Raw genomic sequence first — 143,347 nt, forward strand, 5'->3', positions numbered from 1 at the left:
GGAGGGGGTCCAGGGGGCGGGGATGAGGGAGAGGATGACCGCAGGGCTCAGCCGCCGAGTTGTGCGCGGCGGGGGCGAAGGGCGGGGGCTCCCTTCCAGCCTCCGGGGTCTGGGGACTCAGGGATGTAAGGCGAGAGCAGGGGGGTGTGTGACAATTCAGCAGAGGTCGGGACGTACCACGGAGCCCAGTGGCGAGGGGGGGGGCAGAGGACGTGGTCACCGAGGGGAGCCCCCGCCCCCCTTCGCAAAGGCCTACAACTGAGGCTGCAGGGAGAGCCGGAACTAGGCTCGCGGGAGAGGGAAGCGGCGCGTTAAATCCGCCCCCTTCCCGCACCCCACTTCCGAGGGGGTGGGCGATAGAGGAGAGGTTGGAGCCGCGGTGAGGGGGCCCCTCCCTTGCACCTCCCCCCACCGGACTTGGTCGCGCCCGAAGTGTAACACTTTCTCTTTGTCGGAGGAGCTCAACGGTTTCCTGTAGCTCGTGCTGAAGCTCCCGTTGCGGAGGCGCCGGTGGCAGCCCTGGCGGAGGCAGGAGCGATGGCAGCGACCGATATAGCTCGCCAGGCGGTGAGTGCGGGGCGTGGGTGCCAGCGCCGGGGCCGGGGGCCTCGGAAGGGCCGAGGGGACCTGGCCGCCGCCACCTCCACCGCGAGGAGGGCAGTGGGCAGCGTCCAGGAGCCAAGGCGCGGGGTCAGCGACTCAGTCCCCTAGCCTCCCGTCCCCCAGAACCGTGGTGGCTGGCGTGCGGGTGGGGGGCCTGGTCCGGGTTGCGGGCCAGCGACTGAACTTGCATTGCCCAAGAGCTGCAGTCGGCGCCGCCGCCTCCCTGGCTGCAGCTGCGGCCCCGCCGCTGGGGCGTTGCCGAATGAATGGCCGCACTGGCCGCCAAGCCCTCCGGGTCCCGGCACGCTGGCCTCGCTCCCTCCGGCTGCCGGGCCGCGCCCCTGCGCCCCGCAGCCCGCCGGGACCCGGGCCTCCTCAGCCAGAGGGGCTCGGGGCTGGGGTGAGCCTGGGGCAGGAGGCGGCGAGTGGTGAGGGGGGCGGGGAGGTGACTGGCTGGGGTAGGGTTTCTCCATATGCATTACATATGTGACTGCGTCTGTGTGTGTATCACTGTGTGCGTATGAGTGCACGCGCGCGCGCTCCTGCCTCCCCGGGCGGGCGGCGGTGCCCGGCTTGTCTGTGACCCTAGATGAGTCCGCCAGTTTCTTGGAGTGTGCTCGCCTCTCTGGTGCTTGTCCCTGTGTCCGGACGCTTCTCTCGCCGTCTGCTTGTGCTGTGTGCCTCTGGGTCCCATTTGTGCGTTTTGTGGGGTGCAGTCCGCTGGCCTGTAGGTGGTTGGCTGCGTACTTTGGCGTGTTTCTGAGCACCTGACCAGGGTTTTGCGGGCCTCTGGGCAGGGGGATCTGTCTCCGGTGCGTGTTCAGTGTAACTGGCTTGTGTGCCAAAACCTGTGGAGCTGGCTTCTTGTTATGGGGACTGAGGAAAATCAGTGCGACGCTTGCAAAAGCGGTGCCCTCTCTCTCTTTTTGTTGGCAGCCGACTCTGGAAAAAAAAAATCTTCATTTAACGAACTGAAGTTTTCCAGACTGGGATGTGCAGAGAAATTATACTGAAGTGACCCGGGGCTCCATGTTTGTTTTTTTAGACCAGAAGTTTCGTTGCCAAGGGAGGGGATGATTCCATTTGAGGGAACAACCTAGCCTTTCTATTCATCCATGGGTATCTGGGATTTTAAGAAGCCCACAATTACCAGCACCCTGAGGTGAGGAAGGAGAGTGAAGTAGAGGAAGGTCAGATCCCATGACACTACACACACACACACACACACACACACACACCCACACACACACACACACACACCCTAAACCCCATGCAATGCAATTTCAGTGCAAAAAATATACATAGCCTCTAGGTATTTGGTGTAATTGAAACTGATTTGTTTTCAAAATCTGAATCCAGAGTCTGATAGCATTCCCTCTCCAGGAAATGGATACATTTATTCCATCCTCTTGTTCTTGTTTGGAAGGGCAAGGTGATTTCTTTGGAACCTCCCCCACCCCCCTGAAAGACCCCAGCATGGAGCTCCTTATGCAGTCATGATATGGAAGGACCAGCAGAAGATGGGAGGCAGTGCTCTGTGATAATGGAATTTGAGAGAATTCTCTTCTCCCCAAGATTGGCACTGTAATATGTATTGCTTTAGTGTTTTGAGGGTTCCCAGAGTACCTTTCTGCTCCTCCATTATCTGCATTTTAGAGATGGCATGCCTTAAGTAGAGGACTTAGTCTCCTGGATTACACTTGCTCCATCCTTAGTGACCAAGAAGGACACTAGTGATTTTTCTTGTCAGCTAATTAATTTGCATCGACCTGCCCATACTCTCTCACCAGTCCCCCTAACCTGAATTAAGATTGCAGGGCCGATGTAGCAAAGGGGAACATTCCAGAAGGTTGTGTTTCACCTCCGGCAACCCAGAGATCCCCTTTGTTCTGCAAATGGAGGTGGGGGCGATTTAGGGCCACTTGGTTTGCTTTGGTTGTTTCCAGTTTGCTCTGGCGGGCCTTGCCCTACTGTATGATGAAGAACATAATTGTATGCCAGATTCTGAAGCTGAAAGAGCAGCCCGAGCACTTGAGACCTTGTTATGGTGATAAATGGGTTTCTGGGAAAACTGACGTCACTCTCCATGCCCCCCTCCCCCAGCCAGTGAAGCCCTTGTTTATGTGTCATTTGTCTCTCTGCCTGCCTTTGTGTCTGCAAGAAGTTGTAATTCACCGGGGGAAGATGGAATTAACTCAGGAGGCCTTTGGACGTCTGGCTGCTGATTGTTTCTTCCTGGGAACGAGTATCCAGGATTTGGGAAAAGAAGACTGGAGACTAAACCTAAGTGTGCCTGGCTTAGGAGTTCTTTTTAATGAGCTCTGAGACATGGTGCCCTGCAAATAGTGCTCTGGTGTGTGTGTGAGGGATGGGCTGTCCTTTCCAGAGTCAGTTGAGGGTCACTGGCTTGTAAGGTAACATTATTAGTGACAAAAACAGACCTTAGAGTTGCTGGATAGGATCCTTATTTGGGCATGCATGCAACTTGGAAGTTCAGCTTTTGTGTACATAATACAATCCCATCCCATCTGAATGAACACCACAAAGATTCTGTAGGACAAAACTGTTTCTTCATCATGTCCACAAGTGTTTATTTGATTAACTGCTAAGTGTCCAGCACTACGGCTGGCTCCGGTCAACTATACCAGAAAAAAGTAGTAGACACAGTTCTTGGCTTTTACGCTTATTGCAGTCTAGTTGGAGAGGCAAATTGTGGACACGGTGAAATAATTAGAGAACTATAGAAGATTCTTGGGATGTTTCCATCCCCAACCCCTGCCTGTGAGGTGGCTTGGGCTGCTGTTAATATATACTCTGAGAGGTTCCATGACTTGTCCAAGGTAACTTGGCAAGGCACGGTGCAGCCAGGTAATGGTCTTTCTCCCTAAAGAAAGAGCTTGCAGGGCCTAACGCTGCCCTAGCTGTGCTGGTCCTGGGGCAACTGTCCCGGGGCAGCTATCCCAAGGCAACCGCCTATAGGTGGCTGCACTCTGGTCTTGCTATCAAATGACACTTAACCTTGATTCCCATTGAAGTGCCCTGCCTCAGCCATCTCCCCACCTCGCACTAAAAGTCATATGGTGCCCCAAGCAGGGAGAGGAAAACCCCAATATCCACACATACCTCTACTGTGAATACAGCACTGAAGAAAATTTGCATGGCCCCAAATATTAAAAATTCTTGAATCTAGGTCGTGGGTATATGAATGATCATTGTACTATTTTCCAACTTTTCTGTGTGTTTGAGACTTTTCAAAATTAAAAGTTGGAGGGAAATTACAATGTCCGCCCTCCTCCCCACAAATGCACATGGCCCCTGCCCTCAGGGAGTTTACAGTCTAGTAGTGGAGGCAGACACAAATAATTATAATTATCTTTGTGATGTGCTGCAGAGGAGTGCTACTGCCCGCTAGGATAATTCATTACAAGGGGACCTGATCCAGCAGTGGACAGGGGCGGTGGGTGACAGGAAAGGCTTGCTGAGGGTTTTAACTAGGAAAAGGGTAGGTGTGAAGATGGGTGAGATCTCACTTCTGCTCCCAGGCTGGGTACATTTCATTTGTTAATTCACACACTTTTATTTTCATTCATTCCTTCAACATGTGTTTATTGGGCACCGACTCTGCCAGGTGCTGGGGATATAGTGGTGGCCACGGCACACACGACAGCCCTCTCAGAGCTTCCCCGTGAGAGGCCGGTATAAGCCCCATTTCCTCTTCATATCCTAAAACCTGGAAATGTGAGTGTTCGCGGCATTCTTATTACAAAACTGCATTACAGCCGAGCGATTTGTCTGTATAGTATAATGAGATTTTGATCTGCAGTCATGTGCACAGCATTTACTTTGTAGAGTCTCTGCTGTAAATTTTCTATTAATTGCTGGCTTTGTTACCTAGTATGGCCCCTCCCTTTTTGTGCTGTAAGGGAGCGAACCCGTTGCATTAGCCTTAGCAAAACTAATTAGAAAGATAAGTCCCCTGGATAAAGGTATTCCAGAACTAAATAGGACTGATTTCTGGACTTGCATGGGTTTCTGGATTATCAGAGCCTTGGTTTTATATTATCCTGCGCAATTGAGGAGCGCTTTCAGTTGCATTTATGTTAAAACCACATTCCAGAAAGAAAGAGACAGAGAAAAGAAAAGAAAGAAAAAGAATACCGTAGATAAGTGTAACATGTCTCTTTCAACGATCTCAAAACGCTTCCATCTGTATGATTTCATTTTCCCCAGCAGCTTCCTGGATGAGTATTACTGTTCTTTTCATTTTATGGGTTCAGGAAGACCAAATGACTTAGTCCGAAGTGTTACTGCTGGTCAGTGGATGAAGCAATGAAACACCTTCCAGATGACACAGATTCGTTGTTTTTTTTTTTCAGATTCGTTTTTATATTAAAAAAACTCTGGCCTTTTCATCATGTTTCCAAGAAATAAAAATCCTGCCATGTCCCCTCTTCCCCCTCTTTTCACTGCGACCCCCCCACCCCCACCTCAGTATACTCATGGAGGTTGAGAAGAGTATACTTGGGTGCTTTGAAGACTCTGATGTTAAAAAAGATTCTCAGCTTAAACCCCAGATAGCACAGTCATGGCTATGTGGGCTTTCTTCCTTCCTTCCTCCCCTCCCTCCCTTCCCCTCCCTCCCCTCCCTCCCTCCCTTCCTTCCCCTTCCTTCCCTCCCCTCCCTCCCTCCCTTCCTTGCCCTCCCTTCCCTCCCCTCCCTCCTCCTCCCTCCCTTCCTTCCTTTCCTTCCTTCCTTCCTTCCTTCCTTCCCCTCCTCTCCCTCTCCTCCCCTCCCTCCCTCCCTCCCTTCCTTTCCTTCCTTCCTTCCTTCCTTCCTTCCTTCGTCCCTCCCCTCCTCTCCCTCTCCTCCCCTCCCCTCCCTCCCTCCCTCCCTTCCTTTCTTCCTTCCTTTCTTTCTTTCTTTCCCATACTTTAAATAAAAATCTTGGAGCCACCAGCCACGTAATGATGGATTATTTTAAGTAACAACTGGAGGAGGCGCGCAGAATAAATTTGAAACACAGACCCTTCCTCCTCGGTGTGGCAGGAGGAGGCTTCTGCTGCCTGCACAGGGGAAGGACCACATGCTCGGGAGGGGGAGATAACGTTCCCGCTTCTGCAGTGTCTTCTCATTAGAGGCAGCCATCTGCTGAATTATGCAGCACGCTCTCCGCTGGCCCTGCAATGGGGTCATCCCTTCCACTCACTTAAAGGTGACTGGGCGAAAGATTCACGGGCCTTCTTGGGGACAGGACCCAGGGCTCAGGTTTCTCCTGCCAGGGCCCTCTCCGGAGCAGAGCTCTGCGCTTTCACGGCCCTGATGAGGTGTGAGGTCGTGTTCAGTTTCCTTTCGCAGCAGAGGCCCCCAGCTCTGAGCACTGGCGCTGAGGCAGGAACTGGGTTTTTTCAGATCCCCTTTAAATGAGACCAGATGGAGGCAGAGGCAAATTCAGGCTCCCCAGAGGACAGCTGGGCGTTCATCCAGAGGCCTGTGAGTAAACCTTTTTTTTTTTTCTCTTTTTAACAGATTGGAGATAACAATGACCAGAACACCTAGGAAACTCTAAATGGCCTGATTTGAAGGGAATCTGTCAGGCCTTTGTGGGAAAGTTGACCCACCCTGGGCAAGGGTCACCCCTGGCTGAGGTGGAGCTATTTCACCTAGAATCTGGCTGGCTGGGTTCGGTAGCCCTGGGGCTCTTGAGCAGAGGCCAGGCTGAGGCTCAGGCTTGAGTCGGCAGTGAAGGAAATAGGAGCTAGAGGTGGAAGAGAAGATGCAGAAGAGGGGCACCAGCGTCTCCTGGCCTCCACCGCCTCAGTTGCCTTGTGTGGGCCAGAGGCGCCTTGGTGAGCCCACGGGCTTCTGGGTCATTTTCCATGACCCTTCTCCTCCCGACTGGCATCAGCCACAAGCCCAATGTCCCAGAATTCTAGCAGCAGAAAGAAATCTATGCGCCACTTGAGTCAGCTTTTCCATTTGAGAGCGGCGGTCTGCTTGACAGGGCCCTGGGTCCCAGCACCACTCTCTGCCACTAAATCACTCTGTGACTCGGGACAAGTCACTTCCTGCCTCTGAGTCTCTGTTTCCCTTTTTGTCAAATGCGCGGGTTGGATTAGGTGATCCGTAAGGGTGTTTCCAGCTCTGACATGGTACACTTCTTGTGTTTCCTCCAGCCTGATTTCTTTTAGGTCCTTGCCTGCTTCTGCTTCTGCTTCCAAACGAGGTGGCGGAATTTAACTCCACCCCTTCCCTGCTTTGACTCCTTGAGCTGGGTGGGGAGACGGCTGTAGAGAAAGCAAGTCTGTGCTTTTAGCTCAGCAGGGTCTCTGGAACTGGAATAGAAACAAACAACCCTTCGCATATTGTCTGTCCGGCCGTGTAGGTGTATATAGCTATTGACTTCCTATAAAGGTACGTGACAGCTGAATTTTTGTCTGTTGAATCCCCTTTTACATGCACTAGGAGAGCTGGCTATCTAATAGAATCCTGCTGTGAATCCTATAGAATGAAAAGCCACTCTGGAATTGATCCGGTGTATTAAAATCCAGAGTTCCATCTATTGGATTTGCCAAAACTGGGCCTTCTCCCTGTATGGTGAGGATGGTTTCCTTTGTGCTTCGTCAGGATCCCCTAAGCTGCTCCCCCACTGAAAGGTACTGGGGCCCCTAAGGGGTGCTGCTAGCTTTGGCAGGTTTTATTTCTCCTCCGAAAGGCCCCCAGATTTCTCTCTCCCAGTTCAGGGCATCGCTACTACTGTCAGTTTCCTCTCAGCTCAGCTTAATTGGAGCCAGGGAAATCGTGACGTTTGATGTGTTAGGCATACTGGAGTTGTTTTAACCTCTGGGAACTTAGCAGTGCTCTTGTGGTTCTTATGGCTGATAATATGGGATAATAAGTGGCATTCACTCCCTTGGTAACACCGGAGGTAACAGATAGGGCTATCATCCACCTGATTGTTTCAGCAAGACTTTTTGCTGCATGTTTCAGGGTATGTGATTTGACTTTGACTTCTGGTTCACATGAATCTTTATAAGAATAAGGCATACTGTATAATAATGTTATATTGCATATAAATATGTTATAATAAGAAGAATAAGGTTTTATTGTGTTATTGGGAAAATAAATGTTTTATATACAATAAAACTGCCAGAAAGCTGAATACTTCACCAAATTTTCTGGTTATCTGTACATAAAGCAACTTTTTGGCTGTAACTAAAGATTTTGCTAAAATATCTGAGGCCACTTTCCTGCCTAGGAAAGTATCATCATAGAGTCTTAAAAAAATAATATTTTAATTCTGATTATAAAAGTAAAATATGGGGCTTCCCTGGTGGCGCAGTGGTTGAGAGTCCGCCTGCCGATGCAGGGGACACGGGTTCGTGCCCCGGTCCGGGAAGATCCCACATGCCGTGGAGCGGCTGGGCCCGTGAGCCATGGCCGGCCGCTAAGCCTGCGCGTCCGGAGCCTGTGCTCCGCAATGGGAGAGGCCACAATAGTGAGAGGCCCGCGTACCACCAAAAAAAAAAAAAAAAAAAGGTAAAATATGCCTACTGTAGAAAATTTGGAACAGAAAAGCAACAGCTCCTACAGCCCCTCCAAGCCAAAAGCAACCATTCTCACCATTTTGGTATATATTCTTCCAAGTTTTTAAAAATGCATGCATACTTTTTTTCCTCATGATTGGGATGATCTTGTATACACAGTTTTTTATCTAACAGTATTTGGTGATCATTTTCCTATGCCATTAAATATTCTTAGAATATGTTTTTATCAGCTGTTTAATATTCCATCATGCATCATTGAACTATTCATTGAGTTTGAGCGTCCTGAAGATTTGCAGGGTCTCTCAGAGATTGATAGTCAGAGCTGGGGAGGGAGATAGAGGAAGGGAAGGTGTGAGAGATCGGGCCCACCAGTAAGTGACACATGGGGCTGCCGGAGATAATCCTATTTCAGTGTTTCTGTCCTTTCCTAGCATCTTTGTGCCAAGGCCAGAGGAGAAAGTTAAGGACAAGCCCGGTCTTTGGCCATGAGTTCCAAACTTTTTGTTTTGATCTTGTCCTTCAGAATGACAGCTACTAACTTGGCCACCCCGGTTTTAAACGGAGGCCAGAAATTCTCCGTCGACACAGATGCGCCCTCGGTTTCCGGAGGCTTCCTACATGGCTTGCGTCCTGTGCCACAAAGGTTGGAAGGGGGGAGGGGGGCAGGGATTGCCCACTTGGGTGCTTATGGGACCCTTTATTTTCAGAATCACAGCAAGGGGAAAACGATGCACAGCTGGAACTGCCCTCACTCGTACTTCATAACACGAACCTCCGACTATTCAATTAAAACGCGCAATCGGTGTGTCCTCGTGGGAGGAGGCGGAAGAGAAAGCGTTGTTTCTGCCTGTGATATGAAATGTGGTATATAACGTATTTCAAGACCGCAGGTGACTGCAGATGAGGAGAAAACAGGAAACGTAATTGGGGAGGGGAGTGGGGCCTCTCCCAGTTCTCAGGAGCACGCTTTCATTTTTGCCTGCCTTTTAGTTCCTCTCAGACGCTGCAGCCTAATTACCCCTGCTGCAAAGCTGAACCAGAACTCGCTTTTCGTGTATTAAAAATGGTTTTTAAATTACACAGGTAATGTGTGAATACATTCATGCTGTAAAAGAATCAAACAATGCAGAAGCACACTGACTACCCCCCGAGGAAGCCCCTAGTTCCAGTCCCCTCCCCTGAGGTACCCTGAGTTCTAGGTGTGGTGGGTGCCTTTTTAGTCCCCTTTCTCTCACATACATTTAAGTGCAAATACACGCAGAGGTTTTTTTTGCATATATGGCCTCATACTGTGCTTATTGTTCTGCAGTTTCTTTTTTTCTATATTATAATATGTCTTGGAGATATTCCGATCAGTACTGCATTCTTTTTTTAAATTATTAGACCTACTGCATTCTTTTTTTAAATTATTATTGGAGTATAGTTGATTTATAATGTTGCGTTAGATTCAGGTGTACAGCGAATGAATCAGTTATACATACACTTACATCCACTCTCTTTTAGATTCTTTTCCTATATAGGCCATTACAGAGTATTGAGTAGAGTTCCCTGTGCTATACAGCAGGGCTTTATTAGTTAACTATTTTATATATAGTAGTGTGTATATGTCTATCCCAGTCTCCCAATATATCCCTCCCCGCCCTTACCCCCTGGTAACCATTAGTTTGTTTTCTACCTCTGTGACTCTGTTTCTAGATCTACTGCATTCTTCTTAATGGCTGAGGAATATTCCAGAATATGCACGTACCATAATTTAGTTAACTGGTTTTTCTGTCACAACATATGAAACACCCGAACGAACTTTTTGGCCAACCTAATATTTTTTCCCATTGTCGGACATTTAGGTTTTTTTTTCTAGGTTTTCAGTATTATAAATAATTCTGTAATGAGTTTCCTTGTACTGTACGTGGACCTTTGTACAGGCATGTGAGTCTCTGTAGAGCAGATCCCGAGGGGAGGTTGCAGGTCACGGGAGGTGGGCCATTTAACATTTTGGTGGCTGTGACCTTTCTAGCCTCTCAGTTCAAAGCGTCAAACGTGGCACCACCTGCTACTCAAGATAATAACTTAAGGTTTTAGTGTCAGACGTCCTGGGCCAAGTTGCCAGTTCCATCTCCTTTTGTGCACTTTGTAATCCAGGGAACATTCAATTGACTGCAATCAAAGCAGTCAGGACCTCAATTAATCAGGCCACGTTAAGGAGAAAGAGGAAAGAGATAAGCTATCGGAGGTTTAGAGAGGGAAGAGGGAAGAAATTTCCAGGGGCTGTCCAGGGGTCAGTGTCCATTTAGCCCAGTGTCCTGTCGTTTTCACCATTACGTATTTACCTCTGAACAATGAGGACTGATGTTCATAACGGTGACCTTGACATCTTCTAAGATTCATCAAAGCAGAAGTGAATGGTGCTCGCTAGGCAGGATTTCCTAAAGCAGGAACTGCATATACAAATTCATTTTCGAAGCTTTCTCAACTACAAGGATTGAGACATACAGTTTGCTGCTTAAATCTTGATTAGCAAGAAAGACGCATTACCCAGATTCCATGTTCCCTAGTCCCCAAACCTTCCAGTTAACTTAGGTGTATTGGACACCGGGTAAAAAGATACAGAAGAAAAAAGGATTCTAAAAGTTACCAGTGGACTTTACCAAATCCAGACCAATGGTCGTTTCTCTGTAATTCTTCCTGACTTCAATCTTGGCCTCTGGTGATAGAAAACTATTGGGTCATCTCTTACTTTTCTGATCATCCCCCCACCCCTTGGAAGAATTCTCTTCATCTTCCCATTCCTTACTTGTGGGCATTGCTTATATTCAGTCCTTAATTCTTTTCTCCCTGTACTGTCTCTTGAAGAACACATCCAGTTTCATACCTCTCACTGCTAAATTTATATCTCAGTCCTGAATTCTCCCTGAGCCTACAATCCCATATTGCTAAGTACTTAGTGGGTAGATGTGTCACCATAAAATCAAAACTATCTTGTTTTCTTTAGTATAGAAAATGCTTTTACAAATCCAGAAGAGAAAGACAAGCACCCATTTTAAGAAAATGGACAAAGACGTGAATAGTTAACTCGCATATACATAGACACAACACACATATGTAGTTGAACAATAAAAAAAGTTCACTCTCACCAATAAAATGCAAATGAAATTACATGATGCCATTTTGCAGTGATTCAATTCACAATGGTTAAAAAGCCTCAAACTCAGTGCTGGTCTAAGTATGTGTAAACAGACACTCTCGCATACTGGCGTTAGAAATAGACATTTGTAATATTCTCTGTTGAACGATTTCTCGGTGTGTACCAAAGTCTTTCCAATGTGTGTGGCCTTGCACCCAGCAGGCTTTAATTCTAGGAATTTAGCTTAAGGAAATAATCAGAGACTATGCAAACCTGTAAGAACAAGAATTATTACTTATAATGTTGAAAACTTGGAAACACGCTAAATGTCTAGTAGTGGAAGACATTTCACTGGTTGAGAAAATGTGGTAAATTCCCACAATGGAATTCTATGTGGCCAAAAAAGTAATGTTTTAGAAGTATACTTAATTACTCAAGAGAACATCCATACTATATTAAGTGTCCGGTTATTAAGCCAGGTGATGAAAAGGAATATACAGGATTATCCCTATTTTGTAAACAAAAAAAAAAAAAAAGAAAAAAAGTATTATATATAGACTGTAGGGAAATACATGTAAATACTAATAGTGACTGTCTCTGGAGAGTGATATTATGGGTGATTTTTATTTTCTTCTTTATAATTTTCCATATGTTTTAAAATTTCTACAGCGGACATGGATTACTCTTATAAAAAACCTGATAAGTGTAATTTTAAAATAATGGCTATTTAAAACTAGAATCTTCGACTTTTCCGCTAATGCACCCTCTCCTGGCTTCCCTCTTTCTGCCCTTGGTGCCATCGATCCAAGCTCCCAGGCGCAGGACCTTGCAGCCTTACAGCTTTGATTGCTCCCGCACTCTCTGCCCAGTCATTCACCGAGTCTCATCCTTTCTTTAGGACGGCTCTCAAATTTGTTCCTCCCTCCTGAGTCCCAAGTCAGATCAGTTCACTTCAAGCAGCATTTATCGTCACAGTGCCTGGCTGTCACTCTGCCAGTTCAGCGTTATTGGAGTCCTCTCCTAATATGTCTTCCTGCCCCTTCTCCAGCTCTCCTCCCATCCATCAAGCGCCCTGCAGCTGGAATGATCTTTTGAAAAGACTACTTGTGTCATGGCCCTTCCTGCTCAAAACACTCAAAATGCCCCTTTTAAACCCCATTGCCTAGGGAATAAAGGCCATACTCTTCTTCTGCTATTTAGGGCTCTCACAGCACTGTGCTAGGTGGGAGATAACTGTGGGCACGTGGGAGGTGCTTGGGTGAGACTTGACAATGAAATAAATCTTTAAGAATAAGATGTGGAGTTCTCCCCGCTGCCCTTCACTGTCTTCAGTTTGAAAATTCCCTTTCCTCATCTTTTGGCACTTGGACCAGACGCCCTGGAGCACTTGAAGTTTCATGGTGCTGAATTTGGACACAGGAAGAGGCAGCCGGGGGTGATGATATATGGCTCAGGAAACCTCAACTCTGAGTCCCTCCCAATTTCCGATGCCTGCTGAGTAGGAGACTCCATCGAGAAAGCATATTGGCTCTTAGGTTTCTGTCTCCCCTACAGTCTTGAGGACCAAGAATGAACAGTGGGAAACTTACATCTTTTTTTTAAAAAAAATAATTAGTTAATTAATTTTTGGCTGTGTTGGGTCTTTGTTGCTGCGCGCGGGCTTTCTCTAGTTGCGGTGAGCGGGGGCTACTCTTCCTTGCGGTGTGCGGGCTTCTCATTGCGGTGGCTTCTCGTTGCGGAGCATGGGCTCTAGGTGCGCGGGCTTCAGTAGTTGTGGCATGCAGGCTCAATAGTTGTGGCTCGCAGGCTCTAGAGTGCAGGCTCAGTAGTTGTGGCACACGGGCTTAGCTGCTCCGTGGCATGTGGGATCTTCCCAGACCAGGGATCGAACCCGTGTCCCCTGCATTGGCAGGCGGATTCTTAACCACTGCGCCACCAGGGAAGCCCCTTACATCTTTTTTTGATTGCTTTGATAAAAAGATGGCGAAAAGGGTGAGGGAAAGCAAAAGGGGGTGAATGTAGCCCTGAGTGATGCAGGCCACTCATAAAACCCAGCTGTCTTCAGGTACCCCTCTGGGGCCCAGAATATACCACCCAGGACTGAATGATGGCATATGGTTGTCTGTTGAGACTACTCCACTGGAGGGTGTGGGGTGAGATATGTGAGGGTAGCAGTCTTGCCAGATGGCAGTCACGGGCATGAGGGATCTTTAGTTGTGGCATGTGTGTGGGATCTAGTTCCCTGACAAGGGATCAAACCTGGGCCCCCTGCATTGGGAGCGAGGAGTCTTACCCACTGGACCACCAGGGAAGTCCCAAGAAGAGAAATTGCTTTTTGAAGTCCCTTTGTCGTATTTACTGAACACTTATACATATTCCAGGCATTGTACTAAGCTCGTTACATGTGTTGGCATATTTGAGTCTCCCAATCATCTGTAAGGTAATATTATGTCATTTGACAGATGTGAAAGGAAACTGAGTCTCTGTGAGGAGAATTAACCCAAGGCTGGGAACCTTCTCATCCCCTGACCTCCCCCCCCGCCCTCCCACCCCTTACAAGCCGCCTCTGTAGTTTGCTGTGTCTGGAACTATGTGACGTTCATTATGGAGCCTCAAGGATGACTGTACCCAAGAATCCATGATTTCTAAGCGAATGGGTCATTTTGCTTTGGATCAGGGACTAGCTAAGGGGAGATGGGCCCCAGTGGGTGTTAATTCCTAGCACAGAGAGCATTTGGATGGGGAAGTGAGACCCAGGTTGCTTTTAAGCACATTTTCATTTTCTCCCCTCCCTCCCCTTCCAAATTAGGGTGAAGGTTGCCGAACTGTCCCCCTGGCTGGACATGTGGGGTTTGACAGCTTGCCCGACCAGCTGGTGAATCAGTCAGTCAGCCAGGGCTTCTGCTTCAACATCCTGTGCGTGGGTGAGTATTTCCATAGCAGGAAATTCTATTACAGAATATGGATCCTTAATGGCTGGGTGTGGCTCTGCAGGTCATTAGGTTCAATAGTGTGTCATTCTGATCTATTTGCAGGAATTTTTCTGCCCCTCTTCTTCTTTTGTCCCTCTGCTTGTTTTGGTGAGCAGCTGGCTGTAGTTACATTTTTCCCTGCCCAGACCAGAATGCGGGACCATACCTTGGGGGGAGCTGAGCTGCGTGACACCCAGTGGAAATTCTGTAAGGGAGCTGGCTGGCTCAGCTACTCTTATCAGGTTTGTTCTGACTGCAGAAAATAGGAGCCAGGGCAGAATTGGGAGGGAGGTAATGGCTGTGGAAAGATGCCTGCTTACCAGCTGTGGGCAGTGGGTTGGGTCTGTCTGTTTCCTCTGCAGCCCTGCTGTGCTTGGTACAGTTTGAGCTCTGTGCAGGCACCACACAGCTGTGTGCCAAGTTCTTTTTATTCCCTTTAAGTGTATCTGTGCCTGGACCTTTAGTCTCAAGTGTGGGAACCATGTCTTAGTCACCTCTACTGTGCTAATTACAGCACAAAGAGAGTTCAATAATGTATGTGAAATGAACGCATGAATTATCCCCGCAGGAACCACTCACTACATTTCTCAAACACTTTCCCATGTTAACAGTTTGGGTCCTTACTAGGACTCTGGGAAGTGAACAGACTTCATATCCTCATGGAACAGACGGAGACCAAGAAACTCGGGCGGGGGTATAAGGGACTTAGCTGAGGCAACACAGAATAAGTGGCAGAGCCATGACAGGGACCCAGGTCTGCCTGACCTTTTGTCCCTCCCACTGCTTTGGTAACCGCTGCCAGAGACATCTCTTGAGAACGCAGAGGCACTTTGGAAACTGTCAAGCACTAGTCAAGCAAGTCTCAGGAACAGCGGTTCCTTGACATTCTTTGAGAATCTCTCCTTAGACCTTAAATAATCCCAAATTTGCAAACACGATCACAGTGTAAAATTTTCACTATACAGTGCAGTAAGGCGTACCTGCATATTTCTAGTGACATACCTCCAAACCTTAATGATTCTATAAATACCATAATAATGGCAGTTTTCATGCCCGGTCGGAACACTCAAAACACTTTTGCTAATTGCCTTTTCCTGTTTTTGTACAGAGCATACGGGGAATTCATTCATACTGAGGGTGTGAACCACTACTGAATTGGATATTCTACTCTCTAATGTAGTCTAAAGTTCTGTTTTGTAACTAAGGCCATTCATTTTCTTGGACTCTGTTTTTTCTTCTCCCTCCCTGGCACTCCTCAGATCATTTTCTGTCGGAGAATTAGCTACACACTCGAGGACAAGTAGAGAAAACAAAGCCACTTCTAAGTATGGTTGACAGGCAGTCAGCTAGGCTCACTCACTAGTGAAATGACTCACTCTCACGCACCAGCTTTGGAACCTATGAGATGAAAATATGTGCTTCACGGATTTACATATCGTGGGCCTGAGAGTCCAGATCTAGGCTGTTAATTCTTCAGATGCCAAAAGTCTACCCATGGTTACGATGAGGTGCTATTAGGAGAGGGATACAAAATAAACAGCAGTCATGGTGATCGACATCAAGATCAAATACCATCACGTCCAGTATTAGCACTGCCAGATCTCTCCCATCTTTGGCTGATGGCCAACTTATTTCACATAACATTTGATTACTGAAAAACTTCCACACAAACATATTGGAGTCCCTTGGCATTCCTCCCAGAGCTCCGGGTGACCTGCATTGAAGCTGAGGGGATGAGAAGTGAAGTGACAGGCCCACCCCCATCAGCCTCTCAAACCAAGTGCAATTGGGTGGGCTAGTAAAGCTTTAGGAGGGAGGCCGCATAGGTCAGGATGGCTCTCTGAGGGCGGCAGCGTAGGGTAGTTGGACATGTGGTCCACAGGCTCCCCTAGGGCCCGGAGGAAGAGGCAGCCAAGCTCAAGGCAAAGTGAGTGGGAGAAATATTTCTTTATTTCTTTATTATTTATTTTTATTTTTGGCTGCGTTGAGTCTCCGTTGCTGCGCGCGGACTTTCTCTAGTTGCCGCGAGTGGGAGCTACTCTTCATCGCGGTGTGCAGGCTTCTCGTTGCGGTGGCGTCTCTTGTTGTGGAGCACGGGCTCTAGGCGTGCAGGCTTCAGTAGTTGCGGCTCGCAGGCTCAGTAGCTGTGGCTCGCAGGCTCAGTAGCTGTGGCGCACGGGCTTAGTTGCTCTGCGGCATGTGGGATCTTCCCGGACCAGGGGTGGAACCCGTGTCCCCTGCATTGGCAGGCGGATTCTTAACCACCGCACCACCAGGGAAGTCCCAAGTGGGAGAAATAGTAAACCCCTACCCACCCAGGCATCGTACATATGCAGCTGCTTCACTGTGCACCTGCGGGCATGGAGTCGCTCAACTGCCCAGGACAGACCCTCCAAGAGGGGAAGGGTAGAAAGGAGACCCTCACACCCAAGGAGTCACCTCCTCTTTCTCTCTCTACTTATGAAGTTTCAGGAAACGGCTGCTCTAATAGCTCCCCTCTTAGCCGTGCAGGTGCACTCCTTGGATGCACCCGCCCAGGCTGGTTAACTGCACTCCCCATCCCTGATCCAGAAAAGCCTGCAACTCATGCATCCCCTGCTCTGGCTGGGCTCAGAAGCCTGTCATTGCTCTGAACCCACAATTTGGGCCAAAGTCACAGGTGGCTTACGGTGGCTCTAAGGCTGCAATCTCAGCCCAGCCGTGGGACTGGGTAGCGTCACCGACGTGGCGAAGGATCCATAGCTTGGCTGCTGAAGGTGGTCGTTTCTCTCGCAGGACCTTCAGCGACCATACTTTCATGCCTACTGCCTGTGCATAACCGTCAGCTTTACTCCCTTAATGACGATTATAAAGCGGTTCTGTTTGGGCATAGAATATGTTTCCCCAAAGGATTTTCTTTTCTTTTCCGATAGGGCATTTTAAGTGTAAAATTATGGTAACACTGGCTTTGGTTATTAACAGAGATCTAGAATATTTTTATCACCGTATTGTTTATTGTGGTGCATAAGTGCGCATGTGCATGCTGGCATGGAGAGGGAGAATTTTTATGAATCAAGAGCGTAATTTATACATAAGGGCACTGATGATGACACCTACGATCATTATTTTTAGAGGGCCAGGCACATGGGTGTGAGCACATTATGGCTCCTCTCCAACAGACGCTATGGTTGACAGTAATTACCGAGCGGGCTGAGGTCCCCCTCCTGTTCTAAACAGTCTACTAGCCCACTCCCAGTCTACTAGCTTAGCTTTGGAAATCACTCGGATCCCAGGATTCTAGATATAGCACAGGAGGCGTTGGAGGAACGACTAGAGTCAGCAGTGCAAACGTTCTGCTGGGAAAGAGCCCCAAAGAGACTCAGCCCTCGGAACGTGCCAGCAACAGAGAATGCCTGACGAGCGCGAAGGGTCATAAGGCTAATATTTACTTTGAAACTGCTCAGGATTCCAGGCTCAACTAGGCTCTGTTGAACTTGGAAAAACAAAACATACAAGAGAAGCAGGATTGAGGCTCAGTGCAGGAGGAGGGGAAGGGCAGCTAGCATTCTCTCAGGGTTAGGGAGCGATGGTTTCTTCTCTCCATCTCTGGGAGAGGCAGCCGTCCACCTGTCTGAGACAGGCTGCCAGCGGTGGTGTGCTGGTCAGCGTCAAACCACCCACTCTCAGGAGAAAAGTTGCTGTGGTTTGTAGCATTTACCAATTTTTGTGCTGTCATTATTCCCACCATAGCTGGTTTTAAGCTGCCAACATGACATCACTGCACATGGGCTTGGGAAGAACTGCAGGAAGCCGGGCGAGCCGGCTCCAGCACACCCCTGTTTGCTAGGTCTCTGCAAGATCAGGAAGAAGTAGAGGGCAAGGTCACAGAGCCAGGCAGGACCTCGTCCCCATCCATAGGCTCCCTTGGCCAACAGGAGTTCCTGGAGAGTTCCCTTTTGGACACCTTCCGGTTGAACTCAGAGACGTTTCTCTTGGTTTATTCCAACATTCGGAGCCGGAAGAGACTAGCTCCTGATCATTGCTGTATCCCCGGCTCCTAAACCTGTGCCTGGCTCCTATTAAAGGTTCTAAATATTTGTCGAATGACTGAATGAAACAACAAATCACACCTATGGGACACACTAGAACATGCATGGGCTCCAGTGTCAGACTGCCTGCGGTCAAATGCTGGCATTGCCACATACTACTTTTGTGACCCTGGGCCAGTTTCTTCCTCCACATTTTATAGATGAGGAACGTGACGTGCAGAGAGACTGAAGAGCAGGGGCACATTCACACAGCTAGGAAGTGGCTCGGTTAATCCACCTGTAAATTAAGGACAAATAGTAGTATTATCTAATACACAGTCTTACTTTAGGGAATAAATAAGGGAATATATGTAAGGCATTTACAGTGGTGCCCACGTAGTAAGTGCTCCAGGAGCAATAGCTGTTACTATTACTACTCAAACCTGCTCATTTTATGGAAAAAGAGACTGGAGTCCAGAGAAGGGGAAGGGCTAGGCTTAGGTCAACCTGCCTGGGACTCTGCATTTCATCACTTGCAAGGACTTAATTGCACAAGGTACCAGAGGATGCAAATGTTAACAGCAGATGAGGAAAAGGGCTTAAGCTTTTCTTTGTCACAGTGGTTTTGAACTCCCGGTAGAGAGGTCAACATCAGACTAGCCCAGGGAGTATAGCTTGAAAAAGCAGATTTCATATTGCATGTTTTAAATTGAATTCTTTTTTAAAAAGCTGGTGTTTCCGGGATCCTATCTACATTAAGTCAAGTGAGAGGAAATCCTCTGGGCTGGTGGAGATGACTTAAAAAGGGTTAAGAAACCCCGCTGTACACTCTGAGGAGGGAGGAGGAGAGAGAAATTGACCCCTCGGGACTGTTCAGGTTTCCTGCTGGAATCTAATTGCCAAGTCCCTACCTTCCTGCAGGGGTGTGGAATCTGCTGACCTGATCTGAGTTGAGCCGAGAGTGGCTCCCCTCCCCTGCTCAGTACCGGGCCCAGGACAACATCCCAGGCTCAGGCTGGGTCTGTGGCAGCCATCCAGAGAGAGAGAACTCCCACCCCTCCCCGCCCCCAGGCTCCACATTGATGGAAAACTGGAACGGGACAAGCACACTTGATTTTCTGCCCTCTTCTCATGCTGCATTTATCACAATTCCCTAGACACCCGCCGGGTCTTTTCTTCCAGACACTCATCATTGAGCATCTAATTTCCACAGCCCTTTTGCACTGGCAGGCGTCCGGGTGGTCATTTTCTCCGTTGCCCTGCCCTGCCCGGCCCACCCGGCCTGCCTTTCTACAGCTGCGCAAACAGGGCGGGCCCTTGCCTCTGTGGTACTGCTCCTGAGGCCTCTGTGTGAGCCTCTTGCTAGGCGCTCCGGGGAGTACCAGAAGTTGCCCATCCCCTGCTCTCTGGGAAGTCTTAGGATCAGGGAGTCAGGGAGCCAGCTCTGGGTGCTGGGGAGTCAGGGCCCGCCACGATCTAGGAGCTGCGGGGCGTTCAGCAAAGAGCTCACAGAACGGGAGAGAGGGTCTGAAAGTGGGGATGTACATGGACACTGTATTAGGCACGGACAAAGACCGGCGAAAATGTAGCTTAAGCTTCAACGCCCAGAGGGAAGGCGAGTTAGGGAGAGGCAGCCACCCTGTGTTCCCGTTTCAGAGGTGCCGGCCCCTTTCCAGTGGAGCGGCACCCGCACCTTGGGCGGGGAGGGGGGCGATTTCTTCCGTTGCTTAGCCAAGTCTGCCACTTCCCATGGCAGCCAAGTCTGCCACTTCCCACCTCACCAAGTTTTTCTGGGGACCCAAATACTTCCTGTCCCTTTAGGGAGGGAGAAAAGGGCCTCTTCTGGGAGAGTCTTTGCTGCTAGTAGGTATAACAGACCCTGGCTGGAAGCAGGATCTGTGTGAGGAACCATTTCCCTGCATCCTGGCAATCAACCACATTAGTCAGACCTGGCTATGAAATCGGGCTGGGGAGCCGGGTAGCCAGGCTGAGTTGAATGTTCTCCTTGTTTTCTCTCTCTCTCACACTGATCCCTCCACATACAGAAAGCTCTCAGCATAGACACATATTTTTAAAAGCACCTCCTGCATTCATAGCTCATTATTCCGGATAAAAGAGGTTTGCAAGATGCAAAGCTAGACACACCCAGAGGTGGGAGGGGAGATGGACCATTTACGGTTATGGGTTGTGCAGCTCGAACCCTAGCCCTGGACTGCCCTGCAGATATGTGCTGTCGGTCACAAGAGGGGACCTTCCAGGCCAGGATTGGCCCAGGGCAAACCCACTCCCCCCATTCCCAACTGGGAAGGTGTGTCAATTCCCACATCTCAAGGGTTGTGAGCAGGGAAAGGGAGAAGAGGGGTGATGATAGCGCAACAGCAGGGTAGCCCGGGTCTTCAAAGCGCAGCCCTTGGTTCCTGGCAGTGACTTGACATCCTTTGCGTCTCTCAGGAATAACCTCCACAAACCTTCACCAGTCCCCGCAGCCCTTCCCCGACTCGTTGCCCTGGTGCGAAAGCCAGTGGTTTTGAAATTCCAGCGGTTTAATTTATTAGTATCCAGCAGCCTGTTAGTTAAACAAACAACTGACTGGCTTGTTTGAAATTTAAAGGGAAGAATAACTTGTGGCCTGCTAAATTCCCTCTCCATTAGCTAAAAATGGTCTCCCCACTGGGATGCGTCTGCGGGTGCTGTCTGGGCCTGGCTGGGAGAGGTGGGGACTGAGAGGAGAGGATACTTATTTGATGAGGGACTGCTGTCCCTTTCTTGTAAACTTGAAAATAGCCCTTAAATTTTTATTATGAAAGCTATACACGTTCCTTGTAGAAAACTTGGAAAATAGAGAAAAGCATAAAGAAAGAAGTGAAAAGCGCACATAACCCCACCACCCAGACATGACCGTTGGTAAGAGTACATTGTACGCCCTTCCAGTGTTTTTCTAGGCGTAACTCTACCTCGCCATCACTGCCTTTAACACCGTTTCTTTTTCTGACTATAAAAACAATGCATACTCAATTTTCAAATAACACAAAAATATGAAGACTAAAAGAAAAATGACCCCAGTTCCACTGTCCTGAGATGACTGCTGCTGATATGTTGGTGCCGTTCCTTATACTCTTTTCCACTTAACTGAGATCAAATAGTCCATGTAGTTCTACGTGCTCCTCACTTAGTGTCTTACCGTGTACATTTTCCCATGTCAGTGAATATGCATCCAAAACATGTGTAATGGCTGCGTGGTCATTTGGTGAATGCATCATAATTCATTCTTTTGTTTTTCAGGAGAGACAGGTTTGGGCAAGTCCACCCTCATGGACACCCTGTTCAACACCAAGTTCGAGGGGGAGCCAGCCACCCACACACAGCCGGGTGTCCAGCTCCAGTCCAATACATATGACCTTCAAGAAAGCAACGTGGGGCTAAAGCTCACAATTGTTAGCACAGTGGGCTTCGGGGACCAGATCAACAAGGAGGACAGGTAAGGGAGGCGGTGGGGTGGGGAGGCTACTGGGAGGCCACGGGGAGGAGCTCACCACTGGGGTCCCGCTGGACCTCTCAGATGACGCAGGCAGGCAGCAGAGAGCTCCCTAGCGCCGCCTCCGCCCAGGGTCCCCGTCTATTTCAGTGTTCTACTCCACACGCTTTGCCAAAAGCAGGCTGTTTTTCTATTCCATTCGACAGACATTTATTGAGCCAGGTACTGCCGTCCTCCAACAGTCTAAAAAGGAATGACCTTGTCTCTGCCCTTGAGGCAAAGACTCACGGGAAACCTGGTCTTAAACAAACAAGTTCCTTTGAGTGTGACCTGCTCTGTAAAGGACAGGGTACACAGAGGTAAAGGACAAGCTACAATGAGAACATGAAGGAGAGAACAGTCAGCTCCATGCAGGGAGGTCAGGGAGGCCTGCACAGAGGAGGTGCCCCTGAGCTGGCCTTTGAAGGGTGAACGATTTTGCTGGACAGACAAGGGAAGGTTGGGAACCCCATCCCGGGCAGGGACAGCTGCTTGTACAGAGGCAGAGGGATGTGGAAGACTGTGGCATGTTCTAGGGGACTGAGCTTGCTCTGTTTGGCTAGACCAGGGGTAGAGTTACTGTGAAGCTAGTGAAGCTTGTTTCAGGGCCCTCAGTTGCTCACGCACCTCCAAAGCCCTGGAACTAATTTCTATTCATTGTGTTGTTTGATCTTTCTTGGAGGGCCCTTCAAATCGTGTAAACCTAGGGCCCCGCAATGCCTGCTGTGCCCCTGGGCCGGTGCTTGGCGTGAGCTGGGGGAAAAGTGAGGGGAGATGAGCCTGAAGAGGTAAGCAGCGACCAGATCATGGAGGGGTTTGTAGAATGTGTGGATAAGGAGCCACTGAAAAGCTTTATGAAGTAGAACGATGTAGTCGAATTGGCCTTTGAAGAGGGGGCTTTGGGATAGTATGGGATGGGCTGGAGAGCAGGAAGACCAATTAGGAGACTGTTGGACCAATTTGATCGAGGCCAGCGATGACACAGGTGCTGAGACAGGGAAGAGGAGACAGATTTGATAACTACTGAGTAGGTAGACTCAACAGGACTTGGGGGTTGGGAGGGCAAAAGAAGAACCTAGAATGAGGCTTGGATTTCTGGCTTTGGAGGGTGGACAGATGGTTGGCAGCATTCAGTAAGAGTTGCCATAAGAACCAGGTTTAAGAAGAATCAGCTCTGTTTAGGAAGTGTTGAGTTTGAGCTGCCTGCGGACCATAGAGGATAGGCAGCTGAATATGCAGGGTTAGAGGTCAGGAGAGGGTCTGCGCTGTAAACAGACTTGGGTTATCAAGGTATAGGTGATATGTTCCAGCCACAGACACACGTAAGATCATCCAAGGATTGGAGCCGAGTGAGATGAACGCTGGGCTAAAGATAAAAACCTGAGGATGTTAAGTCAGCAGATGGAGGAAAAGACATCCTGGAAAGAGACCGAGCTGGAATAAGCAGAGAGGTAGGAGGAGAGACTGTGGGTGGTTGAGAATGGTGTGCCAGTGAGGGCTGGAGTGAGGCTCAGATGAGGACGAGATGAGGGCTGGGTTGAGGGAGGGGGAGGGCGTCAGGCACCGTCTGCATTTAACTAAAAGTCACATGGTTATCACAGGTGCTCTTCACAGAAAAAGTCATTCATCATTTTGAGCAGTGCTCATCCTTTGAGGATTCCCTTGCTTCTCAGATGAACTGTATCCCCAATTCTTCTATTTCTCCCTTAAAATAACAACAGCCATACTCATTTCCTTATAATGAGTAAATATATTTAGCTCCTTAATAATTGAACTGAATTCTGTTTTCCATTTGAAATTCTAGACAAAGGACACCTCTGCTTTGTATAGGCCTGCTTATTGTGCTAATCTTGTTTGGTGGAGAATAAATTAAACCCTGGGGAAAGGGGATATTTGGGTCACAATATGAGTGATTAATCTCAGCTGCAGATGGCTCAGCATCTCGTCCATTAAATTTTTCACAGTTCTCAGTAACATATAGTCGACATATCTAACATTGGAAAACGCCTGCATAATGATGGTTCGGGAGGGCCAAACTGATAGAGCCCCTTAGAGGCTAATCTACTTCTCTTGCCCCTTAGAGGCTAACCTACTTCTCTTATATTTTTAATATCCTTACTGTTTTTCCCGATTATAAATGTGATACGTGCTTATATCAAATAATACAAACTCGCATAAGTAAAAATGAGAAGCCTCCGGGAAATGGACTGGGGAACAGAAGTGGAGTAAGCTCCAGGGATTTGTAATAAAAAGCTGTGTTTTCTCCATTCTGACAGGGCCATGAGGACATAGATAGGTCAGTGCAGCTGCACTGAAAGAGAGCATCAGAAGGCCCTGCTTTACCCAGGGTGCAGGGGCAAACTGAGAAGAGCAGTGACGAAGGCCATATCGTGAAGGGCACCATTTGAAAGCTGCTGAAGCAAAAGGAACTCAAGAGGGAGACAGAGGACAGGCTGGAAAGGGGTGTGCTTAGGAACTCAGGCTTTGGTCTCAGACAGACCTGGGTTCAAATCCCATCCTGCTGCTTATTAGCTCAGGGATCTTGGACAAGCGTTTTGTGCTGGTCTCGGCCTATCCATAACCAGTGTTGCGGCTGGACCGGCCCTTGTGGTTCTTATTATGATTGCAAGACGCCCTCAGTAATAACCGTCAGGAAACTTGGAGGGGAAAAAAGGGTTTATTACTCACAGGTTCTGGAAAGGACAAGGCACACCCGGGGCTACACAGCGAGGTCGAGGGTAGAGAAAGAGAGAGAGAGAGCACCTGGGCTTGGGGTTCTGCTTTCATAGGGATCGAGGGTAGGCGGCCTGTGGTTTTGCGGGCTTACTCTTTATTGGTGAATGTAAAACATAAGAGCGGGAATTTAACACGTGGGGAGAGAAAAAAACAAGTGGCCTAAATGGTCAGTTATAGAAATCCACCAATATCTTTAAAACAAGGACGCCTGGGCTGGGGGGGGTGGACGGGGCTGGTTCCTTATCTTTCTGTGGCTGGCAGTGTGTTTATTCGTGATAGCTGTCCTTGAAGTAGGTGCCTTTTTGAAGTGGATGCCTCCGAAATCAAAGCTTAAATCAGACACTTGGGTTACAAAAATGCAAGTTACAACTGTCAGGGCTTACACTACAACTAGGCACTTAAATTCTTTATGCCTCAGTTTCCTGTGAAGTGGGGATGGTGATAATACTGATATCTACCCAGAGGGTCATGGGTGAGGCATACTCCACGTGTATGGCATAGGAAACGCTTAAACAGTGCCTGGCACGGGGTAACTAACGAATAGAAGATACTGTTATGATCGTGACTTTTATTGGTAGAAGAATCAAGGGAGAGTTGTATTATGTAGCATATGTGAGGGAATGATAAATAGTGTCCGGAGAGATAAAAACTGAAAAATATCCATTGGGTTTGGCAACATGAAGGTCATTAATACACTTAGGAATAATAATTCCAGGGAAATCGTGGGTAGAAACTAGATTGCCATGAGTGAATGGGAGGTAAGGAAGTAAAGGCATCAGAATAGCAAAAGGAGGGACTTCCCTGGTGGCACAGTGGTTAAGAATCCACCTGCCAGTGTGGGGGACAGGGATTCGAGCTCTGGTCCGGGAAGATACCGCATGGCATGGAGCAACTAAGCCTGTGTGCCACAACTACTGGGCCTGCGCTCTAGAGCCGGAGAGCCACAACTACTGAGCCCTCGTGCCACAACGATTGAAGCCTGTGCACCTAGAGCCCGTGCTCCACAACAAGAGAAGCCACCACGATAAGAAGCCCGTGCACCACAACGAATAGTAGCCCCCGCTCGCCACAACTGGAGAAAGCCTGTGCACAGCAACGAAGACCCAATGCGGCCAAAAATAAATAAATAAATTTATTTATTTATTAAAAAAAAAGAATAGCAAACGGAACAGTTGAACAGAAAAATGAGTCCAAGATCAAATTCATGTTTCTATGGGCATTTAGCATTTGTAAGTTAGCAAGGAAAGAATGGACTATTCAAGAAAATGTGGGCTTCCCTGGTGGCGCAGTGGTTGAGAGTCTGCCTTCCGATGCAGGGGTCACGGGTTCGTGCCCCGGTCCCGGAAGATCCCACATGCGGCGGAGCGGCTGTGCCCGTGAGCCATGGCCGCTGAGCCTGCGCGTCCGGAGCCTGTGCTCCGCAACGGGAGAGGCTACAACAGTGAGATGCCCGCGTAACACAAACAAAACAAAACAAAACAAAAAGAAAATGTGCTGGGAAAATAGGCCATCCGTTAGGAAAACATAAGATGAGACCATCCCACACAAACACCATTCACAAAAATAGATTCCAGTTGGATTAAAAACAACTTCTAAAAATATGAGGAAAAAATATAAGAGAATATTTTTATAACTTTGGGGGTAGAGAAGGCTTTTTTTAAAACATCTTTATTGGAGTGTAATTGCTTTACAATGGTGTGTTAGTTTCTGCTTTATAACCAAGTGAATCAGTTATACATATACATATGTTCCCATATTTCTTCCCTCTTGCATCTCCCTCCCTCTCACCCTCCCTATCCCACCTCTCTAGGTGGTCACAAAGCACCAAGCTGATCTCCCTGTGCTATGCGGCTGCTTCCCACTAGCTAGCTATTGTTTTTTTGTTTGTTTGTTTGTTTTGCTGTACACGGGCCTCTCACTGTTGTGGCCTCTCACACTGTGCTCCGGGCGCACAGGCTCAGCGGCCATGGCTCACGAGCCTAGCCACTCCGTGGCATGTGGGATCTTCCCGGACCTGGGCACGAACCCATGTCCCCTGCATTGGCGGGCGGACTCTCAACCACTGCGCCACCAGGGAAGCCCACTAGCTATCTATTTTACGTTTGGTAGTGTATATATGTCCATGCCACTCTCTCACTTTGTCACAGCTTACCCTTCCCTCTCCCCCTATCCTCAAGTCCATTCTCTAGTAGGTCTGTGTCTTTATTCCCATCTTGCCCCTAGGTTCTTCATGACCTTCTTTCTTTTCTTAGATTCCATATATACGTGTTAGCATACAGTATTTGTTTTTCTCTTTCTGACTTACTTCACTCTGTATGACAGACTCTAGGTCCATCCACCTCACTACAAATAACTCAATTTCGTTTCTTTTTATGGCTGAGTAATATTCCATTGAATATATGTGCCACATCTTTTTTTTTTAACATATTTATTGGGGTATAATTGCTTTACAATGGTGTGTTAGTTTCTGCTTTATAACAAAGTGAATCAGTTATACATATGTTCCCATATCTCTTCCCTCTTGCATCTCCCTCCCTCCCACCCTCCCTATTCCACACCTCCACGCGGTCACAAAGCACTGAGCTGATCTCCCTGTGCTATGCGGCTGCTTCCCACTAGCTATCTACCTTACGTTTGGTAGTGTATATATGTCCATGCCTCTCTCTCGCCCTGTCACAGCTCACCCTTCCCCCTCCCCATATCCTCAAGTCCGTTCTCTAGTAGGTCTATGTCTTTATGCCTGTCTTACCCCTAGGTTCTTCATGACATTTGTTTTTTTTCTTAAATTCCATATATATGTGTTAGCATATGGTATTTGTCTTTCTCTTTCTGACTTACTTCACTCTGTATGACAGACTCTAGGTCTATCTACCTCATTACAAATAGCTGAATTTCGTTTCTTTTTATGGCTGAGTAATATTCCATTGTATATATGTGCCACATCTTCTTTATCCATTCATCTGTTGATGGACACTTAGGTTGCTTCCATGTCCTAGCTATTGTAAATAGAGCTGCAGTGAACATTTTGATACATGACTCTTTTTGAATTATGATTTTCTCAGGGTATATGCCCAGGAGTGGGATTGCTGGGTCATATGGTAGTTCTATTTGTAGTTTTTTAAGGAACCTCCATACTGTTCTCCATAGTGGCTGTATCAATTTACATTCCCACCAACAGTGCAAGAGGGTTCCCTTTTCTCCACACCCTCTCCAGCATTTATTGTTTGTAGATTTCTTGATGATGGCCATTCCGACTGGTGTGAGATGATACCTCACTGTAATTTTGATTTGCATTCCTCTAATGATTAGTGATGTTGAGCATTCTTTCATGTGTTTGTTGGCAATCTGTATATCTTCTTTGGAGGAATGTCTATTTAGGTCTTCTGCCCATTTTTGGATTGGGTTGTTTGTGTTTTTGATATTGAGCTGCATGAGCTGCTTGTAAATTTTGGAGATTAATCCTTTGACAGTTGCTTCATTTGCAAATATTTTCTCCCATTCTGAGGGTTGTCTTTTCGTCTTGTTTATGGTTTCCTTTGCTGTGCAAAAGCTTTTAAGTTTCATTAGGTCCCATTTGTTTATTTTTGTTTTTATTTCCATTTCTCTAGGAGGTGGGTCAAAAAGGATCTTGCTGTGATTTATGTCATAGAGTGTTCTGCCTATGTTTTCCTCTAAGAGTTTGATAGTGTCTGGCCTTACATTTAGGTCTTTAATCCATTTTGAGTTTATTTTTATGTATGGTGTTAGGGAGTGTTCTCATTTCCTACTTTTACATGTAGCTGTCCAGTTTTCCCAGCACCACTTATTGAAGAGGCTGTCTTTTCTCCACTGTATATTCTTGCCTCCTTTATCAAAGATAAGGTGACGGTATGTGCGTGGGTTTATCTCTGGGATTTCTATCCTGTTCCATTGATCTATCTTTCTGTTTTTGTGCCAGTACCATACTTTCTTGATTACTGTAGCTTTGTAGTATAGTCTGACGTCAGGGAGCTTGATTTCTCCAGCTCCGTTTTTCTTTCTCAAGATTGCTTTGGCTATTCGGGGTCTTTTGCATTTCCATACAAATTGTGAAATTTTTTGTTCTAGTTCTGTGAAAAATGCCAGTGGTAGTTAGATAGGGATTGCATTGAATCTGTAGATTGCTTTGGGTAGTAGAGTCATTCTCGCAGTGTTGATTCTTCCAATCCAAGAACATGGTATATCTCTCCATCTATTAGTGTCATCTTCAATTTCTTTCATCAGTGTCTTATAATTTTCTGTATACAAGTCTTTTGTCTCCTTAGGTAGGTTTTTTTTTTTCCTTAGGTAAGTTTATTCCTAGATATTTTATTCTTTTTGTTGCAATGGTAAATGGGAGTGTTTTCTTAATTTCACTTTCAGATTTTTCATCATTAGTGTATAGGAATGCTAGAGATTTCTGTGCATTAATTCTGTATCCTGCTACTTTACCAAATTCATTGATTAGCTCTAGTAGTTTTCTGGTAGCATCTTTAAGATTCTCTATGTATAGTATCACATCATCTGCAAACAGTGACAGCTTTACTTCTTCTTTTCCGATTTGGATTCCTTTTATTTCTTTTTCTTCTCTGATTGCTGTAAACCTTCCAAAACTGTGTTGAATAATAGTGGTGAGAGTGAGCAACCTTGTCTTGTTCCTGATCTTAGTGGAAATGGTTTCAGTTTTTCACCATTGAGGATGATGTTGGCTGTGGGTTTTTCATATATGGCCTTTATTATAATGAGGAACGTTCCCGCTATACTACTTTCTGCAGGGTTTTTATCATAAATGGGTGTTGAATTTTGTCAAAACTTTCTCTGTATCTATTGAGATGATCATATGGTTTTTCTCCTTCAGTTAATATGGTGTATCACATTGATTGATTTGCGTATGTTGAAGAATCCTTGCATTCCTGGGATAAACCCCACTTGATCATGGTGTATGATCCTTTTAATGTGCTGTTGGACTCTGTTTGCTAGTATTTTGTTGAGGATTTTTGCATCTATGTTCATCAGTGATATTGGCCTGTAGTTTTCTTTCTTTGTGACATCTTTGTCTGGTTTTTGTATCAGGGTGATGGTGGCCTCATAGAATGAGTTTGGGAGTGTTCCTCCCTCTGCTATATTTTGGAAAAATTTGAGAAGGATAGGTGTTAGCTCTTCTGTAAATGTTTGATAGAATTTGCCTGTGAAGCCATCTGGTCCTGGACTTCTGCTTGTTGGAAGATTTTTTTTTATTATTTATTTTTGGCTGCGTTGGGTCTTCATTGCTGCACACGGGCTTTCTCTAGTTGTGGTGAGCGGGGACTACTCTTTGTTGTGGTGTGTGGGGGCTACTCTTCGTTGCAGTACGTGGACCTCAGTAGTTGTGGCTCGCAGGCTCTAAAGCGCAGGCTCAGTAGTTGTGGCACACGGGCTTAGTTGCTCGGCGGCACATGGGATCTTCCCAGACCAGGGCTCGAACCTGTGTCCCCTGCATTGGCAGGCAAATTCTTAACCACTGTGCCACCAGGGAAGTCCTGTTGGAAGATTTTTAATCACCGTTTCAATTTCAGTGCTTGTGATTGGTCTGTTCATATTTTCTATTTCTGCCTGATTCAGTCTCAGAAGGTTGTGCATTTCTAAGAATTTGTCCATTTCCTCCAGGTTGTCCATTTTATTGGCATAGAGTTGCTTGTAGTAATCTCTCATGATCTTTTGTATTTCTGCAGTGTCAGTTGTTACTTCTCCTTTTTCATTTCTAATTCTATTGATTTGAGTCTTCTCCCTTTTTTTCTTGATGAGTCTGGCTAATGGTTTATCAATTTTTTAAATCTTCTCAAAGAACCAGAATTTAGTGTTATTGATCTTTGCTTTCATTTCTTTTTGATTTATTTCTGTTCTGATTTTTATGATTTCCTTCCTTCTGCTAACTTTGGGGTTATTTTGTTCTTCTTTCTCTAATTGCTTTAGGTGTAAGGTTAGGTGTTTATTTGAGATGTTACTTGTTTCTTAAGGTAGGATTGTATTGCTATAAACTTCCCTCTTAGAACTGCTTTTGCTCCAACACATAGGTTTTGGGCCGTCGTGTTTTCATTGTCATTTGTTTCTAGGTATTTTTTGATTTCCTCTTTGATTTCTTCAGTGATCTCTTGGTTATTAAGTAGTGTATTGTTTAGCCTCCATGTGTTTGTATTTTTTACAGATATTTTCCTGTAACTGATATCTAGTCTTATAGCATTGTGGTTGTAAAAGATACTTGATATGATTTCAATCTTCTTAAATATACCAAGGCTTGATTTGTGACCCAGGATATGATCTATCCTGGAGAATGTTCCATGAGCACTTGAGAAGAATGTGTATTCTGTTCTTTTTGGATGGAATATCCTGTAAATATCAATAAAGTCCATCTTGTTTAATGTATCATTTAAAGCTTGTGTTTCCTTATTTATTTTCATTTTGGATGATCTGTCAACTGGTGAAAGTGGGGTGTTAACGTCCCCTACTATGATTGTGTTACTGTCGATTTCCCCTTTTATGGCTGTTAGCCTTTGCCTTATGTATTGAGGTGCTCCTATGTTTGGTGCATAGATATTTACAATTGTTATATCTTCTTCTTGGATCGATCCCTTGATCATTATGTAGTATCCTTCTTTGTCTCCTGTAATAGTCTTTATTTTAAAGTCTATTTTGTCTGATATGAGAATTGCTACTCCAGGTTTCTTTTGATTTCCGTTTGCATGGAATATCTTTTTTCCATCCCCTCACTTTCAGTCTGTATGTGTCCTAGGTCTGAAGTGGGTCTCTTGTAGACATCATATATGTGGGTCTTGTTTTTGTACCCATTCAGCCTGTCTGTGTCTTTTGGTTGGAGCATTTAATCCATTTACATTTAAGGTAATTATCAATATGTATGTTCCTATTACCATTTTCTTAATTGTTTTGGGTTCGTTATTGTAGGTCTTTTCCTTCTCTTGTGTTTCGTGCCTAGAGAAGTTCCTTTAGCATTTGTTGTAAAGCTGGTTTGGTGGTGCTGAATTCTCTTCCCTTTTTCTTGTCTGTAAAGGTTTTAATTTCTCCATCAAATCTGAATGAGATCCTTGCTGGGTAGAGTAATCTTGGTTGCAGGTTTTTCTCCTTCATCACTTTAAATATGTCCTGCCACTCCCTTCTGGCTTGCAGAGTTTCTGCTGAAAGATCAGCTGTTAACCTTATGGGGATTCCCTTGTGTGTTATTTTTCCTTTGCTGCTTTCAGTAATTTTTCTTTTTCTTTAATTTTTTATAGTTTGATTAATATGTGTCTTGGTGTGTTTCTCCTTGGATTTATCCTGTATGGGACCCTCTGTGCTTCCTGGACTTGGTTAACTATTTCCTTTCCCATATTTGGGATGTTTTCAAGTATAATCTCTTCAAATATTTTCTCAGTCCCTTTCTTTTTCTCTTCTTCTTCTGGGACCCCTATAATTCAAATGTTGGTGAGTTTAGTGTTGTCCCAGAGGTCCCTGAGACTGTCCTCAGTTCTTTTCATTCTTTTTTCTTTATTCTGCTCTGCAGTAGTTATTTCCACTATTTTATCTTCCAGGTCACTTATCCGTTCTTCTGCCTTAGTTATTCTGCTATTGATCCCTTAGAGAAGGCTTTTCTAATCATGACACAAGATCCAAAAGTCATAGAAGACTGACAGATTTAAATTTGTTAAAATTAAAAACAAAACAGAAACAAAAACCTTTTTCTTGTGGGTGAAAAGTGTCGCCTGCTTTTTCAGTAAACAAAGGATATTGAGGCCATCAAGCCAGCAGCCACTGAGGCCACCTGCAACAGTGCACCCTGCGGGGACTCAGAATGGATGGAGAAAAGCAGGATACTGGCCCTAGATAGTTAAGATGCCTGTCAAAGGCATGATTTCAGTGAGCCCAGCCAGACTCTTGTCTCTTCCCATACATAGAAAAGTGCTACATTCATTAACGTGAGATGTCTGGTTTTCTTTAATTAACAGTAATCTTTTGATGTTCTGACTACCTGGTTTTTGTTGCAAAAACCCCTGTATATCCTGGCTCCTCCTTTACCTCTTTGGAGCAGTCCCTCAGAACTCTCTGAGAAGCTGTCTTCTGGGCTTAAGGCCTCAGTTTTGTCCACCAAATAAAACATAATTCTCTACTTTTAGGTTGTGCATTTTTTCAGTCAATAGTCTATTGAAACATACTATAAACAAAAGTAAAAACAAACTACAGATGGGGAGAAAATATTTGCAACCTGTATAGCAAAGGATTTTTCTAAAATGTAAAAAGAGCTTCTACAATTCAATGAGAAATAAACAAGTAATTGACAGAAGGGGAAATGTAAATGGCCCATCAACATATGAAATGATTGTCATTCAACTTCATCAGTGAGTAGGGAAATGCAAAATGAAACAATGAAGTATTTTTTTCATCTATCAGATTTGCAAAAATAAAACATAAAAATATAATATCCATTAATACCAGGTAATTTTATTCATGTTGCTGGGAGTATAAATTGACACAGATTTTGTAAAGGTCAAATTTGATGGTATCTGTTAAAATTTTAAATGTGAATATCTTATGATCCAGCAGGTCCACCTTTAGGAATATAGCCTAGAGAAACAACTGTACATGTTCATAAAAAGCATAGAAAAACGATGTTCACTGCAGCATTGGTTATGGAACGAAAAAAAATTTTTAAACAGTCTAGATTTCCACCAATAGGGCAACTAAATGATCTATAGTACAACCATACCATGGAACCGTATTTGGCAGTGTAAAAGAATGAGTTAGGTCTATATATACTTACATAAACATGTTGTTAAGTGAAAAAAAGAAGTTGAAGAATGATACACAGATCATGACGCCATTTGTATAAATCTGCCCCTTCCCAGTAAAACAAACATTTCTCTCTCTGTTTATAGAAGCAGAGAAAAAAGTCTGCAAGAATAATCAACAAACTAAAAATGGTAACTACTATTAGTAGTTACCTCTGAGGAGGGTAGATTAAGTACATGTATTCTTTGCATAATTAAAAATAAATTTTGGGGACTTCCCTGGTGGCGCAATGGTTAAGAATCTGCCTGCCAATGTAAGGGACACGGGTTCGAGCCCTGGTCTGGGAAGATCACATATGCCGTGGAGCGACTAAGCCCGTGTGCCACAGCTACTAAGCCTGCGCTCTAGAGCCCACATGCCACAACTACTGAAGTCCGCGTGCCTAGAGCCTGTGCTCCGCAACAAGAGAAGCCACCACAATGAGGAGCCCGCTCACCGCAACGAAGAGTAGACCCTGCTCGCTGCAACTAGAGAAAGCCTGTGTGCGGCAATGAAGACCCAATGCAGACCCAATTAATTAATTTAAAAACTAAAAAGAGTTGAAAAAATTTAAAAAGAAGCAGATAAAGTGGATATACATTGCTCCTTTAAAAAGCTTTTCTGAGCTGGGAAAAAGATAAAGCAGTGTATGGAGGGAAGCAAGAAGGTCACAGGTGAGTTTTATGAGGATGAGAGAGATGACAAGGGCTTGAACAGGAGAGAAGCTTCCAGGATGGAGAGGAGGGGGCAGATGTGAGAGATAGAAAATAGTAACCAATTGATGCGGGAGATCTAGTTCAGTTTATAAAATACTAAATGCCTACTGTGTGCCAGGTACAGTGTGAGGTGCCAGGGCTACTGAGAAATAAGACACAGTCTCTAGTTAAGGAGCTTGTAGTTGAGTAGAGGGGGCAAATATGTATACAAACTCTACATAATGTGGTAAGTACAGTAACAGAGGTATGTGGAGGGGGCCTGTGAGCACAGGAAGAGCAGCAGTCAAGCCTGGTGGCGGGAGTATAGGGTGCAGGTTGCTGAAAGGGGAGAGGAGGTGATCAGGAATGACTGGGCTAAGTCTTGAAATCTTGCAGGATGAGTACAAGCTAGTGAACTGGCTTAGAGTGGGTATTCAGTACACATTTGTTGAATGAATGAATGATATATACATTGATGGGAAAAAGAAAATAAACACCTCTAACTTTTCATCATTTAAAACCCAAAGTATCCAACCCACAGACATAGAAAACAAACTTATGGTTACCAAAGGGGGAAGCGGGGGAGGGCTAAATTAGGAGGTTGGGATTAACAGATACACACTACTATAGACAAAATAAACAACAAGGACCTACTGTATAGCACAGGGAACTATGTTCAATATCTTGTAATAACCTATTATGGAAAAGAATCTGAAAAAGAAGATATACAGTATAACTGAATCACTTTGCTGTACACCTGAAATTAACACAACATTGTAGATCAACTATACTTCAAACAACAACAACAAAAAAAACCCCAAAGTATCCATTGAAGGTTTCAACTAGGATGCTGGTGAGGGTGGAAAACAGTCTACAGTGCGTTGAGGAATGAACGAGAAGTAAAAATAAATAAATGAGTAGATTATTCTTTCATCTACTCCATCCATGCATTAAATATTTATTGGGCACAGGGCAGTAGTTGGGGAGAAATGTGTGGTTGAGGAGGACTGGGCTGTGGAAAGATCTTTCTTTTTGGTCGTTGTTGTTGTTGTTGTTGTTTTGCGGTACGCGGGCCTCTCACTGTTGTGGCCTCTCCCGTTGCGGAGCACAGGCTCCAGACACGCAGGCTCAGCGACCATGGCTCACAGGCCCAGCCACTCCGCGGCATGTGGGATCTTCCCGGACCGGGGCACGAACCCGTGTCCCCTGCATCGGCAGGCGGACTCTCAACCACTGTGCCACCAGGGAAGCCCAGATCTTTTTTTTTTTTTTTGAGATGAGGGGAGACTTAAGCCTGTTTATAGGTTGCGGGGAGGGAGTAGTCAGTAGTAGGTGAGGAGCTGATAGATGAAGCCAGGTTCTCAAAGAGCCTGAAAGAAATAAGATCAAGTACACAAGGGATGGTGGACCTTGAACAGGATGAGGGACCCTTCATCCTCAGAGACCAGAGGGGAACAGGGAAGGGGAGGGAGTGAGGTGGGTTGGGGCAGTGTGAGCCTGGTGACCTTGATTTTGTTGATAAAGTAGAAGATAATACCCTCTTGTGAGAGGGAAGGGGTCGTGAATAAGTTCTGAAGCTTGAGGAAAGTGTTGAAAGTTTGGCATGGTCAATGAAAGCAGTAGGAATGGAGCCAATCAAGGCCGGGCAAAAGGATTGTCGTGCTGTTTTAAAGGCCTATAATGAGGTTGGAGGCCAGGAATTTGGGTACCAAGACCCAAAGGTTTTTGTTTGTTTGTTTGTTTAATTATTTATTTATTTATTTATTTTGGCAGCGTTGGGTTTCAGTTGTGGCATGCACGTGGGATCTAGTTCCCTGACCAGGGATCGAACCCGGGCCCCCTGCATTGGGAGCGCAGAGCCTTACCCACTGGACCACCGGGGAAGTCCCCAGGGCCCAAAGTTTTGTGATTGCTTCGAGTCAACTTCAGCAGCAGTGGTGTAGGAGCAGAAAGCAGATCCTGAAATTTATTCCGCCCAGCAGGTTTGCTAGGCAGGGAGGGTAGAAAGCAGGGGTGTGGTGGGAGATGAGTTGATAAAAGAGCGTTTTGGACAATCAGTTATGGGGGTCAGCCTGGGCCGAGAAGGAGATGAGGCCAGGAGGGGGTTGGTATCCTGTGAGATAACGGAGAGGTCAAGGTACCAGAGGATTCTATGAGGTGAAAGATCAGGTTTAGGCAGACTGAAAGCATAGGAGAGCTGGGAAGTTGTGCAGTGGTGGTCAGATAGTGGGGCGTTAGAAGCTGTCTTGGGTGAAGCTGGCCTGGCAAATGCTTTGATGTGTAGGTGGCTGAAGTAGAGGGAGCTGGAGGTTGGTGAAGTTGAGGCAATCAAGGAATAAAGAGGCTGAAGGTTGATGGCCTGTCCTCAAGCACATTGCAGTCACCAGAACAGGGAGAAGGACGGGGTCAGGCACCACCAGAAGAGGATGGAACAGGCCTCAAAACGGAGACAGTTTTTTACACTGAGGTAGAGGAGTAACGCCCTAGAAGTGGCGCTGAGGGGCTACCTGAATGCCCACACACTGAGCCCAATGTACACAGGTTGTGGGAGAATAAGAAGCCTACACAGGGGGCTTCCCTGGTGGCGCAGTGGTTAAGAATCCGCCTGCCAATGCAAGGGATACGGGTTCGATCCCTGGTCCGGGAAGGTCCCACATGCTGCGGAGCAACTAAGCCCGTGCACCACAACTACTGAGCCTGTGCTCTAGAGCCCGTGAGCCACAACTACTGAGCCTGCACGCCACAACTACTGAAGCCCGCGCGCCTAGACCCCGTGCTCCACAACAAGAGAAACCACTGCAATGAGAAGCCCGCGCACTGCAGCGAAGAGTAGCCCCCGTTCGCCACAACTAGAGAAAGCCCGCACGCAGCAACGAAGACCCAGCACAGCCAAAAAAAAAGAAGCCTGCATAGGAGGGGGCTGCCAGGCAATGGGGTCCTCAGGGTTGCGGGATCCTCAGGGTTGCAGGGTCCTCAGGGGAGAATTGGGTTACCAGTAGTGTGAAGAGGTAAGGCAAGTTCTGTGAAGAGAAAGATGATATAGGCCAGCACTTCTCAAACTTTAAAGTTGCATACAAGCCACTGAGGCTCTTACTAAGATGTAGATTCTGATCCTGTAGGTCTGGGTTGGGGACTGGAGAGTCTTGATTTCTAACAAGCTTTCAGGTGACCACAGTGCTGCCTATTCAGGGACCACACTCTGAGTGGCAAAGAGGTAGGCAGTTTTGTTTACCATGGTTCAGGGGTTTCAGAGCGCACAGTGGACACATTTTTGAGGGGTGATGAGTCCATGAGGAGAGAGTGGAATAGCAGTGAGCATAGAGGGAAGAGGTGGCTGGAAGGGTGGAGTAGATTAGGTGGTGTCACTCTGGGCACTGTTCCGGTAGACCTGACCTTATGGTATCTTGGCTTTGATGGCTGAGATGGTGCTGTTCAAGTATAATGTCTGTGACCAGGCCTTCTGGGTTTCTAGCAGGGGAGCTTCTGACAGCTGCGTTTGCACTGAGGACTGGCACGTGGGAGAAGGAGACTGGGATGACTTCCGGGTGTCTAGGAAGCAGATAGGAGACAGTGATAACTGAGGCCATGGGAGTGACCAGGACCACGCAGGGCTAACGGGCATGTGATGTGTAGAATGACAACAAAAGATGGTCCAGGGGCTTCCCTGGTGGCGCAGTGGTTGGGAGTCCGCCTGCCGATGCAGGGGACGCGCGCGGGTTTGTGCCCCGGTCCGGGAAGATCCCACATGCGGCGGAGCGGCTGGGCCCATGAGCCATGGCCGCCGAGCCTGCGCATCCGGAGCCTGTGCTCCGCAATGGGAGAGGCCACAACAGTGAGAGGCCCGCGTACCGCAAAAAAGAAAAAAAAAATGAAGTAAAAAAGTTATGTAATGGAGGGAAAAAATGTAGCAGTGCCATAATTAGATCACTCAAGTAAGCCTGTCACCTGAAAATTAATTGGATAAACCTAAGGGATGTATCCCCCCGCCCCCACTCCTGATTCTTCAGGAACCTTCTAAGGATCTCTGCAACCAACAGATTCTTTGATGCTCTTACCCTTCAGAACAATTGTTTGACTCATGGGGTCAAAGGAAAAAGAAAGGACTATATTTTTAGATTTTTCTCTGAGGCTCCAGAGGTACCCAGCATCTGGCGCTCTCTGTATGTAGCTCTCAGAATCTAGAATTCTGTGATTCTTTTTAAAAAAGCTCTTTTGCCTTCTCTACTAGGGGGATCTTTCAAAAAGGCTCACGGTGGGAGCTGCTGCTCCTCCTTCAATCGTGTTCCCTTCCCACAGTGGTCTCTGCAGACTCCCTGTCCCGGGCCGGATGCTAAACCTCTTCCAGCCTGAAGGGAGAAGCCCTGGAGGGAGGGGCAGCTGACAGACAGGGAGATGAGAACAGAGGCAGGGCGGAGGCTAAGATGACCTAGCTAGAGCAGGAAGAGGCTGCAGGGGTGGCAGGAATGGCCTGGGAGAGAACAGAGAAGCTTCCCAGGACAGATAGGAGACTCCCAGCAAGACTTGGAGCCACACGGGAGCGCCGTGCCTGGAGACTCAGTGAGCTGGGGGGTGGGGCGTGTGGAGTGTGTGTGTGTGTGTGTGTGTGTGTGTGTGTGTGTGCGCGCGCGCACGCGCGCACATGTGTTAAGGTTGTGCAGGTGGGACTATCTTTACCAAATTTTGTCCGAATACGTAGATTTTAAAGTCATGACCTTAGAGGAAATGAGAACTGGAAAAATATCTGGACCTTAGGGGAGCCAAGTGGGGAGCGCCTCGAACCCAGGAAGATTGAGCAGAACCCACTGTGTTCTGGAAGATTCCCTAGCAATGGGTCAAGGAGAGGTCCTGACCACCACTGGGTACCAGCTTGAGTATTAGGCACTGCGGGGGAGACGCAGGAAGTGGAGACATGAGCCCAGCCTGGTGTGCAGTCAGCCCATCCACAGATACTGCCAGTGGGCTCCACACTGCATCGGCGCCCCATGGGGGCAGAGGAGGGCCCTTCACTGTCCCTGCCCTTCACAAGGACACAGTCTATTTGAGGGAACACTAATCCTTGTGAAGCAACAGTAAGCGATCCAATAGCATAATTCTTTTTCACACTCCTGGGTCACAGAAGGGATTTCTGGCATAACTGGGGAATTGTGGAGGAGATGGGCATTCATCCGAGCCCTGAGGCCTGGGAGGGCAGGATTGGGATGAGAAGAGAGAAATGCGTATTCTAGAGAGAAAGCACGCTGACGGGCATATGGTTGGCTCACGTGGGGACCAAAGAGGTGGCCAGTCTGACGGAGTTGGAGGCCCCACTGAGAGGAGATGGAGAAATCCAGCTGGGTGGGGAGAGTCGGATTACCAAGGACATTTGCAACTTCTAAAAGAGTTTCGAAGCCTATCAAAATGCAGGTTTTTGAAGTGGTCTGGCCATTCCCCTACTCTCTCCTTTAGCTACAGGCCCATTGTGGAATTCATCGACGCCCAATTTGAGGCCTACCTGCAGGAGGAGCTGAAGATTCGCAGGTTACTGCACAACTACCATGATTCCCGCATCCACGCCTGCTTGTACTTCATTGCCCCCACGGGTCATTCCTTGAAGTCTCTGGACCTAGTGACGATGAAGAAGCTGGACAGTAAGGTACCGAGGCCTGGGAGGCAGGGACCAGGGCAGGCGGGAGGCAGGGCAAGCTGGGCTCCCTCCTGCTGGTCTCTTGTGCAATGCAGATGCCAGAGCTCAGGAGAGGTTTTGTGGCATCTTCATCCTTCCCTTCATTCCCTGTCCCTCCATAAAGATGGTGTTGATTGACCCAGCACCTGAGTTGTATGCTTTGCGATGTTTTCCCAGCACTGGGCATGAGTCTCCCCTGAGCTGTCTTTCTGCCCTGATCCCTCTTGGGAATAAAGGTGGATGCAAGCAAGACGGCTGTCTGGGTCTAGGGCCTTAGGCTTTGGCGATGCAAAGGTGTTTTTCCTTTGTCCTGATGTTAACTGACCTTTACTCGAATCAAACGTGCAAACTTGACTTCAAAAGTTACTATTCTTATTATCAATAATAATTTTATCATAGCAGCTAACATTTTTTAAACCCTTATTATATGTCACCACTGTAAAAGTACCTCATGGAGTATCTCATTGAATCCTCACAACAACTCGGTAAGGCAAACACTATCATTACCTCCCATTTTATAGAAGAGAAAACTGAGGCTCTAAGAGGTTAAGTGACATGCCCATTGTCATATAGCCAGCTCCTGGCAGAGCCTAGATTTGAACTCAGATCTGTGGCACCAGGTTATATTGCCTCCATACCCAAGGAAGATGGCTGTGGGAATCAGGCACATCCTGCTTTAAGATAAACTGAAAAATGCAAGTCCCACATCCGATATAAATTAGACAGTGATTCTTCACGTTAAAGAATTATTGGCTGTGCAGAAGAGTCGACCACAGGATTCTTTTTTTTTCTTTTTTCTTTTTTTTTTTGCGGTACGTGGGCCTCTCACTGTTGTGGCCTCTCCCGTTGCGGAGCACAGGCTCCGGATGCGTAGGCTCAGCGGCCATGGCTCACGGGCCCAGCCGCTCCGCGGCATGTGGGATCTTCCCGGACCGGGGCACGAACCCGTGTCCCCTGCATCGGCAGGCAGACTCTCAACCACTGTGCCACCAGGGAAGCCTGACCACAGGATTCTTTAAAAAGCCTAATTACTAGTACGTTTCCTCCCCTAACATTTCATATGTGTCTGGCACTGTGATGAGTACTTTATAGGCATTGTTTTTATTTCCTCCTTCCAATAATCCAGTGTGGTGGGTACTATTATTATCTCCATTTTACACAGGAGGAAACTGAGGCACAGTCAAGTAGCTTGCTCCAGGTCAGACAACTTGTAATGGGTCTGGGATTCAGACCGAGCTCTCTCTGACTCCAGGGAATTTATTTTACAAAAAAAAATCTACTTTATATGCAGTTGTTTAGTAGCACATTCACTATAAAAACGGAGTTTCAGCTAGCATCGAAATAGGAGCAGTTTTTCGTTTTTCACAGCAGTGAGTTCACTGCCCACGAGTAACGGGCCGCTTGGGAAGTGTCGCCACATCCTGCATGTCTTGAAGAGGGTAGCAGAGTGATGCGGCTGGCGGCCTGGCGGAAGAGCTGAGTTAGGTAGGCCTGTGTTTACAACGTGCCAGTGGGGGACGTGGCGAAAAGTGTTGCCACCTTGCCAAGGGCTTCGGTCCCCACGCCCCAAGGCTTTAAGGGAGGTACCTCCAAGGTGCAGTCTTTCTTTGACCAGCACCTGAAGCTGCAGTGTCAGCCTTGAGAGGCGCTCCTGAGGCAAAGAGCAAAGGAGGTGGGATTTGTCTTAAGTCTAGAGCTCTTTTCAGGGCCCAAGTACCATCCATGCCAGCCCATTGGAGTCTGCTGGCAGGACCAACTGTGCTTTCTGTGTGAACTTGAGCTTAGCTGTGCTGTGTCTCACTCAGGCATGTAGGTTTCTTTACCCTCCAGCAGTAAAAGCCTTGTCACTTCTTGGAGGTATTTCAAGGATTGAGGTTCAGGTGGATTGAACTTTGGGTAGCATTAGTCCTTTCTCCTGCTGTCCAAAATTGGGCATTTGTACCTACTTTCTTTTTTTTTTTTTTGCGGTACGCGGGCCCCTCACTGCCGTGGCCTCTCCCGTTGCGGAGCACAGGCTCCAGACGCGCAGGCTCAGCGGCCACGGCTCACGGGCCCAGCCGCTCCGCGGCATGCGGGATCCTCCCGGACCGGGGCACGAACCCGCGTCCCCTGCATCGGCAGGCGGACTCCCAACCACTGCGCCACCAGGGAAGCCCTGTACCTGCTTTCTTTATGCAGAAATTAATCATGAGACTCTGGCAGTATAACTCTTTTTGGCTAAGTCTCAGATCAAATTGGTAACACAGGGTCATCATCACGTAAGTGGGTAGGTTCATCAGTGTTTGCTGCCAGAAAGAGGGCCAGGTGTGCATCTTCACAGAGCCCTGCCCTTCTTCCCTTCGCATGTGGTTCCTTTCATACTGGCTGGGGCTAGCCTGCGCCGATGGGCTGGGACAATTTACTGTTAGCAAGGAGTTGCCACCTCTCCCCTTGTCCACTGTCGATTCCCAACTCTCATCTTTGTGCTTCAAATCACCCAAGCAGTTCCCTTGATATTAAGATATCACATAGCTCATCAGTTTGGATCTGAGCTGGCAGGTTAAGACTGTGGACTTAGGAATAAGGCTAAACTTGGATGTGGATCCCAGTTCTGTTACTTACCTGCTCTGTGGCCTTGGACAAGCTCCTTAGCCTCTCTGTGCCTCAGTTTCTCATTGTGGTACTAATACCTCCTGGGAGGGTTTTTTGTCAGGGTTAATTGTGTTAATTCTTTTTTTTTTTTTTTTTTTTTTTTATTTTTTTTATTTTTTTTATTTTTTTATTATTTTTTTTTATTTTTTTATTTTATTTTTTTTTTTTTTATAATTGTGTTAATTCTTGTAAAGCACTTAGTTCAGTGCCCAGCAAACAGTAAGCACTCATTGTCGTATATTATATTGCTGTCTGGCCGTGGAGGTGGCCAGTCCTGGACTACTGTGTTGAGCTGCTCCCTCTGGTAGCTGGTAGAAGTCCTAGGTCGTGCCGCTATCAGCTGCAGATTACCAACAATGACGCCGCTTTGCTCCTCCCTTCTCTAGGTAAACGTCATCCCCATCATTGCCAAATCAGATGCCATTTCTAAGAGCGAGCTAACAAAGTTCAAAATCAAAATCACCAGCGAGCTTGTCAGCAATGGAGTCCAGATCTACCAGTTTCCTACAGACGATGAGGCGGTGGCAGAGATCAACGGAACCATGAACGTGAGTGGGAGTACAGGGCTTCAACTTTCTGGCCATTTGCTCTTTATTATTATTTTACCAAATAGCAGTCAGACGTCACCATCCATCTTAGTGTAGTCAACTTTCATTATCCGAGTCTCAGGGATTCAGACTTCTCCTTCCACCCTCCTCTCTGATGCCACACTGGTCTAGGCCAGGCAGCCCCCATGGGACTGCCGGCAAGGCAAACGGTCCTTGTCTCTGACCAATTGATGCGGCGAAAGAAGGCAAGGCTGAAAAAGCTGGCTGGCTTTGGAGACCCGAGGCTAATCTGTACTCAGATAATCAAGCCCTTTGCCCCTGGGACATGTAGCCTCCAATTTTTCTGGTGACTAGAGAAATGTTATTTTTAAATTTCAGGGTTACGCTCTGCTTTATGAAGTGTGAATGAATTGAAGAAAAAAACCACAACCAACCGCTTGCCATCTTTCCTCTCACTCCCGCATTCCCCCTTCTTTACAATGTGTCGACGCTGTTGCCGCGAAATCGTCAATGTTGTGATTTCAAGGAGACAGATAATAGCTTGCAGAAGGCCTCTGCTTTGGGAACAGATTTCTTTTTCTCTGTTGAGAGGCATCAGTTTTTCCTAATGACATAATGCCTGGGTATAGCCAAACTCAGGAATGCCTTGTAATAAAAGCCATTTTTAGAAAACTTTCCTGCTGCCGCCACCCCCGAAGTTATCATTAGAGCGTCAGCTGCCACCTCCTATGAATCGGCCAACAAATTAGCATAGCGGGGCAGCAAGTCACTGTCTCGCCTGACTTCCTGCCCATCAATACACCCGAGATATGTCTGTGATGAGAGGTCCCTCATCATCTTTGACAGAAATCTGGCCCAAGGGTAGAGCTGTGTGGATTGTGGGAGGTGGAGTTGTAGCCTCTTTGACCCGTCATGAGCATTAAAAAAAAAAGTGTTTATCCTCTCCAGCAGTCAGGGCGTTTTGATGGAAACTAGCTTCTGTCATGATGAGAAAACCTGAAAGGGTGCCTAGTCTGCAAGAAAATTGGAGCCTAGAGAGAAGCGTCATCAGGCACTGATGTCTGGAAGCGCCTAGTCACCTCAGAACAGCAGGCCCCATAGATACCTTCTGAACGTGGATTCCATAAGTCACTAGGCAGCTTTCAGGCTTGTGGCTTGCTTTGCTAAGGACAGATAGGGGCGAAGAGTCCTCAGCAATCTCAGGGCATCACACAAAATGACCTCTGGCTGCATTGTGGGTCGGGAGTGGCAATCCCGTTGGGCTCTGCTCTCGACTTAGCTCTGGGCCCTTGCTTGGAGCTCGGGCAGCCTTGGCCTCAAGGTCAGAAACTTCCCGTGCTACGAAGCAGCAGTCCTCAACCATGCTGTTTTGGCTGTGAAGGGGTTCTGGGTCCTTTCTTACATTAGTCCAGTGTTTCACTTTGAAAAACTAAATTTGAGTGGGTTCCGGGTTAGCCCTATAACAGCATCACTCAGCACTCATCCCCTTGCGTTCCCCCAGGCTTTTTTGAGTGGGAAAGACGGGTGGCTCACAGCTAGCGTGCCTGAACTGGGCATGTGCACGGGAGGGGGCGTGCATGTGAACGCTGTGTGTTACATGTGTCGTGATGGGGGAAGGGTGGGGAGTTGCTGCTATAAAATATATACACAGGTTTGCTGAGCCTGCCTGCCACTGGAGCAACTGTGTCAAACTGGGTCTTCGGACAAGCCGTGCATATGAAGCTGCATCATCAGAGAGCCGGGCTTGGCTGGTAGGAGGAATGGGTGCTGGCCTTTCAATTCTGAATTTGACTCTAGCCTCACAGCCTCGGCCACCCCAGCCAATTGTCATGGGAACTGGATTGGAAGAAGGGAAGAAGCCTCTTGCCCAAGTGCAGAAGAGCCCCCAGTCATCCTGCAGCTCCCCACTAGGGACTTTCATGGCAGGAAATGAGAGTCGTGAGGTCTAGCCTTCCCCTGGGCTTCTGGGTGGCTCTGAAAACCCTTATTTCAGCTTGAGGGGCAAGAGAAGGGAGGGAAAGGTCTTGTTGCGTGCTCCTTTCCACCTATGCTCTGAGAGCTCTCAAGGTTGTAGATTTTAATGCTTAAAATTGCTGTGTGGTTCAGATTGAATGTTGTTCTTTGAATGCTTCAAATCATGGCCAGGGACCAGGGACTAGGCCCAGTTACTCGACTCGGCTCAGTCAGTTGGCTGCCTATGAGGTCTTGGGTTTGGCCCCCGCAAAGGCATTTGGGCCCAGTGAGAGCGCATGGGTGACCGGGAGGGTCACAGGGAGACCCATAGGCACAAGCCTGTCTCCTCCTGAGGCAGCAGTGCCATTTCCATTGTTGGCACATACTTTTGTGGGCATCACCACCAAGGGTTGACTTGAGAGAATCAGACAATTCTCGGTCACTGGTAGGAGCCTAGAATGGAGGCCAGCATAACCGGCAGAACGACTGGGAAATACTGTCCGCCTGGGAGGAAACCACACCCATTCGGGATATTACCAGATGAGGGATAAACGGTGGTCCTGACACTCTATTTCACGAGGCTTAGGGGGATGGTCATCTAACCTCCCTAGCAGAATGGGTGTCGTGGAACCAGAATACAATAATCATGCCAGTTGGATCATCAAACACTTTAAAATGTACCGAGAGGAATTTAAGGTACATATGAGGCTGCAAGGGTAGTGAGTCTGGGAACAGACTCCCGGGAGGAGGCTGAGACTGGGGCATCCGAGGTCTCTTGGGCGAGAGAGGGTAACACGGAGTCCCCTTAGGAACTTGTCCAGGTTTCAGCAGCTGCGCCGTCTTGCATCTCCCCTCTCCTCCCTGGGCCCACACATACAGAGTGTCAGCCCTGGAGGTGGGGTTGGTTGGAGGGTTTACCTTTTCCCTGCTCTGCTCGACTCTATTCTGGTTTTCAGAGCCATCAGTGTCTCAAGAGCAGCATGGTTAAAGCTGAGCTGACTTCCAGCCCTGGGTGGTTGGGAGAGGCTGGCGGCTACAGCGCGGTGTCCTCACTGCTCCCTGGGAAGATCTGGGCACGGGGCTTAGGGACCTGGGCAACTCGGTTAACTTTTCTCTGCACCAGTTTTCCAAATCACGAATGGGGTTTATACTAACCGCCCTGTAAGCCTGTTGTAGAATCGAATGAAATCTGCCTGGGAGCACTTGGAAATGATATCCTTGCATGTACTTATCAGGACAGACTTTGACGCCAGTTGCAAAGGAGTGTGTGTGAGGCCTCAGGAGCGCTCTGGAGCTGCCGTGGCAGGGGCTGTGTGTCTTAGAGCAGGGAGGGATAAAATGACAGCAGTTTAAGGAGGAGGGAAAGTAAGTGACCCTGGCATTCTAACTAACAATGTTTTCTGGAGAGAAAAATAACAGTCCCAAGGGAATACTGACATTTTTTTTTTTTTTTTAATTCCTTTATTCTCGTCTTGGATTTTGTTTTCTTTTTTTTGCTCTTAAGCCCAGAGAAGTACTTCCCACTTCACATGCCCTCCTCCTCCATCACTTTCAGCCGAGAGCCCAGGATGCGTGAGAATGATGCAACATCTCCTCCCTCGGTCTCGCCCTCTGCTATGGCTGCCCCTTCGTGTGACTGAAGCTTTGGGCTGTCTGCAGGAGGGGCAGCCTTTTCCTTGAGAGTGTTTGGGGGTGGATTTGAGGCTCCCGATGTGTCTTGGGTCTCTGAGGGGGAATGAGTTGTGTCCAGATGACCCCCCCCCCCCCGCAAAGCCAGCTGGCAGAGGTCACAGACGCTCTGGCACTTAGGCAGAGTTTTCAGGATTTCATTGCCCCCCATCCCATGCACTATATGTCGCACGCCCAGTGATCCTCGTGATCGGTCCCCTACTAGGACTGATGAAACATTTCCCACCTCCACCCATCACCCACCTTCCATATCCATAACCTCATCTTTCCCTCTGTCCTCTGTCCGCACTTCGGGGACAGTCATTGAAGTGGGAACACCTGAGAGGATCATTGGAGAGCAGCTGAGAGGCGGTGAAGGGGGAGCTGCTTCAGCTGGATAGCCAAGCACCTCGGGGGGTTAGCAGGTGTCCTGGGGCTGAGCTCCTGACTAACGCCTGTGTTCCTCCACTCTGAAGAACATTCTTGGGGTGCAGAGTTAGAGGAGAATGGAAAGGAAGGATTGGCTGTGAGATCAGATTTCAACTGCCTCTTACAATCTGGCCTTGCATGGCCAGTTCACCCCCAGGGTTTAGAGTGTTCCCCTCATCTGCTGCTCGAACCCCGCAAAAGGGAGTGGTAGACCAGCAGGGGTGGGCTTTGAAGTCAGAGAGACCTGGATTCCGCCCCTAGCTCTGCCTCTTACTGCGGTGTGGCTGCTGGCAAGTCATTTAGCCCTTCCGGACTTCAGTTTCCTCTTCTATAAAATGGGGATAATAAGAATACCTACATCCTAGTGTTGTAAAGATTCAGTGAGATAATACAACGTAGAGCACCTGGTATGTGGGAAACAGAGCTGCTGCTAATATCAGGTCCATAGCTCCCAATCCCGTTAGTACGATTGCTACTACCTACTCTGTGAAGCCTGCTTTGACTTCCCACGGAATTAGCTTCTCCTTCCTCTGAGTTCCTCCAGCCCTCAAGCCTCTGTTCATAGTCTGGACCTTGACTGTATTATCACTGTTGGTGCGTCTTTCCCCTACCACACTGTGCACTCGCCAGGGGGAGGCTCTGAGCTTTTTCGACGTTGTATTCTTCTTAATGCCTGGCACATAGTAGGAGCTCAGTAAATATTTGTAGACTGGATGAGTGAGCAAGTGGGTCAGAATATCTGAGATTGAAGCCTGTTTCTCCAAGCAGGCTAAGAAAGCTTGTTCCAGTGGACTTTTTCCTTCTCTGTGTAAAGCCCTTTTGGCTAAAACTCCACCCAGGATCACCTGGTTTGTAAACAGTATTTATTCAGTGCTTCCATTTGGCCGGTGGTGACTCAGACTTATAACCTGGCCGGCTCCCTGTGGAATGGGGTGCAGTGCCGGTGTCCCAGGTCCCACGCTACCAGATGGGGGTGGCTGCCTCTCCTCCAGGCCTCGCTCCTTGTTACCCCCCTCCCCTGCAAGCATTTGTACTTTTCTTTCCTCTGCTATTCCTGTGGTCGTGCCACTGCCATTCAAGGAGTATTTATTAAGCACCTACTGTGTGCAGGGCACCAGACCATACACTTGAGCCCTTGGGCATATTCTGTCTTATGTGATTTGGGGTATGTAATTCAGTCTTCCCCAACCAGAGTGTAAGCTCCCCGAGGGCGAGAGAGTGTGTCTTCTACTCCTTTTGCTTCCCTTACAGCCCCTGACACAGAACCCCGCACAGGGATGGGCATGTGGGTAAATGCTTGGGGACTTGACTTCTAGGCTCAAGAGCTCAATGCGAGCTCTTGCTCTGGGGAAGGAGTGTCCATGTCAGTCAGCAGTGTGGTCTCTGTATGTGCCTATTCTCGGCGCTGTCACACGCCGGGAAGGGGGGGCAGTGATCCCAGCCCCTTGGTTCTCCTTTAGTCTCTCTCCACACATAGCCCCCCTCATCCCACTCACCTGCGCTCCAAAGGCTCTTCCCCTCGGCAACTGTGAAGACTGACCAGCTGGCTGATCTGTGTATCTGCTTATTATCCTGCTTACTTACTGTCTCTGTTCCCTACGCACTTGGCCGTGTCCTCGTTACCTTCGATTGTGAATTTCTGAACAGCAGGAGCTTGGACTAGGCCTGTTCTCCCTACACAGCTCGGGAGCTTAAGAAAGGTCTCTTGATAATGGCGACAGCGAGGGACACTGCAGCTGGAGCGCCGAGGCCCCGGCGATGACCAGCAGCTGAACTGGGGGTCGCTCAGTGCCTTTCCCGGAGTTCAGAGCTTTTGTCTGCCTCCCGTTCCAGGCCCACCTGCCGTTTGCTGTCATTGGCAGCACAGAAGAACTGAAGATAGGGAACAAGATGGTGAAGGCGCGGCAGTATCCCTGGGGCACGGTGCAGGGTGAGTGAATCTCCAGGAGGGGGGCTGCGCTCAGGGATCCCCTTCTGTCTGTCTCTTTGCTTGTCCTCAGCCCCTGTGTGACCAGTCCCTAGCTTGTCCCCAGTCTCTACTCATTCAGCTTGGGCCTCAAACATCCGTAGGTGTTGCCAGCAGGCAAACTCTGGCTCCATACCTGGATTCTCTGCGGTGAGCAGGCTCTCTTTGTCTGTAATGGAGAAAGCATTCTTAAAACAAAAATAAATGTACTTGGAGTAAGGTAGCAAGGAGTGTGTGAGAAAGCATGTGTACTCGCCTGAGTGTACCAGGAGACCGACAACAGTGTCCACAGCAGCATTGTTCATAATAGCAAATAATTAGAAACGAGCCAGATAGCCATTAAAAATAGATTGGGAGAATTGTGGAATGTTCAAATAATGCAATATTATTCAGCAACGAAAATGGATGGACTTTAGTTACATCTACAGCAATGCATCTCAGAAACATAATGTTGAGCTGAGTAAATCATAGAAGAAGACAGGCCGTATGACTCCATTTATACGGATTCCAAAAGTAGATAAAACCAGACTTTAGGAATTCATGCATATGTGGTAAAACTATAAAGAAAAACAAAGGAAGGATAAATCCCTAACTCAGGCTAGTGGTTAAGTCTTGTTGCAGGGAAGGAGAGGCATGAGATCAGGGACTCAAAGGGACTTCTAGGGCCCTGGTAACGTTTCACCTGGGCCATGGATACATCGGTGTTCTTTTTTTTTTTTTTAAACCTTTAAATTGTATATTTCAAGCACTTTTTTGTATGTATGATTATTTTGCAAATTAAAAACAGACGTATTGCCTGCGGGCTCAGGAAATTTCCTTTTGTGGTCTGCCTGACACACATTATGTGGTACTAGTCAGTTCAGTGGATAAGGCCCAGGACATCGCCATGGGTGTACGAGGTGTCTGGTCCTCCGAGTCTCCAGCCATACGCTGGGTGGCAGATGGCAGGGGCACCGTGTGAGAGGGTGGCTGGTTTACTGTAAACTCATTCCGGCCACTGAGCAAACAACCAGAAGCTGATGGGAAGTTGTCCACATCACATCAAAGGCTGGCAGGCTCTGGGGCACGCCAGACACCCTCCGGCGATAGCTGGCTTTTCTGCAGGTAAGGACAACGCTGGTCATCAGAACCATGCTAGGTTTTGGTCTTCTCTACCATTTGGGTCTGGGGATGCTCCTCCCAGAACATTTGCAAATGCTTTCTGGACCAACAGTCCCACCCTGGGAGTGAATTTTGGAGTCTGAGAGACAGGAACCTGAGGTGAAATGAGGAGAAGCTAGCAGACGTGGTCCCAGTGACATACTCCGATTCAGACCACCCCACACCCAACCAACAAAGGGGGTTTTCCAAGTGTTTCTTGTAAGTCGGAGTTCGTGGTTCTGTTTGAGTGAGAGAAGCCATGCATTGTCTGGGCCTTGCAGGGCCTTAGAGTCACTCCTTGTGACTGGCCATCAGGGACCACTCTCCAGGGATGGAGGAGGAGATTGTCCTGAGGAGTTGCCTGACTTAACGCTGATATGTTCTGTGACAGCGAGGGGCTTTCTCCCAGAGGCAGTGTGTCTTAGGCAAAGGGGTTATGTGAGCTGATTTGGGCTTTGGAAAGATTGCTCTGATGACCGCAATGCAATCTGCTGCAACCCTGCCCCACCCTGTCATCCTCGTGTCCCTCCCTGTCCCCACGACCTTCTCCCAGACCCGTGAGACAGAATCTGGGGTGACTGTGCCTGTTCATCATCTCAGATGCTACTCTTTTGAGGAGGGGGCTTGTTCACTCAGGCTGGAAAGTGGGGCCCACTCTGTCCTGGTCATCATTGCTGCCATCAGGCCATTATCCACCCTCTGAAAACACCTCCTTTGAAGCTTCTGCCATACAGATGGGCCACACCTGTGGTCCACATCCCTCCTTGTCACTGTCATCTATTGATGTCCTAGTTCTTCTCCCTTATCCTTTGGACTTTGGCACCTGGTCATAGCCTTTGTCTCTCCTTTAGAGGACCTGGATTGCAATCCTAACCCTGCGACTTCTAGTTGTGTAACCTTGCCTGACCTCATTGAGATCTTGCAAGGATGAGTCCCTTATCTGCCTGATTAATTCCTAGCCTTCCTTCAAGAGTCATCTTAGGGGTCGGTCATCTCTTTGTTGAAGCCTTTACTCTCCCTGGAGTTCTCAGGCCCCCGGGCTTTTCTGGGCTTTTGTTGCACCTTGGCTACATACCTCCATGTTGGTAATTTTTGCATTGTATTATGTTCTTCCACTAAACTGGAAGCTCCTACGGGCAAGACTCCATGTTTTTGAATTTCCAGTGCCTCACATGATCCTGGGAACAGAAATTTTGCAAGTATTTATCAGATGGATGGTTGAATGTGCATTTGCCATCGTCCTAAAAGTGGTGCAGAGCAAACATTTCTGTGAATGTCTGGTGGGTGAATTTGGGTTGAGGTGCTAATGAATGTCTTCTTAGATATTTTTATGGTATTGCAGTTTTCCATTAGTGTCATTCTTGTAACTTTTCATTTGCCTTTTTAGTAGAAAAGCCAATTAGGAGGCAAAATTGCGAGCTCTATATACACAGACTGAAAGGCGATGTCACTGTTAGACATTTCCCGTCTCATTTTGTCCATTTCTGCTTCTTGTGACCTTCCTTTCCAATACCCCAACTGCTGCTATGCAGTTGAAAATGAAGCCCACTGCGACTTTGTGAAGCTGCGGGAGATGCTGATCCGGGTCAACATGGAGGACCTCCGGGAGCAGACCCACAGCCGGCACTATGAGCTGTACCGCCGCTGCAAGCTGGAGGAGATGGGCTTTAAGGACACCGACCCCGACAGCAAACCCTTCAGGTACCTCTCCCACCAGCCCGGCCCAGCTCAGCTCAGCGCACACGATGCGGGGCGGGGCGGGGGTGCGGTGGGGAAGCCTCGCCCTGGAGAATTCACAAGGGAGGTGAGACACGGGTGCCCAGACCTGGAGCCACAGGGCTAAGTCGCTCGCCACTTCCACTTGCCCGTCCCTTCTCTGCCTCGGCACACCTGCCAGGGGGAGCTGTGGCAGGACGGGCTCGGTAAGCATTGCTGTCCTGCTTATAAGGGTGGGGGCAGGGAGGAGGCCAGGGGATGGGCGAGGCCGATTGTCTCGCCGCCACAAGCATTCACACGGCAGCTGCGAGCCCTGAACCCGGGCCTTGTTCCGCCACGTGGCAGTTTGTGTCTGGCCACTGCCCTACTTTCTACATCAGGCTCCTTCTGCTCTGTCGGGTTTCCAGTCTGTTCTTCAGCCCCCTCCCTGTTATCAAAACCAGATGGGACCAGGCAGCAGTCATTGCACAAGTGTTGATGAACTTCCGGCTTTTCAGTCGCTGTCCTTAGTGTTTGTGTTCAAGGGCAAGTTTTGTTTTGACCACAGGATGTTAATAATCATTGACATTTCAAATCAGAACCAAGATGCTTTCAGAGAAGAGGAATGTTTTTGAAAACATTGCTTCAAATGCTTTCAAATAACTATGCTGATGGGAGCTATATGTTTAAGTGTTTGATCTAGATGCATGGTGTGTGACGTAAGCCCCACATTGTAAATTACCATGTGGTGTCCTTTATTGGAGCTCAGGTCCCCTTTCAGGAGCTGTCAGGCCTCGATAAGCAAGTTAGGGGGATGCTTGTGGGATAAGATGGCCTTCAAATGGCCTCTGAGATCCCACAGTACTTGTTCACAGCAGAAAGCCCACCTGGGGGCAAAGCATAGCCATTCCTTTGGGGATGCCTGGTTCTGGAGGGGCGAGTGAATGCCCCTTTCATGGACAGGGGCTGCCGGAGCCCCTGGAGTTGGAGGAAAACATGCTGGTCTCTCTGGTGGGCGTTGCCTTTGCTTTCTCCCTCCTTCCCTTCCGACAGCTTTAACTGCACCTGCGGGGGAAGAGGTGTCGTCTAGTCCCCTCCCCTCCTAGGTCGCCTCCAGCCTGACTACCTCTGTTTCCCGCGTCTTTGCCCTCTGCACGTTTTCTCTGCTGGCTCCTTTCCATGTTGCAGGCAGACATTCTCATCCTAAAGAAACTCTCCCTCACCCTGCTCCTCGTCACCAGCCTCCGCCCTGTCAAGGAGTTTGGCTGTGATGGGAAGGGGAAAGAATTGTTCCGTGTTTACTGGCTTCCGCCTCCACTGCACCACTGAATGCAGACGCCTCTCTCCAAGGTCAGCAGTCACATACTCACGGCCAATTCCACTGTGGCCTCTGAGTCCCATCTCTTTTTAATCTCAACATAGCATTTGATACTCGTCCCCTCTGCCTCCTCCCCGAAATTCTCTCCGCCGTTCGCTTTTCTAGCACTGGTCTGGCCGGTTTCAGTCCTCTCGCGCGCGCTGCTACTCCTTCAAAGCCTCATCGACAGGTTCATTTTGTTCAGCTTCTGCCTTTCCCCGTTCTTTCTGATGGCCTCTGCTCCTTTCACTCTCTATGTTCTTTGCAGCTGGTTCTTTCTACTCTCACAGCCCTAATTACCACCTAGAAATAGATTACTCCCAAGCTAACATCTTACTTTTGAGCTCCAAACCCGGTGATCCCACTGCTTACTGGATATTTTCACTTGGCTGTCCCATAGAGGATGTACCTGAAACCCAAGCTGTCTCAAATTTAATTCATCTCCTTAAACGTACTCCTTCTCCAGTGTTCCCTGTCATAGTACATAGCACCACCATCCACCTGGTTGCCCAAGTCGAAAAACCAGAATCATCTTTGACTCCTCCCAAGTCCTGGGAGTTCTGCTTCCCTCGCTTGTCTCCCATTCCCACATTCCTTCCCAGCCCTTGACGTTAATTAAGATCCTGTCATTTCTTACTTGGATTGTCGGAAAGTCCGTCCTTCACACGATGCCCAGAGTGGTCTTTCCCATTTTCAAAACGTATCAAGTCAGCCCTGCTTAAAACATCTAAGTCTTAACATGGCATCCAATGCCTGCTCTCTCCTGCCACACTCAGGAGCCTCGTCGCCCACTACTCCAGCCAGGTGTGCCGTTCCTTCTCCACATGTGCCCTTCCACAGGCTGCCCTCTTCGGAGCACACATCCTCTTCATGTTCACCAGGCTAACTCCTATTTCTTTAAAACTAAGTCCAGGCCGGGGGCAGGGAGACTTAACCCAGGCATCTCTCACTAGACTGTGAGTTCCTTGGCAGGCACAGTGGCTGTTGGCTCTAGATATTGAGTGACTAGCATAGTATCACTTATTTCTGTGTCCAGCACATGGTGGAGTCTCATCAAGTGTTTGTTGAAATCGTTCATCAATGTGATCAGTTTCAGAGCCAGGACCTGGCAGCATAGTGCAGGTGGAAGGACCTAGATTATGAGACGAAACCCAGCTTCCGGTCTCAGCTCTCCCTCTAACTAGCTGTGTGATCTTGAGCGAGTCACCTCACTTCTCTGGGCCTCTCTCTTTATCTGTAAATCAGGGAATAGAAGCAGATGTTCTAAGTCACTCCCAGTTCCAGATATCTCTCGGGTTCACCGGGGTGGCCCCATAACCCCGCAGCACCCTGTGACCCTGCTGTCACGTGCCAGTCCAGGTGCCCACAGCTCTGTGCTTCTGCTTTTGCACGTCCCACAGAATTGAGGAAGAGAGGGTGGGAGAACCCAGGGAGGATCACTGGGGCCAGTTTTCAGTGAGCAGGAGCCATTCCAAAGGCAGGGGAATTAACCTGACCATGTTCGCAGCTTACAGGAGACGTATGAGGCCAAAAGGAATGAGTTCCTAGGGGAGCTCCAGAAAAAAGAAGAGGAGATGAGACAGATGTTCGTCCAGAGAGTCAAAGAGAAAGAAGCTGAACTTAAAGAGGCAGAAAAAGAGGTAAATGTGAGCCTGCGTGCCAGGTGGGAAGGAAAAGGAGGCTGAACTTGGGCAAGACAGGGGTTCCTGCCCCAAGAGAGCAGCTGGGGGAGTCTTGCAGCCTCCGGGCAGGAATGGGGCGCAGCATCTGTCGCCGTGCCTTGGCTGGCACAGAGGAGGCTGTGAGATCTGTGTCTTCTCCATCCCTCATTCCCCAAGGCCGGGATGTTTTCTCGTTCTCTGTTACTTAGTTCACTAGAGCCGCACTGTCCCATAAGGTAGCTGCTAGCCCATGTAGCTATTTAAATTTAAATGAATTGAAATTAAGTACAGTTTAAAACTCAGTTTATAAGTTGCATTAGCCACATTTCAAATGCTCAACCCTCATGCCACAGAAAGTTCTATTGGGCAGCGCCACTCAAGAGTCAAGACCTGACCTAGCCCCTCGAGGTCAGGGGCGGGCTGATATTCCCCCCCCTTTCTGGGAGTTCGGAGCCCAGTAGGGACAGTTGATCACTTTCTTCGCAGTCCTGCTCCATCCTGCTTGCCCTGAGGGCCATGGGGAAAGATGGTCCCAGGGAGTCCTAGGTACCTTGCTGAATCCTAAACCAGTGACAGCTGCTGCATTTCCCCATCCACTTGAATATTCTATTCCATTTCATGCTAGCATTAAAGAAACATTGGTGCGGCTCTAGCAAGTTTTTAAACTAAGGCTTGATGGTCTGTCTGGAGTTTTCATTACTTAAGCCGTGACTAATAGAGTAGAGTGCATTTAGCCCTCTAACCATTGCCCTGCCTCCGAGGTCCCACTACCGATTCCCCTACTGCTGCCAGATTAATTGGCCTCAGGCACAGTTTTGGTCACGTCAGCAACTGCTTCAGCTCTCTGGGCCTCGAAACCCATAAAGAAAGGAAGCACTTAATTACTTCCCAAGCCTCTTCCTCTTTTAATCTGCTGTCCGGTGTTATTGCCAAAGCCCATGGCAAGAGAATTGACTTCATTTCAGTTTCACTTTTCAGAAGAATAATATCACCCAGTACTTTTAGGAAGACAGGTGAGGGGATCTCAACGATAAAGAAAATGAGTGAAAGGCCAGTGAACAAAAGCCAGACGAAAGCAACTGATCAGCAGAGCTTCCACCACCAGCCTGCCCCAAGTGACTAGCAAAAGCTGGTTTACACAGCAGGTCTGTCATCCACCACCCCTTACTCAGAGACAGTCCCAGATACCTGTAGGACACGTGACCTCCTTCACAATGTACTGTGAGTACTGCAGAACCCTCCATTCCCTCCTGAATCCTCAAAAGAAAGTGAAATGATGCTTGGGCTGCTCTTACTATTCAGGGTAGTTTATCACATTCTAGTTTGTTACCACCTACACCCCTAGCGCTCTGATCCACTTATCACAGTGGCATGCCAGAATATTCTTGCTCTTCTCTTTTGGGTCTCTGGCTCTATTCAGGGCTAGTTAAGCCTCCCCTTGATCAAAGCTGAGGTTTCCGCAATCATCCCATTTTCTAAAATTCTTTTATCTCCTTCCATGTCCAAGAACAAGTCTTGTCTTTGACCAGCTTCGGCACTGCTGAAATTTTCTCTGCAACTCCCCATGATCTCCCTGATTGGAGGGAATAAGAAAAGGCAGGGACCCCTTTCATATTGAGAGAGATGTCATTATATAATCATCTAAAGAATGAGTTGAAGGACTTCCCTGGTGGCGCAGTGGTTAAGAGTCCGCCTGCCGATGCAGGGCAGGGGACACGGGTTCCATCCTTGGTCCGGGAAGATCCCACATGCCACAGAGTAACTAAGCCCGTGTGCCACAACTACTGAGCCTGCGCTCTACAGCCCACGAGCCACAACTACTGAGCCCACGCACCTAGAGCCCGTGCTCTGCAACAAGAGAAGCCACCGCAAGGAGAAGCCCACGTACTGCAGGGAAGAATAGCCCGCGCTCGCTGCAACTAGAGAAAGCCTGCACGCAGCAAGGAAGACCCAGTGCAGCCAAAAATAAATAAATAAATAAATAAAAAGAATGAGTTGACCTTGGGCAAATTCCTTAACTTCTCATACCTTCTATTTCCTTATAAAATTCAGACAATAACAGAATCTACCTCATAGGGTTGTTGTGATGATTAAATGAGTTAATACATATAAAGTGCTTATAAAAGTCAGTGCCTGGCCTATAATAAGCACTCAGTAAATGTTCTATATTATCACTGATGTTATTTTTATCCACATGTAGTAACTCTCGGGACTCTTTTAAATAAAATGCTTGATTAAGCAGAATGCACGGTTCCCTGACCATATTCCGCAGCAGAAACACAGAGGTAAGATGGCAGAAGGGAACTATCCAGAACATGGTGCCCTTTGGCGCTATCATAGCCGTCCCTGGCAGAAATGGCCCGTCAGGTCCCAGGGTCCTGAGGGTCGCAAGCCTGCCCATCCCCCCCCCCCCGGGCTCAGCTGGGATCTGCTCACAGGGGGTCTCCCCAAACTCCCTGTGCTTCCCTGCCAGCTGCATGAGAAGTTTGACCGTCTGAAGAAACTACACCAGGACGAGAAGAAGAAGCTGGAGGATAAGAAGAAATCCCTGGATGATGAAGTGAACGCTTTCAAACAGAGAAAGACGGCAGCCGAGCTGCTCCAGTCCCAGGGCTCCCAGGCTGGAGGCTCACAGACTCTGAAAAGAGACAAAGAGAAGAAGAAGTAAGTAGTGGGCTGCTCTGGGGCGAGGGCCTCTCTCCCCTCCTGCTCATCCCCTCAGGGCGGTGACCGAGGCCAGCTGTGGGCTGATCTCGGTGTCCCCACCGGACCTTCGGATTCCCTGAGTTTGGGGAGCTGAGAGTAGGGGAGGGCGGTGTGTGGCCCCAGAGGCCCAGCCCCTCTGCTCGGCCCGCTTGGGAAAACCCTGCAAACTCAAGGTAGGAGGAGAGGGAGGGAAAGGGGGAGGAAAAGCAAAAGGAATGTGAGACAGGAGAAAGAAGAAGGGAGGAAACAACGAGAAGCTGCAAAGTTACAGGAAAGAGAACAGGAAGAAGCGCAGAGAGAGGGTAGCAGGAGCCTCCGGGCACCCTCTTTCCCCCGGGAGGCTGGAGCCGATCCAGCTCACAGGCCTCTGCTCGCTTGTCCTAGATCTAAGGTGGTTCACCTCTCCATGCCTGGAGACCCCCCCTCGCCCCCCCGCTCAGTTCTCACGGCTGCGGCCAACAGGGTTCAAGTGCTGCCGCTGAAGGCTGCAACCTGGTCCTGATTTCTCACCCCTTCCCGTCCCTCCCTCTTGGCTGCTTTGTTGTTCCCAGCCTGGGGTACCGGGGACTTGGTGGGGAACCCTCAGATGCTAGTATCCTCCGCGGGCACCATCCTCCACGCCGGGGATGACTGTACAATCCATCTGTCTCCCCTGGCGTTTGGTGAGGCAGGATAGCATGAGCTCTTGGTTACCATGTGGGTCAGTATCCCTGACCCAAGCCCAGGCCTTGCTTGCTGAAGTTATCCATCCCTTATCCCAGAACCAGAGAAGAGAAAAGCATTTCCGACGGGACCTGTACAACACCAGGAAAACATCCGGTGGTCCCTTGCGCTCTAGTTGTTTGTGCAGTGTGACTGGAGGAGCCCTCATTTGCAGTGTCAAGCAGTGTCCTTACTAAAGCGGCCCGAGGATCTGAAACATGTCCCTGGTCATTGCCTTCTGTTCTTAGCCACTTGTTGCTGGACTCAACTATTGGATATTTGCCAGAAGGCGGAAGCATCCTTTCTTCTGTGCCTGGCTTATCACTTAAGGATAAAACAGTATAACATTTCACCAACAATAAAATACAACAGTAAAATAGCTTATATTTAAAGGCACTCAGTTTTGCCATCTGAATATTCTTTTTTCAAAAGTGTAATTTGGGTATTTTCACCAATTAGTCCAGAGATTTTTTGTTACTGAATCTCACACTCTATGTCAAAGTCACAGACTAACTTTTTGTGGTATTACCTGATAGATAAAGTTCAGGTAGCCCGAAAAAAACCTCTTTGGGCGCACTGTATATTAACTGACTTGTGTTAGTTGCGCCGGCAGGAATGGATTCCTATTTTTAAGATCAGAAAAGTCTAAATTTGTCTTCCGGCCTTCCGTAGTCCTGTGGTGTTTGTTAACTCAGTCCCTGGGGCAGTTTCATGGCCTGCTGGCAGGAATTAGGAGATTCATTTGTTGGGACCCCACTGACACTCAACTATAAATAGTCCCTATTGAGCTGTTCAGTGGAAGTTCCTCCCAGACCAGGCTTTCTCCTCGTTGCCCTCAATTAACTGACTGCCACCCCACCCCCAGGCAGAGGACCCCAATAAGGGGTCCTCTTCTGTATTTCCAGATATATAAGTGGCCCCAGGTGTGGGCTTCTTATGTAATTCCCTGAACAGTTGGCTAACCTCTGGAAGACCCATCATTAGACCTGTGTCACCCTTGTCCCGTGGTGATGATGGGGGGGCAGGGGTTGAGGGCAGAAGTAGGGGTAGAAGCATTTCTTCTTGAGAGATGGTGATCGGATCTAATAGAGTCACATACTGAGAACTTCCTTTGGCTGCCCTTAAAGAGGTTAAGAAAGAGTACCGGTGTTTCGGGGGTCCCTACCAGCACACCCTCCCTTCTTCCCCTCCCCACTCCTCCTAATCTCCTCTGACCTCTAACTCTTCATTGTTCGTGTCAGCATAATATTATGTTTGATTCATAATATTTGATTTCTCCCCAAGCTCACTCCACCTTCATCAGCTTTTACTGTTTTACAGTTAACTCTGCTGTTTGCTGCATGCTGCATGAGACCCAGGGTCCCGGTAAGCTTCATTAACTCTAAATAGAACTGCCAGTGGCTTCTAGAACACGTCTCCCCGAATCCCACCCCCTGCCCAACACACGTATCTAATATCAAAGAAGCTGCTTCATTGTTCTAGCTGGTATTCTCTTGTGACTTATATTATGAAAAAATAGGCTGGTGTGATTTCAGGTATACATGTGGGAATGTTTGCCTTCCTGATTACAAGTGGGGTGTTTTCAGACTTTTGCTGCTAGAACAGCTAGGTAGCATAGGTAGATCCTGTGATCAATATTTGAAGTTTCAATTTTGGCCATTTTTTTTCTAAAGGCGCCTTCATCATTACTTTCAAAATTAACTAAACTGCTGTGACGAGGGGAACTGTTGAGTTCACAAGCCCTGTTCTGCAACGTCACGGTCAGCCTTGGCGCCCAGGTTTGGGAATGTTTTGAGCCAACGGAAACTTGCTTCTCTGTTTCCCTCTGGTGGCTGTTTCTTACCTGAGGGGTTCAAGTTCTCTAATTTCGTTTGGCCCCCAAAACTATAATAAAAGTGGAAGAAAATGAAGGTTCTCAGATATTATAGAATATTTAATTCTACAAGTACCAGCTTCATGAACACCTTTGATAAGTAGGTAAGCAGGTAACCGTTGGTAAGATGGATTCCTCAGGGCTAGGTGTTGTGTCTGCAGGAGTGAATAAAGCAGCCCCTGGCATCACATAGTTTATACGTTGGTTATAGCGATGATTAAGTTGCCTCTATCTTTTTAACTAGACTCAGGTAGTGAGTGGGGAGGAACATAAATATTTTAAATCTAACATAATTAGGCTTATTACCATTGTTAAACTTTACCTTAGAAACTTTCAAGCAGGAACGAAAGAAGAGAGAGGACAGTACAATGCAGCCCCATGTACCCACAACACAGCCCCCAAACAACTGTCAGCATACGCCAATCCTGTCTTATCTATTGCTCCAAACCGGCTGGATTACTGCAAAGCGAAACCCATATCATTTCATTTGTAAATACTTCAGCATGCATCTCTAAGAGCTCATGACTCTTAAAAAAAAAAAAAAATAACGACAACACCACCATTATCACACCCCCAAAATGAACAATTCGTTCACATAAAATTTCTAGTCAGTGTTCAGAATACCCCGGCTGTCTCATAAATGCCTTTTACATTTGCTTTGTTTGGGTCAGGGACTATAAAATATTGAGAAGACTTCTCCCCACTCACCCATGGAACTTATGATTTAAATGGAGAGCCTGCTGTTAGTCAGCGAACTAATCGCTGCAGCTACTGCCCTGGGGACTTTGGGCAGCTGGCAAAACATCCTACTTTCAGGCAAATCCCGAAGAGGAAGTCCATAGAGGCTTCTGAAACATAAGGCCCGTGAAATTGGGCCAAAGGAAACAACCCGAAAAGAACAATGAAATGATTTATTGTCTGGCTTAAAAGCAAGTCTCGGCGCCCTGGTAGTTGACTTGAATGAAACAGCAGGTTTCCACCTAGGAAGACTCACAACTCCGAGAGTGTCTGTCCATGGCTGCAGTCCCAGTGCCCAGCACAGAGGCCGGCACTCAGTTCATGTGTATTTTCTTTGCCCCCCCCCCATTTTCAATGAGGACAACAGGAAAGTTGCGTCCTGTTCAGTTAGATTTCAGTTAATGAAACCCAAATTAACGCTCTTTGACACACTTTGGTTCAGCCTTCCCAGAGTAAATCATTGGTAATGGCCATTACTAAAATGAGTCCTGGCAAAACTATAATTAAAGCCATACTTTCCAAGTGAGAGGCAATTGGCAAACAGTGGGAACAGCCAACCCCGACCCTGAGTAGGTTGGCTTTTCCTGGCATGCTCCTCGCCAGCACACCACAAAAGCCGTTCCAAACCAAATAGGGGAAGGAGGCCTTGGCTCCCTGGGGTCTGAAAGCAGCAAAGGCAACCCGTCCATCCCCCAAAGCCCTCATTTCAGGGGTGGATCACAAAGGCCACCCCTCATTAACTAGAGTGCAGGCAGAGTGAGGCTTACTGTTCCTTGCTGGTTTTGAAATGGCCTGAGGCACTGCTGGCAGCTGTCTGCAGTTGCAAGAGAAATCCTTCCTCTGTGACCCGCACACAGTTGCAGGTGCTATGTCTCAGTGGTTGCTGGCCCCTTGACCCTTGGTTGGGGGTGCCCAGTGCATGGACGGTACACACATATCAAAATATTTCAGCCTTCCCGTGCAGCCCAGGACGTAGGCTGTTGCAGTGTTCTATAGGTTTCTCTTGCCCTAAGGAAGTAGACAAAGAAGAAAAATAGAGCTGAGCAGTTGTATTACATTTTCACACTCTTCAAAGTGTTTTTCCGTATGGTACCTCATTTCCACATTACAGCAGTCCCGTGAGGTAGAGGAGAAAGGGCTGACCTTCAGTTGACAAGATGAACAAATGGAGGAGTGGGGAATTTAAGAGACTTGCCAATGCTCACATAGCGAGGAACAAGAATGCAAAACGCCTAGTTCCTGGTATACACTGCCACTCACGTGAGTGTGTGTGTGTGGGTGTGTAGGCGTGGATGTATTCACTCCGAGGAAGTGACTGTACAAACATACTCAGCATATGCTTTTAACTGTCCCTCCCCAGTATCTTTATTTAATGAGATAAATGTGTTCAGGTAAAAAATAACCAGGGGCTTAGATCCACAGGCAAGGAGTTCTCAGGGACACTGTGGCGTGAAGGAAAGAGTCTTGATCAAACAGCCAAGGGATTCAGGTGCTGCGCCTCTTGGTTGTGACTTTCTCTGTGACCTCAGGCAAGTCTGTTGGCCTCACCGTGTTTCTCAGCCTCCTCATATGTCAAACTTGCGTCACAAGGATGAAGTTTAAATGGGAGAAAGTTCAAAGTGCAGTGTGAACACAAACCAATAATGGATTTCCGTAGTTCAGGTTTTTAGGTGACTGTGGTCAGACCCTAGTGCAGAGCCCAGTTACTGCCCCCAGACACGTCTCGAACAGATCTTGCCCCAGGGGTACCAGGTAGTGGACTGGGACTCCCCGAAGGTGAAACCTCTACCTCCTCTGCTTTCCCTATGGGGCGAGGCACTCAGTGGCTGAGAGCCTGGCGCGCTGTGCCGTGGCCTGAGGCCACCTGGAGATTTGCTAAAGGTATTCCTCTACAAGGTGTCTGGGTGGGGGGCACTAGTGAGGACCTAGGAATTAAGAAGAGAGAAGTATTCTTGTGGCTGTTGATAATTGTTTTGCTAGCTAATGCCACTGTGGTCGCCACTCAGAGGTGTGTGGGTGAATGAGAGAGAAAGCATGTTCCCAGAAGCCAGTGCAATAAGGACTTAAGACCATCTAACACAGCTATATTCTAATTTATCCATTAGTCATCAAGACATTTTCTTCTAACCTTTTTTTTTTTTTGACATTAATCCATCCATTCATTAACCCAACTTCTGTTTTCATTTTCAGTTTGGGCTTCCTGTAGACGCCCTTTTCCTGTGCAACAGAGCTGGGCTTCCCTGTCTCTAATTCCCCCTTAACACATCTGTGGGCACAGAACCCGTGCCCTCCCCTTTCTTCCTGCCAAGGTTTATAGAAGCCGGAGAGTCTGAGGACGGCGTCTGGCCTCTGGTCAAGAAGCCATCAGTCACGTGGTTCAAAGATGCATCCTGCATTCCAGTGCCCCTCCCAGCGCCCCCAGCCGGCCACTCCCCACTCCATCTTTGCTGGACTGTAACATGTTCAGGGGTCCCACCTGCTCTTCTATACCACCAGCTTCCCTGGTCCAACTCTGGCTGCTGCTTGTTCCCCTGAGGTATTTGCATCCACCATGGCTGGGTGAGCACCAGTCGGCACGGCTTTCCCCATGAGTCCGCAGTCACTTGGCTTCCCCAACCATCCCTCAGCCCCCAACAGAAGAGCCGCAGCCTCTTCTCAGAGGGTTCCAGAAGGAGAATCCTTTGGTGCCTTCTCCTCCTGGCCTGTCAGCCCAGCCCTCTCCAGTTTTGATTCACTCAAAATAATTGCACTCAAGCTGTGTTAAAAACCTGGAACGAGTTTACTTACAGCCAGCCCTTCCCAGACAACACGACTGCTGAAGAAAGCATGAATTTCCCCTCTCTGTTATTCTGAGTACCCCACAGATGCAGAAGGCAGAATAAACCTGAATATTAGTACCAACCTAGTGTCTTAGGGAATTGTTACGAGGTGTCTCAGCATCTCCTCTGTAATTTCCCTTAGGACGCCACACCATCCCAATAAGGCAGGGCCAGTAGCAGGTATAACCATCCCCTGTCACAAACTGCTAAACTGAGTGGTCAAAGAATCAGTGTTTTCAGTTTTGCTCTGATGAATCTTCCAGTCTGTTTGGTGAATGTGATGATGAGTTTCAATCTGTATTTTGCGCGTGCCCCACAATAAGAAGAGGTGAGACTATCAGTTGGAGAGGAGAAAAGAGGTGTGCCTTGGAAGGTCCCTAACTTTGTCTCCAGTCTAAGGATTTGGTATTTTAAAAATCTTCCAGCCCTGATTTGTATGATGGGGCCCATCCGATAGTGGCTTTGGGAGCCCCTTTGAAGTTGAGAGCCCTCCATTGTCAGGGCCATGAGGCACAGTGGCCTTTGGTGTTTGGCCAGTGAGAGAGTGAGAGCTGGAGTGACCTGGCAACGATCTGTGGCTAACACGCCGTTTCTCTGCCCTTCCTTTGCAGTAATCCATGGCTGTGTACTGAATAGTATTCCCCGCTACAGCTGGACTGGACTCCATTTAGCCTTTTAAGCCAAGGTTCCTATTGTAACTGACAGCTTTCCTTTGGAGCGCCAGGCAGCTGGGTCCCCTGCCCCTGCCATGTACTTCCACTTCAAGCCTCACCTCTTCTTTTGATTTCTGCCTCACAGTCCCACTGGCACTGACCATGACCTTCTTTTTTATTTTTGAGGGTTTTTTTTTTTTTTGGTCACTTTCTTTCAAAACACACAAACAAGGCTATGTGAAATTTTCAGGCCTTTTTGAAGTATTGAGAATGGGAAGGGGAGTTCTCTCTTCAATAATAGATAATGACAGGAAGCAAAAAGCAGAAAAAAACGAAAAGCAAACAAATGCACACACTTTATCTTTTCTTGTTGGCAAAGCAAGAGTGCAGTTTTGACATGTATTGTTTGGTGAGTCACTGATTGGTGAGTGGCCAGAAGCAAGTATGAAGGTGGTGCTGCGAAAGCATAAGCTAGTTTCTTGAGAAAATCCAAGTCACACCGTGGAGCATTTTCGGAGACCCTGTGCTCGGAGATTTAAAAAACAAAAAAGCTTGGGTACTCAGCCAGTAGCTCAGGGAGATGCTAAGCTAGGGCTGTCAGGTCTTGGGAAAGGCTGCTTATTTGTAGCTTTGATGTTTCTGTGACCAGTTTCACGGCTGCTTCCCAAGAATCCCAAACATAAACAACGAATCGGTCTCCATCCGCTGTAATTATTTGCATTACAAATCGGAGGCTCCCTCATTTGCATTTGTTTACAGATTAACTGCTTGAGGCGTGAGGAGCTCTGAAAACTTCAAAAGGTATTAGAGCCACCCAGCCTTTGAGAGACCTTCAGAGACTAGGCAGGAATTTCGTATGAGGGGAGACATTTTGGTCCAGAAGACAGATAGGACCCACTTTCTTGTAAGAGGAAATTGAGGCCCCGAGAAATGAAGGGACTTGCCAGACGCCCCAGTCCTGTTTCATGGCAGAAGCCAGGCTAAATGCAGTGTGTCCTGAGTCCCGAGCCATTTTATAGATGGACTCAATGTGTTCATGTATGTTCCTAGAGACAAGTCTTTTGATGTTCCAGAGAAAATGAATAGTTAGTATTAGAGGGCCTTTGAGGTTTTTATCCCATAAGAAAATATTCGAGGATGGGGTGGGTAGGGACACGCAAAGCAGAGGGCTCTAGGCCAGCACTGAGCACTTCCGCTGACGATAAGAGTCACAGGCACCTGTTAGCTGCTCAGCTTTCCTGGGAGTCTGGAATGGGGCGTGCGGACGGATGTTTAACAGGTGCCCTAGATGATCCTTGTCATCAAGGAAGTTTGGTAAACAAAAATCTACCCTGTGAGTGAACACGAGACCTTTAGGAAGTCAACCAAGGCTATTAAAAGAATTAAAATGCTTATTTTATTGGGTAGCTTGTCTCACTGTAGACAGAAAGGTTTTCTTCCTTCTTCAGTGAAAAGACTTTTTAAGTGGTACAGTTATTACTATTTTAAAAAATACCCTAAGTACTCTGTTTACTTCTGGTGAAACAAAACCAGTCGTTAGAAATGGTCTGTGTCTGGCTCCACGCCCACCCCAGCCGAGACTGGGATAGAACGGTTTTCTTGAAAAATCCCCATGTGTACACACACACACCCCTCATGTCTCTTAAGCCAGAAGTTTGCTTTTCCTAGCTGCAGTACAGATCACTTTTTTGTTGTTTATGTTTTTTGTTTTAATTATTTGGCATTCACATGTGGCTGTTAATATGTGCTCTCTCTCTCTCTCTTTTTGTTTTAATTAAAACAAGAAGCTTTTAACTGGTGTGTGGTGTTCTTAAAACCTCAGCACATTTCCCTGTGGTGATGGCCCATCAGCGACCCCATTTCTCACCTGTCTTCTCCAAGTATGCTCTGTGCTGCCTCACACTGCCTACTTCCCTCACCCTGTCTTATTCTGAATATCCTTTTTCTTTAGCTAATTTCATGTTTTCTTTCTTTCTCTCTCCCTCTCCAGCTTTTTTTAATCTTGTCTTCAGCAGCTGCACTAAGTCTAAAGGAGAAGACTGCCATTGTAGAAGAGTTAGGGTTCCATATTGTCTCAAATCAGAAACCAACCAATTCCCTCTCCCTCCAAAGTGCGTGCGCATACACACACACACACACACACACCACACAGCAAGTGTTCATTGTGTCCCTGTGTCCAGGCAAGACGCTCTCTCCCGACTTACGTGGTATTTTAAATGGAAGTGTCTTGTCCTAACCTAACAAGGCATGCAAAGAACCATCCGAGCTGGAGAATGGACCAAATGTAGCCTCAGAGAGACAACTGCAGGACGACTCACCCAAGTGTAAGTGACTGAGGCAGGAGACCTCAGCTGTGGGTGTGGAAGTACTGTTCACAAGTTTTCGTTTGAGTTTTCTGTTTTTCTTTTTAAACACCAATTCTCTGGTTCAATGGGTTGACTGTCTACAGCCACTATTAAACATTTCTGAATATGGATGAGAAAGTCGAGCAACATTCATGTCTTCTTCAGCATTCACAGACCTTCTGCAGACCCCCCAGCAAGTGGGGGAAGTGGATCTACTAACTCTCAGGTGGAGAAGGGAGAGTCGGGGGAGTTTAAGCTTAGTGAGAGCAAAATGACTCCGTTCAACCTTCCAAGGCCAGTTGGGGTTTTGAGAGAAGTTTCTGCTCAACTTGGGATCTGGAGGGAGAGCTTTGATGTTGATAAATCTGCCTTGAATTCATTGGTTTAACTTGCATCAAAATACCATGTGAGTGTGCTCATTCCCATATATCCCTACAACCATTGCCATTCCACTGTTCTGTGTCTCTTGAGAGAGCCTCTTTGCATGTTTTCCAGAGTCTGTTTTTCCTTTCTTCTCCTTTGTTCTTTTTGCTCAGAGATGTGACCAGTCATTGGCCCTCTGGGGCTTTCATTCGCCAGGAGAAACATCCCGAAACCAGCATTGTTTAGCTTGATACCTTTCTAATGTCCATGTCAATTTTCAATAAAATTCAAAGAAATGCTCAACGGCTGTGTGATCATTAGGTGATGGGCCCACCGCGGTTTGCCTTAGGAGGAGTGGGTGGCTTCCTTTCAAAGGGGGTGACCGAGGAGCTCAGGGAGGCACCATCAGCCAGTTTGCAACCTTCCTGGGTAGGCTGCTGGGCCTACTCCCCCCACCTGGGCTTGAAATTTCCATGGGGTGAGGTGGAGATGAGCAGGAAGTCCTTTACTTTTCCTGCATTAGCATGGACTTAACTGATGCGTTGAGCTCATTATCTTCCAGGATAATAAATAGATGGAGAAAGTGGAGTTGCCAAACCCTACAGAATAAGATTCGGGTGAGTTTTAATTCCAGAAGGAAAAGAACTCTGCGCTGCATGTCTTATTTAATACTGTGATGTGAGCATCCCTAAAATTCATGGATATGACTTGAAAAGCCTTCTATGGATAGGGTCTCCTAGGGAGGGAATCCTCCTTTTGTCCCTGCCAGCATTAAAGCGGGCAAGAGGGAGAGTGGTCAGTTTTCATAGTTCTGGTCGCTGTCGAGGTGCGGTTTCCTTTCCTCAGCTTCATTTCCCGAATGGCCAGATGCTGGAGACCGGAGGGTGGTGGATACCCTCTTCGAACCGAGGCCTGGAGGCGTCTGAGCGGGTACCGGGGGAAACGACACTGGCCTGCGTCTGCGCAGCTCGCACACTAGGGGGCAGCCGAGCGGGAACAACACTTGCCTGTGACGTCACCGAGCCCCGGCAGGCACTGAGGTGTGGAAAAATACCGGCTGTGGAGCCAGACAGACTTGCCAGCTGTGTATGCTCTGGGGCAAGTTGTGGTCAAAACTTCCCTGTAAAAGAAGAATATCAGTAACTCCCTTGCAGGGTGATTGCGAAGGTTCCATGAGCTAATGTAAATTAAAGATCTGGGTGTTCACTAAACGGAATCCCTGTTAAGGATGGAGTTTCCCCTTTACTAGAAGTATCTTAGGTTCTTCCAATCCACGGTTTCTCAACCTCAGCACTATAGTCTTTTGATGCCGGATAATTCTTTGCTGTGGAGGCTGTCCTGTGCACTGTAGCATCCCTACCCACTAGATGTCAGTAGCACACTATACCATCCCATCCCCAGCTGTGACAACCGAAACTGTCTCCAGATAATGCTAAATGTCCCCTGGAGGGCAAAATCGTCCCAAACTGAGAACCACTGCTCTAGGGCAGGGGCCAACAAACTTTTTCTGGAAAGGGCCAGCTGGTAACTATCTTAGGCTTTGCAGGCCACGTGGTCTCTGCAACTATTCAACTGTTAGCTATAGAACAAAACCAGCCATTGATAATATGTAAAAGGATGAACGTGACTGTGTGCCAATAAAAGTTCATTTGCGGACACTGAAATTTGAATTTCACGTGTGGGTTTCATTTTCACATGTTCTGAATTATTATTATTTTGATTTTTTCCAACCATTTAAAACGTAAAGACCACTCTGAGCATGAGGGTCATAGAAATGCAGGCAGATGGACGGGATTTGGCCTGTGGGCCACGGTTTGCTGACCCCACCTCTAATGCATTTTGGTGCTTGTTGATATCGAGCCTAAAGGTGTTAGAAGTGACTGGCTGGGGACTTCCCTGGTGGCGCAGTGGTTAAGACTCCACCTGCCAATGCAGGGGACGCGGGTTGGAGCCCTGGTCTGGGAAGATCCCACATGCCGTGGAGCAACTAAGCCCGTGTGCCACAACTACTGAGCCTGTGCTTTAGAGCCCGTGCTCTAGAACCCGCGAGCCACAACTACTGAGCCCTCATGCCACAACTATTGAAGCCCACGTGCCTAGAGCCCGTGCTCTGCGACAAGAGAAGCCACTGCAGTAAGAAGCCCAAGCACCGCAATGAAGAGTAGCCCACCCCCCCACCCCCACTCGCTGCAACTAGAGAAAGCCCGCGCACAGCAATGAAAACCCAACGCAGCCAAAAATAAATAAAATAAATTTATTTAAAAAAAAGTGACAGGCTGGTCAAAAGAAATCAGAAATGAAGACAAATGGCTGATGTTTTAATGCAAGTTAGTGGGGAAATGGGTTTGATTAACTAAAATTTGCATATAGTTTCGCTAGAGCATAGATGGGGGCAAGGGTCTGCTGGGGCTCTGAGAGCCAGTCGCTGGGGCCCTGCTGAGCAGTGAGAAGGCCAACTACTTCTAGGGACAGAACCAGGCCGCTAATACCCTCAAAAAGGCTGAGCAAACTGGGCTCCAGTTGTAAGCACTGAGGTTAAGCAGTGTCCTTTTGTGTTCAAAATGCCCCGGCTCGGGGAGATTCATCCCTTTGCTAAAAGGACAGATTTCTTGCAAGGCCATTCTTTTAAAATGACGGCGCCTCTTGAAAGACTTCTGCATTGGAACAGTTAATACCTCACGTTGGCTTTGCCACCTGGACCTACTACCTTCCGTCAATGTCCAGCCAGGTCCTGTACTATCTCTTAGCTTGTTTGGCTTGGACTTTAGAAAGTCCCTGCCCTCAGCTCAATACCTATAAAAATTATATATATATTTGTTATGTATAGGATTGGGGTCAAACTTCTTATCTTGGTTTTAGGCTCAATGAAATTATTTTTTCTTAATCAAGTGATAAGGGTGTATTGGACACCACCCGTGAATTTGGTCCAGTGCCCTCTGCTGTGGGGGATACTTTGCATGAGATCAGTTAGGCACTGCTCTTGAGGAACTTACAGACTGGCCCTATCTTATTTACCCAACCATACTTTCCAATAATTCCTAATAGCCGTTTCCATTCCAGTCCATTCAGTCTCTGCACAGGCCTCTCCCTGAATTATGCAAACTATTTGTTGACATTATCTGAAATATCCTCTACTGATTTAAATCCTGCCTTTGAGGCTCAGGCCTACCTTCTCCTTGAAGCCCTTCTTGACCCCATTCACCTATCTTGATCTCTTCTTCCTTTTCTAACCTCCTGGCTGAAATTTTCTAACCTTCTCTGCTTCTCGTTTGAGGGACTTCATTCCTAAAGAGAGGTTAAACTTCCTAAGGGTAGGAACATCATTTCATAGCCCCCCAGAGGGCCAGGAGAGTGCTGGACACACAATAAGAAGTGATTAAGAGGTAGCTAGATTGAGATTCTTAACCAATGTAGGGAACTATTGCACTTCTGAAACATTTAAATTTGAAATTAAGCTACAAGAATAATACCAAGTATACCCACATCCTCTTGACCCAGATGCACCAACTGATAATATTTTGCCCCATTTGCTTTATCATTTATACTCAGGCTCTCTCTGTATCTAGATAGATAGAGATACATAATATTTTTTTATGAACCATTTGAAGGTAATTTACATGTATCATGGCCCTTTACCCCTAAATATTCCAGTGTGTACTTCCTAAAAATAAGGATATTCTCTTACATGGCCACAGTCACCAACTTCAGTAAATTTAATATTGTTACACTGCTTTAATCTATTGATTAAAGATTAAATCTATAGTATACTTTACAGCAATTTTTCTTGTCATATAAGATTGGCTCTAGGATCACCCATTGTGTCCTGTTTCTTTAGTCTCCTTTAATCTGAAACAGCCTTTCTTCGTCTTTCCATGACATTGATATTTTTGAAGTCCCATTTAAAAAATAGACTGTTCTCATTTTGGGTCAAGGTGTTGCCCAGTGTCTGCACTATATAATCACTGTTTTTTCCCCTTCTTTGCTACTAGTAAACAATCTGTGAGGAGAAAGTATAAGTCCATGCAAATATCCTACTCCTCACCAAACATTTCCCCCTAGATTTAGCATCTATTGGTAATTCTTGCCTGAACCAATCTACAAAATGATGATTTTCCAACTCCAGCATTCCCTTCATATTTACCAGTCAGCACATGGTATTCTGTTGTAAGCAAAGGCCCTCCCTTCTCTCTCATTATTTCTTTATCTACTTGGTATCACTGTGGACTTATGACTTCCTATTTTTTCAGTGGCTCATAACTGTCCTTAATAATTTTTATTTTATTTTTTTATTTATTTTTTTGCGGTACGCGGGCCTCTCACTGTTGTGGCCTCTCCCGTTGCAGAGCACAGGCTCCGGACGCGCAGGCTCAGCAGCCATGGCTCACGGGCCCAGCCGCTCCGCGGCATGTGGGATCTTCCCAGACCAGGGCACGAACCCGTGTTCCCTGCATCGGCAGGCGGACTCCCAGCCATTGCACCACCAGGGAAGCCCTTTTCCTTAATAATTTTGGTGCTCAAATTACCGGGATTTGGCCAGCTCCTAGCTATTGCTTTTAATCCATTTAGTAGCCATTCCTCAAGAGGCTATTGTAGTGCAGAATACTCTGGTCAAGAACTTTTGGTGATCTAATTTCTGGGATAGTTTATGAGGGTGGTGCTTAGCCAGGTTCCCCTCCTCTCATCACGCACTGGCTTCCCCACGGGAAAGGGCAGGGAAGGAAGCTCAGAGCTGTCAGACTCTGTGTGTGTGTTTCATGTAAAAACAGTGGCAGGAGCCTGTGTTAGAACAGAGAAGGATGATGGAGGGGAGGAGGACAGGTGATTACAGGAGATTTCTGGATTGTTTTAGGATGGCAATGGCTGCTGTTATCAGAGCCCCCTCCTACACCTCTCTTCAACCATTATTCCGATAATCTACTTCTGCTTAGGGGTTTCAATTCCTGCTCACTGAGAAAACATCTGTGGCTTGTGAGAAGGGAATAGGCTGAGATAGGTTGGCTGAAGGCTTTTTTTGATCAGAAGGATTACCAGGGAAAGGTCATGGAGAATCATGGGAATTTTTGTTTTGTTTCCTAGAGATGAAACTGCTTATTCCATAGCAGGATTTACAAATGGACTCCAGCTATGGCTGTTCCAGAGCAAATGGCCTCTAACATCAATTTCATTGCCTTTCACTCTGTAATCCAAATTCACAAGTCAGATTGGAATTATTTGTTCCTGTATGATGGAAGAATTTTCATCCAAGGTGAGAGGAAGGCATTTTTATTTTCTCAACTCTTTTTCTAAGAAACCTGTGTATTTTTTTAACACTATGGTCTTTTGGTATAATTATCTGTACTTCTTTTTAAAATTTATTTATTATTTATTTATTTATTTTTGGCTGTGTTGGGTCTTTGTTGCTGCACGTGGGCTTTCTCTAGTCGTGGCGAGTGGGGACTATTCTGTTGCGGTGCGCGGGCTTCTCATTGCAGTGGCTTCTCTTGTTGCAGAGCACGGGCTCTAGGCACGCAGGCTTCAGTAGTTGTGGCTCTCGGGCTCAGTAGTTGTGGCTTGTGGGCTCTAGAGCGCAGGCTCAGTAGTTGTGACTCAGTTGCTCCGTGGCATGTGGGATCTTCCCGGACCAGGGCTCGAACCCGTGTCCCCTGCATTGGCAGGCAGATTCTTAACCACGGTGCCATCAGGGAAGTCCCGAAAGCTGTGTATTGATTGCAATGTTGATTTTGATGAAAGTTGGCATCTTAGGCTGAAATTAATCTAACTGTAAAATTACAAATCAGCTTAAAATGTAGGCCCCAAGAAAATGAATTTCACAAGTTTGGGACAACAGAAAGAGCCTTCATTCATTCAATCATTCATTTAATTCAACAAATACCTGTGGAGTTCCTACAGGAGCCAGGTATAGGTGCTAAAAGCAAGACAGATGAGTTCCTTGTTCTCATGGGGCTGTCACGGGGGGTGGGGAGGAGTCAAATTTTTTTAAAGTTCAGAAGGTGGTACACACTGCAAAGAAAGAAAACACAGAGCAATGCAATGGCAAGTGACTGGGCGAGCACTGGATGATGAGTCAGGTGACCTAGATTCTGATCTCAGCTTTGCCGGGAATGGTCTCTACAGTCTTCAGCTATCATTACACCTCTCTGGCCTTATTTTTCTCACTCATGCAATGATGATTTGAGTTTATGGTCTCTACGCTTCCTTTCTAGTATCATGTTCTTTGATTTGATGGTTCAAAGACTGTCATTATTTCAATAAACATGAATGCCTATCAGAGTCAAAGACAGCACTCCCTGTGTAATGGGAGAGACAGGCATGGAAATAGATCATTATGAAACAGTGTGAACAATGCTGTAATTTGCTCTTCTCAGTCCAACACATCCCTACACATAAATGTGTCACATAATGAGAAATACATCGTTAAACAAAAGGGGACAGTGGGTCAAAGCTACCTCATCCAACGGTCCTGCTGCCGTGGGACATTGAGTTCTGTGCAGGACTATTTCTCCCCACTAACACTATAATCAGTTCCAGGACAACAGAGAAAACCCAGTTTCTTTTTCCTTTGTATTGACTATACTGAGCACACAGTAGGTGCTGTGTAAATTCCCGCTGACAGACACTCATTAACTACTTTCATAGCACAGATTGGCAGACAGGGATTGAGGGATTGGGCTGGAGCAGAACCGCGCGTCTAGTAATAACGTTTGCCTACAGAGTGATTGAGCCATTTGCTGCTGTGCAGCTTTTAACCCTCTTTTGGGGGCTTCTTTTGCATTTTGTAATATTCTGCACGTTTTAAATTGATACAGTTAATACAGAATTATTTGAAATCGTGATCACTACTGTGTAAACACGATGCTTGTCAACAATTGGGACGCAGTATGGATGATAAAAGTGGTTGACTAGAGAAGTGGCGCTGTGGATGATTTTCTAAGTATTTCGTTTTTAGTACTACTTCACAGTAAAACACAAAGCTAATCCTCTGAAGAAAAGGCGCCTCGGAGAGCTGACATTTAAAAAATAAAAAGGGTAAAATACATTTCAAACCCAAGTCCCTCCCAAAGTACACGGTCCCACTGTCAGAAACCCAGGGAAAAGCATCAGGCGAGCTACTGCTGCCAAGAATCACCTGTAAGAGCCTTCCAGGGACTTAGCGGAAAAAGGTTCCCAAGCCTCAGAGAACCTTCCAAAAATCCCCTTCCTGGAGCCCCGCCCCCCGCTTGTTATCACAGTGCGTCAAAGGCCCGTAGTCGTCAGGAAAGGGAAAAAAACGTACGTCGCGCGAGACTCAGCGACGGGATTTCGAAGTTAGGGAACAGCCGCGGCGCAAGCGCACTGGCTTCACAACCTCGGGGCTGCACGCGGGTAGGTAGACTAGAGGAAGGGGAGCAAAGCGTGCTGGTGTCTTTTTTTTTTTTTCCTTCCCAGTGCAGTGCGTGAGTCTGCGGGTAGCCGGAGGTGCGGAGCGCGGGGCCTGGCTCGGCCTCCCCGGCGCGCGTGTGATTGCGGCGGGTGCCCTCCTCCTGCTCCTCCACGAGTTGGAGGAGTGCAACGGGCGTGCTCCCCGGTTGCCGGGACGCGAGCTTGTGCTCGCCTTTTCAGCGACTGCCCGTCACGCACACACTCCAGTCCCCTGAGAGTTGGTCTTCGCGCCTCGGCGCGCCCCTCCTCACCCAGCCCCTCCCACCGACCCCCGTTCCCGCTCTCTCCTGGTAGCGAGTCGGCTTCATCCCTGGGGTCCCTGCTTGGGGGCGGAGAAGATGGCTGGCGGACGTCTGCTGTTGGGGGGCGACTTCCTGTCGCCGCCGCCGCTGCCCCCCCTCCCGCCGCCGCCGCTGCCGCCCCTCCCGCCGCCCCCGCCCGAGCCAGTGCTGGAGCAGTGGCGCTATAGCCACGAAAGTGACTGGCAGTGGGCTCTGCGGCGCAGCTTCATCTGTCGGCACCTGCACAGCTATCCCGGGGCTGCCCTAGACCAGCTCCTCGCGCTCTCCGCTGCCTGGACCAACCACGTTTTCCTGGGCTGCAGGTGAGGAAGGTGTGAGGGTCGAGTTAGGGACCCGGGTTGGGGGGGAATCGGCGATGAGGGTTGGCATAGGGACGGGGGGGGCGGGTATGGATGAGGGCTTAGAGACTGGAGATTTGGAGGTGCTGGAGGACTCCAGAGGGCTCACTGTTGGCCTGGGGGGGTTGGCCGAGCTAGGTGGCAGGGGATGACATAACAGCTAGAAGGGTGCGGGGATCGCGGGAGCGGCCCCTCCAGGACCAAGGATGGAGATAAAGAAGCGCCTGGGAGAGGATTATTGAGAGGTGGTCATTGTGATGGTGTTTTTGGACGGCGTGGGAAATGACGAATAGCAGAACCTCGGACCTGCGTAGGACCTTCCAGGGATGCGGTATCCGCAAAGAATATTCAACAGTCGGGGCTTTGAGGGTCTGTGGGGGGAGGGGAGGGGGACTCTTTGGTTCTAATTCTAGTCTCCTCCTGACTGGCCTCCCTTTCCATCCCCGTTAAACTAAACAACACCAGCCCCTCAGCTGGGTTGTACTGTCTTCTCCTGGGGAGGCGGTTTGTATGAGGTCTCTCAGCCGCAGGGCCCGCCTTCCTGTAGATTTGCGCATAATGTGTATGGATGCAAACAAAGAAATGGATATATCTGCTGTAAAAAAGGATTGCCCTCATTTCCCCTTCATTGTGATCAGAAGGATTAACATTTGGCCTCTGGGTGAGGTTTTAGGTATGAGTCCCCTACCCGCCTTTCCTAGAACCTGGTCTCTGTTCTGAACAGGCCTCTTTGAAAGCTCTTTGCATTCAATGGAGACTGCGGTATGGTTCCAACGCATTTTTTTTTTTCTCAACAGACTACTTGGACCACTGTCATACAGAACCCTCAAACAGGCCCTATACTAGACTAATCATTCCTTTGATAGACTAAGAGGCTTCTTTTTTTGACACTCTTGCCTCACGGTGAATTTTTTATTAGGAAGGATGAGAAATTCTGGAAAATGATCAGATCAATTTCAGCCAGTTCAGTTCCAGGAATGACTGTAACAGATATAGATAAATAGGATTGTCTACTGTTAGTGCTTAATTGTTGAACATAGCATCCAGCGTGATACTTTGTTTTGCTTTCATAACACAAATGTGTTTTTTTCTACTCTAGGTTAGTGTAATTTCTGCCTCCAGAGATAATGATTATTTCACTGGAGGAACTGGTTGCAACTGGGGAAGCCTCAGTAATTAATCAAGTCAGATAAATCTAATTGACCTTCACTTAACAATATTATTCTGGCAGTAGAAAAGGTACCTTTATCCTGTAATCATAGATCTCCTTAATATCACAGAAGGCCATGGGGAATCTGAATCCTTAAAGAAAAAAAGTTATAGGTGAGGAGAATAACCATCCTTTGTGTTAATGATAAATCTTACCTTCCCATAAGAATGTGAGCTCCTTTGGGGAAAGGGTTTTTGCTTTCTTGTTCACACCTTTATCCTCAGTGCCTAGAAGAGTGCCTTCTTCATAATAGCTGCTCAGTAAATATGTGTGGCATGAACAGATGAATACAGCTTTGTAATGTACAAAATACTTAAAACATTTATGTATCTCATTTAATACAACAACCTTAGAAATTGAGTGGTATCTCGTTTTTACAGCTAAATCAACGGAAGCCAAGAAGTTAAGTGACTTTTCCAAGGTCCCATAGTTGGGGCTGGGACCCAAGTCTTCCGATGTTCTTTGCACTGAGACACAGCTGCTATAGGGAAGGATGGACCAGGAGTGAAAGCAAGTAACGGACATAAGTCATTATTATTTCTCAGGATTTCATCCCAAGAACAACAGCAGCCTTGAGCATAACTAGGGCATTAAAAACATAAACCGGGCCAGTGATAGTGTTAAAAGCTCAGGCATCCAGAGCATTTGTGTGTATGCACTCACCCAGGCACATTTGTGTATAGTATGTATCAACACATGTATTGTCATCATGTTGCATTGTAGTTAAGTCAATTCAATCAATACAAGAATTGCTATAACATTATCCAGTAGCTTAACTGAAGAGTAATGTTTGCACTGTACCTGATAACTTAGATATAGGAGAAATGGAAGAGGCAATAAAGAATCTTGGAAGCTAGGGACCAAGTGCAGTCTTCCACTTTAGGCAGGCTTTATATTAGCTGTCATCTTCAGGTGGGTAAAATCTGTATTCCAGTACTTGTTAATGTCGATGTTGGCAGAGCTCTTGTTTTCTGGTCTATTCTTCTGTGACGGAAGACTCTTCTTTTCTCCCAAGGGAACTGTGGAGTACATGGTGACACAGCCCATTCTACTCTAAAATTGTTAATTTGTTGTTCGAGGCTCATCCCTTGACTTACAGAACAGATTATAAACAGTAGCAAGAAGGGAACTCTTTGCCTTTTGTTTCCCACTCGCAGGACTTTCTGTGTTCTGATTTAGCTGGGGCTGAAAGAACTCCTAGGTTAAGGACATCTTTGAAAACTCCTTGATCATAAGACCAAGCCAGGAGGAGGAGCTCAAATGTGCAGGGAAGCAAACCACGTTTCATTCTTTTTGGTTATAGTGGCGATTGTCAGAGAACAAGTTTGAATATCTTCTTGACTATCTGTAACATGTTTCTCAGACTTAAGCAAGCATCAGAATCACCTGTTAGGCTTGTTAAAACACATTGCTGGGCTCCACTCCCAGAGTTTCTGATTCAGTAGGTGTGAGGTGGGACCCCAGAATTTGCATTTCTAACTAATTCCCAGATAATACTGTTGATCAGAAAATTCTCATCCAGGGACTACACTATAAGAACCGTTGCCTTATAGGATAAAATAAAGCAATGTTTTCCAGTCTGCTTTTTGATCATTTTTTCCCTCATAGTCTAGGCAATGAGGAAGCCCAAATAGCTGAAATTATTTCTCTTCACTTTTTCTTGTCTGCTTCATAAAAGTAAACAACCTGTCAAGATTGTTTTCTGTAGGCAATTTCTAAGATTGTCTTGTGGTTAATGAAAAGTTAGTGCAGTCTTCTAATCAACTACATCTACAGCACTGACATAATTGTTCATATGAATGCCTAGGGACCTCTGCAGTTTTTACTTAAAATTGTCAATAGTGTATGTATATTTAATAAAGCAGAATGTTTGGTTAACTGGAGCATTCAGTTTTCCAATCATTCTTCATCAGTAGTATTAGAAACAGAATCCTGGCCTAATTACCTTTGATGAGATATTAATTAATAGAGAAAATATACCCTAAAATGAAATCAACTTTGCCACCTTGATTATTTGTCTCTTCCTTGTTGATTGAGATTGGTGTTTGGAAGGTAGATGCTAGCTGGGCTCATGTTGTGAAACTAACCTCGCACATAGTAGGTAGAGTGCATCAGTCACCAGCTAATGAAGTATGAGTGGGAGCTTTCAAAAGATGTATCAATAATCTTGGTTTTATGTTATTCACTGACTATGTTAGGAGTCTTAAGAATAGTTTTGCATAAATAATTTTATACTTGGAAATCCTAATCTTTGCTTAGTTTTCAAACCTCAACTTTTTAATTTGGACCTAGTAGAGCAGTTTAATAAATTAAAAAAATTGAAAGCATCTATTACTGAATATTCATTAAATTTCAGGTGCCATTGTATATCATAAGTATACACCTATATGCACGTGTCTTTTTTCAAGAATGTAAGATTCATGAAGTCAGATGTCTTTGTCCATTAGACATCATCTTTTTGTATGCTAGGTATGGTGGGACAGTTGTGATTTCCTAAAGCTTGGAACATAATAAACTATCTTTGGAAACCTTAAAGACTTGCTGGGGCTTTTTGGTTTTCTTTTTTAAGCATTTACAACCAAATGGGTGAATTAACAGACTTAACTACATAATATGCATGCATCTTAAAATTACTCTATTAGACTTGCCTTACTGACACTTTACATCATGGTCCCACCGTAAGATAGAATACTATATAGCCATTAAAACTCATGTGGTAATGACATGGAGAGAAAGTTTATGACATAGTAAATTAAGAAAAACAACACCCGCCCCCAGCAGATTACAAATCAACATAGATGATCTGATAGTGGTTTTTTTGGGGGTGGTGGGGGGACGTGGTATGGGAAGCATAGAAAAAGGAATAAAAAGTAAACCCCAAAATGTTAGTGAAGTTATCAGTGGTTGGGTTTGTAGGTGCTTTTCTTGGTGGATTCTCTAAAATTTCTGGAGTGAAGGTGTTCCTTTTAAATCCACTACAACAACAACAAAAAATACACTACGGAAAACTGAGTAATGAAAGCTTTACTGCCTTGGCTTATTTCAAATTTGTGGAACCACTTCTTTATCCCCGGGTAGCTACTCTCTGGAGACAGAAATCCTAGTGGTCTTCATAGTAAAGATTAATGCAAAGATTAATATTTGCATTGTTCTTTGAATAGTCAAGTGTTAGGCACTATACGGTCTGTTCCATTATTTTTTCAGCTGGTTGGGCTTCTTCAGTATTATGACTTCCTAATAAAGGGCTGAGAAGACGACTGTGTTGGCAACTAACACAGAGGTTTATTTTTATAGCCTATGGGTGATGTTGAATTTTGTGGCAGATGTAATGAATAGAGAACAGTAAGTAGGTATAATCATTACTAACGCTGGAAGAAACCTGAGAGAAAAAGTGAATGAATGGAGTAGGCCCCAAATGTATCATTCATGAACACTGTGGCATACATGCCATTTACAGTTGTATACCGTATTTGGAATCAGACTATAGTTTAAGGTCTGGCGAATTTTGACTGGAATTCAAGGTGAGTGGGTTGGTTGTAGTACCAATTTTGGTAGCAAGAGTGGCAATACCAGTTTAAGATTTGTAGACTTCATCTCACTTTCATAGTCTTTTGTTTTCATCACCTTGGAAATTGGACTCCCAAATCTTAATGAAAGTGATATATACAATGTATGACGTTTTAGGCGATGTCTTTTGATATTTAGATAAGAGTAAATAAAAATAAAATTACTCTTGGCGTTTAAACACTGGTGCTAGCAGCAGCAGTTATCAGTGGGAAGTGCGGGTTACAACTGGGCTGGCTTCCAGGTAATCTGTCAGTGAAGGCCACCATGTCACTTCTCTGCTTTGCAAGGAAAGACATCTGAAGGGTGTGGAACCTATTGTGTTGAAAATGGAAAATGTTATCCTCCTTCAAGTTCAGAACCTATTCATGTAGAGGTGTGCTAGTCACTCATTTTCAGAACTTGCTTGGGGAATTCCCTGGCCGTCCAGTGGTCCCTGGTAGGCTGGGAAAGGCTCTGAAGGTAGGAAGGGTGAGTAGATCCCCATGATAACCAAAACTTCCCATGAGCCCATAGTTTTGTTTCTCTGCAGGAAATTGATATTCTGTCAAGCTCCAATCTACTTCATAAAGGAGTCCTTTTAAAAATTGTATGTTTTAAAGCTTTTTATTATGGAAAAATCAAACACACAAAAATAGTTTAGTGGACACCCATGTGCCCATTACTCAACTTCAGCAATTATCAAGTCTGTCATGCTACCCTTCTCATTTCATCTTGCCCCCAGTTTTTTTGTGGGAGACAGTCTAGAGTATATTAAAGAAAATCTTGACATCATTTCTCCTGCAAATACTTTAGTATATATCTGTACCAGGTAATTTTTCATAATACCATTATTCATACTCAACAAAGTTAACAATAATTTCTTAAAATCATCCAATGCCTAGTCCATGTTTAGTTTTCTGCATTTGTCTCAGGATACCTTTTTACAGTTGGTTTGATTCACAATCCAAACAAGGTCCACGCATATCTGGTTGATCTGTCTCCTTTAACCTATAACCATTCCCTCTCCTTTTATTTCATGCTGTTTATTTGATGAAGAAATGGGCTGTCACATAGTGTTTCCTTCATTATGGATTTGGCTGGCTATTTTTTTTTAATATTTATTTATTTTGGCTGCACCAGCTCTTAGTTGCGGCATGCGGGATCTTCATTGCGGCATGTGGGATCTTTAGTTGTGGCATGCGGGCTCTAGTTCCCCGACTAGGGCCCCCTGCATTGGGAGCATGGAGTCTTACCCACTGGACCACCAGGGAAGTCCCTGGCTGGCTGTATGCTTGTGATGGTGTTTAACATGTTTCTAGGAGTTAGGGGCTTGATGAGGTTTGAGTTCAGTTATTTGGTGGGCAAGAACACTTTTTAGATCTTTGTCCTGTCATATCACATCAGGGACACAGGTCTGGTTGTCCAATTTTTAGTGATATTAAGATTATAAAGTTCTCCACCAGCTTTTTTTAATTGAAATTTTTATTGAAATAATTATAGATTCACGTGTAATTGTAGGGAAATAACACAAAGCAGTGCCCTGTACTCTTTACCCAGTTCCCCCCAGTGACAACATTTTGCTAAGTTATTGTATCATATCATAACCAGGATAATGACCTTGTTACAATCACTGATTCTACACAGATTCCCCCAGTTTTACTAGTACTGGTGTGTGTGTGTGTGTGTGTGTGTGGTGTGTTTAATTCAATACAGTTTGTCACATGTAGGTTTGCATATCCACTACCACAGTCAAGATATTGAACTGTTCCAGTACCACAAGGATCCCTCATGTTGCGCTTTTATAACCACATCCATCTCCCTCCCACTCATACACAATATTGTGTGTATCAATAGTTTTTTCCTTTTTATTGCTGAGTAGTGTTCCGTGGTATGTGGTACCAGAGTTTAACCACCTGTTGAAAGACATCTGGGCTGATTGCAGTTTTGGGTTGTTACAAATAAAGCTGTTTTGAACATTTGTGTACAGTTTTTTGTGTAAACATAAGCTTTTATTTCTCTGAGATAAATGCCCAAAAGTACGGTTGCAAGATTGTGAGGTAATTGCATGTTTAATTTTATAAGAAACTTCCAAGTTGTTTTCCAGAGTGTCCATACCATTTTACATTCCCACTAGCAGTGTACGGGTGATCCAGTTTTTCTGCATCCTTGTCAGCATTTAGTATTGTCACTATTTTTCACTTTAGCCACTCGGATAGGTATGGAGTGATATCTCATTGTGGTTTTAAATTGCATTTCTTTGGTGGCTAATGATGTTGAACATCTTTTTGTGTGCTTCTTTGCAATCTGTATATCCTCTTTGGTGAAATGTTCTGTTTATATCTTTTGTTCATTTATATGTATGTGTACACATATATATGTGTATATACACATATATGCCCATTATATATATGTATATATCTTACTGTTGCATTTTGAGAGGTCTTTATACTAGATACTAATCTTTTGTCAAGTGTGTGGTTTGCAAATGTTTTCTTGCAGTCTGTAGCTTGTCTTTTCATCCTCTTCATGGGGTCTTTTGAGAACAAAAGTTTTTAATTTTGGTGAGGTCCATTTTATTAACTTTTTCTTTTTTTTTTTTTTTTTTTGCGATACGCGGGCCTCTCACTGCTGTGGCCTCTCCAGCTGCGGAGCACAGGCTCCGGACGCGCAGGCTCAGCGGCCATGGCTCACGGGCCCAGCCGCTCCACGGCATGCGGGATCTTCCCGGACTGGGGCACGAACCCGTGTGCCCTGCATAAGCAGGCGGACTCTCAACTACTGCGCCACCAGGGAAGCCCTATTAACTTTTTCTTTAATGGATCATGCTTTTGGTGTCAAATGTAAGAACTCTTTGCCTAGCCCTAGATCTTGAAGATTTTGTCCTGTGTTTTTTGTAAAAGCTTTTTAGTTTCACATTTTACATTTCAGTCTGTGATGCGTTTCGAGTTAATTTTTGTGTAAGGTATGAGGTTTAGGTTGAGGTTGTTTGTTTGGCTTAAGGATACCCACTTGGTCCAGCACCATTTGATGAAAAGGCTGTCCTTCCACCATTGGATTGCTTTTGCAGCTTTGTCAACAGTTGAGCACATTCGTATGGGTCTGTTTCTAGGTTCTTCTCCATCAACTTTTCATCTGATAAGCTTAGCAGCCATTGATGATCACTTATTGTTGCATTATGGGTCGCAAAATGGTAGTAATCTATCATTCCTTCATTTATTAGCTGGAATGCTTCTGTAAAAGAGATTTTCCTCATCAACTCTCTAGATTCTCTGAGGTACAGTCTGTACAGGAAAATGCCAGATAAATGCTTGCTTTCATTACCTGTTTTTGGAATAATGTTTTGATTCCCTACAAAGGTGACCAATAATGAGTTTGTAAGTATTATGAACTAATGGATTTTTTAAATATTTGATGTGTTTCAGTCCACTGTGATTATTCTTACTGATACTCAAGTTGGCTCACTTCTGAGTCCATTTGACACAACCCCTGAGGTCTTTGACAGCTTCCTTGTTTCCAGGCACAAAAATATCTCCCAGGTTCACCTTATACATTTCTTGCCCCAGACTTGGATCCGATGCAACCATTTCTCTCGGGACTCTTGATTCCTTTTGGTGGGAAGTGATAGAAACCACAATCTGGATGTTAACAACCCATCCCTTATTATTTATTTATTTATTTGGTTGCACCAGGTCTTAGTTTCAGCAGGCAGACTCCTTAGTTGCAGCACGTGGGCTCCTTAGTTTCGGACTCCTTAGTTGTGGCATGCACGTGGGATCTAGTTCCCTGAGCAGGGATCGAACCCAGGCCCCCTGCATTGGGAGCGCAGAGTCTTTATCCACTGCGCCACCAGGGAAGTCCCACAACCCATCTCTTATTAACACTCTTAGTACTTCTGTAAATATATTAATGTAATTATTTACACATAATATACATATATGATAGAGAAAAATTATGAGTTTATATGGATACTTTTAGTTCAAATTAAAGATAAGGTCTTCACCTAAATTTCTTGATTTTTATGTTTGTATGTCTCCTAATGATAGTAACATAGTTACTCATTTGATACATAACTATTTTATGGCAGATTCTTCAGTTTTATAGCCAAGACACTCTGTTGGTAAAGTCCTGTGGGAGCAATTATAAGACGGGTCATCTAGAAACTTTTTCAAAAACTGCATTCTTATCTGTTTTAACTGTAGATTATATTAATTTAAATAGGTACAGCCCACGCTTGATGGAAAAAATTCTCCAAATGGCTGAAGGTATTGATATTGGGGAGATGCCTTCATATGATCTGATGCTGTCCAAACCTTCCAAAGGTCAAAAACGTCACCTCTCAACATGTGATGGTGAGTATACTTATTTCTGGAAGGTGGGATTTGAAGAAACAGTGTGGCTTTTTTTTAATGATATGAGTGTGGTATATGATTTTAAATAACATTGGTAACTTTGGATCTTACACAAATGTAAAATTTTAACTTTCAGTTTATACATTTTTTTTTAGGATGCTAAATAGAACTGAAAACTAAGAATACTGAACTCACCCTATAATGCTGTCCTTGAAGTCCGTGCCATGGAACCTCCCTTTAAATAGAACAACCTTATACTCTAGATCATTTGAGCATCTAAGTAACTAAATCCTCTTGGATGGGTCCAGCGTGGACCAATTTTCTACTAAACAGTGTTATAGGGAGAAAGCTCTAGTGTCTGGTATAGCCTCAACAGAGTTCTTCCATAGCTTTAAATTTGATATCCTCCATAAATCATTAGTTTCCAGCTGTTCTAGAAATAAAATATAGCAAACACCTTTTTGTGCAGAATAGGTCAGAACTAAGATTTTGAAGTTGAAAACCTTTGGGATCTTTTGACAATTTTTTTAATTTGATTTTTCAGTCACAACCATGTAAAGCACCATCACAGAGTCAGTCACTTCTGGTACAAAAGAGAGGCTTTGTAAATGCCTCTGCTCATCATCTCTGTTGCATTAGAGCCATCTGTTCCGTTTGCAATCCTTAAGAAGGGAGCTTTTCAGCACAGGTGGTATGAGATCGTAGTGGAACAACCTCTCACTCGGTACACTTCACCTGTGCTTTAACGCATTAGATGTAGAAGCATCTAGCAGTCATGCATGGTGGTGACCTGCATACTCGAGTCAATGGCATATTTTCTATCAGGTCTCTTCCCTTACACATGGAAAGACAGGGAGCATCCCTCCTTATGCTGGAATCTTACATTGACATTTGAGCACCTTCACCTAAATGACCTGAAGTTTTTGTGATGGGAAGTATCTTGTACCAACAATATAGTTTGCGGAAATAATATGGTTGGTACTATTTTCCTGCTTGGTTCTTTTGAAATATTCCTTTTTTAATGAATTGTAAATTTCACTCATTCTATAGGTCAAAATCCTCCTAAAAAGCAAGCCGGTTCCAAATTCCATGTGAGACCTCGTTTTGAGCCTGTGCATTTTGTAGCTAGTAGTTCAAAAGATGAAAGACAGGAAGATCCTTATGGCCCTCAAACAAAAGAGGTAAATGAACAAACACATTTTGCCAGCATGCCAAGAGACATCTACCAAGATTATACTCAAGACTCTTTCAGTATACAAGATGGAAATTCTCAGTACTGTGATTCATCAGGATTTATTTTCACAAAAGACCAGCCTGTAACAGCCAACATGTATATTGACAGTGGGAACCCTGCCCCCAGCAGCACATCACAGCAGGCAAACTGCCAGTCAGCTCCTGAGCCTTCACCATCACAGACGTTTCCTGAGTCAGTGGTAGCCGAGAAGCAGTATTTCATTGAAAAATTAACAGCAACTATCTGGAAGAACCTTTCTAATCCAGAGATGACCTCTGGATCTGATAAAATTAATTACACATATATGTTAACTCGTTGTATTCAGGCATGTAAGACAAATCCTGAATATATATACGCTCCTTTAAAAGAAATCCCTCCTGCTGACATCCCCAAAAATAAAAAACTTCTAACAGATGGTTATGCTTGTGAAGTTAGATGCCAAAATATCTACTTAACTACAGGTTATGCTGGCAGCAAGAATGGTTCCAGGGATCGAGCTACTGAGCTAGCTGTAAAACTCTTGCAGAAACGTATTGAAGTTAGGGTTGTCCGACGGAAATTCAAGCACACGATTGGAGAGGACCTTGTGGTGTGTCAGATTGGCATGCCTTCATATGAATTCCCTCCAGCTCTGAAACCACCAGAAGAGCTGGTGGTGCTGGCTAAAGATGCTTCCGGGCAGCCGATTTTTAATGCTTCTGCCAAACACTGGACCAATTTTATCCTTACAGAAAATGCAAATGATGCGATTGGTATCCTTAACAATTCTGCCTCATACAACAAAATGTCTGTTGAATACAAATATGAGATGATGCCAAATCGTACGTGGCGTTGTCGAGTGTTTTTGCAAGATCACTGCTTAGCTGAAGGTTATGGAACCAAAAAAACAAGTAAACATGCAGCTGCTGATGAGGCTTTGAAAATCCTTCAAAAAACACAACCCACTTACCCATCTGTCAAAAGTTCACAGTGCCAAACAGGCTCTTCACCCAGGGGATCTGGGAAGAAGAAAGATATAAAGGATCTCGTAGTTTATGAGAATTCTTCAAATCCTGTGTGCACGCTGAACGACACAGCTCAGTTTAATCGAATGACAGTTGAATATGTCTATGAAAGAATGACAGGACTCCGATGGAAATGCAAGGTGATTCTAGAGAGTGAAGTAATTGCAGAAGCAGTTGGAGTGAAGAAAACTGTCAAATATGAAGCTGCTGGGGAAGCTGTGAAAACCCTCAAAAAGACCCAGCCGACTGTCATTAACAACTTGAAGAAAGGAGCTATTGAAGATGTGATTTCAAGAAATGAAATTCAGGGTCGCTCAGCAGAGGAGGCTTACAAACAACAAATCAAAGAAGATAACATTGGAAATCAGCTGCTGAGAAAGATGGGTTGGACGGGTGGTGGTTTAGGTAAATCTGGTGAGGGCATTCGGGAGCCAATCTCTGTCAAAGAGCAGCATAAGCGGGAAGGGCTTGGTCTTGATGTAGAGAGGGTAAATAAAATTGCCAAGAGAGATATTGAACAGATCATCAGAAACTATGCCCGCTCGGAGAGCCACACGGATTTAACCTTCTCTACAGAGCTGACTAATGATGAGCGGAAGCAAATACATCAGATTGCCCAGAAGTATGGTCTTAAGAGTAAGTCTCATGGGGTGGGCCACGATAGGTACCTGGTGGTAGGTAGAAAAAGACGGAAGGAGGATTTACTAGACCAGCTCAAACAGGAAGGCCAAGTGGGGCATTACGAGCTTGTGATGCCTCAAGCAAATTGAGATCTTACTAATTTATTTTGTAAATGCCTAATGAGGCAGAGTTATGACTTAAAGAAATGCTACATGTTCTGGTTGCAGCGTATATTCATTCTTAAGATGTTTCACCTTGTTCATTTCATATAGTGCTTTATTAGATATTGGAACTTGAAGAATTCTGTCCACTTGTATTAGCTTAATCCAGCAGATAATATTGTGCAGTTACTGTTTGTGTCTTTGATATTGCTGTGTCCCTCAGATTTTAGTAGTTTGTACAAAGCAAGAACACATATCCAAATGGAATTTCACCCCGAGAAAGAAATTCCCATTTTAAAGGGCATAGCACAGCAATTTGCAACAATATGTAAAGTTGATATTGACTACAATAAAACTACAGTCTTAATTCCAGACTTCACTGAAAATGTCAGGTCATTTTGTATTATCTATTTTCATCTTTATGTGAAGCCAGTTATAGAATGTTTAATAGTAAATTGTGCTGTACGTGTAAATGTCCTTACCAACTAAATGATGTAAAACTTTCTTAAAGTAATTTTAGTGTTCATTTATTTATAACTTCTACCATGTGGTTTCCAGAATATTGGAAGTGATATACTGTATCTTGTGATATATGAGTGTTAACAAATTCTAGTCTTCACGCTGAGAGAGCACTACTTAAGAGAGCAATTGAAAAGTTCCCAAAACTTTGATTCAGTCTGAAGAAAGGAAGCTGGAACTGTCTGTTCTTGGTGCCTTGCAGAGAGACTCGCAGCAACTCTCCGTTATAGCTTTCACATGATTTGGGTGTATAGCACATCCAAGGTGGCCACAGCTGTGGTGGAGCTTGGTAAAAGACTGAAGATACATTGGTGCTTTGATGAAAAGGTTAGTTGGCTGGTCCCTCTCTCAAAAAGCTTATTTAGCCCCCAAAGCCAACTTTGTAACATATTTAAAACTGCTATTTTCGCTTATTTCTGGAATGTACAAAAAACTGTATAAAAAGGATTAGTGTATGCTTCCTGAATAAAAAGGAGCCAAAGTTGATCAAAATGGTGGTGTGCTTGTTTCTGGGAAGCAGCCTGGTAGCGACACTTTGGGTCTTTGGAGAAAGGAAGTGGCGTTTGCACAAAATATTTCAACACTTAGAGCACATGTGGATGAACATAATGACTTAGCAGATACGAACAGCCAGTCAGCCACCCATCACGTTTTCTCTGGGGACCAACCTGCTGGCTGCAACCAAATCTCAGGCTGTTTACTTTTACGTGATTTTGTTTTTGTATCTCAGATAAATCAAGTGTTAATATTCAGAGATAAATACTGATACTGATAAACACTTCCAATGACTTCATATTTAGAACAATTAGGTTGTTTACAGTGTCTTAAAACATTTAGCACCAAAGTTGACATGTAACTGGCCCACAATGAACAATTTCCTTTCCCCTCTTATTTATATGTTACATTAAGCAGCTGTCCATTGTAGTTAAATCAGTATTTTAAAAATATAAAGGGATTAACTTTTATGCCTGGACCTCTGTGACTTTTAGTCACCTACAGTGATTAACACAGTAAGTGATGTTTGCTTTCCACTAACTCTTGTCCGGCAGTATATGGCCTTTCCTAATGTTGGTAGGAAGGGAAATGAGGTGTGCATTTTATTTTGGCACTTAATGTTTTAACAGTGGCAAAGGGAACTAAGCTAAAATGTTTACAGATTTTATAGGATTTTTTTTTTTACCTACAAGTCTCATGCCAACTCTGAGAAGCTGTGGTTCAATTAGTGTTAGAAAAGCCAGGCTTCAACTCTCTTGGGTAAGAGTGGCTTTGGGGATTAAGGAGTGTGAAAACTCATTTCTCTACATTTCTTTTCTCTTCCCAAAATGATTTGGGGGCTGGAGGAGTAGGGTAGTGTTACACAAATCTGGTTTATCTATATAAGTTCAATAGAACAGAATATTAATATAGTTAAGCTCTGAAATAATGGGGCCAAGTGTGTATTTGGTTCTCGATTGGAGAGTCCAGATTTCCTAACTTCTTAGATCTGCTTTGGTATAGATGTGGAATTAGGGTGAAGTCATTTAACTCTTGCTTGAGAATAAAGAATGTTGAGAAATGGGTTTGGCAAAAATGAGCTGCTCACAACCCTGCTGTTCTGTTTTGTCCCCTTTTTGTTGGTTCTTGTATTTTCCCTTTCTTTGAGATGGCAGTCGTTTTAACCCAGTAACCTTGCTATAAAACCTGCGCAGGTACATGAGCAGTTTTAAGTTTTATTTGAATCACTTAAATATATTATACTGAGGAACTAACTCTGCTTTCAGTTATATTTATAGCTTTGAGGCTCACAGACCTATTGTTTAGATTTTTCCCCTCCCCTTTGATTAGAAAATGAATAGAAATTTCCTGCATTCTGTTGGGATTCTTTTTAAAATAGTATAGGTGCATTCACTGTGCTATGAGTAACTCCTGAAGCTGGAGATCGGTCCTAAAGAAAGGACTTTAATTACAGCTTTGGTTCTTCATCATACCCTCTTTGCCACACCAGCAGGTGCAGAATTGAAGGTTCAAGTTCAATTCTGCCATTTAAAAGGGGACCTCACAAATCTGGTTTATTGTTGTTATAAATTATTGTATGCAGGCAGCCTGTGGCATTTGTTTAAAAAAACTGTAAAGAAAAAAGCCAAATCAGCATTAAACTTTGAAATGAATGATTTGTGGTGCCTTTGACCATGGATATGATGCTTTGGGAGGTCAGCTTGTTGACGCCGTTGTAAGATTTTAAAAGGATTATCCCATGAAAGCAATTGGGAATAGTGTTTCTCAGGAGGTGTACAAAAAAAAAAATTAAACTTGCACATTCCCAATCTCACCTTAATTTTTTCAAGTATAATTAACAGTGTCAATATTTAAGATACCCAGCCACAGGACTTCCCTGGAGGTCCAGTGGTTAAGACTCAGTGCTTTCACTGCCGTGGACCCGGGTTCAGTCCCTGGTCGGGGAACTAAGATCCCACAAGCTGCACAGTGTGGCAGAAAAACAAACAAACAAAAAAAAACAGAACAAAAAAAAAGATACCCAGCCACAGTAGGATGAAGAAATTTATGTAAAACTAATCTGCCAAATAAAGACCAATTTAATGTCATTCTACTTTGAAGTAGAAATGGACTTAAGAGAAAGTAAGTGCATTTAAGGATGTTGCTTCTAGGTGAAACGAACCAGTTCATGTGTTCAGTGTAGGATGAGCTCCCTCACGTTGAGGCTCCTTTAAGTGCCATGTCTTAGAGGATGTATGGGTACATACACCATAAGGACTTAATTTCAATTAGCGCCCACCCCCCCTCCCCAAGAAGTGAGTTTCCACAGTCACTGTCCTTGTCTCTAAAATGAGATAGATTGCTCCTCAGAAGAAAGCAGAGTTTTGTTTAAACAAGGTAACATTGAGGATACCTGTACTCCCAAGCTTTACATGAGACTTAAAATACCATTTTATTATTTAGCTTGTTTGTTAGGCTAGGGCTTTTTTAAGAGGTGGAATGTCAGGATCAACAAGTTAGATCTTGGTCTCTGAGGATGCTGGTAAATCTCCAGGTTACTTCTCCCCCCTTACCACAATTTCGTTCCCTCGATTGACTGTAATATTTGCTGAAGTAACTTTGTTTTACCTAATAGATTTACAATCTGTTAGCATGTTTAAAAAAAGCATTAAACACTTATGACTGAAAAGAAAATACGTCCTCTCCAGCAGTATCTACTCTTCTCCCTCTCCCAGAATCTGTATTTTTGCTTTTACCATGATTTTTATTTTAAGGGGGGGAATGAGTAGACATGAGAGTCCAATAAATTCATACTAAAAGTTCATACTGAGCTAAAATATAATTATACCTTGACTACAAAATTTTAAGGTTATTTTTATTTACAAGTTTTGAAAAATGTACATTTTTTACATGGGTTACTTGTGCAAAGTTAAATTCAGAAGAGTGATAAATGCACAAAAGGTGACAATGGAACATCAGACAAAACAAGCTTTGTCCCACACTGCTACTTAAAGGTACTGTCAATCTGAAAGTATAAATATCCAAAGAAAGATTACAGACATTGACTTTAAGGTTCTTATAATACTGAAAGGGAGGAAGAAACTAAAGCATGCAGCATTAACAGAGGATTTGAGTGGAAAATAGTTTACCACAGACATGTTCCCTTCCTTGGGTTAATTAAAACTCTAAAAAAAACAATGATTATAAATTTGTTCATCTAGGGTAGCACTGCTCCTTTAAAAGGATTAAAGGATCTCCAACCTTCCCTAGCTTAAAAACTAATGATTGTTTCCATTCCTCTGCTCCCACACCTCTTTAAAAAGTGAAAATCCAGAAGACTTCAGTATTCTGAATCTTAGCTTGGGTGTGTCCATTGAACACCTTGCAAGGAGAGGAAGTGTCAGTTACTATGCTGCACTCCTTTGGCTGAGCCCTTTAACATTCTCCTTCCTACCAGTACAAAACACAACTCATGTTACTTTGATATTAGTATCATAGCCTTTTTAGCTTCCATTGCTCTTTCAAAATGAGTGTTTATGTGGATTTGTTTCCCTGTTTTCTATAGGCCATATTCCAAAAATTCACTTCTAAATCCAACAAAAGTGAAGGACCAGCCAGGGTGAAACTCTTCAATAATCATTCTGTTAAAAATAACATTCTGGTCATCAAGCTATGCATAAGCACCACTTGTAAATTCATTCATTTTAAAAGCTTAGTGTAAAGTACAGTAACACAATACTGCCATAAAACTGGAAATGAGATACAACAGAAAAGGAATTAATTAAGCATTAGTGACTTTTTGCACGTAACCCAGGTACAGTACATTTGATCTCACAGAGGGTGTTTTCTGATGTTTAAGGAGAGGGTAGAAGGGGTAGGAAAAGCCTGGCAAGGGAAGATGGAAACAGCACAACAGCTATTTTGCTTTTAATAAAGTAAATGTAATGACACTGATGAATAGGAAGGTGACAAACACATCAATATATATTTTTCTTATGACCAGCTGCTTCTTTTCCTGCACCCGGGTCAACAGTCACGCCAGCTCTGTTCTACTATCGCAGAAACACGTTTTTCATACTCCCGCTTGTTCTCCTGGTACAGCTGAGCAGCCTGGCTGTTTGCTGGACTATTGGGATTGGGTTCATCCAAAAGAGACTATAGAGACAATTTGTAAAAAGTCAGTTCCTCAATGCAAATATACATATACATATGGTTGGCTAAAAACTTTGTTCAGGTTTTTCGTACCATCTTATGCAAAACCTGAACGAACTTTCTGGCCAACCCAATATGTATATTCAACACACTCGAATTGTCCTAGGTAGCAGCTAAATTTGCTCTCTTAGCATAATAGTCTACAGTTACATTAATCTGCTAGTAGCTAGGCAAACGTGTATGTTTTCTGGTGGGTTAGGTCTTACCTACTTTTTACTTATGACTTTCAAAAACAATTGCTAATATAAACATATCAAAGGCCATAGTCACATTAAGGAAAATTCACCTGTATGGATGTTAAAATGGAAGACACATCATATGTTGGACTCCAACGGTTCTGAAGTATGTCCAGACATATACTACCATCTGCATAGACTAAGAGCATAGAAGTAGGTTATGTTAAACATAACAAAACCATTAAGGTTTTAATATCATAGTCAAGACAAACACAGTCAAGAATACTTTGCTTTTGAGGTTTAAAAAAGACTACTTAGCTGCCTCTTAGTTACCTTCCTAAAAGTGTCATAATCACTACTAGTGAAACAGGATGATCAGAGAATGTCAAACATAATCAGTATAAAACTGGAGGATACCTAATGCTTGTTATTCTGAAAAGACTGCCCTGTTATCCAGGAAACCACGCACAATTTTTAAGAGGGTTCCTCATCATTGATAGACTTATGGGAAATTCACTCCACTAAATTTTTAAACTTTATCTCCTATCTGAAATAACCAAGATAGCTCAGAGTTCACAAGGTTTCATTTTGGTGTGAAGATAAAAATATCTGATACCCTGGAAAATACATTATTAACCTGAATAAAAGGCAACTTGTTCTAGGCTTACTACTAGAAAAAAAAATAAAAGAGCAAAATAGTAAGTTAGAATCACCTGTGGCACTTTTCCAATATACCGTATACCTGGACTCAACCACAGAATCTGATATTCAGTGGGTCTGGAGTGGGGCCGGGACATCCATGGCTTTTAAATGTCCCACGCTAATGCTGATCTGCATCCAAAGCTGAAAACTATTGCTCTAAATGCTAGTGAAAATAATCACAACACAAAACTACCCCAATCTGGCCTTACATTAAAAGGAAACCTCAAGAACATCCTTATTTTTGTTTAGTAAGTAAATGATAAAATCATCAAAACCAGGAGGCTCTCAGATTCCAAGCAAAGGCAATGTCCCTTCACTGCTTCAGTTCTAGGACCACAGACCAAGACAGCAACAGACCACCATGAACAAGTTCAGCTTTCAGGAAACAGCAAGATGCCTAGACAAATACTCAGGTGCTACAGACAAACAGGAAATGTGGAATACCTCCCAAATAAACAGTGTAGTAGTTTGAAATACTGTATTAAAAGTGATACTTGCCATTTGGATGAAACATCTTAGAGACAAATCTAACCGTAGGTGGCTTATTCGGATATTCTTCAGTGAATTCTATTGTAAGCTTAAAGGTTCCTGTAATTAGAAAAGAAAGGGTTAAGAAAACCTACTTATCACTTTGTTCGGTAGTACTTTGTTTTTAATACTACATGACTTCTTTTTTCAAATATTATATGAAATAATGCAAAGATATAGAGTAGAGAGGAAAGAGACCAGGTAAGAGATACAGCTCCAGAGACTGCCCTAAAAATGGACAGACACTGTAAGAACCATCACTCAAAGGTGATTTGTTTTCTGTTTTTCCATTATTCTCCCCCAAACTTAAATACAGCCATTTTAAACTCAAAATTACTGCCTGCAGGATAACTTTAGCCACTGTACATTTTGAAGACATCCTTAAAATGACAAGCAACTAGAGCCAAAACGTGGCCTTCCTCCTTGAGAAGACTGAAAGACCTTAATAAAGGCCAATTTTAATCAGCTGTCATCTTAAATGGTGATTTTTAAATGCACTAGAAAGAATGAGAGCACAAAGTTCAAAAACCAATGCTAGAAATACAAATCAGTAATCAAATTATTTTTAAAATAGCAGGAAATAAGAAAAGTGTTCACTGGCTCCTCTTCATGTAATAGCAACTCTATAATGAAAACATAATTGAATGTAAGCCAGAAAAAACTTCACAGTCCCTCTTTGAAACCCTCAAGTATGACTCACAAGCTACTTCACTATAAAACCAACTCAATTATTCACACTAATGGTAGGAATTAATGGCAGAAATAATTAAAAAATCATATTAGATTGCATTCATGTCTCCAGTAAATTTCTTTCTAATGATGTTTACGCTACTATTGAAACAAATTATTTTTCTTGAATATGTGTCAACTAAGGTAGCAGGAGGCCCTAAAGTATACTAAGTTAACAGACTTATTTATAAGAAATGGACAAACTGGATCTCATTCAAGAATTGCTGGGGACTTCCCTGGCGGTCCAGTGTTTAGGACTCTGCGCTTCTACTGCAGGGGACACTGGTTCGATCCCTGGCCGGGGAACTAAGATCCCACATGCCCCACAGCACGCCCCCGCCCCCCACCAAAAAAGAATTGTTGGATGTTGTGATTTGGGGAAATTATTTTCTTCAAAATGTTATTTTTAATTGGGTTTAATAAATTCAAGAAAACAACTGGGCAATTGTTTTTTCCTGACTGAAATTTCTTGAAGTAATCTTAAGGAATCAGTTATTATCTAAGGTGATGCACGTTCCACTATATTACTCTGGTCCATTTAATAAATTACTTATTCTAATACAATAGACCACACTTCAGATAGAGTATAATTTGTTACTGGTTCCTTCGAGTTAGCAATTTATTTCCTCCTTGCTTCCATTCCTCCTTTCCACTTAAGAAAAAAAGACTATAGGGCTTCCCTGGTGGCACCGTGGTTGAGAGTCCGCCTGCCGATGCAGGGGGCACGGGTACGTGCCCCGGTCCGGGAGGATCCCACATGCCACGGAGCAACTAAGCCCGTGTGCCACAAACTACTGAGCCTGTGCTCTAGAGCCCGCGAGCCACAACTACTCAAGCCCGCATGCCACAACTAATGAAGCCCACGCGCCTAGAGCCCGTGCTCTGCAACAAGAAGCCACCGCAATGAGAAGCCCGCGCACTGCAACGAAGAGTAACCCCCGCTTGCCGCAACTAGAGAAAGCCTGTGCAGCCACAAAAACCCAACGCAGCCAAATATAAATAAATAAATATATAAAAATTAAAAAATGCAACATATGGAGACATATTATATTCCCCAACTATAGTTACTCCCTAAACTTGAAAGTCAGATCTGAAGTTACTATGTATTATAACTAAGGACAAAAAGCAAAATATTTTGGAATGGATAAACATGCTATAGTCCATCAGAACACACTTCACCTTTATCACCACCTGGTCATAACTCTTCCTATTTTTGAGGAAGAAAGCATAGTTCTTTCTTTTCAGTTCTATGATATTATAATACGCAAGAAAAAGTGGGAATGAGTGTTAGTTCAAAACTCTGAGCTTCCTTATGTATCTCAAGTATAAACACATTTGGCTCAGTGTTGATACCCGCTTAAATTATAGCTTAGAGATTTATCATCAAGAAATTGCTCTAAAAAAACTGCTCTAAAATTGGGCAGATTTAATAGCATGCAGAGCTCCCAGGTACTTTAAATTAAAACCATCATTAAATATGATACCTAAAGGTGGTAAAGTCACACAGAAGGCAGGCGTAGGTGGAAACAGTGGAGTGCAGTGGGGCAGAGCAGAAGCTTTGCAGTCAGACAGATCTGGGTTCAAATCCTTGCTTTGCTACTTGCTAGTTATGAAACCTTTGGGGAAACTGCTCAACTTGAGTAAACCTCAAGTTCCTCATCTGTAAAATAGGGTTAATAATAGTACCTGCTACATAACATTGTTGTGAGGTTTAAATGAGGGAAAGATGCACAGTGACACAAAATAAGTGCTTCATAAATATTTTAGTTACAGTAATTCTACAGTTTCGTATCTCTAGACCCAGCTGAAGGAGGCAAAACCCAAAAATCCAAACTTCACTATCAGTAAGAAAAATACAATTAATGAATTCAAATATTAAATAGTACTTTCTTTCTGACCTACATCAATCACAGTGAAAGCAAGTTGAGTACATACGCTGGTGGCTCACAAAACCCTTGACTTGAACTTTCTGCCTAATGCTTGCCTAAAAGTTCAATAAGGTGGTTACCTAGCTACCAAAGAAGTTAATCAAGTCTTTAAGAACAGCTCATTTAATATCTTGAGAAGTGAAACCAAGATAATTTATATTCAATGTGAATATAAATTAGGACGTACCTAAATCTTACTCAAAGCACACATTTAAAGGGATATTTCATACTTTTAGCCACCTTAAACAATGAGAACCTCTTTAGTACAACTCTCAATCCAATTTCTGAGGTCCAAAACAAATGTTAAGGAAATTTAAAATCTGAGAATTAATACTACGCAATCGAGACTAGAGCTTGTCCTCTGAATATTTAGAAGGCTAGGCTTTAAAATAATTGGAAACTGAAGCCTCACCATTGTTGTATACAATCTGTACTGATTTTTTTATCTTCCTGAGGAGGTCACAACATTGTAAGGAAAGTATAAATTAATCCATCTATGTATAGGGACCAGGAAAACTATATAAATGAGTTAAATGGCGGGTGTATGGCAATAGGGAGTGATATGGTTAAAGCAGAGAGTGTATGTTCTGTCTGTCACAAATTCAATTTTTTGAAAATATTGTATTGGCCAAAGAAAGCACCTCTGTAGGTGTTTCCTGCCATTTAGCCACCAGTCTGTGACCCCTGAGGAGAAAGCAAAGTACATGTACTTAAAAAATTCTTTTTGGATGACTGAAAAAAGTCTGATTTTTAAGATAATACCTAAATACTCTTCATCATAGGATTTATTTACCTTAAGAACACCCCTAGTGGACTTTGATTCATTTTTTTTAAAAGACACCAAATTCTTGAGAATACATCTATTATGAAAATCAAGTACTGGTATCTTACTGTGTCTATTAACAATTTTCAGATGATGTGATGGAGGATACATTGTTCCTTAACCTTCGTATTCAGCATACATACCAAGATATTTTATGAGGAAGTATTTCCCCCCAATGTTTTGTTTGGTAGTGTAAGCTCTTGGGAACATAGTCCTCTTACCTTCAAGTGTGTAAAGTTAAATCAAATACCTTTAAGAGTTCCTTTTCTTAAAATTTCATCTCTTTAACTAGGGTCTGGCTGTTCCAGAAACCTCCACTACAAATGGTTTACAAGGAAGCAGCAAAAGTAGTTTTGGAGCTGTTGATTTATATAACACATTGGCAACAGCAAAATCAACTATGCCACTTGTCCCTAATTGGGCCTTTCCAGTAAATTCCCTAACTGTAAATAACAGGGATTTTTAAATGGTCAAAAAATTTCTTGTAAACTTGGTCAGTGTTCTAGACACCTGAGAAAGCATCCATGGATAGCAGACTGCTCAAAAGAATGAATGAGAAAAGGGTACTGTCATTTAGCCTGAGTAATTCCTTTCAGCAATGTCAGGGTGGAGATACACATCATCAAAAAAAGAGCCAGTAATGTCAAGGGGGAAGGTCCAGGTAGATAATGGATTCCACAAGTACCTTTTCAACTCATACCACTTAAAACGAGAGAAGCACCCTTGAAATATTTAAGTTGCCAACCCCAGCAAAGTGGTGTACTAGTAATAAAGCTGTGCCCAGTGTAAAGCAGTCTGAGTAAAATCAGGAGGAAAAAAGAAGCCAATGAAAACAAAGCCTGCTGGAGCTAAAGCAAATACACAGCTAATCTGCACATAAAGCTTAAGTATGAAGAACTAGCACCAATCTAGTAGAGGAAAATTAAGCTTAGCTAGCTCTTGCTACAGATCAGGATCAGTTCAAATGATTTACTGCACCGAAGTATCAATAGTATGGCTTGAGGATCACACTCCCCTGCTGTCATTTCTTTTTATTGCAGCACTGAAGAGCAGTGATATCCACCCAGTGGGTGAAGGTAGAGAGGAAACTACAAGTATTTAGGCTATTGTCTACAGTCTTCTAGGGAAATGTGAGTGTTTGAGACAAATCATAGAATTGGTTAATATTGACCTACCTCACAACATCTTGTGGTTGGTAGCATCAAAAAGCAAACTGACTTGGCAACATAAGTTTGTACTTAGTAGTTTGCAGAAATGTTTTTGTTCCTGCCTTCAAACTGAGTTATGTGCATATGTGTGTGCATATGTGTACAATATCTCTCAAATGCTACGTGACCAAAGGAAGGTAAGTCATTGAGAAAAAAATAACAGAAAGATCCTTTTCTTTTTAAAAATACCTCAAGATATTAAAGATGTCGATTAGTAGTTCAAATACTTTTAATCATCTTTTTAAATGTATTAAGCTTTCAAAAACAATTAACTACATACACACAAACACACACACACACATAACTGAATGCACTAAAACTATATCAATGTTAATTTCCTGGTTGTGCATAGTCATTCAAGATGACTTGTTACCAAAGGGGCGGGGGCGCAGGTGAAGGGTATACAAGGTCTCTCTGTAATATTATTTATTACAACTGCACATGAACCTATAATTATCTCAAAATAGGAAGCTTTAAAAAATCCTTAAAAAGCAACTAACGTGTGTTTTTAAAGGTCAAACCTAAACCCATTAAAAATCAGGTAACTATAAGTACATGTAGTACCTTGAAGTAGGTTGGACACTGGTCAAGACAGTACATTAAGGCTCCCCTCAACTGTGAAACTGCTTTGAGATACTGACCATCAAGTCTTGATAAAAGCACATACTGAAAACTCATTTAAAAATTAGAAACATTATGCTCAAACTGGCTATTAAAGGTGCCATTAAAGACCATCTTAAAGCAGTGAGGCTGACAGGCACTCAATGCCAGACGGTAGAAACCAGACAATTGTGTGCAAGGGATTCTTGCATCCATTCAACATCCAACAAACACACATTAAGCACCTGCTGAACACAGTTCCCGCCCTTGTGAAGAATTCTGAATCAAATGGTCCCTGGGGTCTCTGAGCCTATCAGCAAGTGGTTGGGTTGACACTTACTCAGTATCTTGATGGGGGGCTGAATTTAGCAGGATCACAGCCCAAACCTCACAGACCCTTAACATCAGTGGTATGATGCTCCTTTTACTGCCTTACCCAGATTTTTTTTTAAGAAGCAATAAAAAAGATGCAGTTCTAGTCAAGCGGACAATAGCCAGAACAACCTGCCACAGATTGGATTCCACTCAAGCCTTTAGTAGGCAGAGGCTAGGGAGAAGCGGGTTCCTAAGTAGGAGGCACTTCCAGGATGACTGGGAACCCTTTCCCCAGATGATCAGGCTCCTGAAAGGTGGGTAAAGAAACTCTCTTACCATCCTCAAACGGGGTCCCTTCAGGCCTGCAACACAGAGAAAAAACAATCAGTTCCCGCTTCGGGGCTCCCCTCTCCCCGATTCATCTGAGGAGATGGCTATTACGAGCCCTGCTCGCTCCACCGCTGGTAAACCACCGCTTCCCGGGTCGCAAAACCACTACCAGCAGAGGTCTGGGGCTCAGAAATCCCGGGCAGGCCGCCGCGCCGAAGCGCCACCACTCCCCGCCCCGCCCCCCTTAGTACCCCAAATGGTTCCCCTGGCAGCGGGAACCGAGCTAATCGAGGCACAGGCTCCGGGGAGGCGCCTAGGCCCAGCCAGCCCCAAACACGCTCCCTCTGCCCCCGCCTCCGCACCGGGCCGGTCTCGGAGGGCACATGCGTCCCTAGCCCTCGCCGCCACCCGGAACGCAGACTCACCCAAAAATGACCGCGTTCCAAACCATTATGTTGTTCTCGGATGGAGCCCCGCTGACTCCGGCTGGAGGATCCTCCTGCAACCTTCAAGGAAACAGACAGGGGGCCCGAGATCCGGCACCCGCTCGCGCCGCCAGCCGCCCCGCCGCCCGCCCGGCCCTCCGCCGGCCCCGCCCTGCGCCCCGGCCGCAGCCCCCGGACCCCGGCGTCCCGGGCGGGTTACCTCTTGAAGTCCCTCATGAGGCGCCGCCGAGCCGGGGTGGACATGTCTCTAGCGGGGTCAGGGGTGGGGCATACACCGAGCTCTCGCGTCCCCGCGGGCGGTAAGGCGGCCGAGGAGGCTGAGGAAGCTGAAGGAACCGAGGGGGACGCTCCCAGAGGAACTGCACTGCCTCTCCGAAGTCGAGGGTCTGTCTGGCGCCGACTGAGCACCACCCCTGAGTAGACGGGGGCTGAACCAACCTAGAAGGAAAGGGCGGGGGTGGAACGCCGATCGCCGGACAGGCCGTACCAAGACGGGGCGGGGGGGGGGGGACGGAAAGTTGCTTAGGTCATTAAACCCGGGCGGGAGGCGGGGGTGTGGTGAGAGGCGAGCTGCGGGCCGCACGTAATTGCCTGGAACTCACTAGGATCGGGTGGTGGAAGGGGGTGCACCTCTATTTGCCAATTCTAAGACGAACCCTGGGAAGCTCTTTTCTGTTTTCCTTTTTCTTTTCCCTTTCTTTCTGTTTTTTTTTTTTTTTTTTTTTTGAGATCAGATCACTTATTAAAGTGAGCACAGTGGCTGAGGGGGGAGAAGAACGATGGAAGTCCCAATCTCGAGATCTCGAGGTGGGAGTGGGTGGAGGCAAAACCGGTTGTCCAAAAGCCGGAAGTCTAGGGGACACACCCCCTGCGGACACGGGAGACTAGGGAGGATGTGTGACTGCTTAAAATGACTGAAAATCCAAAGAATAAATCGACCTCGACTATGAGGTCGAGGGTCCCTTCTCTATGGAATGTGGGTCCGTTCTCTATGGGGTGAATGTGCGGGATTTGGGTCCCAACATTTAGGCCAATGATCACCCCCAAAGCGGAATGAAGTGGTGTTGTGTGTCCTGGGGGAGGGAATGAGAGCTGCAGGCGAGCAGAATGAGGCTTTAGCTTTGGGCACTCACAATTTGGCTCTGGAACCACATTTCCCCTTGGCAGTTCAACAAGCCAAGCAGCTAATATATGTTCAGAAGAGTCCAAGGTATGAGAATATCCGACTGCAGAGAATTGGAAGAGCAGTGAGTCTGAAGTAAAGTAACGGTAAGATGCACGTGAAAAAGCTGCAGGTTGCAGGGAAGAGTCACAGTTAGTATGTGGACCTGCAAAAGCAATAACAGTTTTAAAGAATATTTTTTAAAAGGTCAACCCAAGGGCTTCCCTGGTGGCGCAGTGGTTGAGAGCCCGCCTGCCGATGCAGGGGACACGGGTTCGTGCCCCGGTCCGGGAGGATCCCACATGCCGCTGAGCGGCTGGGCCCGTGAGCCATGGCCACTGAGCCTGCGCGTCCGGAGCCTGTGCTCCGCAACGGGAGAGCCCACAACAGTGAGAGGCCCGCGTACCGGGGAAAAAAAAAAAAAAAGTCAACCCAAAATAACATAGAAGGTAGGCAAAATACTCATTTAAGGATTTTTGAAAATATGAGAAAGGTAGGTTTGGGTTAAGTCATGGAGAGTTTTGAATGCCAAGCTAATGGCTTCCTTGGAAGGTGGTTGAGCAGAAAAGCGACATGATCAGAGCTGTGCTCATCAGAGATGGGTCCCAGGACAGCAACTAGGAGACTCTTGAAGTATTCCAGGTGAGAGATACTGAACCAGGCAAAGACAATAAACATGGAAAGGAGGGGATAAATGGAGAGGACCTGGCAACAGATAGAATGTGGGGGCAAGAGAGAGAAAGGAGTCAACTATGGCTCAAGTTCTGGGGACTTCCCTGGCGGTCCAGTGGTTAGGGCTCCGCGCTTCCACTGCAGGGGGCACAGGTTCGATCCCTGGTCCGGGAACTAAGATCCCACAAGCCCCACGGCGCACTGCAGTGTGGTGTGGCCAAACAAACAAACAATGGCTCAAGTTCTAACCTCCAAGATAATTGGGGGTCTGAAGGTGCCATTACCAGAATTACAGAATAGAGAGGGAGGGGCAGTTTTGGGAGAGGACATTTGGGGACTTACTGAATTCATGGGACTAGTGAGACATTCGCATGAAGATGTCCAGAAGATATCAGATGTGCAGGAAATTGTTTTTAACATGGGAGGCAGGAGGCACTTGACAGTGGTAGTGATTCTAGCTGCTGCTTTACAACAAGTACTCTCATGGCCAAGGATTTATATCTCCCATTAACTCCAACGTATCAGTTAAGGCAAATCTCCCTAATAGCATCACATTATGGCTGTGATGGGAAGGGGTTACAAAAATAAATTAAAAACCTCCTTTTCCTCTAATCTAGGAGCTTGCAGTCTACTAATACGCACATATGAAATCAACAAAAGCAAGGTCTACGAAAGCAAGTGCGTTAGTTTTCTATTGATGTTTAACAAATTACCACAAGCTGTTAGCCAACTTCAGTTCCTTGTGGCTGTAAGACTGAAGGCCCCATTTCCTCAGTGGCTGCCAGCTGGGGACCAGTCTCAGCTCCTAGAGGTTACCTGCATACCTTGCCACGTGGCCTACTCCATCTTCAAAGCCAGCAATAGAGAATTTCTCTCCCATCAGATCCCTCTCACGCTTTTTTTTTTTAACGTATATATATTTTTTCATCTCACAGTTTGAATCTCTTTCTTCAGGAAGAGCCCAGTTCACTTTAAGGCCTTATCTGATTAGGTCAGGCCCACCCCAGATAATCTCCTGATCCTAAAATCATCTGATTTGGGACCTTAATTACGTCTACAAATTTGCCTCATAGCAGAACCTAGATTAGTGTTTGACTGAATAGCTGAAAGAAGTGACCAGAAATCTTGAGGAAGGGGGTGGCATCTTAGAATTCTCCCTCCAGAGCAGCAGCAAGATACATAGCAGAAACATGTGAATCCACAGATGCTGAGGGGCTGTACAGCAAGGGAATCATCAGTCTGGTGGGGTTAGAAGAAGCTTCCTGGAATGGGTCTATTTCAAAGTTGTTTCAGAAGAGATGAAAGCAGGGCTTGGGAGGGAGAAACTCAAGCAGTTTCTATGAGGGCAACAGCACGAGCATGGACATGGAGCTTAACCAGGATCTGGGGATAGTGGGCAGATTAGAGTGGCTAATGCAGACCGACGAGACCTTGGCTTGGAAAAGTGAGGATGACAGAAGTTAATTAAATGCCCTCAAATGCGAGGATGAGGAATTTAGGCTTGATAGGCAGCTTTTGTACGTGTTTGAGTCCAAGAGAGATGTACTGAAAACATCCTACTGAGAAGCAGCATATAATGTACTGGAGAGGAGGAGAGGGTCTGGGAGGCTCCTGGATATAAGGGACTGGGTATAAATGTCTAAAACTCATTGAAGGCTAGAGATGTGTTTGAGTTTGTTGCAGGCCTGTTTTCTGCAACTCCTTTGCTGTATAGCTAAGGAATAGCTCTTTGACTACCTAATGAGGAAAAATCAAGAGCATGAACCGAAGCAGTTTGGAAGCCCTGGGGCACCGGGATGTGGGGAGAGTGTTCCCTGACTGCACAATGGAATTGCTTTGCAGGAACGCTGTGCCCTCACATTCCCCATCAGAAGCAGGGTTGTCATAGCAAGCAGCACACAGAAGATTGTTCTCCAGCACAGGCGATTATAGGGCTGGAATATACTAACTATAGCAGAGCTGGCCGAGCATCCCTTCCACCCCATTCTCACCTTGACATCTTGAAGAAATACCCTCTTCACAGGCAAGCATCCCCCCTTCCCCCCAAGAACAGGGGTCAAGAAACTAGAGGTCCTTTTCAATTTAAAGAAAAGTGTGTTAGCAATGCAGCTGCAGAGAAGATTAAAAATTCCGAATTGTTCAGAGGCAAGGATCTGAGCATTTTCCTAAAAGGGAGGAAAAATATGGGACTATATGACTAGGGAAATTGTGGAATTTTGTTCTTGTTTTCAAAATGCAGAATAGATTGTGATTTTCCTCGACTATTTGGGGTTGGAGAGAGAAACCAAATAAAATATCATTTCCTGCCTTATGAGGCTGGGAGTTTGTATTTCTGTTAGCCAGTGAAGGCAAGGAATTTTATTTTTCTATAGTTCCCACTTCTATCAATAAAATTCAGTACAAATGACAACCAAGGAACAACAGAAAATAAAATCAAAAGATTTTTCTTGACTCCAATAATCTTGGAAGACAAATCAAGAGGATCACCTACACAGGAGACACCAGTGGTCACAGTGTGTGTTCTTGGCAGTAAAGGTAGTAGTATGCTGTCCATTTATAGCCCCTAGAACACAAGGAGAGAAAGAGATAGGGGGAGGGAGAGAGGAGAGAGAAATGGTGAAGCTTAGAGAAGTGGGGAAATTAGGGCCATGAACATAGGCTTTCACTACCTGCTGAACTGCTGAATAGAGGAAAACAAAGGCATGGCTGAATAATGCACCCCTCCTCAAGATCTCCATGTGCTAATCTCCATGTCCTAAACCTGTGAACATGTTACCTTATATGGCAAAAGGGACTTTGCAGATGTGATTAAATTTAGAATCTTGAGATACGGAGATTATCCAGGATTAAACAGGTGGCCCTGATAATAATCACATGGGTCCTTATAAAAGGAAAGGAGGAGTCTGAATTCAGAGAGAAGGCCCTGTGATGATGGCAGTAGAGATTGGAGTGATGCAGCTACCAGCCGAGGAGCCAAGGGTTGCTGGCAGCCTCTAGAAGCTGGAAGAGGCAGAGAATGACTTTTCCACTGGAGCCTCTAGGAGCAATCAGCCTGGATGACACCTTGACTTTAGACCAGTGAGATTGATTTTGGACTTCTGATCTCCAGAACCCTAAGATAACAAATTTGAATTTTCTTAAGCCACTGAGTTTGTGGTAGTTTGTTACAGCAGCAAAAGGAAACTAATACAAATGGCTACAGTGTTGCACATGAGAATTCAAACAAATCAGCCACATCCACCAGCAAACTACAACCGAATCCAGCCTGCCAGCATTCCCCCTATGGCCTGCAGGCTAAGAATGTTTTTCTGTATTTTTAAACGGTTGAAAAAAAAATCAAAAGAAGAATAGTATTTAATCATATTTCATGACACATGAAGATGACATGAAATTCAAATTTCAATGTCCATAAATAAAGTTTTCACTATGGCTGCTTTCGTGCTGCAATAGCAGAGTGGAGTAGCTGTGACAGAAAGTGTATGTGGTGCTCTCATCACTTCCCACTGTTGGTCGGTACACTACGAACCATGGTGACACAGTTATATCTCAACAGCATTTTGGGTACCACTCGTATCACTTGTGTTTTGGCATTATTATTATTTTTTTATTACAAGTGCATACCTAGCATGTCAAAACAAGAAAATAAAAGTGGATTTTGAATGTTGTGCTTTTAAGGCACAGTGGAGTGTAGATTACTTGGTCATCAATTTAGATGTCAAAACACTGTGTTTATTACACAATGACGCTGTAGCATGGCTAAAAGAATATGATATACATCGACATTACGAAACTAAATGCTCATTACAATGTTCCCAGTTCACAGGAAAGCAATGGTTAGAAAAATTAGAAAGTTTAAAATAGAATATCTTACCATAGCAAAATGCTTCACAAAAATTAAAAATGAAAATGAGGTTGCTGCCAAAGTAAGTTTCTGAGTGGCTCATTTGTTAGCCAAGCAAGGAAAGCCATCTACTGATGGTGAGTTAATTAAATCGTGTTTGATTGCAGAAGCCAAAGAAATGTGTCCAGGGAAAATAAACTTTTTGAAGACTATTAGCCTTTCACCAAGAACAGCAGCTCAAAAAGTTGAGGACATTGGAAGCAACATCAATAGTCATTTAAAAAGCAGGGCAAATTATTTCAAGTGGTTTTCCTTGTCTCTTTATAAGTTGACAGATCTTAATAATACTCCTCAGATGTTGTTGTTTATTTGAAGAGTCAATGCTGAGTTTAAAACGATGGAAGAATTGGCCTGTATGGATAATCTGTAGATGATGGCAAATGAGAATATTTTCAAAAAAGTCAAGAGACCACTAATTCAATACAACCTGAAGCAGAATCTGCTAAGATGCATTTCAAACATGTATGAAGAAGAAAAAGGCTTAGCTGGACAAATGTACAAAGCTTGCGAAAATGTAAGTTGTTTAAATCCTATAGTTATTTGTTACATGTTATTGAACAGCAGGTACTTCGCAGGAAAATATTTTAATCTATCTTGTGTTATTCAACCATTCGTGTCAACAGTGAACTTCATTCACTCTCATGGACTAAACCATTGTCAATTTCATGAATTTTTGTCAGAAAAAGAGGCTGAATATTCTGACTTGCCCTACCAACAGCAGTTCAACAACTTAGCAGTTATAAGGTTTTTTGTTGTTGTTTTGTTTGTTTGTTTTTGTATTTTTATAGCTCGTGGCTGGGATTGAGAATTTTCTGAGCCAGAAGAATCACCCTCAACCACTATTATTGAACACTGAATGGAATTAGCTTCTGCTGTAGAGGTAACAATGTTACTTAATAAATTTAACCTAAACTTACAAGGCAAAACGCTGCTTACATGTGAAATTTATACTGCAGTGAAATCACTTCGATGACAACTGACAGTTTTTGAACCACAAGTAATGTCTAGTTACTTAATTGCTTCCCGTGCTGTCAAATGTTAAAACAAAAAAATCAAGATTTGCAATCCCACACAAATTTGCAGTGGATATCTTTTCTGAGCTCAGATTACAGTTCCAGTGGTGCTTTTTGGACCCTGATGCAAGTGCAAAGGAAATTTCTGTATTTCAAAAGCAATTTAACTGTGCAGTTGAGGAGCTTCCACCTAAACTTCAGTTGGAATTGATTATTCTGCAATGTAACAACATACTGAAAGGCAAATGTCAAGAGAAGAATCTGATAGAATTCTATAAGTGCCATCTAAGAGATGAATATGCTCAATTAAAACTCAGATGCCTGTGGATTTTTTTTTACATGCCTATGAAGCCAGTTCTCTTAAACTAGAATTGGATTCATAAGCATGTAACCTGTACAATTGCATAGAGCTCTGCTTTCAGAAGGACCTTGCATTTGACTTAATGCTCAATTGTCACCATTTTGCAATTCTTTTTTTAAAAATTTATTTATTTATCTGTCTATTTATTTTTGGCTGTGCCGGGTCTTAGTTGCGGCACGTGGGATCTTCACTGCAGCATGTGGTATCTTTTAGTTTTGGCATGTGGGCTCTTAGTTGCAGCATGCATGTGAGATCTAGTTCCCCGACCAGGGATTGAACCCAGGCCCTCTGCATTGGGAGCATGGAGTCTTACCCACTGGACCACTGGGGAAGTCCGGAGGTGCCTGTGGATTGATATCAGTATATGGCAGTACTTATCTGTGTTAAGATTTTTCTCAAAGATGAAATACATAAATCTCATTACAGATAAGCATTAATGGATAAATATATGTAACAGATTTTTTATTAAGACCTTTATTAACAGGTGCTTGCAGTTTGTTAACTCTTAAAAAAATCAAGTTGTAAACTTTTATTACAGATTAAAAGTGAGGTTCCTAAAAACCTTGACCAATTGAAACAAGTTAAAAACCTTTAAAAATATATTGAAAAAAAAAACAAAAACAGGGGAATTCCCTGGCGGTCCAGTGGTTAGGACTCTGCGCTTCCACTGCGCTTCCAGGGCACAGGTTCCACCCCTGGTCGGGGAACTAAGATCCCACATGCTGTGCGGCACGGCCAAAAATAATAATAATAATAAGTGTATTGAGATTGTAACTGATCTGATGATAGGAAACACTCACTTTGAACCCTAATTAAGTGAAATATTATCCTCTCCATAAAAGAATGCCATTCTTATTAGGAGATCTGTATTATGCAAAAATTATACTCAGTTATTATTATATTTTGAATTTCATTGATAAAACATTTGTGGAAATTTGTTTTCTCTCGTTATATAAGTACCTACATAATGTTCTTGATTTTTCCTCTTGGCTCTCAAAGGCTAAAATATTTACTCTCTAGCCCTTTACCCACCCCTGCGCTTGACTGAGCCACTTAAGGGAGGGAGACTATTTATAATTGATCACTATGCAACCAGTATGTAGCACAGTGCCTAACACACAGTAGAAGATCAATAAATACTATTATAAAGAACATAGAATCATAGGGATGACACTGGACTAATATCTAAGGAGCAAACGCTATGATTCTTTAAGACTTGACATTTCTTTTCTACTTTATTAACTCATGTTCATTTGAGGGCTAGCAGATTGCTTTAAATTCTCATTGGTTTACATCTTGTGTATCTTGAATACTACACTTCTTCCAGCTAACCTGTCAGTTTTCTGGTCACCAGCTCCTGCTTCCTTCAGTAAGTTCTCTGTTAAAAATCCACTATTTTGGTGTCATCACTTGAAGCTATCCAATGTAAACTGTCTCAGTGTCTTTATTCTGGATTGCCCCAGGCTCTGGTCCTCCACAGAGAGCATTTTGGGAGAGTTTCTGGGTTGAGGAAGGAAGGGTGGAAGATGTTCCCTAAACCTGTGGCAAATGGGATCATTAAGATGCCTCTATTTGCAAATCATTTACATGATTAAGGTCTAGTATCCAAAAATACATAACGAACTCTCACAATTGAACAATATAATAATAACCCAATTAAAAATGGGCAAAGGATTGGAATAGACATTTCTCCAAAGAAGATAAGCATGTGAAAAGGTGCTCAGTATCATTAACCATCAGAGAAAGGCAAATCAAACTCACGGTGAGATACCACTTCACACTCACCAGGATGGCTGTAATAAAAAAGACAAAGATAATTATTGGTGAGGACGTGAAGAAATCAGAACCCCACATACATTGCTGGTGGTAAATGTAAAACGTAAAATAATAAACTTGCTTTAGAAAACACTCTTAGCAGTTCCTCAAAAAGTTAAACATAAGGTTATCATATGACCCAGCAATTCCACTCTTAAGTAAACACCCAAGAGAACATATGTCCTCACAAAACATAAAAGCTAGAAACACATGTTCTCACAAAAACCTGGACACCAATGTCCATAGCAGCACTACTCTTTATATCACAAAAATGGAAACAACCCAATTGTCCACCAACTGATGAATGAATAAACACAATGTGGTATATCCATACAACAGAATATTATTCAGTCATAAAAAGGAATGAAGTTCCTTTTTACCGATTCATTACTACTTTTTTACTGATTCATGGTACAACAGGGTTGAACCTTGAAAACATAAGTGAAAGAAGCCAGATACCAACAGCCACATATTATATGATTTCATTCATATGAAATGTCCAGAAGAGGCAAATCCAGAGAGAGAAAGTTAGATTAGTAGTTGCCAGTGGCTGGGAAAAAGGTGGGGAGAGTGACTGCTAAGGGATATGGGATTTCTTTTGGGGATGATGAAATATTAGGTAGTGGTGATAGTTGCAAAACTCTGTGAATGTGCTAAAACCCACTGAATTATACACTTTAAAAGGGTGAATTATGGGACTTCCCTGGTAGCTCAGTTGTTAAGGATCCACCTGCCAATGCAGGGGACACGAGTTCAAGCCCTGGCCCGGGAAGATCCCACATGCTGCGGAGCAACTAAGCCCATGCGCCATAACTACTGAGCCTGCGCTCTAGAGCCCGTGAGCCACAACTACTGAGCTTGCGCGCCACGACTACTGAAGCCCTCGCGCCTAGAGCCCATGTTCTGCAACAAAGGGAAGCCACTGCAGCGAGAAGCCCACGCACCGCAACAGAGTAGCCCCTCTAGCTGCTAAAGAAAGCCTGTGTGTAGCAACGAAAACCCAACACAGCCAAAAAATAAATTAATTTTTTAAAAAGGGTAAATTATGTTATGTGAATTATATCTCAATTTTTTTTTTTTTTCGGTACGCGGGCCTCTCACTGCTGTGGCCTCTCCAGCTGCGGAGCACAGGCTCCGGACGCGCAGGCTCAGCGGCCATGGCTCACGGATACAGCTGCTCCGCGGCATGTGGGATATTCCTGGACCGGGGCACGAACCAGTGTCCCCTGCATCGGCAGGCGGACTCTCAACCACTGCGCCACCAGGGGAGCCCTAGATCTCAATTTTTAACATTCCTCTACTTCATTAGGTATTCATCCTGAATACAGCCAATCAAAATCATATTTAGAGGCACACCTAAACTCTGTATCATGCATATAAAGTGTAAATAGTTCTTTCTTATATCTAGTTATATATATATATGTATATATGCATATACATACGTATACGTGTATAGAAATATAAATGAATAATTTAAATTATTAAGTGTCCCAAGTAAAGCAGTCCCAGAGAACTTAGGTCAGGTTCTGGGAGGCTCACGATGCATCTTAGCCTGATGGTACGGCCGGTAAGCTCACACAACTACTATGAACGCTTGACCAGCCTACGTAGGGGAGATTCGCTAAGAGTGGATGACGTCATTTCTGCGCGACTCTTACTTTTGCCTTCATTTTCCGGTGCTGCTCTGAACTATGCCTAAAGTAGTTTCCCGGTCCGTAGTCTGCTCCGATACCCGGGATCGCGAGGAGTATGACGACGGCGAGAAGCCCCTTCACGTCTACTACTGTTTATGCGGCCAGATGGTCCTGGTGCTGGGTGAGTAGTCTGAAAGGAGCTAAACTTCGGGTTCTCGAGGGCGCATTTCCTCTGGCTGTGATCTGGCAGCCGAGTCTATGCGAGGATTTCCCTCTCCATCAAAATCCTCCGTACCCAGCCCGCCCCACTCCAGGGCAGCTTTTCGGTTTTCTGTTTAACCTTGTGATTCTGTATCCAGAACTCTCTCAAAACTAAATTCCTCTTCCATAAAAAATATACTCACTCTCCTCCCACTCTGCGTCTAGAAACTTTGTAACCTTTCTGCCGGATACAAGTATATTGTAACAGCTCTGATGTTACATGAAAATAACCTCCTACCCGCATTGATCCTACATTCTCCTCCAGCTATAACCTCATTTCTTTGCTTCTTTTATAGCAAAACTTCTAAAAAGAATTACCTATATGGGCTGTCTCTGCATCCTCACTTCCCATTCCTTCTTGCCCTCACTTCAAGCAGGCTTTCCTTCTCACCTCACCATCCAAATCATATTTGTCAAAGTTACTAACGAACGTGTTACCAGTTCCAGTGGTCAATTATCAGTGCTCATTTAAATCCCCTCTCAGTGGCATTTGACAGATGATCACTCCATCCTTCTTGAAACCCTTCATTTGCATCCAAGACTCCACACTTTACTGATTTTTCTCCTACCTTGATTTCCCCCCTCTCAGTGTCTGGCTCCTTTTTTTTTTTTTTGTGGTACGCGGGCCTCTCACTGTTGTGGCCTCTCCCGTTGCAGAGCACAGGCTCCGGACGCGCAGGCTCCGGACGCGCAGGCTCAGCGGCCATGGCTCACGGGCCCAGCCGCTCCGCGGCATGCGGGATCCTCCCGGACCGGGGCACGAACCAGTGTCCCCTGCATCGGCAGGCGGACTCTCAACCACTGCACCACCAGGGAAGCCCTTGGCTCCTTTTTCTGTCTCAGACTTTTAGGCATTGCACGGCCCTACGGCTCAGTCCTCTCATCTGTTCTCAATCTGTACTCACTCCTTAGGCAATCTCAACCATTCCCAAGCTTTAAATACCTTTTTTATGCTGATGACTCCCAAATGTTCCTCTTTAACCTGAACCTCTTCTCAAACTCCAGCTGCCTACTCAGCGTCTCCATTTGGATGTCTAATGGACCACTTAAAGAGACCGTGTTCTCACAACACTGTAAATCAACTATACTTAAATAATTTTTTTTTAAAAATTAAAAAAAGAGAGAGAGGGAGACCATGTTCAAAATTAACTTCATGATCTCCTACTTTCTTGCTCTCCACTGTACCTCTCCGACTTCCCTATCACAGTCAGTGGTACCACTCTTCACAGAGTATCTCAGAATCATTCTTGACTTCTCCATCCAGTCCATCAACAAATTCTGCAGGTGCTTCCTTGAAAATCTATCTAGAATCTACTTTTTACCACCTCCATTTCTCCAAGCCACCACCATCCCTCACCTGGATTGCCACAGTAGTCTCTTGCTCACCACTCTTTGTCCCCAGAGTCCTGTTCCAAACCAGTGTTTTCCTGTAATGCCAAGAATAAGACCAAAGTCCATAACGAGACCCTGTGTGATCAGACCTCCAGCTACCTCTCAGATTTCATCTCCTAACACTCTTCCCCTTGCTCACTGCACTCCAGCTACAGCGGCCTTTTTGATTTTTCTGTCTTGTCAAAATGTTCCTGCCTGCAGGGCCTTTGGGATCGGTATTTCTTCTGCCTCAAACCCTTTCCCCTCCATGCCCCCTTACTTCATTCAGGTCTCTGCTGAAATGTCACTTCCTTGGAGAACCCTTCCGTGACTACCTTATCTAAAATAGCACCCCGTCACTCTTTGTCCTCTTACCGTGCCTGATTTTTCTGGGTAGCACTTATCACTATCTGGATCACTGTGCATCCTCTTAATATCTTGTCTAACTTTTTTTATTAGCACTTATCATTATCCAAGATCATGTTATATAATTATTAATTTGAAAATTTCTGCCTCCTCTGCTGGCCCGTAAACTTCATCAGGTCAGGGTCTTTGTCTGCTCTGTTCTTTGCTGAATCTTTAGCACAGTGTTCCAACTGTGCCTGGTACATAGAAGGCCCTCCCGTATTTACTGAGTAAATGAATTCCCTTTTGATCACTTAGAGATGGGTCTGAATTCTTGTTCTGCTTCCTATTAAATGCGTGGCCGATCTCTTAGCCTTCCTAATCCTCAATTCCCTTACCTTTAAGCTAGGAATAGTAAATGTCTACTCCGGCAGGTCGTTGAGAAGAGTCACGAGCTGATGTGCAAACTGCCTCATGCTAACTCCCCTCTCCACCTCCTCCATGAATCTGCAATCACTCTGATCACTTGACTTCTCTGTCATCCTTTAGGTACTTAATTTGCATTGTATCAATTTTCCGTCTGCTTTATACCTGTACCTAATTTATTTCCTGTATGTTTTCATTGTTTTTGGATCAGAACTCCCCTAACTGGGATGGGTCATTCACATACCATATATATAATAGCATACCGCCTACCCACTCTCTCCTTTCCGAAGCACTTATCCAACTTTTCCAATCAATGCCTTCCTCATAGGCATTCCAGGACGCTTGATCGTCTCTTCTCATTCTAATGCATTACAGCACAAGCCAAGTGTACCAGGATCAGAAATACTCATAGAAAACTTGAATTGCAGTGCTGGGAAGGACTTTTGAGATAATATAATCAAGTAAGGAGAAAGAGCCCTAGAGAGGAAGTGATTAGCCAGAGCTGGGGCTAAAATCCAGGTGTCCTGACACCAAGTCATTTTTAGTTGGAACATTCAATAATAGGCTTCAATAGGTGTGATAATTATAGTAAAAATTAAAGTGCTAAGGGCTCCACTGAAAGCTTCTGATTGCCTCAGGGTATTTTTCAGTGGCTCTCGTGACCAAATCTTTCTCCATTCCGTCAGACTGTCAGTTGGAGAAATTGCCCATGAGGCCCCGGGATCGGTCCCGTGTGATTGATGCTGCCAAACACGCCCACAAGTTTTGTAACACAGAAGACGAGGAGACTATGTATCTTCGGAGGTAAGAGGTTGATGTTCTCTGTCTAGGATTTCCTGGTTGTCTTGGGGTCTAGTTCTGAGGAGTAGAAATACCCCATCTAGTGTGGACCAGGTCATCCATTTGGGGCCCAGTACTTTGACATTTGTGGTGGGTCTCTAACTTCTGTTAATGTAGCCGTATCTTTATTGTGCTTTGTTGAAGTGGTGCTGAGATGTGATTCTGTTGCCATTTGATAGCTGTAATTTGGGGTTTTTGCAAGTAGAATGAGTTCGTTCAACCTGTAATCTCCAGCACACCAGGTGCCGGGCACTGAGCTAGGGACTGGATCAGCAAAGATAAATAAGGCACTGTCCTTATATACCATGAAAGAGCTCATGGCTCAGTGAGGGAACAGATTACCTATTGTGATATGATAAAATTCTGGTGTGGTGAACAGAAGCCTATGGGAAAACAGACAGCAGCAGATCATCTTGCCTGAATAGTGGTCAAGAAGGATACCAGAAGATGGTGGCATTTGTGTTTGGCCTTGAACTAGGATTTCACCAAGTAGATGGAGGAGCATTCCAGGTGGAGGGACTCTGGAAGCATTAAAAGCATCAAATATGGTGTGCCTGGGAAATTTAAGTAGTCCCTTGTGGCTAGAGCCTAAGTTACTTTACAGGAAGGGGTTCATGCATCCTGGGGTGAGGACAGAGTAGAATGCTAAAGTAGACAAGTTTGGACTTTATCTTTAGGCAATAGCCATCTTCTTTTTTTAAGTAGAGGAGTGACACGGTTAGATCTGTTTTAGATTTGGGAGTCCTTGGTGTATATGGGGAGTTGAAACCTGGGAAGGGATACAGTTACATGGAAAGTGTGTGGAGCAAGAAGAGAGGATTGAAGACATAATCCTGGGAAACATTGATGTTTGAAAAGCAGACAAAATAATTGGAACATAACCAGGAGAACCTGGTGATGTGGAAAACAGGAGAGGAGAGAATTTCAAGAAGTGAGGGAAGGGGATGGTCATCAACAGGTGCCAAATGCCACAGAGACGTCATCCTGCTCTAAGTCCAGTCATTCATTCAGCAAATGTTTCATTTATTGAGCTCCTACTGTGTGCCAGGTACTGTCCTAAAAGTCTGGGATATACTAGTATATTAGTTTGTTAGGGCTGCTATAACAAAGTACCATAAACTAGGCGGCTTAAAACAACAGAAGTGAATTGTCTCACAGTTCTAGAGGCTGGAATCTGAGATTACTGTGTCGGTAGGGCCATGCTGTCTCTGAAGGTTCTAGGGGAGGAGCCTTCCTTGCCCCTGCCTAGCTTCTGGTGTTTGCCGGCAGTCCTTGACATTTCTTGACTTGTAGGTGCATCACTCTAGCCTCTGTCTGCATCATTGTATGGCTTTTTCCCTGTGTTTCTGTCTCTGTGTTTCTTCTCTTCTTATAAGGACGCCAGTTATATTAAATCAAGGGAACATTCTGCTCATCTCTGTGACCTCATCTTAACTAATTATATCTGCAATGACCCTCTTTTCAAATAAGGTCACACTCTGAGGTTCCTGGAAGGACATAACTTTTTAAGGGACACTATCCAAACCAGTACAACCAGTAAACAAGCAAAGAACCTTGCCTGTACAGAGCTTATATTCTAGTGTTGAATCGGAAAAAGCTACAGGCTGACATCTAGCTATGTTTATTTAAGAAACCAAACTGTTATCAGCCCACACTAATGAAAACAGTTAGAAACTATTGCTAGGCGACATTCAGTACCAAATCAGGCACCACTGTGACAACTGGGCTTCTAGAATTATGTAGTTGAAGAGAAAATTGCTTATATACAGGATACAAGTGGGGACACAGATTATAAAACATATGAAATTCACAAAGGAAGGCCCTCCAGGTAACATTGGGGAAGTCCTCCATTGTGGTATATAGGAAGGTTTATAAATAACACGCCCTATCTAAAGCTAATCCATTCTCTTGTGCTTTTTCTCCCTCTATTAACCTTTATTTAGGTTTCTGATTTTGAAAATTCTCAACTGACTGTCTTTAGGATTGCTAAAATATTTATTACATACGTCATAATTATATATAACACTTCTAGATAATATGTATTAAATATATATATATTAGTTAATACAGAAAGTAATCTAACAACACAACTAGGCCACAGGCTCCTATGGCACTATAAGGCAGATGCCGTCACCTGTAGGCCAGAAAACTGGGAGGCCCTAGGCTGAAGTGGCAACCCTGGAATCCAGTCAGCCTGATCCTGGAAGTGAGCCAGATTTGGGCCAGCCTTAGTGCCAGGTATTGCACAGGCCGGTGACCTCTGGCCAAGTGACTCTGTTGGGCCACAGAGTTCTCAGAGTTTACCCACAAGGCATGGTAGACTTCCCCCTTGGTTGACATGGTTCCTGCTCTAATCTTGAACTGTCTTTCCAAGGGCCCACTTTAGCATGCTCCTTTCTTATCAGGGGTGAAATTTCAGTCTGATCTTACCCCTCCTATTCTTTAGCCAGATGAGTGTGGGAGCCCCAGTTACTGAAAATATGGCAGTCTGCCTAATGCGTGCCCTGGAGCCTGTCACTTTCCACCTCCAAGTCTTCCATTCTAAAGTACCTCTCCTTTGACTCTGTTGTTCCCTGGTACCTTCCCTCCCTCATCCATTGCTTCCCCAGTTACCCATCCAGTGGGTGCTTTTCTGTCTGGATCTTTGTTGACCATATGCCTCCCTTGATGCTGTCTCCTTCCTTGACTTCTGTGAAGCTACTCTTGTGATTCTCCTTCTACTTCTTTGGCTTTCTCAGTCTTCTGGATTCTTCTTCCTGCCCCTTAAATGTTGGCATTCCCCAGGGTTCTGACCTTGATTTTATCCCCTCTCTCTCTGTACTCTCCTTGGCCATCCTCACCACCTCTTGTGGCATCAGTTACGCTTATATGCTGATGACTCACAAAATCTAGATCTGCCTCCGTTTCTCTCTTGTGCCCAGAACTGTATATCTAACTACCTATTCTACCTCTTCACCTGATGTTCTACCTCAGATACAGCATGACTAAAGCCAAACTCATTTCTCTAACGTGGAAAATCCCACAGATTGGTTCACTCAGCACCACTCCAACTCTCTTCTATTTTACCTGCCTATATACCAGTGTCTGTAAAGATAGGGCACATATTCCAGCTTCTCCCCACTCCAAAAACCCCCTAAGATTCTGAACGTGACTTAGCTTTTGCCAAGTAAAATGGACAGAAGTAGAAGTTGTTGGGTGGGGCTTCCAAGGAAAGTCCTTTTTACTCTTCTCATTCCTTCCTGCTTTTTGGAAAACGGGCGTGATAATTGGAGCACCAGCAGCCATCCTGGGACTAGAAAGGGAAGGCCACAAGGATTGCAGAGTTTTTGCCATGCTATCCTTGGGTCTCAACCATTACCAGGAACCGCCTTCCTCTACACTTATTTTACATGAGAAGAAACTCTTGTGTTGAAGCCACTGCAGTCAGGTCTCTGAAGGTGTCAGCTAAACACAATTCCTTCTTTTTCCTCCTCCTACGATGACATCACCATTCACGCAGTGGCCCGGGGCAGAAATCTGGGAGCCAGTCCTGTCTTTGTCTCATCCATCCCTGCCCCCCACCATCCCCTGCACACATCCAGTCACTCACCACGTACTGTCGATTCTACCTTCTAGTCTGTCTTGTGGCTGCCTCCTCCTGTTCAGCCCAGCCACACTGCCATCATTCTGGTACCCAACAACACTTGCTTGGGCTATCGAAGTGTCCTCTTACCTCCCCCCACCACCCCCCGCTCTCCTCCAGACTATCGTCTACTGCCTGAATGATCTCACATGCACGTGATGTCAGTTTCCTGCTTCAGATCTTTCAGTGACTCTTCATCACCTACAGCAGTGCCTTTCAAACGTTTTTAAGCAATGAATCCTTTCTTCAAATGAAATTTTTACCAGAAGTATAAATAAGCAAGAAGCTTCTCTGATTGGGGAAGAGTTGAGCCCAACCCATTAAGGACTTCTCCCCTTTCTCCTATCCGATTTCATTTAGGGATCATTGTGGAGCGCAATTTAAAAAATCCTGGCTAGCAGGATAAAATCCAAGTCTGAAGGCTCTCTATGATCTGGCCCTAGCCTACCTGTTCATCCTCATCTCCTGGTATTCCTATGGTTTTTTGTTGTTGTTGTTTGTTTTTTTGAACAGCAAACATTGATCATCTCATATAGTTTCTGTGGGTCAGGAACTTAAGAACAGCTTAGCTGGATGGTCTCTCATGAGGCTGTGGTTAAGAGGTCGACCACGGGTGCAGTTATTTGAAGTCTTTAATTAGGGCTGGATGTTCCACTTCCAAGGTGGTTCACTCACATGGTTGGCAGCTGAGTGCTAACTGTTGGGAAGAAGCATTAGTTCCTTAGAACAAGGATCTTCCATAGGGCTGCTTGAGTATCCTCGTAACATGGCAGCTGGCTTCCCACAGTGTGAGTAATCCAAGAGAGAGCGAGTTGGAAGCTATAATGTCTTTATGACCAAGACTCAGAAGTTACACACCATCACTTCTTCAGTGTCTTATTGGTGTCACAAGTCAGCTGTGTTCATTGTGGGAGGGCATTATACAAGGATTATTGACTTTATTATGTCAATACCAGGGGGCAAGAATCATTGGGGCCATCTTAGATGCTGCTACCACAACCAGGAAGAATGTTTTATTTTGTCTTTGGCCTTTCCTATCTCACATATTCCTGGAGATTAAGGACAAGAAAGAAAATCAAGGTCCATTAAGTCTAAATATCTAGCTCCTATTAATCACTTCTTTATAATTGTACCACTTAAAACCCTTGTCTTATTTGTATTAGAGTCTCCATATCTCAAGAAGATGAACATTTTTTCTTTTTTGGCTGTGCCATGCGGCTTGCGGGATCTTAGTTCCCCGACGAGGGATTGAACCCATGGCCTCTGCAGTGGAAGCATGGAGTCCCAACCACTGGACTGCCAGGGAAGTCCCTGTAGCTTTTTGTGTCTGGCATCTTCCGTTTAGTATATTTTCAAGATTCATCCATGTGTAGAATGACTCAATAAATCATTCTTTTTTTTTTTTTCGCTGCTTTGGGTCTTCGTTGCTGCGCATGGGCTTTCTCTAGTTGCAGCCACCAGGGGCTACTCTTTGTTGCAGTGTGCGTGCTTCTCATTGCGGTGGCTTCTCTTGTTGCGGAGCACAGGCTCTAGGCTCGCAGGCTCAGTAGTTGTGGCACATGGGCTTAGTTGCTTCACGGCATGTGGGATCTTCCCGGACCAGGGCTCGAACCCGTGTCCCCTGCATTGGCAGGCAGATTCTTAACCACTGCGCCACTAGGGAAGCCCCATCATTCCTCTTTATGGGTGAATAATATTCCATTGTATGGATACACCACGTTTTGTTTATCCATTCATCAGTTGATGGACATTTGGGCTTTCATTTATTTATTTATTTATTTTTGGCTGTGTTGGGTCTCCGTTGCTGTGCACAGGCTTTCTCTAGTTGCTGCAAATGGGGGCTACTCTTCATTGTGGTGCACGGGCTTCTCATTGTGGTGGCTTCTCTTGTTGCAGAGCACGGGCTCTAGGTGCACGGGCTTCAGTAGTTGTGGCTCACGGGCTCAGTAGTTGTGGCGCACGGGCTTAGTTGCTCCGTGGCATGTGGATCTTCCTGGACCAGGGCTCGAACCCATGTCCCCTGCATTGGCAGGCGAATTCTTAACCATTGCGCCACCAGGGAAGTCCTGTGTTGTTGTTTTTTTTAACTAACTTTTTAAAGTATTATGGCTAATGCTGCTGTAAACATTTGTGTACAAGTTTTTGTGTGAACATGCTTTTGCTTCTCATGTATGAGTTGCTGGATCATATGGTAACTCTGTGTTTAACCTTTTGAGGACCTTGTAGAGTGGTTTCAGAAGGAGTTGCACCATTTTACATTCTTGCCAGTAGTATATGAGGGTTCCTGTTTCTCCACATCCTTGCCAGTAATTGTTATTGTCTGCCTTTTTTTTTTTTTTTTTTTTTTGCGGTACGCGGGCCTCTCACTGCTGCGGCCTCCCCCGTTGCGGAGCACAGGCTCCGGACGCGCAGGCTCAGCAGCCATGGCTCACGGGCCCAGCCGCTCCACGGCATGTGGGATCTTCGCGGAGTGGGGCATGAACCCGTGTCCCCTGCATCGGCAGGCGGACTCTCAACCACTGCGCCACCAGGGAAGCCCTATTGTCTGCCTTTTTGATATAGCTATCCTAGTGTGTATGAGATGGTATCATTGTGGTTTTGATTTGCATTTCCCTGATGGCTAATGATGTTGAGCTTTTCATGTCCCTATTGGTCATTTATGTATCTTCTTTGGAGAAATGTCTAGTCAAATTCTGTGTCCATTTTTGGGCTTCCCTGGTGGGGTAGTGGTTAAGAACCTGCCTGCCAATGTAGAGGACATGGGTTCGAGCCCTGGTCTGGGAGGATCCCACATGCCGCAGAACAACTAAGCCCATGCGCCACAACTACTGAGCCTGCGCTCTAGAGCCCGCGAGCCACAACTACTGAAGCCTGCGCGCCTAGAGCCCATGCTTCGCAACAAGGGAAGCCATTGCAATAAGAACCCCGCGCACCGCAATGAAGAGTAGGCCCCGCTTGCTGCGACTAGAGAAAGCCTGCGCACAGCTACAAAGACCCAACACAGCCAAAAATAAATAAATAAAATAAATAAAGTTAAAAAAATTCTTTGTCCATTTTTTAAATGGAGTATTTGTGTTTTTTATTGTTGTAAGAATTTTTTATTATGGATACTAGTCCCTTATCAGATATATGATTTACAAATATTTTTTCCCATTCTGTGGGTTGCCTTTTCACTTTCTTGATGGTATTCCTGGAAGCACAAAAGTTTTTCATTTTAATTGTCCCATTTATCTATTTTTTCTTTGATTGCTTGTGCTGTAGGTATCATATTTTTAAAACCATTGCCTGATCTAAGGTCTTGAAGATTTATACTTATGTATTCTAACAGTTTTATAGGTTTGATTGTTACCTTTTTTTTTTTTTTTTTTTTTTTTTTGCTGCGCCTTGGTATGTGGGATCTTAGTTCCCCGACCAGGGATCGAACCCACACCCCCTGCACTGGAAGCACAGGGTCTTAACCATTGGACCACCAGGGAAGTCCCAGTTCTTACCTTTAAATCATTCATCCATTTTGAGTTAATTTTTAAATTTTTTGTTTATTTATTTTTTGGCCATGCCACACAGCTTGTGGGATCTTAGTTCCCTGACCTGGGATCAAACCTGGGCCCCCTGCAGTGGAAAAGTGCAGAGCCCTAACCACTGGACCACCAGGGAACGCCCCATTTTGAGTTAATTTTTGTACATAGTGTGAGGTAGGGATCTAAATTAATCCTTTTGTGTGTGGATATCCAGTTATCCCGGTACTATTTATTGAAAGACTATTCTTTCCCCCATTGAATGGTCTTGGCACCACTGAAAATAAATTAACCATATATGTATGGGTTTATTGTGGACTCTCAGTTCTGTTCCATTGATCTATATGTCTGTCCTTATTGCCAGTACCACCCTGTCTTGATTACTGTGGCTTTGTATTAAGTTTTGAAATTATATACGAGTCCACCAACTTTGTTCTTCTTCAAGACTGTTTTGTCTACTCTGGATTCCTTACGATTCCATGTGAATTTGAGGATCAGCTTGTCAATTTCTGCAAAAAAACCAGCTGGGATTTTGATAGGGATTGTGTTGAAGTTGTAGATTCATTTGGAAAGTATTGCCATCTTAACAATATTAAGTCTTCAATCCATGAACATGAAGTGTCATTCCATTTACTTAGGTCTTTAATTTCTTTCAGTGATGTTTTGTAGTTTTCAGTGCAAAAGTTATGCACTTCCTTTGTTAAATTTATTCCTAAGTATTTTATTCTTTTTGATGCTATTGTAACTGGACTTGTTTCCTTAACTTCATTTTTGGATTGTTCATTTCTAGTGTATAGGACTACCATTAATTTGTGAATATTGATCTTATATCCTGCAGCTTTCCTAAACTTGTTTATTAGTCCTAATAGTGTGTGTGTGTGTGTGTGTGTGTGTGTGTGTGTGTGTGTATGCTTTAGGGTTTCTATATATAAGATTATATCCTCTGCAAATAGACATGGTTTTACTTTTCCCCTTCCAATCTGGATGCTTTTTATTTCTTTTTCTTGCCTAATTGCCCTGGCTAGAACTTCCAGTGCAGTGTTGAATAGAAGTGTTGAGAGTGGATATCCCTGTCTTCTTCCTGATCTTAGAGGGAAAGGTTTCAGTTTTTCACCATTAAATATGATGTTAGTTTATGTGGCTTAGTAGATGTGAATTTTTCATAGATGCCCCTTATAAGGTAGAGGAAGTTCCCTTCTATTTCTAGTATATTGAAGGGGCTTTGAATTTTGTCAGATGCTTTTTATGCATCTGTTAAGATGATCATGTGTGTTTTCTCTTTTATTCTATTATTATAGTGTATCGCATTGATTGATTTTTTTTTTTTGTATGTTGCACCAATCTTGCATTCCTGGGATAAATTCCACTTGGCAATGTGGTATAAACCTTCTTTATATGTTGCTTGATTCAGTTTTGCCTGTATTTTTTAAAATTTTTATTTATTTATTTTATTTTTGGCTGTGTTGGGTCTTCGTTTCTGTGCGAGGGCTTTCACTAGTTGTGGCAAGCGGGGGCCACTCTTCATCGCGGCGCGCGGGCCTCTCACTATCATGGCCTCTCTTGTTGCGGAGCACAGGCTTCAGAGGCGCAGGCTCAGTAGTTGTGGCTCACGGGCCTAGTTGCTCCATGGCATGTGGGATCTTCCCAGACCAGGGCTCGAACCCGTGTCCCCTGCATTAGCAGGCAGATTCTCAACCACTGCGCCACCAGAGAAGCCCAAGGATAACTTTTGAAAAGCCCTTTTAGCATTTGAAGTAGTGAGCTTGGTAGGTTATGAGATTTGTTTGTATCTTTTTTTTTTTAACTTCCATTTTCTGTGCAGGCCTGAAGGCATTGAACGACAGTACAGGAAGAAATGTGCAAAGTAAGTATTAACAGTGTGGGTTTCTCCGAGAATAAGTAAGTAGAGGCAATGATGTGTTAGGAAAAGAATCATTTGGAGACAATTCTGTTATATCTTTATCCCTATAATCTTACCTGCCTTCAAACTTCAGTTATGCAAATACCAATATGCTTCTTAAAGAGATGCAACTGACCAAGTTACATCTCTGACCAGCTGGCCACAAAAATGGGTTTTTAAGCATAGTATTATTTTTTTCACTGAGGTGTAACTTATATATAATAAAATTTGCCCTTCCTAAGTGTACAGTTTGATGAGTGTTGACAGAAGCACAGAGCCATGTAACGTCACCACTCCTGTGACATAGACGTTTCCAGTGCTCCTTTGCAATCAGTCTCCTTCCTCACCCCTCCCCTCGCCAGCACTGATCTGCCTTCTGTTACCGTGGTTTTACCTTTTCTAAAATGTGATGTAAATTCTACAGTACGTGTTCTACTACATACAATGTGTATCTCTTACATCTGGTTTCTTTCATGTTGCATGATGCTTTGGGGATTCATCTGAGTTGTTATGTGTATCAGTAATTTGTTCCTCTTTATCGCTGAGTAGTAGTCATTGCACCACAGTTTGTTTAACCATTGACCTGTTGAAGGGCATTTGAGTTGTTAATGGCTTTGGCTATTATAAATAAAGCTGCTATGAACATTCTAGTATAAATCTTGTGGGAACATGTGTTTTCTCTTGGAGTGGAGTTGTTGGCTCATATGGTAAATGTAACATAGTGTAATTTTTTTTGATATTTTTTATTTGTTTTGGTTGCACCGGGTCTTAGTTGTGGCAGGCAGCCTCCTTAGTTGTGGCATGCGGGCTCCTTAGTTGTGCCATGTAAACTCTTAGTTGCAGCCTGCATTTGGGATCTAGTTCCCTGATCAGGGATTGAACCCGGGCCTCCTGCATTAGGAGCGCAGAGTCTTAACCACTGTGCCACCAGGGAAATCCCCACATAGTGTAATTTAATCCAAACTTATTTATAAAGTCTGTTATAGGACTACAGACCCAAGAACTTTAGAGACTATTATTTAAAAATATATATGATTTCCAGCTTTAGGTTGTTAACAGTGAGAATATTAAACTATAATAAGTTTAATCTTGTTGATGAATTACAGTTCAGTCTTGGCTCTCAGAAGACTCAGACTAGAATTAAAGCAGGGAAGTGGCTAGGAAGGCATTTTAGTTTACAGCCACATTAGGTTTGTTAGACTACTTTAATCATATCTTATGGGTATGGGTCTACTTCACTTAGCTGAAGAAGTATAATAGAAGTGAGCAACCAGGACTTCCCTGGTGGCGCAGTGATTAAGAATCCGCCTGCCAATGTAGGGGACACGGGTTCGAGCCCTGTCTGGGAAGATCCCACATGCCACGGAGCAACTAAGCCCATGCGCCACAACTACTGAGCCTGTGTGCCACAACTACTGAAGCCTGTGCACCTAGAGCCCATGCTCTGCAACAAGAGAAGCCACCGCAATAAGAAGCCCGCACACTGCGACGAAGAGTAACCCCCGCTCGCTGCAACTAGAGAAAGCCTGTGTGCAGCAACAAAGACTCAAAGCTGCCAAAAATAAATAAATAAATAAATTTTTTAAAAAAAGAAATGACCAACCAAAGAAAGCATGACGATTGCTACAGAGCTTAGTTGGCAGACCACTGCAGTGGAGCCTTTATGCTCCTTCTTTTTTTAAAATAATTAATTAATTAATTTTTATTTTTGGCTGAGAGGGGTCTTTGTTGCTGCACGCGGGCTTTCTCTAGTTGCGGCGAGCGGGGGCTGCTCTTCGTTGCAGTGCGCAGGCCTCTCATTGTGGTGGCTTCTCTTGCTGTGGAGCACGGGGTCTAGGCACGTGGGCTTCAGTAGTTGTAACACGCGGGCTCAGTAGTTGTGGCTCGCGGGCTCTAGAGCACAGGCACAGTAGTTGTGGTGCACGGGCTTAGTTGCTCCGCGGCATGTGGGATCTTCCCGGACCAGGGTTCAAACCCGTGTCCCCTGCATTGGGAGGCGGATTCTTAACCACTGTGCCACCAGAGAAGCCCAACGGTCAGTGATTCTTATCAAGTAGTTTTGGGAAACACTGGGAAGAGCTAATCATCAGTTTCTGCCACAAACACAAATATTCCCAGAGTCTAAGCACACTTTGTGAAGCGCCGTTTTGGGGATATGCATTCTGAGGCCTCCCTGAGATTCACTGTTCTGTTTGCAGGTGCGGGCTGCCACTCTTCTACCAGTCCCAACCGAAGAATGCTCCTGTGACCTTCATTGTGGATGGAGCAGTAGTCAAGTTTGGCCAGGGTTTTGGGAAGACGAACATATATACTCAGAAACAAGAGCCTCCTAAGAAAGTAATTATCACTGAAGGAGACAGATGGGTTAATACAGCTACAGATTTAGCCCTACAATTTTAAAGAAGATTATGGTGCATGAGAAACTGCCCTTCATGAGCACTCTCTTTATTAAGAGAGAGCCATTTTTGTGTATAAGCAGGCGCTACAAACTTGTAACACCTATTGTGTGTTCTCTTTTCTTTCCTACATCTGCTCTATGAGCAAAGTTAGAAATTGTATGATTTTTATTCACATTTACTTCCTTTGAAATTTCTTCTTTTTCCAGTGTGAGCAATTAAACATTGAATGAATAAGGCTAGTCTTTAAATATACTTTTAAAAACGCTTGATGGCAAATACCAGAAAAATATAATGCAAATTAAAATATGGGCACTTTTAGATAGGCCAGCCTGTCCCAAGGAGGTCCCCTGCCCCCAGGAACCAGGCTTGTACACTTGCACACACCCACTCACACATACACACTCACACACACACGACTCACAGAACCTCTTGAGGTAAACTAGACTGATTCCTCTTCCTGCAACTCCAGGTGATGATGACGAAACGGACTAAAGACATGGGCAAGTTCAGCTCTGTCACTGTGTCTACTATTGATGAAGAGGAAGAGGAGATTGAGGCTGTAAGTGCTTCTGCTCTCAGGGGAATTGGAATGCGGGGCGGGGGGAGGGGGCTCTCCAACCAGAGCATTGAGTAACAGAATAACTAGGAACTTCAAGCTCGTAGATCTTGCTCTGCTACTAAGAAACGCTGTGATACCGGGCTGGTTCCTGTTTCCCTGGATCTCAGGGACATCTCTGTAAGATAAGGAGCAGGGAGTTGGACTAGATCAGTCTTTTTTTGTTTGTTTTTTGCGGTACGCGGGCCTCTCACTGCTGTGGCCTTTCCCGCTGCGGAGCACAGGCTCCGGACGCGCAGGCTCAGCGGCCATGGCTCACGGGCCCAGCCGCTCCGCGGCATGTGGGATCTTCCCGGACCGGGCCACGAACCCGTATCCCCTGCATCGGCAGGCGGACTCTCAACCACTGCGCTACCAGGGAAGCCCAGTCATTTTTTTCATACTGTTTTTTGAGATGCCTTAGGGGGCAAATCCCTCCTCATCCCTCTTCAGTTGAAAAACTACTGGGCTCAGCAATTTCAAGTCCCTTCCAGTCCAGCTCTGATGGTGTGGGAGTCTGTCCTTAGCAAGAGCAGCAATTACCTTTATGGTATTTCAGTATAATGATGTTTACAGAGAGATGTTATCTGTTACTTAAATGTGGTTTCGGTTGAAACCTGACTCTCCCGGATTATGGAAAAGCCGAAGAGTTGAAAGGGAGCAGAGTCTTGCCATTTCAGGAATAATTTCATAATTTGAGGAGTATAAACTTCTCCCGAGGTCTCTGTTGCTCCTCTTTGGTGAGACTGCTGGTCTAAGGGTGCTTCTTTCTTCCCTCAGAGAGAAGTTGCTGACTCGTATGCGCAGAATGCCAAGGTGATTGAGAAGCAGCTGGAGCGCAAAGGCATGAGTAAGAGGCGGCTGCAGGAGCTGGTGAGTGGCGGGGGCGGGGGCTGGCAGGCGCTGGGCTGGACTGTTTGGGTTCCTCGGTCTGAAAGACCCTCCGGCAGGCAGGGGAATCCTTTCAGAAGTCTGTCTGGGGTTATGGTGTGGCTGGCTGCCAGGTGTCTAACCGTGGGCCGTGGCTGTCAGTACATACCCTACTCTGGGATAGTGACCACAGGATCCAGGCCCCAAATGATAGTTCTTGTTAGCCAACCCTAACGAGAATGGTAAGTTAATCTGCTACTTGTGGTCCAAGGTCAGGAGTTCAAGATCGGGGCTCATGGGTGCTCTCCCAGGGTATGAGGCATACAGTGGGGCTACACTGGGGCACCAGGATTGGGGCTGGTCGCTACTTCTTAAAGCACTGCTTCCACCACCACTGTCTGCACTATCCCTAGGCTCTTTGTTGAGCACACACGTCTATATGTGATGGTGCCTATGTTTCTGTCTTCCTGATAATAAGTTACTTATGATATTTCTTTGAAATCAGACATCCCAGCATTGGTGCCTCATCGAAAAGTATACCAGTCTATTCTACTGACTGTAGAGGAGTTTTTGGTGACAGAGGTAGTGGGTTTTGAGAGCTGCTTTACCTTGCCGTAGTGATCTAGAGCACTGCTTACCAAATTTTCTGAGGTGAAGGACCAGTGCTTGCTTCTTGTTTTAAAATTTGTCAAGAGTAGATTTGTAATTTATAAAATGCAATAAAAATGAATTTGCCTGAATTCTTCTTATGAGATGATTTTACTTTCTTATTGCTCTGTCAAATTGCTATAGAAGCTTCTAAATGCTTACTCTCAATTTTTGTGTGTATCTTCATGGACTGCACAACTTTAAGTAGCACTGTTCTAGAACAGTGTTCTTCCTCCTGTTCTGCCACAAATAGGATACTGATATGTCATGATATTGATTCCTCCAGTCCTTCAGGGGTCCTGGAGCTGTGGGATCCCTACACTGATAGACCACAGCCCTGTGTGTTTACCCCGTTTTACCATACAGATATTATTATCTTCAATGTGTGTCATAACATCAGAAAGTTTGGAAAGCAGTTGCTAGAGTTTCATCACAATTTTAGAAACACGGTTCTAGTTTGTATACTAAATGAGCATGAGGGGATAGTGTTGGGGCAGTTAGAATAAGGCAGGAAAATCAGAATTTCATGTCATGTATCAGGACATATACTCTTCTTCCTTTCCAGGCTGAACTGGAAGCCAAGAAAGCGAAAATGAAGGGAACCTTGATTGACAACCAGTTCAAATAATCAGGACCTTTCTGTGAACCCAGACTGGAGGCAAGCATTTAGATGAGGAGGAAAAAGAGTGTTTTCTTGACTACATGGACTGGTTCCTACTTTTATGCCCCAGCAGAAGGCTTTACGTGTCCTCCAGTGATTCTCCTACATTCAGTGAGGTCTTTTTTTTTTTTTTTCCCCGTTACGTGGGCCTCTCATTGTTGTGGCCTTTCCCATTGCAGAGCACAGGCTCCGGACGCGCAGGCTCAGCGGCCATGGCTCACGGGCCCAGCCGCTCCGCGGCATGTGGGATCCTCCCAGACCGGGGCACGAACCCGTGTCCCCTGCATCGGCAGGCGGACTCCCAACCACTGCGCCACCAGGGAAGCCCTCAGTGAGGTCTTTGAGTTCATCTGACCTGCTTTCTAGAGATGGGTATTTCTCAATCTTTCTGTGTATAGGTCTTCTGTACTATTTTTTGTCCATTTGATATAAACTTCTTCATCTGTGTAGAAGCTCTGTGAATAGATCAGTGCTTCAGTGTGTCTAGTTTCTAAAGGAGCTATTCTTATTCCTTCTTCAAAGTTAATAAAATGTTTAAAGATTTTTGAAAAAAAAATAAAAGTAACATGAATTACATTTAAAGTTACAGCAAGCCAGATCCTTTTAAGTGGCTCTGTCTCTGTTCTTAGACTGGCAGGTACTGGCTAGGGTTTGAATCTCTCTACTGTCAGGGAAAATCCATAACAAGCCAGAATCTGCATAAAGTTTCCTTTACCTCAAATGTTACAACTCTAGGCACGCCAACCCTTATCAGATGTTGTACATGCAGAAGGAAAAGGCAGATTCAAGTGAGGGGGTAGGATAGCTCTGATCTGAATGAAAATGGGGTCTTGGGAAGCAACCCAAGGGAGCTACCATCCTGTCAAGCAGCTGAGAGCGTGCTTCCATGTGTGGGCATGTGGGAGGGAGACATGGTAGAGTAAGAAATGACACCGACTCTAGGTCCAAGCACCTCACTACACATAACTCAATTTCGTTTCTTTTTATGGCTGAGTAATATTCCATTGTATATATGTGCCACATCTTCTTTATCCATTCATCCGATGATGGACACGTAGGTTGCTTCCATGTCCTGGCTATTGTAAATAGAGCTGCCATGAACATTGTGGTACATGACTCTTTCTGAATTATGGTTTTCTCAGGGTATATGCCCAGTAGTGGGATTGTTGGGTCGTATGGTAGTTCTATTTGTAGTTTTTTAAGGAACCTCTATACTGCTCTCCATAGTGGCTGTATCAATTTACATTCCCACCAACAGTGCAGGAGGGTTCCCTTTTCTCCACACCCTCTCCAGCATTTATTGTTTCTAGATTTTTTGATGATGGCCATTCTGACCGGGGTGAGATGATATCTCATTGTAGTTTTGATTTCCATTTCTCTAATGATTAATGTTGTTGAGCATTCTTTCATGTGTTTGTTGGCAATCTGTATACCTACAGTCTGTCATACAGAGTGAAGTAAGTCAGAAAGAGAAAAACAAATACCGTATGCTAACATATATATATATGGAATCTAAGAAAAAAAAAGGTCATGAAGAACCTAGGGCTAAGACGGGAACAAAGACACAGACCTACTAGAGAATGGACTTGAGGATATGGGGAGGGGGAAGGGTAAGCTGTGACAAAGTGAGAGAGTGGCATGGACATATATACACTACCAAACGTAAAATAGATAGCTAGTGGGAAGCAGCCGCATAGCACAGGGAGATCAGCTCAGTGCTTTGTGACCACCTAGAGGGCTGGGATAGGGAGGGTGGGAGGGAGGGAGATGCAAGAGGGAAGAGATATGGGAACATATGTATATGTATAACTGATTCACTTTGTTATAAAGCAGAAACTAACACACCATTGTAAAGCAATTATACCCCAATAAAGATGTTAAAAAAAAAGAAATGACACCGAGATAAACAAAAGTTATCTGTTGACTGTCTTTTATTTCACATCTGCTATTTGTGGAGGAGTGTCGTATACATAAATATTTAATGTCACACTGCTTCAGTGACATTAGTATGTAGTGTTTGTACCCATGTTTTTATCTGTTCACCTGTATTGCAAGGTGTTGGGACAGGAGGAGTGTTTTAGCCTCTTCGTATTATTTACATGGCTTGGGTGCCTAGTAGGCGCCCAAGGCGTGTATGTGAGGTGCTGCTGGGAAACAGTAGGGCATTTTTCTTTGCTTTTTTCCCCCCGATTTCTGAATTTGGAAGGAAAAGTAGGTTAGAGTGGGGGTAGATGTGAGCTAGCAAGAACTGGGAGAAAGAGGGGTGGGGGGTCCTGGGAAAGCCCGGGGTGGGGCTGTGTGACCAGCTTCCCAGTTACTCTCCTGCATCCAATGGGGGCTTTGCAACTGAGTCTTCCTCTCCACCTCATTTCCTGGTCCTCGTGTTGAGAGATAATTAGGCATCGTGTGGATAAGCAACCATAACCTCCTCACAATTCCTTGACCCCAACTCCAAACAATGACCTTTACCTTCACCCCCCTTTAGCCACAAACTCCTTGGATATCATCTATACCACCTGTGAGAGCCAATACTCTGCTCTGACCACAGCCTCCTACCATTGCTGCTCTTTCATACTTACTTCCACTAAACCTGTTTTGTTTTGTTTTTAGATTTGAAGAGAGATTATTATTTTTTTCATTGAAGTATAGGTGGTTTACAATATTGTGTTAGTTTCAGGTGTACGACAAAGTGATTTGGTTATACATACATATGTATATATCTATATTTTTTCTATTCTTTTCCATTATAATTTCTTATAAGGTATTAAATATAGTTCCCTGTGCTATGCAGTAGGACCTTGTTGTTTATCTATTTTATATATAGTAGTGTGCATCTGTTAATCCCATACTCCCAATTTATGCACCCACCCGCCCCCCTTTGGTACTCGTAAGTTTGTTTTCTGTGTTTCTGAGTCTGCTTCTGTTTTGTAAACAAGTTCATTTGTACTATTTTTTAGATTCCACATATAGGTGATATAACATTTGTCTTTCTCTGGCTGGCTTCACTTAGTATGATAATCTCTAGGTCCATCCATGTTGCTGCAAATGGCATTATTTCATGCTTTTTTATGGATGAGTAATATTCCATTGTATACATGTACCACATCTTTGTTATCCATTCATGTGTCCATGGACATTTAGGTTGCTTCCATGTCTTGGCTATTGTTAACAGTGCTACAGTGAACATTGGGGTGCATGTATCTTTTCAAATCATGGTTTTCTCTAGATATATGCCCAGGAGTGGGATTGCTGGATCATATGGTAACTCTACTTTTAGTTTTTAAAGGAACCTCCATACTGTTTTCCACAGTGGCTGTAACTAACTTACATTCCTACACCCTCTCCAGCATTTATTATTTGTAGACTTTCTGATGATAGCCATTCTGACTGGTGTGGGGTGATACATCATTGTAATTTTTTTTTGTTTGTTTTGTTTTGTTTTGTTTTTTAATTTTATTTTTTTAAGGTGTTGGGGGTAGGAGTTTATTAATTAATTAATTTATTTTTGCTGTCTTGGGTCCTCGTTTCTGCGCGAGGGCTCTCTCCAGTTGCAGCAAGCGGGGGCCACCCCTTATTGCGGCGCGCGGGCCTCTCACCACCGCGGCCTCTTTTGTAACGGAGCACAGGCTCCAGACGCGCAGGCTCAGCAGTCGTGGCTCACGGGCCCGGTTGCTCCGCGGCACGTGGGATCCTCCCAGACCAGGGCCCGAACCCGTATCCCCTGCTCCAGCAGGCAGACTCCCAACCACTGAGCCACCAGGGAAGCCCCCCATCATTGTAATTTTGATTTGCATTCCTCTCATAATTTTTGAGCATATTTTCATGTGCTGTTTAGCCATCTGTATGTCTTTTTAAATGAAATGTCTATGTAGATCTTCTGCCCATTTTTTGATTGGGTTTGGATTTTTATTATTGAGTTGTATGAGCTGTTTATATATTTTGGAAGTAAAGCAGTTGTTGGTCACATCATTTGCACATATTTTCTGCCAGTCCATAGGTAGTCTTTCTGTTTTGTTGATGGTTTACTTTGCTGTGCAAAAGCTTATAAGTATGATTAGGCCCCATTTGTTAATTTTCGCTTTTATTTCTATTGCCTTGGGACTGACCTAAGAAAACATTGCTATGATTTATGTCGGAATGTTTTGCCTATGTTCTCTTCTAGGAGTTTTATGGTGTCATGTTTTATATTTAGGTCTTTAAACCATTCCGAGTTTATTTTTGTGTATGGCATCAGGGTGTGCTAACTTCATTGATTTACATATGGCTGTCCAGCTTTCCCAACACCACTTGCTGAAGAGACTGTCTTTTCTCCATTGTATATTCTTGCCTCCTTTATCAAAAACAAGGTGACCGGGGCTTCCCTGGTGGTGCAGTGGTTGAGAGTCCGCCTGCCGATGCAGGAGACACAGGTTTGTGCCCCAGTCTGGGAAGATCCCACATGCCGCAGAGCAGCTAGGCCCGTGAGCCATGGCCACTGAGCCTGCGCGTCCGGAGCCTGTGCTCCGCAACAGGAGAGGCCACAACAGTGAGAGGCCTGCATACCAAAACAAAAACAAAAACAAAAACAAAACATGATTGGGAACAGATCACACTTTTATTCTGAGCCATCAAGTAAAGTGCAATGTAAAGACCCTTGCATAGAGGACTCCCTGTAGCAAATGCGTGGTTACCTTTCTACATATTTTCTGAAGTACTTGCCTTTAGATGATAATCCGGAACCATTTCAACATCTGGTTCAGCTTATGCACTTTATTTCATCTTTAAGACTGCAAATTGTTATGTCACTAGCACCAAACAAGCATGTGCTCTTCATTGTGTTTTATTCTTTCATGTTGAAATAGTTATTAAAATAACATGACATAGTCTCTCTATTCTATTTAGTTGTAGTGTTTTAGCCACAAACACAGTGTTTTAGAGTTAGTATAAAGAGCCATATTGAAATTTTGGAGAGTCTTATTCTATTTTTTTGTTTGGTTTTGCAAATTCTTGACTGTGATAATATAGTAAAATGTTTTAAAATGTTGCCACCGCAATAACTGTTTACATTTGGAAGTGTAATTTTATTGTTTAAGAGAAATTGAAAAGCTATTTATTTATTTATTGGCCACGCTAGGCAGCTTGTGAAATCTTAGTTCCCTGACCAGGGACTGAACCTGGGCCCTGGCAGTGAAAGCCTAGTCCTAACCACTGGACCACCAGGGAATTCCTTGAAAAGCTTTTTAAAAACTAGCTTGTGTCAACCATTTTAGGAGCCTTACTGCTGCAGACCACCTCCTTTTCTTAAGGGAAAATATGCCCTTTTTTATTCCTTTGATGTTTTATTCTGCTTCACCTGACTACTCCTCTTTTTCACTCAGTTTTAACAAAGCACAGTCCATTACACTTGACCTTTTAATCTTTTATATTCCTCCAGGAAAACAAAAAGCATCACTTATGGTGAACTCTACCTGTTTTTATTTTGTATTATTTATTTATTTGTTTGTTTGTTTGTTTATATTTTCTGGCTGCACTGCATGGCTTGTGGGATCTTAGTTCCCCTACCGGGGATTGAACCCAGGCCCTCAGCAGTTAAAGCGTGGAGTCCTAACCATTGGACCACCAGGGAATTCCCTCAACCTCTTTTTAAACTTTATAGAACCTTGATCCTCCCGTTTTCTCCCAGTATTGCAGTTCTGTCCCCCTCTTTCTTCCTTTTGACCCAGCCTGATCCTGTGATTGATGATCACAATTCCTCTCATGAGCCCCTTTAACTCTATTTTTTATTTATTTTTTTGGCCACGCCGTGCAGCATGTGGGATCTTAGTTCCTGATGAGGGAACCCGTGCTCCCTGCGTTGGAAGCATGGAGTCCTAACCACTAGACCACCAGGGAATTCCCACCTTGATTTTTCTTTTAGATTTTAAAAAATATTTGGATAATTTTGGATTTACAGAAAGTTCCAAAAATAGTACAGAGTTCCTTTATACTCTTTACTACAGTTCCTCTAATATTAACATCTTATATCAGGGGTCCCCAACCCCCAGGTGGAACAGCAGGAGGTGAGCAGTGGGCAATCGATTGAAGCTTCATCTGCCACTCCCCATCACTCGCATTACCACCTGAACCATCCCTCCTCCCCATCTGTGGAAAAATTGTCTTCCACAAAATTGGTCCCTGGTGCCAAAAAGGTTGGGAACCACAGTATTATATAATGCTATGAGCTGAATTTTGTCCCCCTCCAAATTCACATGTTGAAGCCCTAATCCCCAATATAATGGTATGTGGACATGGGCCTTTGAGAGGTAATTAGATTTAGATGAGGTCATGAGGGTGGGACCCTCGTGACAGGATTAGTGCACTTACAAGAAGAGACCAGAGAGTTCTCCTTCCCTTTCTCTGTCTCTCCCAGTCTTTCTCTTTCTCTCCACCTCTCTCTCTCCCATGTGCGGACACAGCAAGAAGGTAGCAATCTGCAAGCCAGGAAGAGAGCTCTCACCAGGAACTGAATCAGCCAGCACCTTGATCTTGGACTTATTAGTCTCTGGAACTGTGACAAATAAATGTCTAGTTTAAGTTACCCAGTCCATGGTATTTTGTTATAGCAGCCCTAGAAGACTAATATATAGAAAACCATAGTACATTGGTCAAAACTAAGAAATTAACATTGGTATAATAACGTTAAACTACGGACTTCATTTGGATTTCATCAGTTTTTCCACTGTGTCCTCTTTATGTTCCAGGATCCAATTCAGGATCTCACATTGCATTTAAACTTTCATGTCTCTTTAGTCTCCTCTGATCTATGACAGTTTTTCAGTGGTATCTCATGCTTTTAATTTGCATTTCCCTAATGTCAGATGATGTTGAACATATTTTTATTCTTTATTATGGTAAAAAAACACATAACATTTACTGTCTTGGGGGGAGATTGGTTCAAGATGGCGGAGTAGAAGGACGTCCTGTCACTCCCTCTTGCAAGAACACCAGAATCACAACTAACTGCTGAACAATCATCGACAGAAAGACACTGGAACTCACCAGAAAAGATACCCCACATCCAAAGGCAAAGGAGAAGCCACAATGAGATGGAAGGAGGGGCGCAATCACAATAAAATCAAATCCCGTAACTGCTGGGTGGGTGACTCACAAACTGGAGAACACTTATACCACAGAAGTCCACCCACTGGAGTAAAGGTTCTGAGCCCCATGTCAGGCTTCCCAACCTGAGGGTCCAGCAATGGGAGGAGGAATTCCTAGAGAATCAGACTTTAAAGGTTAGCGGGATTTGATTGCAGGACTTCGACAGGACTGGGGGAAACAGAGACTCCACTCTTGGAGGGCACACACAAAGTAGTGTGCATATCGGGACCCAGGGGAAGGAGCAGTGACCCTGGCGGAGACTGACCCAGACCTACTTGCTAGTGTTGGAGAGTCCCCTGCAGAGGCAGGGGGTGGCTGTGTGTCATCTTGAGGACAAGGACACTGGCAGAAGAAGTTCTGGGAAGTACTCCTTGGCGTGAGCCTTCCCAGAGTCTGCCATAAGCCCCACCAAGAGCCCGGGTAGGCTCCAGTGTTGGGACACCTCAAGCAAAACAACCAACATGGGGGGAACCCAGCCCCACCCATCAGCAGACAAGTGGATTAAGTTTTACTGAGCTCTGCAGACCAGAGCAACAGTAAGCTCTACCCATCACCAGTCCCTCCCATCAGGAAACTTGCACAAGCCTCTTAGATAGCCTCATCCACTGGAGGGCAGACAGCAGAAGCAAGAAGAACTACAATCCTGCAGCCTGGGAACAAAAACCACATTCACAGAAAGATAGACAAGATGAAAAGGCAGAGGGCTATGTACCAGATGAAGGAACAAGATAAAACCCCAGAAAAACGACTAAATAAAGTGGAGATAGGCAACCTTCCAGAAAAAGAATTCAGAATTATGATAGTGAAGATAATCCAGGACCTCGGAAAAAGAATGGAGGCAAATATCAAGAAGATGCAAGAAATGTTTAACAAAGATCCAGAAGAATTAAAGAACAAACAAACAGAGATGAACAACACAATAACTGAAATGAAAACTACACTAGAAGGAATCAACAGCAGAATAACTGAGGCAAAAAAACGGATAAGTGACCTGAAGACAGAATGGTGGAATTCACTGCTGCGGAACAGAATATAGAAAAAAGAATGAAAAGAAATGAAGACAGCCTAAGAGACCTCTGGGACAACATTAAATGCAACAACATTCGCATTATAGGGGTCCCAGAAGGAGAAGAGAGAAAGGACCCGAGAAAATAGTTGAAGAGATTATACTCAAAAACTTCCCTAACATGGGAAAGGAAATAGCCACCCAAGTCCAGGAAGCACAGAGAGTCCTATACAGGATAAACCCAAGGAGAAACACGCCGAGACACATAGTAATCAACGTGGTAAAAATTAAAGACAAAGAAAAATTATTGAAAACAGCAAGGGAAAAACGACAAATAACATACAAGGGAACTGCCATAAGGTTAAGAGCTGATTTCTCAGCAGAAACTCTACAAGCCAGAAGGGAGTGGCACGATATACTTAAAGCGATGAAAGGGAAGAATGTACAACCAAGATTACTCTACCCGGCAAGGATCTCATTCAGATTTGATGGAGAAATCAAAAGCTTCACAGACAAGCAAAATCTAAGAGAATTCAGCACCACCAAACCAGCTCTACAACAAACGCTAAAGGAACTTCTCTAAGTGGGAAACACAAGAGAAGAAAAGGACCTACAAAAACAAACCCCAAACAATTAAGAAAATGGTCATAGGAACATACATATTGATAATTACCTTAAACATGAATGGATTAAATGCTCCAACCAAAAGACACAGGCTTGGGCTTCCCTGGTGACACAGTGGTTGAGAGTCCGCCTGCCGATGCAGGGGACACAGGTTCGTGCCCCGGTCCGGGAAGATCCCACATGCCACAGAGCGGCTGGGCCCATGAGCCATGGCTGCTGAGCCTGTGCGTCCGGAGCCTGTGCTCCGCAATGGGAGAGGCCACAACAGTGAGAGGCCCGCATACAGGAGAAAAAAAAAAGACCCAGGCTTGCAGAAAGGATACAAAAACAAGACCCATGTATCTGCTGTCTACAAGAGACCCACTTCAAACCTAGGGACACATACAGACTGAAAGTGAGGGGATGGAAAAAGATATTCCATGCAAATGGAAATGAAAAGAAAGCTGGAGTAGCAATACTCATATCAGATAAAATAGACTTTAAAATAAGGAATGTTACAAAAGACAAGGAAGGACACTACATAATGATCAAGGGATCAATCCAAGAAGATATAACAATTATAAGTATTTATGCACCCAACATAGGAGCACCTCAATACATAAGGCAACTGCTAACAGCTCTAAAAGAGGAAATCGACAGTAACACAATAATAGTAGGGGAACTTAATATCTCACACCAATGGACAGATCATCCAAACAGAAACTTCATAAGGAAACACAAGCTTTAAATGACACAATAGACCAGATAGATTTAATTGATATTTATAGGACATTCCAACCAAAAACAGCAGATTACACTTTCTTCTCAAGTGCACATGGAACATTCTCCAGGATAGATCACATCTTGGGTCACAAATCAAGCCTCAGTAAATTTAAGAAAATTGAAATCATATCAAACATCTTTTCTGACCACAACGCTATGTGATTAGAAACGAATTACAGGAAAAACACGTAAAAACATAAACACATGGAGGCTAAACAATACGTTACTAAATAATCAAGAGATCACTGAAAAAATCAAAGAGGAAATCAAAAAATACCTAGAGGGCTTCCCTGGTGGTGCAGTGGTTAAGAGTCTGCCTGCCGATGCAGGAGACACGGGTTCGTGCCCCGGTCAAGGAAGATCCCACATGCCGCGGAGCGGCTGGGCCCGTGAGCCATGGCCGCTGAGCCTGCGCATCCGGAGACTGTGCCCCGCAACGGGAGAGGCCATAACAGTGAGAGGCCCGCGTACCACTAAAAAAAAAAAGAGAGAGAGAAAAAATACCTAGAGACAAATGACAATGAAAACACGACAATCCAAAACCTATGGGATGCAGCAAAAGCACTTCTAAGAGGGAAGTTTAAAGCAATACAAGCCTACCTCAAGAAACAAGAAAAATCTCAAACAGACAATCTAATGGTACACCTAAAGGAACCAGAGAAAGAAGAACAAACAAAACCCAAGGTTAGCAGAAGGAAAGAAATCATCAAGATCAGAGCAGAAATAAATGAAAGAGAAACAAAGAAAACAATAGCAAAGATCAATAAAACTAAAAGCTGGTTCTTTGAGAAGATAAACAAAATTGATAAACCATTAGCCAGACTCATCAAGAAAAAGAGGGAGAGGACTCAAATCAATAAAATTAGAAATGAAAAAGGAGAAGTTACAAAAGACACTGCAGAAATACAAGACATCCTAAGAGACTACTACAAGCAACTCTATGCCAATAAAATGGACAACCTGGAAGAAATGGACAAATTCTTAGAAAGGTATAACCTTCCAAGACTGAACCAGGAAAAAATAGAAAATATGAACAGACGAATTACAAGTAATGAAATTGAAACTGTGATTAAAAATCTTCCAACAAACAAAAGTCCAGGACCAGATGGCTTCACAGGTGAATTCTATCAAACATTTAGAGAAGAGCTAACACCCATCCTTCTCAAACTCTTCCAAAAAATTGCAGAGGAAGGAACACTCCCAAACTCCTTCTGTGAAGCCACCATCACCATGATACCAAAACCAGACAAAGATACTACAAAAAAAATTACAGACCAATATCACTGATGAATATAGATGCAAAAATCCTCAACAAAATACTAGCAAACAGAATCCAACAACACATTAAAAGGATCATACACCATGATCAAGTGGGATTTATCCCAGGGGTGGAAGGATTCTTCAATATACGCAAACCAATCAATGTGATACACCATATTAACAAATTGAAGAATAAAAACCATATGATCATCTCAATAGATGCAGAAAAAGCTTTTGACAAAATTCAACACCCATCTATGATAAAAACTCTCCAGAAAGTGGGCATAGAGGGAACCTACCTCAACATTATAAAGGTCATATATGACAAACCCACAGCAAACATCATTCTCAATGGTGAAAAACTGAAAGCATTTCCTCTAAGATCAGGAACAAGACAAGGATGTCTACTCTCACCACTATTATTCAACATAGTTTTGGAAGTCCTAGCCATGGCAATCAGAGAAGAAGAAGAAATAAAAGGAATACAAATCAGAAAAGAAGAAGTAAAACTGTCACTGTTTGCAGATGACATGATAACTATACATAGAGAATCCTAAAGATGCCACCAGAAAACTACTAGAGCTAATCAATGAATTTGGTAAAGTTACGGGATACAAAATTAATGCACAGAAATCTCTGGAATTCCTATACACTAATGATGAAAAATCTGAAAGAGAAATTATGGAAACACTCCTATTTACCATTGCAATAAAAAGAATAAAATACCTAGGAATAAACCTACATAAGGAGACAAAAGACCTGTATGCAGAAAACTATAAGACACTGATGAAAGAAATTAAAGATGATATCAACAGATGGAGAGATATACCATGTTCTTGGATTGGAAGAATCAATATTGTAAAAATGACTATACTACCCAAAGCAATCTACAGATTCAATGCAATCCCTATCAAATTACCAATGGCATTTTTTACAGAACTAGAACAAAAAATCTTAAAATTTGTATGGAGACACCAAAGACCCCAAATAGCCAAAGCAGTGCTGAGGGAAAAAACGTAGCTGGAGGAATCAGACTCCCTGACTTCAGACTATACTACAAAGCTACATTAATCAAGACAATATGGTACTGGCACAAAATCAGAAATATAGATCAATGGAACTGGATAGAAAGACCAGAGATAAACCCACACACCTATGGTCAACTAATCTATGACAAAGGAGGCAAGGAAATACAATGGAGAAAAGACAGTCTCTTCAATAAGTGGTGCTGGGAAAACTGGACAGCTACATGTAAAAGAATGAAATTAGAACACTCCCTAACACCATACCCAAAAATAAACTCAAAATGGGTTAGAGATCTAAATGTAAGACTGGGCACTATCAAACTCTTAGAGGAAAACATAGGAAGAACACTCTTTGACATAAATCACAGAAAGATCTTTTTTGATCCATCTCCTAGAGTAATGGAAATAAAAACAAACATAAACAAACGGGACCTAATGAAACTTCAAAGCTTTTGCACAGCAAAGGAAACCATAAACAAGACGAAAAGACAACCCTCAGAATGGGAAAAAAATTTGCAAATTAATCAACGGATAAAGGATTAATCTCCAAAATATATAAACAGCTCATGCAGCTCAATATTAAAAAAAAACAACCCAATCCAAAAATGGGCAGAAGACCTAAATAGACATTTCTCCAAAGAGGACATACAGATGGCCAAGAAGCACATGAAAAGCTGCTCAACATCACTAATTATTAGAGAAATGTAGATCAAAACTACAATGAGGTATCACCTCACACCTGTTAGAATGGGCATCATCAGAAAATCTACAAAGAACAAATGCTGGAGAGGGTGTGGAGAAAAGCAAACCCTCTTGCACTCTTGGTGGAAATGTAAATTGATACAGCCACTATGGAGAACAGTATGGAGGTTCCTTAAAAAACTAAAAATAGAACTACCATATGACCCAGCAATCCCACTACTGGGCATATACCCAAAGAAAACCATAATTCAAAAAGACACATGCATCCCAATGTTCATTGCTGCACTATTTACAATAGCTAGGTCATGGAAGCAACCTAAATGCCCATCTACAGACGAATGGATAAAGAAGATGTGGCACATATATACAATGGAATATTGCCCAGCTATAAAAAGGAACGAAATTGGGTCATTTGTAGAGATGTGGATGAATCTAGAGACTGTCCTACAGAGTGAAGTAAGTCAGAAAGAGAAAAACAAATATCGTATATTAGCGCATATATGTGGAACCTAGAAAATGGTACAGAGGAACCGGTTTGCAGAGCAGAAATTGAGACACAGATGTAGAGAACAAACATATGGACACCACGGGGGGAAAGCGGCGGGGGTTGGGGTGGTGGTGTGATGAATTGGGTGATTGGGATTGACATTTATACACTGATGTGTATAAAATTGATGACTAATAAGAACCTGCTGTATAAAAAAATAAATAAAATAAAATTCAAAAAAGAAAAAGGAAAGAAAATTGCAGAAAAGTGTGCATAATATGACCCTGTTTTTGTAAAACTAACAGCAATAAAAATATTTCGTGTACATGTAAAAAAGAATTTACCATCTTAACTATTTTAAAATGCACAATTCAATGATGTTAAGTATATTCACAGTGTTGTGAAACACATCTCTGGAACTTTTTCATCTTATAAGTCTGAAATTATATACCCATTAAACAACAACTCTCCCTTCCCTAGCTAGTTCCTCATAAACACAATTCTACTTTCTGTTTCTGTGGATTTTACTAGTTCAGAGACCGCATATGAGTGGAATCATGCAGTATTTGTCTTTTTGTGACGGGCTTACATTTTACATAGAATAATGTCCTCAGGGTTCATCCACGTTGTACCATATGATAGAACTTCCTTCCTTTTTAAGGCTGAATAATATCCCAATGTATGCATAGACCACATTTTGTTTACACATTCATCCATTGATGGACATTCAGGTTGCTTCCACCTCTTGGCTATTGTGAATAGTGCTGCTGTAAACATTGGGTACAAATATCTCTTTGAGACCCTGCTTTTAATTCTTTTGGATATATACCCAGAAGTGGGATTGCTGGATCATATGGTAATCCTGTTTAGCTTTTTGAGGAACCTCCATGCTGTTTTCCACAGTGGCTGCACCATTTTACATTCCGAGCAGTAATGTACAGGGCTCCAATTTCTCCTCATCCTCAACAACACTTCTTATTTTCTGTTTTCATTTTTTTCCGATTTTTTTTTTTTTTTTTTTGGCTGCACCTTGCAGCCTGTGGGATCTTAGTCCCCAGACCAGGGATTGAACCCGAGCCCTTGTCAGTGAAAGCTCAGAGTCCTAACCACTGGACTGCCAGGGAATTCTCTATTTTCTGTTTTTTGATAGTAGCCATCCTAGTAGCGATGATATTTCATGGTTTTGATTTGCATTTCGTCAATGATTAATGATGTTGAGCAAGTTTTTATATACTTGTTGGCTATTTGTATATTATCTTTGGAGAAGTGTCTACTCCCAAAAAAGTCCTTTGCCCATTTTGAAAATTGGATTATTTGATTTTTGCATTGTTGTGAGCATATTTTTACTTGCTAATTTTCCATCTCTGTATCTTCTTTGGTAAAGTATATGCTCAGATCTTTTGCCTATTCTTAAACTGTGTTTGTTTTTATATTGTTGAGTGTTAAAAGCTCTTTATATAGTCTGGATATAAATCTTTTATCAGGTATGTTATTTGCAACATCTCCCAGTCTCTGGTTTGTCTTTTCATTGTCTTAATAGTGCATTGCCTTTCATGACCCAGGATCATGCAGCTTTTTTTCCTATATTTTCTTCTAGAAGTTTTATATTTACATTTAGACGTATGATCCATGTGTTAAGGTTCTTTTTTTTTTTTTTTTGCATAAAGATGAGCAGTTGTTCCAGCACCATTTGTTGAAAAGATGTTCCTTTCACCATTCAGTTGCCTTTGTAGGTTTGTCAAATATCTGGGAATTCCCTGGCGTTCCAGTGGTTAGGACTCAGCACTTTCACTGCCATGGGCCCGGGTTGATCCCTGGTTAAGGAGCTAAGATTCTGCGAGCCACAAGGCACAGCCAAAAAAAAAAAAAAATAGTTGACTATATTTTTGCACTTTCTTTTCTGTCTATTGCCTATCCTTGCATCAATACCACACTATCTTGATTTGACTATTATAGCTTTATAGCAAACTTAAAATTGGGTAGTATGATGCTTCTTTGTCCTTTTTGAGAATTGTTTTGGTTACTCTAGTTCTTTGCCTTTTCATATAAAATTTAGAATCAGCTTGCTGGTATGTTCAAAATTCTTGCTGGGATTTTGATTGGAATTGTATAAAATCTAAAGATCAAGTTGGGGAGGATTGACATCTTAATGATCTTGTACCTTCCAACCCATGAACATGGCATATCTCTCCATTTATTTAGATCTTTGATTTCTCTCACCAGCGTTTTGTAGTTTTTCATGTACAGATCCTGCAAATATTTTGTTCAAGTTTATACCTTCA

At 44.6% G+C, this 143,347-nt stretch overlaps 4 protein-coding genes across 9 annotated transcripts; 3 read left to right on the forward strand and 1 right to left on the reverse strand.

Moving 5' to 3' along the window:
- The first annotated feature begins 465 nt into the window (after nt 1-465).
- Nucleotides 466-67,192, forward strand: SEPTIN6 (septin 6). 6 transcript variants are annotated; one of them, XM_060002806.1, is made up of 11 exons: nt 466-567; nt 14,079-14,193; nt 21,531-21,726; nt 39,432-39,618; nt 42,666-42,827; nt 48,711-48,807; nt 51,516-51,684; nt 54,543-54,675; nt 57,170-57,360; nt 59,425-59,469; nt 62,906-63,626. In XM_060002806.1, the coding sequence occupies exons 1-10, from the start codon at nt 538-540 to the stop codon at nt 59,426-59,428; spliced, it is 1,284 nt and encodes a 427-aa protein (XP_059858789.1). In that variant the 5' UTR covers nt 466-537; the 3' UTR covers nt 59,429-59,469; nt 62,906-63,626. The 6 variants fall into 6 exon arrangements, with proteins under 6 accessions (XP_059858789.1, XP_059858788.1, XP_059858787.1 ...); XM_060002805.1 differs by lacking the exons at nt 59,425-59,469; nt 62,906-63,626 and adding an exon at nt 66,178-67,192; XM_060002804.1 differs by lacking the exons at nt 59,425-59,469; nt 62,906-63,626 and adding an exon at nt 64,146-64,903.
- Nucleotides 67,193-74,476: 7,284 nt separating this feature from the next.
- On the forward strand, nt 74,477-88,084 carry NKRF (NFKB repressing factor). The gene is made up of 3 exons (XM_060002624.1): nt 74,477-74,918; nt 83,929-84,059; nt 85,110-88,084. Exons 1-3 carry the CDS (start codon nt 74,653-74,655, stop codon nt 87,065-87,067), a joined length of 2,355 nt encoding a protein of 784 aa, XP_059858607.1. The 5' UTR covers nt 74,477-74,652; the 3' UTR covers nt 87,068-88,084.
- A 2,827-nt stretch (nt 88,085-90,911) lies between these two features.
- UBE2A (ubiquitin conjugating enzyme E2 A) lies at nt 90,912-100,470 on the reverse strand. Its single transcript, XM_060002626.1, has 6 exons — nt 100,269-100,470; nt 100,049-100,129; nt 99,630-99,655; nt 93,661-93,750; nt 92,571-92,659; nt 90,912-92,227 (listed from the first exon to the last, which is right to left on the reverse strand). Exons 1-6 carry the CDS (start codon nt 100,310-100,312, stop codon nt 92,099-92,101), a joined length of 459 nt encoding a protein of 152 aa, XP_059858609.1. The 5' UTR covers nt 100,313-100,470; the 3' UTR covers nt 90,912-92,098.
- A 10,199-nt stretch (nt 100,471-110,669) lies between these two features.
- Nucleotides 110,670-129,816, forward strand: STEEP1 (STING1 ER exit protein 1). The gene is made up of 7 exons (XM_060002747.1): nt 110,670-110,808; nt 113,717-113,834; nt 122,830-122,871; nt 125,106-125,244; nt 125,776-125,865; nt 126,682-126,774; nt 127,985-129,816. Exons 1-7 carry the CDS (start codon nt 110,685-110,687, stop codon nt 128,045-128,047), a joined length of 669 nt encoding a protein of 222 aa, XP_059858730.1. The 5' UTR covers nt 110,670-110,684; the 3' UTR covers nt 128,048-129,816.
- Nucleotides 129,817-143,347: the final 13,531 nt, after the last annotated feature.

This window comes from Delphinus delphis, chromosome X, assembly GCF_949987515.2.
Source record: "Delphinus delphis chromosome X, mDelDel1.2, whole genome shotgun sequence".
Taxonomy (NCBI): domain Eukaryota; kingdom Metazoa; phylum Chordata; class Mammalia; order Artiodactyla; family Delphinidae; genus Delphinus; species Delphinus delphis.

Bases quoted from the DNA above. Each gene is read 5' to 3' on its own strand.
- NKRF (XM_060002624.1), top strand. From the start codon at position 74,653: ATGGCTGGCGGACGTCTGCTGTTGGGGGGCGACTTCCTGTCGCCGCCG. The intron at 74,919-83,928 runs GTGAGGAAGGTG...TAATTTAAATAG, and splicing joins CACGTTTTCCTGGGCTGCAG to GTACAGCCCACGCTTGATGG. The intron at 84,060-85,109 runs GTGAGTATACTT...CTCATTCTATAG, and splicing joins TCACCTCTCAACATGTGATG to GTCAAAATCCTCCTAAAAAG.
- SEPTIN6 (XM_060002808.1), top strand. From the start codon at position 6,035: ATGGAGGCAGAGGCAAATTCAGGCTCCCCAGAGGACAGCTGGGCGTTC. The intron at 21,727-39,431 runs GTAAGGGAGGCG...TCTCTCCTTTAG, and splicing joins CAGATCAACAAGGAGGACAG to CTACAGGCCCATTGTGGAAT. The intron at 48,808-51,515 runs GTGAGTGAATCT...GCTGCTATGCAG, and splicing joins TCCCTGGGGCACGGTGCAGG to TTGAAAATGAAGCCCACTGC.
- UBE2A (XM_060002626.1), bottom strand. From the start codon at position 100,312: ATGTCCACCCCGGCTCGGCGGCGCCTCATGAGGGACTTCAAGAG. The intron at 100,130-100,268 runs GTAACCCGCCCG...GTTTCCTTGAAG, and splicing joins CTCATGAGGGACTTCAAGAG to GTTGCAGGAGGATCCTCCAG. The intron at 92,660-93,660 runs GCAAGTATCACT...CTATGCTCTTAG, and splicing joins TAAGATGTTTCATCCAAATG to TCTATGCAGATGGTAGTATA.
- STEEP1 (XM_060002747.1), top strand. From the start codon at position 110,685: ATGCCTAAAGTAGTTTCCCGGTCCGTAGTCTGCTCCGATACCCGGGAT. The intron at 125,866-126,681 runs GTAAGTGCTTCT...TTCTTCCCTCAG, and splicing joins AGGAAGAGGAGATTGAGGCT to AGAGAAGTTGCTGACTCGTA. The intron at 126,775-127,984 runs GTGAGTGGCGGG...CTTCCTTTCCAG, and splicing joins AGAGGCGGCTGCAGGAGCTG to GCTGAACTGGAAGCCAAGAA.